The 144,179-nt window shown below is 40.6% G+C and overlaps 3 protein-coding genes across 13 annotated transcripts in view; 2 read left to right on the forward strand and 1 right to left on the reverse strand.

Moving 5' to 3' along the window:
• Positions 1-16,264: 16,264 nt before the first annotated feature.
• On the reverse strand, positions 16,265-54,549 carry LOC122781573 (cilia- and flagella-associated protein 46). Of its 8 annotated transcripts, none has more exons than XM_044045299.1 (59): positions 54,208-54,549; positions 54,018-54,127; positions 52,650-52,784; positions 52,344-52,408; positions 50,419-50,583; positions 49,917-50,040; positions 49,015-49,109; positions 48,036-48,191; positions 47,748-47,847; positions 47,257-47,355; positions 46,662-46,852; positions 46,083-46,308; positions 45,667-45,775; positions 44,060-44,189; positions 43,357-43,505; positions 43,099-43,196; positions 41,790-41,902; positions 40,983-41,195; positions 40,175-40,370; positions 39,040-39,189; positions 37,728-37,838; positions 37,132-37,313; positions 36,642-36,773; positions 36,352-36,517; positions 35,671-35,743; positions 35,332-35,467; positions 35,052-35,235; positions 34,501-34,654; positions 33,780-33,994; positions 33,535-33,657; positions 32,762-32,923; positions 32,455-32,603; positions 31,997-32,095; positions 31,852-31,912; positions 31,242-31,394; positions 30,907-31,107; positions 30,699-30,805; positions 30,311-30,493; positions 29,974-30,112; positions 28,562-28,759; positions 27,531-27,719; positions 27,085-27,195; positions 25,701-25,883; positions 25,353-25,526; positions 24,888-24,985; positions 24,554-24,630; positions 23,668-23,804; positions 23,352-23,458; positions 22,919-22,980; positions 22,438-22,611; positions 20,186-20,265; positions 19,778-19,829; positions 19,616-19,648; positions 19,224-19,326; positions 19,004-19,116; positions 17,405-17,480; positions 17,125-17,261; positions 16,898-17,002; positions 16,265-16,761 (listed from the first exon to the last, which is right to left on the reverse strand). In XM_044045299.1, the coding sequence occupies exons 1-59, from the start codon at positions 54,254-54,256 to the stop codon at positions 16,649-16,651; spliced, it is 7,725 nt and encodes a 2,574-aa protein (XP_043901234.1). In that variant the 5' UTR covers positions 54,257-54,549; the 3' UTR covers positions 16,265-16,648. The 8 variants fall into 8 exon arrangements, with proteins under 8 accessions (XP_043901234.1, XP_043901233.1, XP_043901232.1 ...); XM_044045298.1 differs by having other exon boundaries at positions 16,898-16,999; positions 48,036-48,194; XM_044045297.1 differs by having other exon boundaries at positions 48,036-48,194.
• On the forward strand, positions 54,057-118,478 carry LOC122781575 (gamma-aminobutyric acid receptor subunit pi). 4 transcript variants are annotated; one of them, XR_006361814.1, is made up of 13 exons: positions 54,057-54,271; positions 54,482-54,576; positions 59,549-63,257; positions 90,956-91,045; positions 105,993-106,105; positions 107,328-107,395; positions 108,467-108,684; positions 109,813-109,895; positions 113,960-114,097; positions 114,191-114,343; positions 114,639-114,829; positions 114,902-114,981; positions 115,066-115,127. XR_006361814.1 is itself a non-coding variant. In XM_044045306.1 (13 exons), exons 5-13 carry the CDS (start codon positions 90,993-90,995, stop codon positions 115,429-115,431), a joined length of 1,383 nt encoding a protein of 460 aa, XP_043901241.1. In that variant the 5' UTR covers positions 54,057-54,271; positions 54,482-54,576; positions 59,549-59,833; positions 61,235-63,257; positions 90,956-90,992; the 3' UTR covers positions 115,432-118,478. The 4 variants fall into 4 exon arrangements, 3 of the variants coding, with proteins under 3 accessions (XP_043901241.1, XP_043901243.1, XP_043901242.1); XM_044045306.1 differs by lacking the exon at positions 114,902-114,981 and having other exon boundaries at positions 59,549-59,833; positions 61,235-63,257; positions 115,066-118,478; XM_044045308.1 differs by lacking the exons at positions 54,057-54,271; positions 54,482-54,576; positions 59,549-63,257; positions 114,902-114,981 and adding an exon at positions 81,165-81,284 and having other exon boundaries at positions 115,066-118,478.
• A 24,363-nt stretch (positions 118,479-142,841) lies between these two features.
• LOC122782102 (adhesion G protein-coupled receptor A2-like) overlaps positions 142,842-144,179 on the forward strand; it is a 47,761-nt gene continuing 46,423 nt past the window's right edge. Inside the window, exon 1 of the mRNA XM_044046308.1 lies at positions 142,842-143,595. Coding sequence (XP_043902243.1) covers positions 143,375-143,595 — 221 coding nt within the window. The 5' untranslated portion in view covers positions 142,842-143,374. The remainder of the gene's footprint in view (positions 143,596-144,179) is intronic.

The following is a 144,179-nucleotide window of genomic DNA, read 5'->3' on the forward strand; positions in this document are numbered from 1 at the left end:
TTAAAATTCTCTCGACAGAGCTTGTTTTCAGAGGGCAGGCAGCCAACGGTTACGCGCTGGAGCTTTAAAACAGTCAAACAGGAAAGAACTCCGAAGAAGTTCCTGTTTTTCAATGAGTAAGTGAAACACTAAAGGTGCCATGCCATTTTGAAATGTTATTAAAAGAGACATGTAAGCGGTTGAAGGAGACAGTATGTGAGCACATGGGACAACTCTGATACTTAACTTATTCAGCTGACAATATCCCCATATCTACCAATTAGGCTGTATATGTGGGTCAGCACAAACGGAGGGAAGTTACAGCCTTCAATAGTAGCATAGGTAGGACAAAAATAATGTTATCTATCCTTTTAAACTTTTAGGAACTGTGTAAATGAATGACACTGTTTGATAATCAAATACTTGGCTTTAAAAAAAATATATATATATATATATATATATTTATTTATTTTTTTCCTACTGATCTCATTTCTGTACTCTATCATGTTTTAGGGAATCATTGAGTCATTTGGCTTGTGATAAAAGTTACATATTGAATACCATTATGGAAATTTTCTGCAGTTTTAATGTTGTTAAGGATAATGTATGTTAAGGATTAGCCTGAGGTAATGTCCCTGCAAAACTAGAAAGAACTGCTTGTCTGCAGCAATAACACAGGGAGGTCTGTAACAGTTCACAGTGGTTATTTGCTTGTTTCCCTTTGTGTTTTCTTTTCCCTCATCACTAACTCTCCTGCCAGTTCAGAATCTGTCATCATGCAATTGCATGCACCTGTTGCTCCACGCCCCTTCTCCTCCTCACCTGCAGCTCATTAGTTCCCCTCTATATATACTGGCTCACTTACACCTTGCCTCTGCCAGGTTGTCTTGTGTGTTTGGCTGCTGTTTATCTGATTTGTTTTCCTTACTGAATTGAATTTCTGGTGTTTTTAAACACTGACTGTGTTTGTGACTGAGTAGACTGATGGGTGCTGTGTGATGCTTGCTTTTGGGTTGTTTTGTGCCGGTACTTTCCACAACATTTACTATCAATCACCGCGGACATCCGCTTTGTTGGTTGCTGTATACCTGTCGCCGAAACATAAACAAACAATGAAGAAGTAAAAATGAAAAACTGTGCAGCTGCGGAATGTTGACGGGAGCTGAGATTCAATGCCGTGACCCTTGAGTCACATCTCTGCTGCTCTCAAGTGGTCTTCCTTCTTGCGTATCCCTGGGGTGTTTCAATCTATCCTTTGAAGCAATAGTGACACCAATGACTCCATATCCATCATAAAGAAGAAATGGAGAACATTAACCAAGACTGTCGGACCACATATGGCCTCAAAGACAGCTGAGATGAAAGGGTGCTGGTTGCAATTTAGTGTCTAGCCCTTTTGTATTACATCACATCAGCTGAAACACAAATTCTTCAACACGCTGAATAGCAATTCATGTGTCGTTTTATGGCATTGATGTGCATAAATTGTATGTTACTGTTCAAACTTTAATTGTACACCAAAAAGCATTTGTCAGAACTCCAACTATGGCATTTGAATTTGGTTGTCACTACATGAGAGCTTACTCTCACTGGGAGGTTTTGTATCTGACTGATTTTACTTGCTAATTCAGATGAGTGGAGTTTCTGCTTTTGTGCCATTGTAGTATAGTTATGTCAAACCGTGTCCTCTAAACTCATCCCAGTCACTGGATTAGTTTGGATGATGCTGCAATCTAGTGATGCAGTTTCTTGGACACATCATCAGTGATAGTACCTGGGTTCATGGGGGGTTGTGTCTTTCAACTTCAGACCCCCTCACCCAGACAACCTGACTGGGAGTGATCAATTCCCGGCCTGGGTCCAAGTAGCGTTCACCCACTCCTTGACCCTCCTGATCCACTGCCATCGTGAGGCTCTCTCTGCAAAGCCCCTTCCCCCTACTTTTGGTTAGGGTTTGGTTTCAAGGAGAGGCCGCGTAGACACAGATCATCCAACAATATGACACTCATGCTATGCACATAAATATAACCTAAAATCTACACCGTAAATATCATTGAAAGAAAATGCATTTAGTCTCACGATGATTCTCATTAATCACTGAGCTCATTCACTTGTCAAATGAAAACTCTTGACAGGTGCTGTTCATCATTTCTGGACACAGTGGCGAGATGTGGGTAGAATCAAAGTGCGAGCTATGGGCTGCACTCTGAACTCATCCGTCTTCCCTGCTTATGTCTTCTGAGCTGTGACTGGTAAAGTGAAGACGGTGTGAGATATTTCAAACTGGACCCACGTGGTGGACCCACTGATTGACAGACACTGCCTTTCCTACCGTGTATCCATGCCAAGAGCTTTGTTTAAATAAATCCATCCATTGTCTACCACTTTACCCAGCTGACACAGGGTGAAAGATGGGTTGGTGTAAATGAATAAATAAGATTCAAATTTATTTTACAGATCAAGTGATTACCTGGCCTCTCGTCTCAACATCCCACTGCACAATCAATCTTTATTTTACAGTTAAATTCAGAAAAATCAGGTCACAGTGTTTGACACTAAGATAGATGGATGTTAGATAATTCCCTGCATACATGTACACAATCAAGTCATTGATTTTTGTCCTTTGTTTATCAATGGAACCATCCTGTCCAGAAGCCACTGCCTTGTTTATGACTGTGACATTTTGCAAGAGCTCGACTATCTATCCAGATTCAACTGGATAGAATGACAATTACAAAGAAAAGGGAATTGTACGAGACATCATCTAGACATGGTTAGAACCTAGATGCTAAGCAGTGAAGTCAAAAGTTTTATGAGCAGAGTGTGCACATTCACATAGGGACTGAGAGCCTGGCAGTCTCGGATGTGTTAGAGGAAATGTGAACTTTTCTCACAACATACCACTGTCAATCTCATTCCAACAACTTTTAATTGCATAGTGGAGCTATCACACGCTGCAGCTGTATTTTGCCGCTTGCAGCTAAGCAGCTACTGTGAGGAAATTAAAAGGAAAAATCATGTGATGTGTTTTCAAGTCAAGGGTGATGTATCATGTGCAATTATTACTTAAGACTTCTACAGTCAGTGCTGTCTATATTAAGTTAGAGGTGGAGTGAATGTTGGTCATTGTGACAGAGCCAGTAAGAAGAGTGATCGCATAAAGATATGAGTGTCCATTATCATCACAACAGGTGCTTCAGTTGATTTTACAGTAACCTATGTAAAACCCTACTGAACTGTGCAGATAGAGAGTGCTGCTGTTAGTTACTGTAGGCTGATTCATAGAGGTTCTGATGAAGTTGGCCTATGTTCTTTGAACATGTTTTTATTTGATGTAACTTGTTTTTTATCAATTAATAAATTAATAAATGATTTTCTACGTTTAACATCAGCCAAAGTCACAATGGACATGTCTTCATGAATTATTTGTTCATCTATCAAGCAAGCATCTAGCCAGGCATGCTTTCTGAAGAAAATAATCTGCAGAAGACCATGGATGTGCATGGTATGAGTACAGATGTACGCTACTGAAATGGCAGCAACCGTAACACTCAGCCACACAGACGAGGTCTAACATTTGACTGTCACTCTTTGCTTTAATCATCATCTGCCGTCTCGTTTACAAGCCAGGCGTCCCTCTTGAAATGTCACCATTCTTTTGCACACCCAAGTCCTCGGAGACTGAATGTTTGCTCACTTTAATACATGCTGATCGACTGAGTCTAAAAATAAAATCATTGACGCACTCATCTCAATCTTCAGATACTGAAAAACGCCAATTTTAAGATGACACATTTCAAATGGATGGCGCCCTTAATTTTTTTTTTTTGATTAGGCGACTCAGCTAGAACACTCATGGATGTTCGCATGTGAACACAGGAAAACAACCATCTAATTAGCTGGCACATCTCCACACCAGCTTTCTTAAAGCTAATGGGCTGGATGAAAAACCGTTTAGAGCTGTGACTGGAGTCAAAATATCAGAAAAAATCCCTGTAAACAGAATCCAAGTGAATAATTCATATTACTCATGACACACAAACCAAAACATGGTTTACCTCATTTGCCTTAAGAAAGAGTGATTTTAAACCCAGTTATATTTGCTGTTGTATTAAAACTGCTGATTCACAGCCCATGGACATGGGCAGATGATCTTTATGGGGGACAAAAAGATTAAAATAGATTTTACATCAAAAAGACTTCCTGCCTGCAAATCGCCATCCATTGCTGAGCTGAACAAAAAGCATCATGTATGTCACGCTCTTAAACTTTTACTTCTTCCAAACTGGACATCTGGAGTTATTGATGGCTATATATATTTTTTTCTCCATAGAATAGATGGATAGACTTCTGAAAGGCATTGACCCTTTTCAATCATTCCTTCAGCAAATGTAACCACAGTCATGGCAGGAGTCTGCAGACAACTGGTTGCCTGATACATTTTTCATTAGCGTTCGTGGTAAATATTACGCTCACTGACAAATGTGAAGCTGTTACCAGTATGACAATATTATTTTACTATAAATGTATAAATATTGCCATGGGCGCTCAGTTACTATTGCTTTTCCAAATTTAAAGATTGATTGTGACTATACAGACGTTTATTGTTATTAAAATCGACCACTTAAAAGGCTGATTCTAACTGCCGGAGTATAAATATTCCACAATATCAGGTGTTTTTTTTCAGGGTTTCAATTTCCCTGGCACTTTTAAACCCATAATTTATTTAGAAGATATCATTATTTTGTCAAGGCTTCAGTATTTATATTTTATCCCAGACAAAAAGGCAAAAAATGATGGATCCTGATCTAATGAGCCTGCATGAGAAGGCCATTGTGTTGTTGGGAACTTTGGATGATTCCAGTGTAGAGTTAAAATAAATCTGACTTTCACTGATAGATTTTGACTGGATAAGAAAATGTATATAAATGCTTGTTTTACTGGGCTGTCTTGTGGGATTATATTAATATTGTCCTTCACCTGCTTGGAAGTGGGTGTCATTTTGGCACTTTAATCTCCTGTGTTAATTGCATTGTGCTTTGGGTGGTTTTTGTGACTCAAATGATTTCCCCTGTATTTCTCAAGGCTTTGGATTTGTAGAGCATGCCTCTGAAACATTGCTTGGACATTGGGTAGCACCTCTGGAGAGGCAGACTGGGGGACCAGAAGGTGTGTTCCATCTATAAGGGGATCACACTACTTGGCCTTCCAGTATCACCATAGGGTGCTGGAGAGGAGACGCAGATCCAGAAGGAGCAATGTGGTTTTCATCTGGGCTGTGGAACATTGGACTAGCTCAATACCCTTCCAAGGGTTTGCCCAACCAGTGGAAAGGATTTACAGTTGTGTCCTGTGTGAAATACTGCAGGAGCCAGCTTATTTCCAGGTCAGTTAGATCTCTGTATTCTTGGAGCGAGAGCTTGGTCCATAGCACCAGCAGAATGTCACACTGAGAGAGTTGAACTCTGCCAGGGCTGCCCTTTATCATCGATTCTGTTCTTAAAACTTTTATGGACAGCGTTTGTAGGTGCAGCAGGTGGTAGAGGGTATTGGGTTTGGGAACCTGAGGATTCTGTCCCTGCTTTTTTGCAGATGACGTGGTCTTATTGGCTTCCTCAAAAAGTGACCTGCAGCTTGCTCTGTAGTTTGAGTGAAGTGGCTGGGATGAGAATACAAAATTATTCAAACAGCCAAATTTTCTCTGCAGGGTGGCTGGGTGCAACTTTAGAGATAGGAGGCTTGGGCATCTGTGCGAGGCTTGGGATTGAGCCACTGCTTCTCGCCAGTTGAGGTGGTTCAAGCATCTAGTCAGGTTGCCACTTGAATGTTTCCCTTGGGAGGTGCTTTGGGCATGTCCAACCGGACATGTTGGAGAGATTTGATCTCTCGTCTGGCCAAGGAATGCCCCAGGAATTTCCCCCAGGAAAAGCCAGTCAAGGTGGATGGGGATAGGAGTGCCTATGCCTCGCTGCTGAGACTGCCGCCCCTGAAACCCACACCCAGATAAGCAGCAGAAAATAACTACGATGAGGACAAATGCTTTCACTGAAATTGACAACAAATATATTATGTAAATTATGTTGTTCTTCGCAATCTGATTTATAATAAAGTTGATTTTAAATTTCATTGACTTCATCAAGGCTTCACATATCTCTGACTCACAACTATTAGCACCCTCTGAATACATGTGGTTATCTGCTGCAACTTCCTGTCAACCAGCAATCTTGAAAAGGTGAAAAACCATTTAACAGCATCTCACTGTCATTTCCATGTGCTTGAACTCACTGAATACACTATCTCAATGTCTCCACTGTCTGTGGGTTGACTTTGAAGATTTGTAGATAATCTACATAATAACAATAAGATAATTTGTGCTTCAACACCTGTCATATGCAGCAGCCAGTACACTCTGGACAGTTCGCCAGTCCATCGCAGGGCCACATATAGAGACTCTCTCTCTCTCACTTACACACACACACACACACACACACACACACACTTTTACAATTTAGAGCGACCAATTTACCTAATCCCCATATTGCATGTATTTGGCCCATACAATCTATGGTGTTCACCAAGCTTTATATATTTGTTCCCGATTAATAATCAGTCCAGAAGTGAATGCAGGTTAGTTACCTGCATTGTAATCATTTTCAAAAGGTTTTCAAACTAAAAAAGATACATACACATTAATTTTTTTTTTATACCTCTCCATGTTTGGGACTTTAAAACAGCGGGGGATCGCAGGTGTGGCCAAAGCAGAATCTGTCCCTGCTTTTAAAAGAAAACTGAGTAGAGTAGAATGGATGTGAAACCAGTGGCAGTATATTCACATCTAAGGGATAAACTGTTAATGATAAGAAAAGTCGCAGGGTATTGGTTTAGCCTGTGTTCTCCATGTGTTTCACCTTAACGTGTCCACCTTCACATCTGTGGTTGATTCTCAAATCAGCTCAACAATTAAGCTCCTGCAGTCTAAAGCCCAGACTCATTCATTCAGACCACATCCTTGGTGACCTCACGATCAAGTTCTATGCTCTGTACATGTTCTGCTCTGCTTGTGTCTCAGCCTCCACAACTGCCATCTCCAGACTTACTTGAGTAACATTCCATTTAGATCACAGTTCCACGTCCACAATCCCCCACAGTTGGCTTCTGCTCTGTCATTCTGGTCGCTCAGGGAAATGGGATTCTAAGAACATACATAAATGCATTTAGAGTTTAGAGTTTCCTTTTGTTCCAATGAAACTGTGATTTTCCTTCACCATTGTAGCCAAAGACGCCATCAAGAGGGATGAAGGGGGACAGCACGTTGTGTAACCCCTCCTACTTTTATTTCCTCCTCATTCTTCAACTCCTGCCCAACTAAAATTGGATTTGAAGAAGCAACAGATATAATATTCTAATATAATGTGTAACAGTATGCTTCTCTGGCCATTAAGCATGAGGGATATTTTAATGAAGAAATCATGACCTTATTACTGTATGCTGTGACTGGACAGGATTGCATCCTGAATTACCAGTTTTTCTTTTCTGGCCCCCCTTAAATATCTGAGTTAAAATGTGGAAAGATAATATTGCAGCTTGCTCACAAGATGAATTTGTTGCCCAGACTGTATATTAAAATGGGCTGCAAGGTGCAGAGGGTCACCGTAATTTGGTTTTACTGTGCATCTATGTTCACTCTTCACTATAATTTCTGCAGTGTTTTCATTACAATTACAAATATTTTGCATATTATGCACAGACCTAAACATAGCAGGACATTGTTTCTGCAGGTTGCTTGGTATTTGAGTGATTGCTTATTTAAATGAGTCTGCTTGCACATGTTTGGTAATTTGGTAACTCACACATCTATGAAAGATAAATAGATTATCATTAATGAGAGTCTAAACTCATCCATGTGTATATATAAATATATATATATATATATATATATATATATATGTGTGTGTATATGTGTTTGTGTGTGTACTATAGGGAAAAAAACTATAATCCTTGTGTTCTCTCAAAGTTCTATGTGTATTATTCAAATATGGGTTAATAATACCCTGCAGAAGCGTTGCCTAATTGGGCTAATGACTTAATGATTTGAGGGTTGTGACTCAACTTGACTTTTCTTTCCTTTTCCTTTATTTTCCTTTCCTCAGTTGGAAGAACTGCAGATACAAAACTCTCAGGTCAGGACTTTTGCTGCAAGCTAAAGTCAAATGTTGCCATATAACTACTGGTTTTTGCACACGGGCTGTGGGCTTATTTTGTGTTTCTCCTGAGCTGGTTACACATCACACTTCTCATGCTCAGCTAAAACAATGATATATTAATGAACATCAGGAATAGAACATACATTTTTCAGCGCTCTCCTGCCAATCAACAGCACATTTCTGTTTAAAGTAATGCAGTTTTCAAGGTTCTTGTACACTATTTTATTGTTAAAGTGGTGACAGTCAGGGCCCCCTTTGCACCTGGCATTAAAATGCGATGTCTGTCGGAGGATTGCGAGACGCAACAAGTGTCCGATGTGTCTCCACTATAAGACTATGAATATGAGCTTGGGCTCCTCACCTCCAGGTTAGACTAGGATTGGTTGGATGGACATTTGTTCTGCTTACAGAACGACAGTCACCAACATTCTGATTTTAACCAATTTTAGTACTTCCATTCAAACTGGCACTTAATCCTGATCTCATTTTGCTGCCACGTGAAGCAACTTGCATTTTAGAAAAGTGCTCCATAATTAAAAGCTACTGTAGTCATTTCTTTCTGTTGTCAGCCAGCCACACAATAGAATATTTCAGCAAGCATCAAGGATGAGCAATACATCTGCATGCTATAGCCCTTGAGAGGTGTTTTGAAGGACTAATGAATAAAATAAAAAGCAGTCTTCAGTCAGCCAAGATGAAAAGCATTATCTCTTTGACATGTGGGACCACACACTGTCTGCCGTGAAACCAAACGCCCCAAAAATCCACCGTGAACCTGGTGTAATGCATCATTGTCTCGACAACTTCAAGGACTGTCTCCTCCATGTGTGATGTTTTCCACAGCGGCCTACAGTCATCCATAGACTGCAGGAGATGATGACCCAGAGATCCATCTCTCTGGCCCGATTGCCCTATCGCCATACCTCAGCTGAAGCTGTCTTCTACGGTGATAATATCTGGTGACCTTCGAATAACACATTGTTCATCCTGGACTCAAGTAAAAATAAACCCAGAAAACTGATGGTTGAGCGTGAGAATCCCAGTTTAACAACCATGTTGAACTTAAATCACTTTTTTCTCACATTCTGATGCTCGCTTTTTACTCCAGTGAGATGTCTTCACTATCTCGACTCGCCTCGCCTCAGCGAAGGAAGTGCATGTATATATTTTTGACAGTATACACACAACGTGATAGCAGGAATACTATATGCACTCTCCCTACTATCGCTACATACTGATACACACCAGAGCAGCAGTGATTCAACAGATGCTTGACTATACCAGAAGGCAACATAGCAGATGTTCAGGAAAACTACAAAATACTTTAGGGTCCTGCAGGCAAATGGAAGAGGAAGTCTGCCACAGCCAAAGAGCTAAGAAAGTAAAAAGTCAGCTTTATCAGCTTTAATCATGGCATTACAGCCACTGCTCTACAATTCATAACGCAAACTCAAACTATATAGTGACTATAGCCTAGAAGTGCAGTGCAAGCACCTGAGAGCTGCGGCGAGAGTCTAAAGTGCAGCTCCTTGTCTCCACATCTCCATCCACACAGCTCCAACCACGATCCATCAGCGTGTTTCTCCACTTCCATGACTGACAGCCACACTGCTGGCTGGTTAATCACCGAGTCTGACACGAGCTGTCAGTCAGCACTGACTGTGAGAGGGGAGATGGGGGGGGGCAGTGGGGGGCTGGTGTGGATCATTGCTGACTCTGGATACATTCCTCAATTCCACACAACAGCAGAATAGTAATAGGGGCAGGTCATTTCAGCCAAGTTGTCAGAATCATGTGCTCATAAGCACAACTTTCTGAGCAAGTATTACACGACGAGAGATGTGCATATCACACAAGCACCTGGCCTTTTGCTCTCTGACCTAAATGCTCCCCATTTTTAGTCACTTCTTACTCTAATTCTATATTGCACGTGGCCCATAGTGTTAATTCTTGATTAAAAAGTGTGTGATAACAAATGACCTTTACAATTTCTGTACAGTTATTTGTAGAAACATGGTGAATAGGCCTATGAAACGTCTGTGTCAATGTATGGTTATTAAAATGAATAAATATGTAAATAAGTTCAGTGTGTCAATCAATTACATGATGGGTGCCCTTTCTTCACATGTCCCCTGAAATGTCTTTGCACACCACTGCATATTAACACCATAGTATTTGCAACTGTTTTAACTAAACATTTGGCTGAAATGAAGGAATGGAGGATGGTGACAATCATTTCCACTTGGACAGTGGAAAAAAGACGTCAGAAAGCTTTTTGTTTTGTCTTGAACGATGATCCTGGTGACTGGGTTGAAAAACAGATTAAGAGGAAAGACACATTTATCAATAGGCCTTTTATGAGATTAGATTAGGGGAAAAAAAAAGAGAATTACAAGTAAAATACATCATATTTCAGATGTCCTGTGATGTGGGAGTCTAGGCTGAGATCTCCTCCCTGTGCAGGCTGTATGTGTCTGGTACTTTTCAGTTCTGACACAACGTCCAAAAATACCGAGCAGCCCTGCATGAATAACTTGTATGGCAATTAGTGCTTTTTCATGAATCAGTTGTTTCTTAATTTTATCAGCGTGTGCCATGCATGTCCGCTTCTGTAGAGCATCCCAGCCCCACAATTAACCTCCTCTAAAATATGAACATTCATTATGACTGTGTTCCTATTGCCCAAGATTAAGAAATTCACAGATTGTCATTTGACAGATTTACGATTTTCTGTACTATATATGAGCCTGGAAGTATAGACTCAGTTCCTACACTACAAGCACTCAAGCACAAGACAATAGTGTGATGCTTCAAGGACCAATGCATATTAGCTGCCTTTCATACTTTCACGGGCCCTAAGTGGCAAACAAGGCTCAACTGGAAGATGAACCTGGCGAACCCTCATTTTCACGGTGGTACTTCTTTGCAAGGAGAAGCATGGTAATAGGCGCGGAGTGAACATGGAGAATCTAAACATTGTGTCATCCATTAACCTCCTGCTGAATGGGAATTGCCTGCTGCACAAAATCCTATGCATTTACAGCAACTGTACTTCATAGCAGCACAATGTACACTGTGCTCACCACTAAGTGCAGAACATTTTACTCTACCTTTACTTTGATTGTCTCAATGTCCTCAGATTTGGATTCAGAGCAGTAACAGAGATCATCCCTGGTTCAAACGTACGTGAACGTTCTCTTATCTGCCACGAAATAAGAACGATAAAACAAAATGTCGAGATGTCGAGATTTGCTTAGTTACAATAAACCAATTTGTGAAACAAAAAAGGATATATCTTGAGTATAATGGTTACAAGTGGCCTTTCAAACAGCTTCCCTGCTCATTGACAGAAATCCTGCAGGTATCTTCCAGCCAGCAGTTTGTAATCTATATATGTCATTTATTAATTTTTTCCAGAAAGTTCAATTGAACTTCATTTTTTGTCCCGTATACATGTATTCATCCGTCTGCAGGAGTGTTTTTTTTGTTTTTTTGGAACATTTTGAATATTAAATCTTTTTTCTGGCAAGGCCACTATAGCTATAGAATTTAAATATAGTATCCTTTCATGCTCCATCACACAGTTCAATGAAAGAAAAGCATCATCAAAGTACAAAACAGGGATGGCTTTTTTTCTTTCTTTTTTTGTAGCAAAAACATATTTTGCAACGAAGCTGTCTGTATTATTTATGAGTGAATTTGTGTATTGTACTGTTGATTATTGCACTATTCAGTCTGAAGCAAACATGGCCATTGAGAAGACACAAAAAAAATCCTCCGTCTGACTTCCTCAAGACTGCAGTATGAATACAGGCAAAGCTTTCCAGCATTTACGGATAAAACCGAACACAAAAACGTGGCAGAATGAGTTGCTTTTAGTCCCTGAAAGAATGCACGACATCATCGCCATCGTATGGAGTCAATCACATGTTCGGACAACAGGACATTCACGATGAATGCATGATTCATGTGACCTTGAAGTCAAAGCAGGCTTTAAATATATGCATAGTTAAAAGGAAAAGTCTGATCTTTGGCCTTGACAATATCACTTTAGCCCATCAGAGCCATTAGCGCTTCTTTCCTTGAACAGACCAAATATAGTGGCATTGTACATTCGGTGGCCTATAGACATAGTGACACAAGCTTATCTTCCTATTTCCACAAATACTTGACAAAAATGACTTAAGTTTGCAAAATCTATGATTTTCAGCTTTGGTTGTCAAAACTAATGAGACTTAAGTCAAATTCACATGTACTGTAGAATTAGAATTATTATTGTTCATATTGTTTCTATTAAATCAGTGCATTTAGGCTAGAATCTTGTTTTTATGACAAACGTGAAGTAAATGTAAGGCCTCATAATAAGATATCATCATCTATGTATGTTATGACGGTCATATCTTGTTCCTTTATTGGAAAAACAACGGACATGTTTCCCAGAAAAGAGGAGGCTGCAGTGTCGACCAAATGTGTGCAAATATGTAGAGAGGGGATGAGTGAAAGCATGACATTTCTCTGTTTATCTAACGGTGCAGAATTCTACCTCAGCAATTCTATACCGATTCACAGCTTAGGTGGAAAGAAAGATAATCCAAGAAATGTCATAATAGAATAACTGACAGTGCTGTCAGTGGGCCCCGCCTTATTCCATTTTCAGCGTTGCAGTAGTTTAATCACAGCCGATAATGTTTAGTTGCCAATCAACGCAAGTTAGAATCGCTCGAATGACAGAGAAACAAATGTGTTTTGCCTCCACACTACAAAGTCATCGCCGGTCGCTGTCTGCCACTAATTAACTTTTGTCTTCTTCTTCTTCTTCTTGTCTGGCTCTGTTAACCCAGCACATGTTAACCCACCCTGTGCACCTGCTGTTCATGGTAAGTTTCTGAAGTGGGAATAATGAGATTTGTAATAAAATAAATAAATAAAAAACCTAATATAGATCTATAATGGAACATAAAAACAACAACATTAAAAAATAAAGTAGAGCTTCTTCACGTGCAAAAAACATCTTTCAATGCGACAAATTCTAAAATCAATGGAAATGTTTGTGTGTTGTGTGTGAGTGAGCCGCGACCCTCGCTGTTCCAATTTGATCTTAGCATGGTTAATGTGATTATATGACTATGGAGACCTTAATGTGAAGAGCACAAATCTTGCTGTGCTACGAAACTGCAGCGGGGGAATTGTTCATAATAAAATGATGCCTGAAACCTGAATGTGTTCTCCTTTCTGTTCGGAGTGAAGAGAAAATCACTCACACTTTATGAATTGGGCTTAAAATGTGGTTCTATTCTATTCTGAACGTTTGAAGGCTGCTCTGTTTCCGTCTCTCTTCTAGAATCTTTGCTCCTGGTGTAGGACAAACTCTTTTCCATAATACTTCACGTCACCTCACTCAAACTGAAACTGGTTTGTTGACAGCGACATTGACTGACAGATTGTCAGATGAGACATTTGCACCTGGATAGTGACGTTATGAATTGCGATCACAGCATTATTCAAATGTTCAGCCGGAAATGTAATCATCAACGCTGCCACACTTCCTTGAACAAAGTAACTTACTAGCGGACTGACGCGACGCATCAAGAGTGTGACTCACGCAGACACATGAATCGAAACCTCTGCGTTTTTACAAAGCTGAATCTTATCACCACTGGTGGAGCAGCTGAAAATGGCACAGACTCTTTTGTGTGTAGCTGATATTGTTGGTACTCCACATGTTGGCAGTAATTCACCTGCAGATACTGTACTGTTCTTGCTCTCTATCCCTGCCCTTGCATTCACTATACCAGAGACCAATTTATGCAGTTCATGGTTACACAAGAAGGAGGTGCAGCTCATTTTTCATAGTCACGCTGCTTCCCTTTCTTAGATGTTGGAGCAAGACGCTTGTCATCTAACAGAAATGGAAAGCCTGTCTTGCAATATATATATATATATATATATATATATATATATATATATATATATATATATGTATATATATGTGTGTGTGTGTGTAAATATATATATGTAAATATATAACTTTCGAAAACAAGAATGAACAAACTAATTTTTTTTAATTATTTTTGGAAAGGGGGGAAATGTAGCATGACACTGAGCTGCATCTGCTTTTTCTAACTATATATACAGTTAGATGTTATATCCACATACATCCTATAACTCCGGCACACACACACAATCTTTTTTGACTGTCATCCAACAGTGGAGACAAATGACAAATGGACTCAGTCCAGATGTTGGACAAACTTGGGCCAAGGACGTGATCAGATTAGCACCGCAACAGCTCATTAATTGTTATACGGAATGCTAAAAGTAAAAATGGAGTGAACACAAGTGTCTGGACAAAAATAAAATAAGGTAACCATCCACCCGGTCTCTATGGAGAACACCAGTCATTTCAGAGACTGTAAATGACACTTTTCTTTTTCTGTTTTGTGCAGAAACACTGCTTCCAAATTCATGCAGTTAAATGCTTTTATAATCAAAAGGTCACATGAGCTCTCATTCGCTCTTAACATTCTAAACCAGAATGAGTTTTTGAATTAAATCATAATGTCAAAAAAGTCTGCACCAGATGAACGTGACCTTGCAGTCGCACTCCCGACTTAATGTGCATAATTACGGGCAGAGTTGAGTATCACGGAAATGATCTGCTGTTCCCTCTGTGGGAAGCAAAGTGATACTAAGCTTTGGTCATAGCAGCTACTAACAGCCCAAAATATATGCAAGCAGTTGCTGGTGATGACTACAAGGGGATACAAGTCCCTGTCCTCCATTGTTGACGACTACTTCTCTTTCAAAGTAACAGCACGTCCGGGACAGGCGTCAATCACGACATAGTTTGTTGGTCATTTTGCCACAGAAATAACGTTGTCATCATCATCATCATCCTATCATGTCATGCTGTTGATGTAGTTCCTCTGTCTCCTGGGCCTCTGCCATATTTCATCCTGCCTGAGCTTCCAAGTGTGTGATGAAGTCCCTCAGCGCTCGCTCTCTGACCTAAATACATACAAAGGTCATATGGCAGTAGAAGAACATCCTCTGGCTGTTGTTCTTCTCATTGGTGGAAAGTAAGTAAGAATGCGTTAATGACAGCGAATGGATGAGACAGATACATTAAATAGTAAGTTAAACTCGTGGTTTGCTGACTAATTATTTGACTGATAGCTGTCAAATATTAACCGATTTGGCTATGATAATAATGGACCTCATAGTGAACGTCGAGGAGACTTCAAACTTTGGATATGACATAGATGATACACGTGTCTAATCAGCATATGAACGCGTCTTCACAGTGTTTATGTTCAACCTTGGGAGCAACAAAAGAGAAAATGTGCTTTCTGCCCAGAAAGTCGTCCCTGGGTGAAAAGACAAACAAGCTGCTGGGACTGACACGTTGACTGCATTTATCAGAATAGGAGAAGATATGAGGCACCCGGAAGCTTGTGCTGAATGTCAGGTGCCACAGAATGAACTGTCAAGACAGACTAAATGGTGGGCCATTATTTAGACATGACATGTATAAATCAGATGATGTTGCTATATGGACGAGGTGTCTTGAGATCAGATCAGAGTAATCAGTGCACATTTTGAGCCCGTGAGAAGCTCATATATTAGTTGAGGAACGGTTGAGAGCGTTCTTCTACTCATATGTTCTTGTACATATTATTTTACGTATTCTTTTAAAAACACGATTAACCCTTAGTGCTCATGCGGATCTGTGCCGTAGGTGCCCTAGTTACACAGTTCTTACACTAATACGATTTTTCCTCAGGGGGTGTCTTTCCCCAGTTAGGAAGCCGCTATGTTAACAAGCAATAAAACAAGAAATATGAGGATTAATCTTGCACTGCAACGTCTCCTAGATGTAGTTCACTGTGTTGACATAGTCTGGCACACCATGTTTGAACAATGAGTGTGGTCCTGATGGATCATGACGTGAGGCGAACACTGTGAGAAAGAGGCAACAAATCAAAGTCTTTATGGGAGGTGAAATGAAAATGGCTTCGAGACATTAAGAGATGCAAAAAAGCAATATCATCACATTACAACGTAAAACCCAGACGATGCACCAGCGTCTCAGTCAGTCTTTTTATTGCAGGATTTCATACATTTCTGTGTATGAATATTTCTCACATGGAAAGTCTGCTACGTACCTTACATATTTAAGGTAGTAATCCTTAAGGTGTAATTTGTCTGTTCGCAGTAACATTGATATTTTAATAATAGAAGCCATGTATAGGTGGTATTACTGTGGAATCAGGCATACTGAATGATGTATGCTAATATTGCAAATGTCAAGGAAAAAAAACTAAATCACAGGGAAGGGAAGTAATGAATCATTATTCATGATTTTCTTTAACCTGCCATAGATTTCTGCACATGCACTAGATATTTTTTAAAGCTGGCTGACATCTCAACCTGTAGTCAAGTGTCAGTGAGAATGAAACATTATATTACACAAAAATCAAGTTAGGGAGTCCATAAATTACACAGTTGAAGGCTGACGGTGTGACAGTCACTTTGCGCGGAACATCGTTTTCTTTTGCGTCAGTGAGCTGCGCTGGATCTGCAGAGGAAACAGTAGTTACCATATATTTGAGAGGTACGTGCGTATGTGTGTGTGATATACCACTACAAAATCATACGGAACTGAATGTTGTGTTCACACTAATGTAAGCCGACGTGAAGTAATAGCTCAGTACCTTGTGCAGTGGCGGTAACCTTGTGATGAAGTGTCTTTGGACTGCTTCTTTTCCTCAAGGCGTGGATGATCTGACCAGAGGTCTGTCTGTCCCTCAGTAGATCTGCTTCACATGGTGAGACACACACACACACACACACACACAGTTTGTGTCAGTAAAACTGTTAATTAAACACACGGTGCCAGTTTAAATAGGTTACAATATGCCGTGTGGTATCCAAAACCTACTGTCTAGTGCAGTTCCCAAATTGTGTGTGTTCCGTTGAAGGCTGCTGTGCCACTGATTGAGCACCACACAGCTGACACCGGCCACACTCAACAGCAGAGCAGTCTCCTGAGATTTCCCCAGGGAAAACTGTCTCGCACTGCAAAGGGAAGAAATACAGAGATGTTTGGAGCCAAGTCTCTAGAAATGACTCCCCACATAGTAACTACTGTAAGACGAGTGAATAGAGAGAGAGATATGTGTTTGAAGTTTGAACGTCAGTCTATAAAGTTGTTTTGTTACCTCGTGTGTGTCCCGTGGATCGACTGGTGGAGAGGTCTGGCGTCGTTCTGCTCAAACAGCAGAGCCATTCGACACTCTGGAGAGGAAAGCACATTGTATTATTCGACAACAGAAAACTAAAGCTACTTATGAAAAAGACAAATAATGAAACAGCTGTAAAAAATGTTAAGTTTAGCAAATTGAACTTGCCCTGAAGGTCTAAGGGGCAAACTGTGATGTCTTCATATACAGTAAAATGCACAATTATCACAATATTCTAAATCATTTCTAAACAAGACAAAGTGTCACACTTTTGAGATAAGATATGATTGCAGATGGTGCAGTGTGGTCTATTTGACACCTTTTTTTAATTTTTTCTAAGAAAACAGAAATCTGCCATCCGGTGTGCTGCGAAGGAACAGCTGGAATTCACACAGTGGTGTCAGTCACACTATAGTTAGCAGCAATAACACCAGGCGAGTTGATGACACATGTGTCTGCCCTGGGGCGATGTGCATGGTCAGTGTGACACTGTCAGTCACACTGGAAAGTTTATTCTTCCTCAGACTACCTCTGTTTGTTTGGCCAAGCAGAAGACAGGAGTAGTAAAGATGTGTGGTTGTTTTTCAGAAATGTTTGAAGGTGCAAAAAAAAAAACTGAAAGGTGATTATTATGTACTTAAGGAAAGAAACTGGGTTTTATTGTCCCCAGATTGTAAATAAATCAGTTCTTTTAGGACCTCTCTGAAGGAAAAAAAACTATTCTTATTTTTATTTTAGTTTACCAAAGAGCATCAGAAGAAAAAGACTCATAAATCAACTGAAACGACACTAACCTTAGGTGGAAATGATTCAGCAGAAATCGGTCTTGAATCACTCAGACTTCGCTCTTTAAAAAGTTGAATAAGTCCAGACTGTGTATTCTATGAGATGCAACACATTACTGCGACGTCTGTCTATTCCAACTGCTTCTTCAACTTGATATCATCATCATTAATCATTAATCCCCCATTAGTTATTCTAAGTTCACGGATTTTCACAGGCCCATTAGCGAAGATGTGAAACTATTAAAGCAAGGACGTGATTATAGGACCTCATTGATTTATTCCCTGTGACACAGATCTTTCTAAATATACCACGCAGGAAATTAAAGACGTGTTCAATGAGATTACATCTAGCCGCTCCATTTAGTGCTTACATAATCCACAGCTTTGTTCCCGGTTCATTCTTCTGCCATCAATTAATGTGCAGTTTTATATACTTTTGAAAACCGTGTGTGACATAATTAAAGCGTAAAGAGGCAACTCAGCCTAGTGCCTCCAAGTGGTTAAAACTATTGCTGCCACTGTCGCGGATGAGATTGAAAATAGTTTTTTTCTTAATGAAGGTTATAGCAAATCACTGTTCTAATGCCGAGATCAGTATTCAGGATAGGGTCTGAACATGTATTAATCAAGAGCAGGTTAATGGTGGGAAACATGATATGTGTTTTCATGATTGCCTTTAAGTTAGGCTCTCTTTTGAGCAACAATGTCAACAATATAAAAACGCTGTGAATATCTATAGCTGTGCTGTACAATCGTCCATAGAAAACCACACAGGTGAAAATGCAGTGCATACCAGAGAGATTGAGGGTTGCCAGTTTGGCAGGTGGGACGCTTGCAAGGAAGTGCTCCCTCCCCAGGTAAATAAAGGCACTGCATTTGCAAAGCAACTGCTCCACCTCTGATAGACTGGACAGATGTAAGAGAGTGATGGCAGAGGAAAAGACATGAGGTGAACTGAAAGACAACAAATACAGTATGTTCACAAAGACTCTACTCTACTTTCAGGTTCTAACCAGGGTATTTGTTTGCTGTCCGTGAATCCCTCCCACAGATGGTTGAAATGTTTACTGTGGGCTTCCAAGATCTCCGTCATCCTTCTGGTCAGAGTTGTCCATTCTTTGCCACATGCAGACGACAACATTGGAGCTTTGAAACTCATACGGGGCCACAGAGTTTATGTTAAAAAGTACATGGAGGATGCTTTTAAAGGCCGGGTGCTGAGACGATCACGCGCAGAGCCATTTATTGGCTGTCGTTTAATATAAAGAGAACATTGATCATAACTGGGCGATTTAGGTCTCTAAAGGATTTGCCCATAACACTTGAACACCATATTGACAATAGAATAAAAGCACTATCATTTTATCATATTATTTATTCTCTGCATTGCGTTACATTTACTCACCATAGTTGCCGTCATTGTAAGGGTCCACAATATCTTTAGAGGCATGTTAAGAATTATGAGCTCAGTGAGTGAGTGCCTCTCTATTCTGCAATAAGACCAATTAAATAGCAAACGATTAACCCGCACATGTAATTAGACTTCATTTTTAGTCAAAAAAGATACATTTTAAGTTCCGTGTGTCAACGGGGAAAGTGTTTGAAGGCGAGGCAGGGATCTGGCAAAATGAAGTTATTACAGTGACAAAGTGTATGCAGGAGAAGTTTAAATACAAACATATGGACATTTAAAATGTGCAAATACCGTGACACAGTATAGACATTTTCATCTACAAATAGCATACGATTTTACGAGGAAAGGATTGGTGGATAAAAAACAGAAGTGATGCATGACAGAGGATAACTGCTCCCAAGCTAGAAATAGGATCTTTGTGAAAACACATTATGTAATTGATTGAAAAATCAAACATAAAAGAGAAGCGAGAGAAATTTAAATAAGCGCTATAGCTGATAGCAGGTAAAAGTAATATTGCAGGGTGTATCTGGGAGGCCCAGATTCATTTAGAGAACTTACCACTTTGATGCTTTGGCTTTGATCTCCCCTCCCTTTGCTTCCCTTTCCACCTCTGGTCTCCTTTTTGTTGTCACTTTCAACTGCCACAAACAGGAAGCAGAGTTAATATGTATGTATTCTCTGTGGGGTAGATTATACAGCATGTTGGTGAAAGGCATGAAATGTAATATGACTATTTAGATCAGTGATTCCCGACGTTGGACTCGGCCACCCGATGAGCCGTGAAAGTACTGCAGGGGACTGTGAGTGGTCACTAAAAATGAATAAAATAACAACAAAAAAGGGCATTTTTAAATTTGCAAATGGCTGATTAACATAATTAGAATTATTTAAGGTTCTCTGAGGATAAATCAAAAATAATATCCGAATTCCCTGAACATATGAACATATTAAAACATTTTTGACGTCGGTTCAGTACTATTTGAGTTTCTTTATACTATACATTGTTTTTATCTTCAATAATCATGCTCCATTTTCCTGAATCAGCTTTCCAGCTACTTGTAAGAGTCTGTCACTGTGCTTCTAATAAAAGTCTCAACAGGGCAGCAAATTGAACACATATTCAAACCAAAAGTAATTTTGCAACCTGTAGGTAGTCTGCGCTAACTTGTTCTTTGCATACCTCTTTGCAAGGCACCACACACAGAACAACTAATAGCCCTTTCAAATGTGGTTTCAAGCACTCAATCTTCTTGACCCAACAGTTAATAATGATGTTCCAGGAGTAGATGACTTCGTTGACACCCATATCTCTGATCCAGGTGCACTGGACGGTGTCATATGAAACGCCTCTTCTTGTCGTTTTCTGTCTGTAGAAGGTGTGACGCATACATGCACACACTCGGACAACAGTGGCCTTTCAACATCCACACAAGCTATGCAAATGAGTCAACCTTTAATATGGAAGATGTCTGCAGCAACAGCTCGAGTGCTCTTCATTAATGTGCATAATTCCTTTTTCTGGGGTATTACTAAAAACCCTGATAAACATATTACTTTAAAAAAACTCACAGCTCATTTTTACCTACACATTTAAAAGGCCTTTATCATTCGTATCCTGCTGAAAGAGAACAAGGTCAGAGCCGGGAGAACAGTTTAAATCGATGACGTTTTATGACGTCTTCCATGTGCTTTAGACTGACAACCTGGTTATATAAGCTTAAAGGTTGATTTGCTCGGTCAACAGCTCCCACATATATAGTATGCAATGAAATCCACAGTCCTGATTCTAAATGGTTCTAGCAGGCACAGCAATACGGCCACACTTAATGGACATCCACTTTAGCAAAGCAGGCTGTGTGGTTCACGGATGTCCGCATGAACTTCTGCATACCGCCAGGATGTGAAATGACCTTTCTCTGCAAAACCAATTCCATTTCTATGGATGGCTGCTTGTAGTCTAAAGACACAAGTGTAACGCGTTATTTACCATAATATGATGAGGAATTACGTCAGGGGAAACATCCAGTCATGCACTAAACGCCAATAGTTGATCTATGAGTTATTGTGCATTGTTCCAGCACATTTAAGTCACATCTTGCTGTGTCTTTACATATCTATGGCTGTGTGACAATATAATTTACATGAGCCACTCAATTTGTCATTCGCAGTGTAACAATGATACCAAAAGAATAAAAGGGCAGAAGACTTACCACAAAAAAAAGGATTTCTTACAGTTAAAAACAAAAAGAAATGACAGGAACTTAGGGCAATAAAAATGCTTGGTGTTTGTTTGATTATGGCAGTAAAAACGGACTGAAAACATGCTGATTTGGAATGATTTTTTATGGCTTTAGACTTGCATGAATTAACATGACTGCAAGCCATTTCAGTCATTTGCACTCACTTCTTCCAGTAATAACTGTGCTAGTTAAAGCACATAACATTTACTGTATATATCGTAGTGAAAATGCAAACACGTCTGCAGGCATTTTTGTTTGTGAGCACCTCGCACGGACGCTATGCGCTGTCAAACAAAATGCATGTTAACAGGCTCACAAATGCCACATTTGCAACTTCACGGTGACATATAATGCTTGTTAGTGGTCGTGGTAAAATATAGTGCAGTGGTGGCATACACATGCTAACTGCTTTAGTACTTAACGGTCAAGTATCTTTGGTTTTCTGTTCTTTGATTATGCCACTGTGTCTGTATAAGTGAGCGGCATGCTGCATTTAACAGCAGTACTCAGTCGGGATGTGAAATATGTAGAATTCTATCTTGAAATCAGGCTACATGTGTGTCTTCATACCTTTCTCCAGGTCGTTTCTGTTCAGTCGACTGTGAAGAAGCTGCAGGGAAAAGTCCCGTGACACAGAGCTCAGACCTTCCTCCTGCAGGATGGACAGGGATTCCAGTGGCAAGTCCAGCAACTTCCTGTCTGCCAGCAACACCAAATGCTCACCTGGGTCTGCGAGTAATTTAACTGTGTTCACACACAAACAACAAAAAAAAAACTTATTTGAAATATGATGAGAGACCAATGGTTATACAATGTGAATGAGCCAATAATTCATGTGTACAGCAACAACATTGGCATGAGAGAGTTGAGCCGGGGAATGCTTGAACAGAGGCACCTGCTAAAGGGCTGCCAGATAGAAATCAGGGCAAATATTGGAACAGTGGTTCCCATAATACACTGTAAGGATAACCACAATGTCCATAGGGTGACACAGACACACACACACACACACACACAAGCAAACACCCACCATACCCTCCTAACCCCTTACCGTTTTCATCTTTATCTTTCCATTTTGTCATTTCAAGACATGGTTCTGCTCCAGCCCGGGGCCTGGGGGAGATAAGGACAGGTGAGGATCACAAGCTCACACGATGGAATCAGCTCGTGTAAGATCGTGACAGTGAGCAAGAAATATAGTCGTATGAGCTCACTGCATGCGGTTGTGATAGCAGACAGAAGGATACCTGACAGGCCACATTTTAAGACAACTAGTCCGACTTGAGCACGCTTGAATATATTTATTCTATATTCTCACAGTGGACTTTTGTACCTGCCGCAGTGGTAAACAAGTCTCACTGTTGACATTTATAATGGCTCTGCCCTATTTCAGTCTATGGAAAAAAAAAAAAAGAGTCTGCTGAACCATATCAGTAACAGCACACATCTAAACATTAAGTCTGATGACAAGTACAGGTATTCACCTTAAGCAAGGGAAGTCAAACTGTGTGAGCAGAGGAAGCAAATAGTCTTCCATGTCTTGTACGATTTTGCAGAAGTGAGGTGCTAATGTCTCATCTGATGCAGTTTTCTGTACAGGGAGACAGAAGAGACAAAAGACATTCAGTAATGTAAGATGTTATTCAGTGATGTAATGTATTCCTTGGATAAGAATATTATAAATGCTATGTTTAGAGCTGCAGTGCATATCTATGAGACTGAGGCAAAGAACACGTGTCTCGACATGTCAAACAGTACACAAGGAACAACCTGATGTTTCTCAGAGGCCTCTAAACCAACCTCAGCACCGTGCCCACAGACCTCCTTGGAGAGGGCATGTCTGGTCTCCTGACCAAAAGCCTGAATCTGCTCCCTCAGAGCCAACAGAGCCTGCGGGCAGACTGAAACCTTGGCCAATCTTGAGCACATCAGGTTACCTGCAACAATGGAACTGACACGCGATCAGACATGCATACGTACAGAAACACACAAGTCTAGTAAATTGGTCCCTGTGAGCACCTTATCTCCATCCGTCTCATACTCGTCTTTTTTTTTTCCCCCTATTCTTTGACTTTGTCCTGATTATTAGGTATCAAGTATAGATTTTTACATTTTCTACTATTTCTACAACTGCTTATGTCAGACTATTTCCAGGAAAGGGCATGTGAATTGAACACCAAGCTAAAACCCTGTGATGACTTATGACAGCTGGTGTTCCGTGCTCAGGCAGACACAGACTGCTTTTCTTCTCTCCCTATCTTCATTAAATTTGAATATTTGATCTGCCTCGTGGATAAATGTTACATGGCAATACTCAATTATTTTTGTCTTAACTTACAATGTCACCCAATGCAGCTCCATATGTGTGATAAAAAAGACTGTATTCCCTGGAGTCAAATATACAGTATTATGCTAATATACTGTATATTTAAAATATTGAAAATACTGTAAATTTAAAATATACAGTATTATATGTTGATCTGTTTCCTTTACCCCTTCACATCTATGAATCTGGTTCTGCCAGAGATTTCTTACTATTAATAGGGAGTGTTTATTGTAGTGTTTGTTCATTGTGTGATCTGTTGGATTTGTTATACTTTACCAGGCAAAACATCTTGAAATATTTGATTAGGTTTGATTTGACTGTAACGATAAGCACTTTTACTATATAAATAAAGAACCAAACCTGTAAGCTGTGTGGTTTTTCCTTTTTGATTTTCTGGAACTTTGCTCATCTCATAGAAGGCCCCATAAAGTTCTGAGCTGAAAATGAAACACACCAACTTAAATACTGCATACATGGATACTCTAAGCAACACCTTGAGAAACACGCATATAAACTCATTTCCAGGCCTCTACTGGCAGGTTTGCCATACATCAAGTTCCTTGACTGTAGCCTAAACCTAGTGTCACTCATGCATGTACCATAACACCGTCATAGACAGAAATTATAACAATAAAATAATTAGAATTTAGGGAAAGTAATGTGCACAAATAGATAAGTAGAGAATAGTAAGTACCCATCTTCAGAGTGCTGAAGCAGCAGGATTTTCAGGCTGGGTGGTAGCTCTGCAAGGATGTTTAGGTGTTTGGGATTAATATTCCGCTGCCTGAAACCCTACAATCCAGAAACCCATTTCAATTTCAACATTTTATAAAGCATAAAAATTGTCCAAAGCAATAATACAATTAAAAAGTGTAACAGCATGTCAACGAACAGAACACGTCAGCTAAAATAAATTCAATATCAGTGTTTTCAATCCCCACTCCTTTATATTTTAAAATTGCAAAGCCTTCAACTGAATCATCTTCAAAAATCAAAAAACTTAGAGTACAGTGTGTTTGCAGTTCAACTACAGTGAGTTAAGTTGAATCAAAGCAAAGGTCATAACAGTGCCAATATCATGTCGGCCATCAAGGGAATTTACCAAGGTGGGTGTGACAGTGTCCATAAATCATGAGTCTGGGTGTTTGTGACCTGGTACCTTGGCGAGGCTGTTAAGAGAGTCCTCCACTCCCCTCAGCATGCTGCTGGGCCTCTCCTCCCGAGAGAGGAGCAGTTTCCCGTGGAGACTGAGCAGAGCTGAGAGCTGCGACACACTAGTGTCAGCACAGGCAGAACTTAGGACGTCGGCTATCGATGACATGGTGCAGCAAGTCTGGAAACAAAAAAGAAAGGAAGAAAAAATCTGTGGATGAACCCTTTAAGAATACCATTAATTAAGCCAAAATAAAAAGGTAGAGAGGAAGCGCTATTCCACACAGTGTTCAATTATGTAAAACAACCTCCTACATACTGAAATTGCTTAAGACATACTGTATATGATTGTTACCTGAAAGAGGGCAAGATATTGACCTGCCAGTGCCGGCTCAGACTGGCCATGACAGTCCAGCATGTTGATACAGGCATCAGCCAGGATGAAGGATGGCAGGTTATGTTGGAGACACAGGCTGACGGCGTCGGCGAGGGCGTTAGAAGCCTGTGCCAACAGCTGCTGGGCTTTAAGCCTTCTTTGCTACATAATTAAGAGAGCAATCACCAATATATTCACACCAAAACATACAGGCAACATTACTGTACATTATTAAAGTGACTTTTATTCTGTTTGGAATTGGTGCCGGTGGGGGTCTGATTGGTTGATGTAGCAATCAAACTGAAATGACTGAATGCTGATTCTGTTCATGCCAAACAAGCTACTTGAATTTAATTAAGGAGTCTATAAGAGCACTCTGATATCCCTGTACGTACTGTACAATGGGGCTTAGTACAAATGAGGTATTGTACTAACAACTTCAGAAGACTCTTGTATAACTTGGACAGCTGAAGCCTCATACGACCTTCAATTAAAGTAACTTATAATGAGGACTGTCAGTTCTCATGCCCATCTTTTCCACTGGGATTAAGTGAGGAAGTGATCTGACCACGACTTAAAATCAAACTCTGGAAATAATTTTCACAGTTTTCCTGAAACTCTGATGCTCTCACTGAAGGCTAAACTTTGTCCTTGTTCTGCCGCTGCTTCAAAACATCTTCAACTGGAGTGTCGCTATTATTTATAGATCAAACCTCCTGTGCTCCACTTACTGAAACTGAAAGGACATTTAACCTTGTACTGGTGTGTTTTGTTTAACCCCAAGCAGGTGCTTATGCCAGACTCCTCAGAACCTTGGTCGACCGCATGTGACACCTTTCTAGCATCAGTGAGAGGCTCAGGTTTTCATTACAGCTTTTCAGAATAGTTTATCAAAAACACACTGCATAATCTTTCAAATGTATAGTTTATGCTTTATGTATGCTATGTACATATTTGGTATGTGTGCAATTTAAAGTATCTATTTATCTGTTGATGATTCACTCAGTGACAAAAGTACATTAAATTAATTGATCTGTGAGGGAATTCATCTGGTTTGAGTGGCATATAGATATTGTGTTATCACATTAAACCTCAGTGCAGACACAATCATAAATTACAACTCAATTGTGCATCTTTACCAATTCAATCTGATTTAATATTCCAAGCTGATGCCACATAATGGATTGCTACTATTTTATTTTGCACCAAATTTAATATCGACTTAACATATCTCTGTGCAGGACACACACACACACACAGATCCACCTCTGCAGGATTTGAGTGGTGGAGGGATCCTCAGGATAAAGACCTCAGATTAAATGTAAATAAGGAGTGATGGGGTCATTTGTAAGGAGGTATGTACCTTCAGCGCAGCACTGGCAGGGGTCATCCTCTGCTGTTTTCCGCTCGATTGTCCTTTTTGTTCTTTCTCTGAATTCTCATCCTCAACAAAGATGGGTTTAGACCAGGCCTCCTTATGCACAAAGTTATTTCAAGGTCACAGGATAATGATCATGATTAGTAAAGAAATCCCCTCATGATCACAAACCATGAAGACTTAGGCTCTTAAATTATATAAGCAGAAATTCATCTCTCTAATCACTATAATCCGCTCACCCTGTGTAGCCTTTGGTGTGCATGTCTGTTTTTGTGTCAGTATTTCAATGATTTCTATGACTTTAACAGATTTTTTGGGAGGGATTACTCTTTTTCTTTTCTTTTGATTACATTCCGTAAAGTCTGGTGTCTGTCGTTAACGTGGAGAGACCTTCATTCATCAGTTATACATCCAGTCAATACTCTACTTACATGCTTGTGTTTGTCCCACAGAGCACACACATAAATGGGATCCTCCTGCACAGCCTGCAGTCTCAGGTACTTCCCCATCAGACTCAGACAGCGAGCTCTGCCCTCCATGTTGTCGAAAGAGTGAGAGCTTACAGCAGACAGCTGGACAAGAGCCACCTGCCCCAAAGTAATGCCCACACTCAGCCATTCCTGGAAAACACAGCGCAGTTGAGATGAAACGAGCAGCGGATCACGAGCATCGCACGTCTTTGGACACAGACCTCTCTGAATGTGTTTAGAAATATTGATGGTGACGTTCATGAATTGGCGGAATGAATGGGAGCAAATCGTAGCCTGTGTTTAATATCTTGAAAACACAGAGGAAGTACTCTTTGTTTGTGTTAAGCTCTGAGCGAAGAAGACAAAGGGAGAAAAAGAGAAAGAGAAAGCGAGAACGAGAGACAATAATGCGACTATGTTTGGAAAAAATATAAATTAAATTCAAACAAACACTATATGATTATATAATTTATAACATACAAAGAAAAGAGCTCCTAGAAGTCTGCACTTGTCATGTTCACAGCCTTACAAGCCCATCGGAGCCTAAATTATTAATATTGAATGAGCAATTTCCAATTCAGAGGTCTCTGTGACGCAGTTGCTCACAACCCTTCTGGTTTTCCAAACATGTGTTGACTAGCAAAAAGCACATTCAGCGTGGAGATTATTCCTGTCTGTCCAGTAACTGGAGTTTTAGTGTAGTCTATTTGCTACATATTATAATTCGGGAAATAAAATATTCATTATTGTTTCCAACAGGAACAACACATGCTCCATGTTTCATTTCATATTTTGAGGAACAGCTCTTCAATATCAATCTACCTCCAGGTTCATGGATACACTGAAGGAAAGCCGTGTTTCCATCCAATTATTTTTGCTCTGCATGTTGGCAGCAACATTTATACATATTTACTCTTCTTGGAAAGTTTAATTGCACTTGAATAGATATTGGATTTTCACATTTGGCCCAGGTTGTGTGTGTGTTCCGTCACCTGCTCTATTGAGCTTGGCTCAGGTGTGCGGCGTGTGAACTCCTCCAGTGCAATCTCAGCAGAGGTCTTCCGCTCACGAGCCAGAGCTTGGCATTTCTCCTCAGCACAGCGCTCCTCCAGCACAGCCAGACAAAATTCTGCCAGGTCCAGTCGCAGGCGCAGCAGCCTTCGCATAGCTGCCAGCGACATTCCACAAGTCTAGCAAAGACGGAAAGCAACGTTATAAAAAAGAAAACAGCATGCAATGCAATTCTTACTATGTTGTGTGTAATCACAAAGGAAAATTGAATACTTGAAATATACACGGCACTATGAATGAACACGCAAAAAGATGAAGATAATGCCACAGCAGTTAGCTTGTTATCCCTCTTAAATGAGCTGCACACTTGAAATCTGAAGCATTATATGTACAATATATTATATTATTCGAAGGTCTGACTAGCATTAAAAGGTAATTGGGAGAATTAAGGCGTAAGAAAGGGTTGTGATGTGAACAACAATCAAAAAACCTTCTGAGAAAACCCTTTTCTTGTGTTGTAAACGAAAATGAAAAACTTTGAAAATACCTAAACATGGATAAATAAGTGACTGTAATGATCACAGCTGCTGTATCTCATTTACATTAACTGCTGGATGCCAGACTTTAAGTTACAAGAGGCAGCAGCACCCTCTGCTGGAAGTACAATGCTATGATCCAGCCTCCTATGGCCTGCCATAGAACATTTCATCCGAAATAAGGATTTTCAGCAAGTGTAAAGGTCGCTCATTCAATCATCCCGTCATGATGCCATCAAAATGAAATCCAAGACAGCCAGTCTCTCTGACACTGAATCCCTGAGATAACCTCATCTGTATGAGTGCTTGTCGTACTTGGATAAAGTAAGATTCTGACACCCAGCTGCTGTTGACAAGTTACAGTCATAAAGGTTTTATTTGTGTGTGTGTGTGCGTGTCTGAGGACATTGAGATACTGTGGCATAAGATACAAACAGTAATGCACTATTACTATATTTAGCTAGTCAAGAATCCCTGAATATAACATGGCCACAGGTATTAATAACCTCAAACATAATGGTGATTAAGACAAAATCTCTTAAGGTGTTAAGACTGGTTGAAGTGCATAGAGTTTGCATGTTCTCCCTGTGTTGTGTGTTGTGTGTGTGTGTGTGTGTGGGTTTTCTCTGGGTTCTCCAGTTTCCTCCCACAGTCCAAAAACACGCAGATTTGAGGATGAGGCAAATTGAACACGCTAAATTGACCCCAGGTGTGAGTGTGAGAGTGAATGGTTGTTTGTCTCTATGTGGCCCTGTGATGGACCTGTCCTGGAATTGGCACCAGCGACCCTCAAGTGGAGGATAAAGTGGTAGAAGATGAGTGAGTGAGACAACACACTTTATGTGCCTGTTGTTTACCTCATCCTGCTGCGTGAGCAAGCTCTGAGCATTGAGCACCACATGCTCCTGTACTGTGACAGCCAGCTGCATTTGGGAGAGACCATCGAGCAGGAAGCGCTGCTTCTCCTCTTTATTGGATGCATGGTTGGCTAAAATTCTGTGGAGCAATAATGTACAAAGGTTGACAGGGACCAAGACAGAAAATTGACACCAGTATATGAGTGAGACAGGAAATGAGAATCTCAGGAACTTTACTGTCGACATCCGTCAAAAGCCAATCGAAGTATACTAAAAAGATAAGCAGTATTTACCGTACATAAAGATTCATTTGAGGAATAATTCCTGATTGACTAACCTCACACCATGTGCATACTCTGCATGTGCCTCTGCCGCCTGTTGTTTATAGCCGAGTTTAGTGAAACGACTGGCACACTCTCTGAGTGTCTCGCAGGCAGCCATTAGCCTCTGGACAGTCTCATGGCAGAGTGTCACTACAGGTTCACCACCACCAATGGCACGAATGCATTCCATTTCCCCTCTGCAGCACAACACATTTCATCAGTTTAAGATAATGTTACCGTCCAGTTAAGTTTGTAAATGTTTTAGAGTGAAGAACATTGATTGTGTGCATTTTGTATTATTCTTAACATCAAAAAGTATAAGAATACATAATCACACGCAACACAATAGTAACAAGGACGACTATACATTCAGCAGTTTTGAATACAATGGTTCAGGGTCACCTCATCTCTAATGATGTGATCAAGAATGTGAGCTCTGGGACTCTGTTTGCACGCTGCTCCAGGACCAACGTCAGGGCCTCACAGCCTTGCTTTATGATCTGATCGGCCTGCAAATGAAAAAGGACACAGTAGCAGCAGGGGAATCCACTACAAAAAAAGAAGTGAACTGCAGTGTGTAAGGGACTCTTAGAAGGTGGTGCTTTCATACCTCAGTTTGTGCATCTTGGTGCCTCTGGCCTACAACAGCTCTAACCTTGGTGAGGGTGAATTGGTACCAAAACTCCTCATCCCCACCAAGCGCTTTGGCTCTGTTCAGCAGGATCAGAGCTTGGGCATGGTTCTGCTCATCACAAGCCAGAGTTGCCAGACTGAGAATACCTCTTGCCACTGCCTTCTGATCCCCAAGCTCCTAAACAGAAATCATTTTACAGACACTGTCATAAAAGCTAAATTACACCAGCAAGAAGGAACAATGTATTATTTATTAGTAGTAGTATCATGTGAGTGAGATTTATTGGACACATTTTGCTGAACTGGACTCACCCTAGCTACTAAATGAGCCTCTGCCAGGAGCTGTCGAGCCTGTTGATGGAGCCCCATGCTGAGGCAAACCTCAGCTTTGTCCAGCCAAATTTCCTGGGCACTTACATTTATAATCTGTTGCTCAGACACAACCTTTACATCCAGCTCAGTTATCTGGAAAATGACAATATAGAACCATCCACTCATTTAAAAACTAAACCCCAAATAATAATAATAACAATAATAATAATAATAATAAATGACTGCTCCAGTTAGTTCACTCATACAACAAGTGTACACATCTACATATACCATTGTTTAAAAAATAGGTTTGAATACAAAAAAAGTCTCATATTTTCTGCTCAAATCTTACATTACATTACAGGGTGAACATTAAAGAGATTGCTAACATAATTCTGGGTTTATGAGACAAGAGATTAGACTGCCATAAACCTCACACATTAATCTGCCCTCATTCAGTGTTAAAGCATAAAAGCAGTATTTAACGTATGCAGTACATTCCTCAGCCAGTGTACTATTATTACTTTTAAGAAGTAATAATAAAAAAAAAAAGATGTATTCAATGAACTGTTAATGTGCAGCACATTTACTTTGTGGCCTGCACACTGACCTGATTATGAGGACTGTAACTGACGTGTGTCTCCTTTGAAAGAGCAATGACTCTGTGGCACCTGAAAATAAGGAATATAAAATCATCAATTTGAAAGAAATGAAAAATGAACAGACGATACATCTTTATCACAGAGTGAACATACTCCATTTGCTCTTGTTCCTGGATTCTGCACAAATGTGGGAGATTCTCCTGATATGGTGAATATGTCTCCAGACCTAGCTGAGAACAGATCCTCAGGATTCTAATTGGAAGAACAAAACAATAAGTAAACAAAGCCACAACACAAGTTTAACTTTATCAGTTTGAGTTACTATTGAGCCATAAATTGGTAATTGTCAGTTTTGCTTAGATCTCATTTAACATTGACCTTTTTTTTTAGACTCACAACTGCTGACAGTTGGTTGAAAATTTGGATTTGTTAGTGAGTGTTTTATGTTGCTTTATTTCAAACTTTCATCACTATTAGATATTGGACAGAGGACCCTTTTCAAACCACTGCAGACATTACTCAACACTTTTCTCATGTGCCGTAGTAATTCCCAATACCTTTGATGTTTAAAGGTGAAGGAGTTGTTCATAAAGTTCACATAATGTGTTCACCTAAGTCGGCAGAGATCGGCGAGGCCCCTCCTTTCCAGAAGGTCATCGGCAATAGTTTCAGCTAGATGCATGATGGGCAGGGTCAGGTGATCAAGTGAGAGGGAGTGCAGCTCTTTTTCCAGCAGATTAAGGTAAAATATGCTTCGAGTCTTCGGTCGAATGTCCGTGGAAAAGAAAAGAATGAATCGTCTCTTATTATTTTATCGGAATATACACCATTTTTAAAATGACCGTTTGTCATCAACACTGTAATTAACGCAATTTCAATTACGGCTATGTTGAAAAGTGAGGGAGAGGTAGTGTTTACCTGGTTAGTAATGCTGTGTGTACTGATACAGTGGGGGTTAGAGTTGCCTCTGAATATTTGCCTGGCCTGGTCGGGACAGATGTAGCGTGCCCATTCCTCTAGGCAGGAAGGAAGTGTCTGATCCAGGACAACAGGTTTAGGTCTTTCCTCGGCAGGTGTTGTCTAGTAAGACAATGAGACATTGTGTTCTTATTGTTGTACAGTCAGTACTTAAAGTATGTTTAATTAAAGCTCAATATGCCTGCTAAAAATATGTTACTGCCCCATGTGAGCTCTATAAATGCATAATTAGGTAGCATGTAGTAGTTTAACACTTTCTGCTCATAATAAATAAAAACCTAGAACTTCAAAATAGTTGATTATTATAGTGTTTGGCATACAGCACACAGGGAGGCTTTTTAGAAGTGTCATGGGGTGCTAAGACTACTTTTCTACTTAATTTTCTTGGATGTGCCCCACAGGCCATACATAAATAACTGATGTAGTTGCTGGGTTGGGAAAGTAAAGGCAACATTAAAGTGCCTGCAACCTGAAATACCAACAGTTTAGTATTCTGGTGCTGGTCAGAGTAGTAAACTTCGAAATGGCAGTTCACAAAACAATAGGTAATCATTACCCAATGGGTAATGGGTAAAACAGTAGGTCGCCATTTGCGGTGCCCTCAAGACATTTTTGCCACACCCATGCTCGTCATACTCTTCCCTCTTATTATGACTTTTCAAGTAGCCCAAGACCCAAATAATTATCATTCTTCTTAATATTATTCTATCTACTTTAACATCTTTCTTGCTCTTGCTCTTGTCTTTGCCCTTTTTGGATCCAGCAGAGGGAGGAGGGTTGAGAAGCTGACTCTTTGGCATTTCACTGGAAATCTCATACGCTGTGGCGATGGAAACCTGTAGTTAAATACACAAATGCACAAATTCACTACTCAAATAGATGTTACATACTCAAAGATACTGTCATTTGCATTTGAAGAACGACCACATCCACGTGGCCCGAACTGAGTGTCGAGTACCTGCCATATCTGAAGTACAAAAGCGTAGGCTCGGAGCAGGTTGAGCTGGTGCTCGGGTGAAGCCCTGTCGGCCATGACGGCGAGCAGAGTGTGCGCTCGTACTAAGCAGTCCAGGCGTCGCACTTCCTTCAGACTGGACAGATTTTCCCTGAATAACATGTCTTGGACTCCTATCAGTGACTCATTTTCCACTGTACTTTTTCTGGACTGATCCTCTAGAAAGGCGACAGAAATAGACAATAATATCTTAGTATAATCACATAGCATCATAAACAATAATTAATATCTGCAATTAATCTCCACTTTTGTCACTCCGGAAATATTAATGGGCTCATTGCACAAGACTAAAAACTAAGAAGATCGGATTCTCAGTCGGTGCGCTCATGGAATTTGAGAAATTTGTGCCTTTGTCTGGTCAACTCCTTTTTATTTTTTTTTTACATTTGAACAATGTTTGCTTGGAAATGAAAGAAACAGCAGTGAATTCCATTCCATTGCTGATGAAACTATTAAATAAGGTACGGCATGACCCGATGTGGGTCAGACAGACAGGATGCTATTCTGTTTTGACAAACACAAAACTGAACATCAATTATCTTCTAATGTAAGGCAGATGTGCAACCACATAAAAGAAGATAACTTCTTATGGCAAAGGACATGCTGACATGCATTATTTGAAGGAAATCTGCTATCATGGACAAGAGGAGTCAGTGAGTCTTACCAGCTCCTTCTGCCTGTTCAGGTTCCAGCTGTAGCAGACAGTCTATGGCCCATTGAACCTGGTGTTGGGCACTGTCTTTGGGAAAGTTGTGACAGAACAGCCACTCTCCAAACTCAAGGACAAGGTCGACCTTTTGCCACTCAGACTCTGTGCTCTGGATCACAAACATAAAACCGAATCAAAGTGTCAAGTTTGTTTAATACTTGCAGGAAGGACATTTTCTGTATCCTTGAGCTTGTGATGTCACGTGTGTCAATAGTTCTAAATCCAAACTCTAAATCAAGCCAAATTAACACATGAAATGCGTCCAGTTTGAGGAGTGTTACAAAGATTGATGTGTGCGCTCTTCTCCCTCTATGCACACAATGTGGATGTAATGACACACTGGCTCCACGAGATGGCGCTTGAGCCTCATGATCTTTCAAAAGCACCACATGGTGAATTTAATGAATAGAATTCTCTCCTAAAGGCGAAATTCAGCATGATCAATCTGCATTTGTCCGCTGACTTTCCAGCGTTTGATAACGACATAACAGGAAGTGAGGTATTACCAACAGAGATGTGATGGATTTCTGGTAGCAGGTAAGCTGCTGGGTAATATTGCCAGCACACAGTGCCACCTGATGCCACGTAAGTGAACAGTGCTGCTCTCCTTCATCTTGAAGCTTTTGCATGTCCATCAGTATGCTTTCTCCCCGTCTTGCTTTCAGCATTATGAAGTGTTTGAGCAGAGGTCTAGTAACACACACAAAGAACAGTAAAACATATATTTTTTTGTCTTTCTGTCATATTAGCTTTCCAGTCCTATTCACATCATTCCATGTTGCTTACAGTCTATGTTTGGGCTCAGGCATGTCTCTATTAGCTTTCACCAGCAGCTGCAGAGCACTTTTCCAGTCAGCTTTGTCAGTATGAATATGAAGCAACAAACTGTACATGGCTGCTCTCAGGGTTAGGTCCTCTTCATCTACAGACGAGACACAACATACACATTGCCAACTGTAAATAAGTCAATTTATGCAAACATAAACATTGATTTCATCAAAATATAAATACCCTGGGACTCAAAATCTACCCTGTAAAGAGTAATATGTTTATGAGGTTAAGAGAAAACCCATTTAGAGTCATAGTAGGAGGGGGGAAAAAAATGACGTCCTTTTTTTAGCTCACCTGTTGCTTCCTGTTTAGAACTCTGAAGCGACAGTCCTCTCAAGGTGAGAGAGCCTTTTGCCTTGGCCTGTTTCTGAAACAGAGGAGAGAAACGATCAATACATAAGTCGCTCTATGAGGGATAGAAGAGTGTTGCTGGTGGATAGTTGGCCATCCTAAAGCCTACTGATCTATTGACATATTGCTCTCTGACCTTGTCCTGTATGACCCTGCTCCCTTGACCATAAATCCCAATGCATTCCCGAGTATGCAACATGGCCTTGAATTACGGGTGAGTTATTTTCTGATCTATACACCTTGGAATCAAATAGATGTGTTAAGACAAAACACTGTCATATGTGATAGATTGAGCTTCTCTCCCTGAACACTGTGGGGTCACAGCATCGCCAAGGAGCCGTGGCAAGTTAAAGGGAAAACCACTGGTGAACTGAATTCTCACATGAGCTGCCTTAATTATTTATTCCGACTTATTTTGCAGCTGAACAACTGTTTATCCCTGTGGCTATCCAAAGGCAGTGCTGAAGTTATGTTTTCCCTCTCCAGAAGCGCCCTCAAGAAGAAATTTCATCAATTTTGTCATCAATAATTGAAAACAGCGCATGTTTATTAACTTTGCGAAAATGACTCGACTTTATATGGATGATGGTATCAGTATAAATGTGGATAAAGAAGGCTTTATACATGTGCGTGTTTGACTGCAGTCTGAACAAGAGCATTCAGGATCTTCTCCAGAGGATCTTGTAGTTTCCATCTTTCCTCAGGATTCTGTGTCAAGGGTAGACAGGTGTTCCAGTAATGTTTGGCAGCTGTGACACACAACACTGGATTCTCAGCCTTTTCTGCATAGCTGTGGGCACAAGAGGGATGCAAGCAGATATAAAGTAAGAAGTGAATTTTGGTTTGCTAAGGATGTTTTTACTGAACACTGTTAATTATGGTTCAAGGGATTAGTTAATAAGTGTGACACACACCTGACACTGGATAGATGCATATTCATAGCCTCTCTGTACGTCTGTAGATCACCATTAGATTTATGGACCAAGCTCAAACCCCTCAAACAGGCTGCACTGCTCAGCATCTCGTTCACCACGGTCAGGTCATTCCTAGAGGTTTGAGAAAATACATTAACTATAATTGACCTTCCAAATCAATAATCAATCTAACAAACTGTAGAAAAACATGAAACCTTGCAACATAATTCAACCTTTGTGACTTGAAAGTGAGAGTTCATGAAAAACAGCTTCTTTATCTCAACTGCAACAGCCTTGAATAAGCACATGAAGTCATCCAGTTCCTCAGAGAGCTTTAAAAGCAGAAATCTCAACCACCTCTTTACAATCCTTTTCACATATCAAATACGCTCATGCCTTGCCCATTTTTGAAACACCATTTTTTGTCCACCGGGGTATTGTTAAAACTCTGATTGTTTGAATTGAAGTGTAATTATCCAAACACACTTACAATAGAAAAGGCATAGTGGTGATGTTCTTTGCTGCTGCTTCTTCCAGCTGCAGAGCGCTATCAGTGCAGCGCAACACCAAGCTGTGTTCCTTGGCAGAGTGACAGAAGGCAGCCAGCTGGCACCACACCTGCAACTCTACCGTGGCATCTGTCCAGCTGCTTTCTGACGTCATGGTCACCAACTTGAGGTAAGGACAGAGAAGAAAGTGGAGGGAAGGAAAATGAAGTTGGTGATGAAAAGGGAGAAGAGACGGGAGGGAGAACACGACAAGAGGTAGAAAAAGTGGGGAGGAAACGGCGAGGTAAACAGATGGGAGATGAAAAGTGGCAAACGCAGAGAAGAAGGCGAAGGAAAGAAGAGTTTTAAGCAAATAAAAAAAAAATGAAATTAACAAATAACTATTGAAAATAAATGAACTAAATTAAAATTAGTTGAAAAGAGGGAAATAAAGAGAGTTGATGGGGGAGATGGATGGATAAAAAGGTATGGACGTGCGATGGGACAGACAAGCTCTGAAGGCAGATGGGTCATCTTGGCATCTAGTTACCATCTGGTCCTCAGCCACTGTAGGAAAACATGAGCAGGGAGTACATACTGTGGAGAGACTGGGAGCAGAGAACTCCATATGCCTCGGGTTCCTATTGCACTGGAGCATCTCCACTCCAACCAGCACGCGCGTCATCGCCAACACTTCCTCATCGGCACACTGCAGATTAGGGAGAGAACGATGCATCTCAGCGCAGTACAATACCCTGCTAAATATACTTATACAGTCCCTTAAGTTTAATTATAGAGATTGCATATGTATATTGCTACTCGCATATAAATTATTCATGGACCTGCAGTGTGATATGTGTCCCAAATATTGTAGGGCTGGCCTCGTTGATAATGTATGACTTGCCATTGTGTAGAAAATGAGTTGATGATTTATTGATTGCAAATAGAGATAAGCCCCATTTATATTAACTCACTGCATTTCTTAATCTGCATAGCAAACAACTAAACCTCATTACATTTTGACTCAAAGCTCATCAAGCTGAAGGAACTAATGTAGGGCAGGAAATTCTTGCTTGACAAATGGCCACTGGATTATGGCAACTAATCAAATGGTACATTTAACTGACAAATTGCATAAGTGCTTTCTCTCAGTGCAAAGCAGCACAATAAGGGGATGTGACACAGGCCAGTGGATACAATGCTGGAATGTGAATATGGCAGAAGTAACACCTACAACATCAAAAACGATTAGTAAGATGTCAGACACCATAGGCCTACACCATCATAAGCGCATTATACAAGAACTGTGACTATAATACAGGATATATTATGAATGTTACATGATTCTGTTGTGACACTGAGCTATATAGTTTTTTTCAGCAAGGATTTAGCCCCCTTTTTTGTAGTGTAATAAAAATACTTCCACACAGACATTTACAGTGGACATAAGGGAATGTCAGGCCCTTAAACTTTTAAAAGAGAAATTAACTGCATATGAAATGATGACAGTAAGTTCAAAATACTTCTTTATCACCCTTGCAGAATTTGTTACGCCAGAGCATTTTGTTGTGTTTCTGTCGTTATTTAAATCCTATTTTAAGTACGTAAATGCTTCCAGTACTGTATTAATGCACTTCTGCCATCTTTGTTATATAGCAGCAAATTAAGTATTTGATTATTTCTGTATTGTAGTTTGTGTGTTTGTTTATTTTAAACAAGCACATGTTGTGTGTTGTGTGTGGAATATTTTTATTTGTATGCACTAGTTGTATTCTGTATTTTATTTATTTAATCCTGCTGTTTTACAAACAGGGACTAGTTCTTCTGAAAGGTTTTCAGCCACTTTTTTGATTTTGTTAACAAAATCCTAACTGAAAGCTTAAAATCAGCCAAAGTTGATTCACAGGTACCTCATCTTTAATGTCAATCTTTGAGCCAATCTGCTGCTGCAAAAGCATCTTGATCTGCACCCAAGTGGCCACCACCTGCTTCTTTGCCGCAATAGGAACTCTCTCTCCTGGGATGTTGCAGTTGGATATGTGAAGGGCATAGTCACACAGCTAGGGGAGATAGTATAGAAAACAAGAATCAGATTGAATTATGCATAATTTTTAATTATCATACAAATGGTTGGGAGACTAACTAGGTTGACTTCAGGTAGCTCGAGAACCTCAGTCTGTCACATGCAGACACAACAGATACTGTATACACAAAAGACATCCATCCATCCATGTTCTACCACTTTATCCCCCACACAAGGGTCAGATAAGATAACATTTAATTACATTAAAATGTAACAGCGCAACACATTTGAGAGTTCAGGACAACATCTTGTCTGATCAGATCAATAAGCTGTTACTGAACATTTGAAAGGTTTAAGGTTTAAAGCAAGCATTCATGGTTTCAACTGTGATTTCATAAGTGATACAGGATTTATTTATTTATTTTTGAGTTTTTAGAGTTGACACAAGTAAACACATATTTAAAAGTGAACAGAAATTATTCTGATCACGTCCTGCAAATATTTCCCAAACTGCATTAAAAGATTACACACACAAAGATTAGGGGGGCCCAAGAAAACCTGGTTACTGAGTTGTGTCATTTTCCAAACCCTGTGAGAAATATTATGACGCATCCCTTCAAGACTTCAAGATGATTTCTTATCCTTTAGGACAAAATCAGTCATTGTATAATTGTAACTCACATCTTATCAGAAAGTTGCTTTTGCCTTATATGTAGTGCCGTCCTCTGTTTGGAGGACTTATTTTAATCCTTGTGCAAATTCAATGACCGTTCATTTGTTTTGGGAATTAGTGGTGGAGTTTAATTATACAGCACGTGGCAAACAAAGGATATTTGTATGCAGAGGGTTGTGTGCAGTGCTGGGCAGACAATTGTACACACAAATATGGCAACAATGTCTGCACTTACAGTAGACGTGAATACATTTAACAAACAAGTATTTCTAGCACGCTGAGACACATTAAATGTATGAGTAGAGACATTTTGTGCTGAGCTTGCTCTCACTTTCACACACCGACATACCTCTAATGCCCTTTTGACATCCTGCAGAGCAGCAGGGTTTAAGAAGACGCCATGACCAGTCTTCTCCACCGCCTTCTCAGTTCTGTTCTTGCTCTTATCAGCTGGCAAGATTGGCTCTACTATATTTGGTCCACACACAGGCTCGATCAACCCCCGCGCAACAGCATTACACAGAAGCATATCCAGGCCACGATTCCTAAGAAATGAAACACAAAGCAGTCGAGCTTGAAGGCCAAACATCCGCCCTTACAGAAGCCCTTAAAACAGAGAAACATTGGAAAATGCTAATTTTCATTGCCACTTTTGTTTTTACATTTAAATTTCACTAAATGGAGCTGGTTTTATTCATAGAGCTGGAACTGCCACGCATTTTCTATTTTTGCTTCCGTGCCATAAAGAATACATTTGCAAGCATTTTGTCAAGTTTGACCATGATCGGAATGATTTTCTGTGTACCAGACAGTGCACATATTTCTGTTATTAGCTGTAACCATAAAGTAACCATTTATAAATGTAACCTGGCTTTATATACATGGCAATACACTGAGGGCCGAGAAAGTGACTGCTGGGCTGATGAAACACTTTCAAAAGCCACTGAGTAATTTAAAATATGAACAGTCATCAGTCTGTGAATGAGATTTTATGCCACGCAAGTGATATTCTGGTTCCGTTTTCAGAATACTGATGAATGAGTCAACAGCAACTGCAAACTAAATTGCATTCACTGTGAAAGAAGGGGCTTGACATTTTAAAGAGCAGCCAAACGCCGTGATTGGCAGAATGATAATAATTTAGAGACCCAGCATACCCAGGGCACTCTAGCTTTCGAAGCATCTCCACCAGACTCTGGAAGGGGGCAAGCAGACGTTTGTATTCCCCTGCCGCCAGTAAGTGGCTGCTGTAGTTCCACAAGTAAATGGCTGCATTTGCAACCAACCATGGCTCCCCGATCTCTGATCCCAGCTCTGCTGCCCGCAAGAAGTTGGAGGTGGCGTAAGTGGACAGATCCTGGACCCAGTCTCTGTGTGAAGAACACCAGAGAGGAAGGAAGAGTGAGAGTCAAAGCGCAATAATACTTTTTCATATGCTGTCTGCATTAAATAATAGCATGAATAATGCAGTCCAGGGAGAGCATTTGCACATATAATGTCCATCATAACTCATGAGGCGAAGCTGAAGCTTTATCTTCTAGATACAATTGCTAATGGTTGTAATTAAATAGTGTCAGATATACAGTATGATGAGAAGGACACAAGAGAACTTATTATCACTGACTCTGAGAGGTTAACCAAAGAGAGAGAAAAGAGGGTCTAACCAAAAATTTAAACATGATTTTATTTTTTATCGAATAACACAGAACTTATGTGTACTTACTTTGCTGTAACTACTTAAAATGAAGCAATAGAATTTAAAAGACGAATACATATTTGAGCACAAAGTGAACACGTTTAATCTCAAATTAGGGAAATAATAAATAATGTATTAAATATGTGATCTTTGGTAATAATGCAGTGATTCTCATTAATTAATCAAAAATACACAGCACACTGGCTAAATGCACATGTCATTCTAGCTGTACAATCCAAAGGTCTGTGTGTTGATTTTGTGTTTTCACCTGTAAGTAACCCAGTGTGGGTCTTCTCCAGACACATGAAGCCCTGGCTCCTGAGGAGGGACTGGAGGGCTGTTCAGCTGCACCCCTTCGTTTAACAGCTTTTGGACTGTGGCCTGTAGGACGGAGTATAATCATACAGGGAAAGATTTTGACAACTTCATTAGAAGATGAGAAGACGTCCCACTATATGGATGACAGCTTGTCTACAGCCTTTAAAGCTCAGATACAGCAGATCAAAGAAAATACTGGACAGTTTACTCACAAATTGTGAATTAGGTTTCTTTTGATTTGATGAGTTACAAAGAAACAATGAATGAATTATGAAGTGCAAAGAAAGAGATATAGCATAGAGGCTACATTGAGTGTCCGAGTTGAAAAGGTCAAGAATTTGCTGTAGGAAGGTGCAATTTCCTCACAGTGCTGTCTATGACTATGCTGTAACATCCTGAGTAGTCTTGTTCTGTTTCCTGTTTTATTTTGAAATAATTACCATTGCCTCTCCTTTCAGCGGCTGCTTCCTGTTTAGTTTCCCCTCCTCTGTGATTACCTGACGTGCTCTGATGTGTTTCACCTGTTCATCATTATCCTTCCACCTGTGTATTTAGCCTGCATGTTTCCTCTGTCTGTTGCCAGTTCGTCTTGTCTGCTGACCAGTGAGTGTCCGTTCCTGTATGCAAGATAAGTTACTAGTTGCCTTGTGCTTTTTGGAAACCAGTTTTGTTCACCACTTAAAGGTGTTTTTCTGTTCAAACTGCGACTGTTTTGAGTCCACATCCAGTATTTGTTCAGCCTCAAACATTTCCCTGCACCCAGCATCTACATCCAAACAAGCAGGAAATAAGAATTTGTCTTGTTGTCTTTCCACTGCACTTGCTAAATTATGTATTTAGCAAGTCATGTTTGTTTACAGTATATGGCACATTAAAATTTATATCGCCAATCTCTTCAAAGGCGGCTTCAAAACAGAGTTCAGATTGTCGTGGGTGACATCACAACTGGTTGCGACTTGTGTTTGACTTGCTTTCATGATCAAATCCAGAAAAATATGTCTCAATGTCCCTGAAATATTCAGCACTTTATGAGCGGACTCACTCTTCCTTTTTAATTTATCATCAGATTGTTTATGAAATCAATTTTATGGCACGTTGACTTTAATATTCTGGATCTGTGCAGTACATTAGGCACAGTTTAACTGTGACAGATTGTATACGTCCACCTCCTCAGCAATCTAACAAAGTGCACCCTGCAGATACATCAGTTATCTCTCTCCAACTCATGTTTACTCTGGCAAAACTAAGTCAGGACTCACCTCAGCACTGATGAAGTAGATTTCAGCTAAAAGGCGCATACAGTCCCTTGCAGAGCTTTGATTACAAAGACAGCTCTCGTCCTCCGAGCATCTGCAATCTGGAGAGAGAAGACAAAATTAGACAGAGATCCTCTTATAACCATTAATAGTTTTCCTTACTAGATCACATGGCAATACTAGATCAACACTTCTTCTGTAATATTACATAATTCCAAATACCCTTTGCCCCAAACAAAAAAAATACTTCTGATATATTACCACCAGTCTTCGGAATGCTCTTTCCACCAGCCTTGGAAATCTTCCATCTCCCATCATCGTAAAGCAAACAGAATCGACAGGCGGCTCGGCACACATCCCAAACTTCATATTTCCTGGCTGTCTTCACCAAAGTTGCCCACAACTTCATCCTTACGAATAATAATGATGATTAAAAAATACAATAGAGACAGAAAAACAGATAATTACGGTTTAAAACATGGGGGTCAGTGCAAGGGCACAGCAGCATGCCACATAAAAGTTGAAATGGTTGGTTTGCACGGCTCTGATTACTAAACTTTTACTACAGAGAATGTTCAAGTCCTGATGACTCTACTCTCTCCTAAACATTAAGCCTGTGATTTGTGATGGGAACACTCTTAACTGTAATGATACAGACAGACAGGAGGAACTCGGTTATGTGCTCCGAATAAGGAGATGTGAGAGAACACTATGGTCGCACAACAACTTTAACTGCAGAGAGGACCAATAGATCAAACATTCATTACTATCTAATGTTCAGCATAAGCGCAGAGTAATAAATTCAACAAGTCATAAAAGGCTGGTTACACAGGCAATTTTCCAACTGTGTTTCTAGTAAGCCTGACCTCTGAATTCATATTTACTAAGGAGACAGAAAAAAAAGGCTTTTACTTAGATGTGAATTTTCTCCATAGTTTCAATTAATACATTTAAGAGTGCATACTTCTCTGTGGTGTCAGTGTCACTATCTTGTCTGACAAGGTGTCCATCCACACGCTGTAAGGATGTAATGTGATGATGAGCCTTAGCAGAGAGCTGAGCCAGTGGTCCAGATCCAAAAATGTCTGCAGGATCTAAGTATTGAACAACTTTATCAATACTACTGGGATAGTATGCACAACAAAAGGTCAAGTCATCCTGATGCACTTATTCTTAGGACTGAATGTTTGTTTAGAATTCATAAAACATGGACAAAAATGTGCACTCGTAAGAGTGGTGAGTGCAAAAGGCAGTTACATAATCCTGAGTAAGCTGTTTCCATGTAGGCACATGGAAATGCAACTACATAGTAAATGGCTCATTTCCAGCTCTTTGAAACATGGGCACTGACAAGCAGATTAGACATGAATGACTAAACCGTAAAAGACAAAGACAATAATATTCCATCTTTTTATCCAGGTACATCTACAGCGCTGGGGACATTCAAACAATTCTTTTATAGACTAAGTGGGTTTTAAACACACATCTGTGACATTGACTGGCAAGATTTAAAAAGGAAAAGGCTTGTGTGCACGTTTAACTACACACACCTCATTGATTTAAACAATACACAACTGTGGCAGCAGTAGATGTTCCAATAAATGAATTCCTCTAGTCTCAGGGGAACCTTAGTGTTCTGGCTTTGAAATGTAGAACACATTGATTAGGCGTTGTCAACGAGGTTTCTAGACAAAAACAAAGACGTGCCTCGAGGGACAAAAGCTTTTAACCTGTGCCTGCAGTACTTTGACTAGCTGTCTGAGGCCAGTTCTATCCTGGGTCATTAGGCCTGTTGAATGTACATTTGATGCTGTGGACCGAGGAGCCTGAGATCAAAGGCCCTCCCACAGCTCTTGCTCTTGTGCTCCATGATCCACTGCACACAATTGATGGTATTTCACCACGAGCCACACAAGAACATACGACAAACACAACCTTGCAACGGTGTGTGGCTCAGTGGTTAAGACCCTACCTTGTGTACCAAAGACATCATGGTCGCAAGTTCGATTCCACCCCTGGCTAATTGTACTTGATTCCATTGTAAGTCGCTTTGGATAAAAGCGTCTGCTAAATGACATGTAATGTTATGCTGCCTCGGAGAGACATAATATTCAGACATTAGTGTACAAGAGAGCGTACACAAATTTGCTCTGTGACTTTAATTTAGATTTTGCTCAAAATCTGCATGTAAGCGAGAGCCTGCCGTCCACGTGAATTCTGCAAATAAAGGTAATCTAAAATTAAATGACTCAATAGTTTATAACATCCTGATCTGTAGGTCTTATCTGTGCTGCCAGCTGATATGTATCAGCCCACAAAAAGTGTGTGTATTTTTCTATTTCTGTGCCTTTTGGGTCAGAGTTGCATTCTGGAGGCAGCTTTTTTTTTTGTTGCAGCAGGAAAGACCTTGCTCAAAAGGTATGAAGGGGTATATTACGTTTCACAAAATGTTTGATTGCTAAGGCAAATAAAAGTGGGGGGAAATACTCAGTAAGTACAGATGTTCAGTATGTTTCAAACTGCAAATGTGTTAACAGAAAGTTTGTGAAAGCAAGGAAGATAAAATTGTACTTTTGTCTCCATCCAGCACCATCTGAAAATCATCAGGGCCCAAAAGGAGACCAACAGCAACCAGGATGGGACGGATGTCTCTCTTTTCTTGAGGGTGTATGTCCCTGGACTGAGGAGAGAGGGTTGTCAGAAGCTGCTTGGCATGCAGTGAACTCACAGTGATATCTATAGCTCCAAGCACAGGATAATCCAATATCCAGTTCCCTTATCAGACAAATAAATTACTTGAATTCATGCCTTATTAAAGCTGTAGACTGAATGAAAGTTAATGGTTGGAATTATTTGACAGATATGTTTTTTTAGGCCCCTCTTCTTTGCCTGTAGCTGTGCGTCTGCAATTGTAGATAAGTCAAGTGCCGCTTTCAGCACTTACTTTGTGTTAATACTAGATTGTGTGATGTAAAAAGGATGACAACCTGCTGCAAAAGCATAGCGGCTTTATCCTCAGTCCTGGAGGGTGTTTGGTAGAGGGTCCCTCTGAGCTGCAGGAGGCGCAACGCTGACGACAGCCGTTCACGTTGTGTCCCGTTATCCAGCCGGATAGCTTTCTGTGTGTGAGTCAAAGAAGCCTCGAGGCGCCCCTCCTCCTCTTCAATCACAGCTATCTCTGAGTGGATTTGACAGCGCATCTCCCGCATCACACTGAAAAAGGCACACACACAGTATAAGCTAATATATACCCTAATTATATCTATTAAAAAAAAGGAAACGGTGGAAGAAAAAAAGTTTGTTGCTTGTAATAATCAAAATAGCATTTATCTGTATTCAAATACTGAACATACACATATGTTCTTTTCTTAAAGCTTGACAGGAATCATTGTAAACAATATATATACATGAGCAGCAGAAAAATATTTCAACTATAATTTGAGCCACAGTATGACCAACCTGTGCCAGTGCAACCATGACAACCTAATCAACAGTGAAGTGCAAACACACTAAAACACTGAAAGCATCAAAGGGCCTAAAGACATGAATCTAAAATAGATGGAAACCTCTGGATGTCTTCCAGTCCTTGGCTGACTCTGAGCAGAGGTGTCTTGATGTGCTTCCTGAGATTGTGCTGCAAAAGAGGCAGGCAGAGTCTCCACTGCATGGCACACACTGCCTGCACTGCCCCAGGGTCCCCCTCGCTCACTGCACACTGCAACCACTGATCCAGTTTACCTATCTCCTTCAGCCGGGCCTGTGCAAGAACAACTACAGAGTAAGAATCTGTCCCATAGCAATGACAACACAATACTTCTACTGTACATACAGTACTCTTTGGTGCCAACTCACACTTGGGGCAGTTTAGGAGAACATGGTTTAAAAAGTTATACCTGATCCTACCCCCCCCCAAAAAAAAAAAAATATATAAAATCTATTCAGGTGATCCCTTAAAAGTCACTACTGAAACTGATTGATGAATTGCATCTATGGGTCAATAGCCCCTTAAAGCAGAAACACATAATCGAGTGACGCGGCATATCTGGATTTACCACTTTCAGACAAAGACTGTGACGACAAAAATATTATTGAACAATTAATCAATCCTCTGCCATTAGGGTCCAGAAACACATGGCTGATTATTCATGTGTGATCGAGCACCTCCACGCTGGCTTTAGAATAGTCATTCATCTTGGCCCCTTTCTTCAGGAGGTTGATTTCACTGTTGATACATTTCATGATAATGCGTTGGCCAATACACTAGAAGAGAGGGAAAAGAAACAGGATTTGAGCATTACACATTAAGCCACATGTTTTGTGCTGAAACTTGTGCATATGACTTTCCTAATTATAAATAATAATAATAATAATAACGATAATAATAATTCAATATCACTTCATTTGACCAAAAAGGACCAATTACTGAAAAACCTCCGCAATCTGCGGTAAAATAAATTATACATTGTAAGGGAAATGAAAGAAAATCCAGCAACCTTGGGCATAAGTTGACTAATTAATCCAATCAATTGTCAAGCTCAGTCTTAAGAGGGATTTCAAATTCTAAGCACAGATTTGAATTTTTTTCATAGTAGCTACATACAGTTGTAGCACTGAGAAATGCCTGAGGTTTTAAACGAATATCGGACACTCACAGCCTCTTCCGCCAACTTTAGCTCTGTCAAACAGTCGACTGCCACTTTCTGATGCTTCACTTGCAAGGCCAGCAGAGCTAACTCCAGGAGGAAGGCGACTCTGCAAATCCCAGATAAAACATAATTTATACAACTCGCAACTCTTCAGTGGCATAATCCCACTCATGCACTGGCCCTTGGATATCCATATGTGGGTTAATAGCGTTGGGAGTTTTAGGAAGAGGAGAGGAAGCAACAAGAGCATGCTGTTGGGTAGGTGATGTGATCAGAACACTGTGGGTCACAGACCTGTCAGCTGGCTGGATGGGGACTGGGCTGTGTAAGTGGCTATGGTTCACTGACACAGTGGATGCTTTGGTACAATCCACCAAGAGATGGAATATCTCCTCAAGCTTGGCACAGTCCTCTTTTTTCATGGGTGTAGCCTCATTTACTTCTTCCATTCTGCTACAAACAACAAGACCAAATGTCTTCATTATGCACCCAAGAGAATGGATTTATCATACGTTCATTTGTGCACACTCATTTAGTCATACCAAACAGTCCAAACTTTAGGCAAAAATAACCTATGACGCTGACAATGGCCGGGTCAGGCCGAGTCATGCTGTCAAGGTTTATAGCTCAGCTGAAAAGCCGTAAAAGGCTCTGACATGTGGGATATATTCCTGGAGAAAAGGGCTAGGAGCTTGAGCTTCTACAAGTTTATGCACCTAGGGAGCCAAATAAAAGTGCTCAACGTAAGATGCCACATGGTCAACGGAGAACCAGTCATTGACCACTGACGCATGTTGTGTTTTCAAAGCTCAAGGCATGAAGATCATAAATACTGTACATCTATATGGGAAAGACCTGAAGCTTAGCAAAACATTACATAAACAAAGAAGTTGTTTTAAGGTCTTTGATACAAAATGTACTATAAAATAAATATATGAATATATACTATAAAATAAAAAAGTCATGTAAAAAGGGTGATGAGTCAAGGGTGATTATGCACTGTGTGCAAACAGTTACCGAGGAATATGTATCAAACAGTCTTTACTTCCACTGTTTCTGAAGAAGCAAACTTAATTAAATCAGATCAAGATATTATTTTCTTGGACAACCACAGCTACAGTGGAATCGGTTTATCTTCGCTGCAGCGAGATGAAATTGGCTCTGATCCTGACAGCATGAAAATAATGAAATCTGAAAAAGAATGCTGCAGTCAGAGCAAAAACAAAGAAAAAAAGTATATCAATCAAGAATGGCAAATAAACACTTTGCTCACTTTTTAAACTCCTGTATTTTGTAAATTACGGCTAAGCTGGTTTCCTGCTTGATTATTTCACTGATGACATCACCGCCTGTCAGACTGTGTTGTACCTAAGAGGAGGAGAGTGGAAAAAGTAGACAACAGACTTAATTCATCCAACAGGAGATATCTTATACTCCACATGAGATCCAATTGATAGTTCAGAGATAACAGATTTGTGGACATGTTTGTTAAAATAATGTTGAGGTGAACTGTAGGCCACACCCCTTCCAGTCTGAGTGCACCAGCTGAGAGTGATTTGGAGTCACACACACACACTCACAGCAGCAAACAGTTGAGAAGTGACTGAGAGCTGACATGGACTGAGGATCCCAAACTAAGTAAAGCTTGTTCAAACAAGGAAGAAGCACCCGGTGAGCTTCTGCTTGTTTTCTGCAGTGTAACTGGGTTTTGTTCATGTTGCTCGTAGTTTGCCATGTTAAGTCACAATAGTAAGCTGGTTAAGGGGTGTTTGAAGTTATGGTTGTTAAATATAACTAAAATGTGGTGCATTAAACACAGTGTGATGGATTTGAAGGAGTTACCTACAAAAAAATCGAATGATGCATTCTTGGTCATTTAAAAGTCAAGTATTTAAATCTGTTTGCTGTACTAAAAGTGATGTTTGAATGTATGTTTTAAGGCATATCACCTGACCAATTTAACACTGTATCAAACCTTCAAAATAGTGATTGATGAGTGAAATCCAGTAAAGACTTCCTGACCCTTTCAAGTGGGGACTTTTGCACATTTAAAACCAAATCCTTGCAACAGTGAGGGACCACTTTACAAATATGTCACCAAGATTAAGTAAGGTTCTTCCAAATTTCCAGAAAAGTTTACTTTATGTTTTGTTTGTGACACGAAATGTAATTTACCAGTAACGCAAAGAGTCTTGAATAAAGATGGGGGGTGTGTGTCTTGATGAATTCTTCAGTAACTTTGGCAAGGGCTGCAGCATCCTCCATTTTCCCCGAGTCAACAACACATTTAATCAGGAGCCTGAAACACAGAGCAAAATTCTAAAGTATAGACTTATTTAAAGATTACAATACAAATAGAAAATATTTTCAGTTTTAGTCATGTACATGTATTGTACCAAATCACTGACTGATTATACGGTACATTCATTAATTATATCCTCTGATAAAAAAGACAAAACTAACATCTGCCCTGGAGAGGTCAGGCCAAAACCTGATACAACACTTCACATTGAGACATTTTTACCCCTATAGATCCAAACCTCAGCCAATTAATTGATGAAGCTGTTGTCATAAATGAACTGCACGTCCTCTCTATGAACACAGCACGAGGCCAGAGAGAATCAGGATCTGACTTTATAATTAAAGGGAAATATGAGAGCATTGCGGGGTCACTTGCATCATGAGTTCCGCCCTCCAGCTGTGGTCTTGGTCTTCAACCTCTTCCAGACTTTGCACCACCTGTCTGAGCGAGCGAACCAGGTGGAGGTACCGCCCCGGCTGCAGAAGAGGGCGAACGGTCTGGAAATATAGCACTGAGGCATTGAACACCATGAAGTGGCATCTGTAGGACACGGAACCATATGTGGAAGAGATAAACACAGAATGTTGAATTATTTATATGCCATATAATGTCTTAGGAAAACTCAGAGTCAGACCAAAAGTCTATTCTGTATGGAAAAGTAAAGTGAATAGCACATGTTTATGCATTAACCGCGGTCTAATGAGCCACAGGAGTGCACCATGTATGACCTCTTCCATGTGAAATAAGTGAAATGTATTAATCAGGGAAGAAGACAAAATTGCAAACGCGCTGTTTGAGTGCTGCTAATTTATTCAACAGAGAATGTGTTGTGCATTAGTCTGGGATACATTAGATATGTATTCCCTTTGGTGTTCATTTTGATTTCTCTTGTATTGACAGGTTATGAGTTCATTAGCACAGGGATCCAGTGCCCATTGCTTGCATGGGCTAAGCCAGTATCTTCAAACAGACTTTTCAGTGCAAGCAACATGAGAAATTGTCTTTATTTCCTATTATCCATCCATTTTCTACCACTTAATCTTCCACAGCAGGGTCACGGGGGGTGTTGTGCCAATCAACCTTGGACACCCTTCGCCAGTCCATCGCAAGGCCACATATAGAGACAAACAACCATTCACTCTCACGCCTATGGTCAATTTAGAGTGTCCAATTTACCTAATCCCCATATTGCATGTTTTTGGACTGTGGGAGGAACCTGGAGAGAACATGCAAACTCCATACAGAAAGGCCCTTCTTTCCAACCCGGGCTCGAACCCGGGTGTTCTTCTTGCTGCAAAGGCAAGAGTGCTAACCACTACACCAACCGTGTGGCCCAATATTATTTCCTGTTATTAAATCAATATTCATCGCCTCTTTTACCCTACTTTATAGATGTTTCAAACAAGGTATTTTAAATTTAACACAACCTGAATGTCATCCACTTCTTAAAGCCCACATAGACCGGAAGCTCCAATTAACGCTGCATTTGTGTGTTTGTATCTGCGTCATTACCTCGTTTATGAAACCCTAAAGTCTCACAACAAACAGTTCAGCCACTGCTGAGAAAATAGTGTTGTATTGTTTTCCTGGGCTCTGCGAAGCGGATCGGCACTTCCTTAATTTGATGTCGTCATCAAAAATCCTCACCACTCCTCTCACCACCATAGCGCCTCCTGGTGCGGGCACTAGTCCGGGCACATCCGGTTGCGTACATTCAACCGCAGAAGAAGAAGAACTACTCTCGTTGTAGCTGCTGAGATGCAGAGCATCCACCGTGCCAGAGGGGGAGCTGTGTATCTGGCCTATCTATTACGTCTCTTCCAGGTACCTGGCCAATCACAGGACAGTGGGAAAGCTCTCGTTGACTGGCCAATCACAACACAGTCCGCGTTCTGGGGGTGTGGTTTTGGTCTGAAACAGCGCGGCTGACGAGAGCGTCAGTGAGGAGATATTTTTGATCGGCTCATTTGCAGCGATGAGGAGGTTTTTAATCATGAAAACAAGTTAATATATGTAAGTAGACCTCCATAACTAACATATATGTGTGATACAAGCATTCTATGTCACCTTTAATAAAAGGTCAGCACAACACATAAGGAATTGTGTAATATTTCAAATAATGACCTTTCAAACTCACTGCTATAAACTTATCATTTTCATTACTTCTTTTTTAAAGTGCAACTGGCAAACAATATCAGAGGTGATAACCTGTGTCGATGGTGTGCATCAGTGCATCAAATGGTGGTTCATGGTTCAAGCCTGTGACATAAAGCCATGCATACTTCTGAGAGGTCGCATACCTTGACTCATGCTTTGAAATTTCAATCGCTTTCAGGAAATATTCCGCAGCCTCCTCAAAGTCTTCCTAGAATAGACAGAATATTCAGTGAAGGGCACACAAACTTGCACAAAGTATGAAAAGACAAAGGGAAACATACCTTTTAAGGCAGAATCACTTTGTGAAAAAAAAACTACAGTTTGTTAATGATGCTCAAATATCTGATTAATTTTAGTACCAGCAAGAACAGTGTATCTCAACAATTGTGCACACACACATAAAGAAACTCAACCCCAATGAGGAGATGAGTCCAATTTACTGTGCTCACCACATTGTTCCCAGAGGCTGACCGAGATTTCAGCTGGCCTTGGCAGAGGTAGGCGCGACACAAAAATTGATCAGCTGGTGGATTATCTTCAATGTACATCTTTAGACTCGCGGTGCTTATCTCCAAAAAACCCAGCTAAAAAAACAAAAACAAAGAGGGATGCACAAAATAAATATTATTCCTGAACACCACTTGGCGGTTTTCTAAGTGCCAGTATTTTCAATACTAATCCAGAAACATCCAAAGGAGGAGATGCTTACATATCCTTTAGTCACCAGGCATTTACTTAAATGAGCTCCATGTGTTTCTCTGAGATGCAAATGTGTTTTTCTTTAAATATTTATTTCAATCTGCATCAGATGCTACTTGAATCATGTGCTGTGTGACTCCTTAGCAGCTAGTAACTCACAAAATAAAAACACTTCTCACAGCTGTGAATTTAAGCATCAGTGTCTAATATGACACTCAAATCTAAATTAACCTCATAACACTATGCCATAAAGACAATGTGGATTATAACCCAATTGATTTCAGAGATACTGACTTAGACTTCAGTCAATAATCTACCTTATGGTACATTTGTCCCTTTTCTAAAAGTGTTTAGATACAAAGGATACAGATGAACTAATGCTTCTAATCATAATCATCACACTCATGCTATTAACATAACATAAAATCATTTACATCACTAAAAAATGTTACAAAAACTAAAGGTGCATATTTTTATTGCAATTATTAAATGGTCCAGGAATGATTTACCCCTTGTGGCACTTATTTTTGACTAGTACTGTATGTTGGGGGCCACACGGTAGTGTAATGGCTAGCACTCTCGCCTTGCAGCGAGAAGACCCGGATTCGAGCCCCGGTTGGAACAAGGGCCTTTCTGCATGGAGTTTGCATGTTCTCCCTGTGTGTGTGTGGGTTCTCCTCGGGTTCTCCGGCTTCCTCCCACAGTCCAAAAACATGCAATGTGGGGATTAGGTAAAGCGGACACTCTAAATTGACCATAGGAGTGAGTGTGAGAGTGAATGGTTGTTTGTCTATGCTTGTCTATGTAGCTGAGATTGGCCCCGCGACCCTCTGGTGGAGGATAAAGCGGTAGATGTTGACTGACTGTATGTTGGCGAGCCACACTAAGTCAGTCATGTAGAATATTTACAATTATTACAATATAGAACATTCACAAGGATCCACTTATTGTAACCGCTTTAGATTGTCTCATCCCTATCTGTGACCTTTATCAGCCTAATTAAAAGGGTGTTTATGTCCAACAGTGTCCTCAGCCACACCAGCAGTTTCAGCTGCTTCTTGTTTCCTCAGTGAAATAAAACTCCTTAACACTGAACCATTACAGCCTTGAGGTCTCACCTGTAGAGCTGCTTCCGCACACATGACGTGTAATGCAGGTGAGATGCGTGGAGTCCGTCCGCTGCCTCCATCCTTCATTAAACGGTAAGCTGACTGCAGAGCGTCACCGTCTGTGCAGGAGACACACAGTGTTTGTTACACAGTTTTATACAGCTTTAAGTACCCAACTATCAATGACGACATGACGGACCCTGTTGCGTCGTCGCCTTGGTGAGATAATGCTGAATATCCGTCTCCATGTTTCCCGATAACACGTGAGTATTAGTTTGAAGTACTAGCTTAAATTAACGTAAAACTAATGAGGGCTCGCTAATGTTAGCGCTACTCTGTAAATCCGTGTTACATTCGCAAAGTCATTAAAAATGCGCAGCTGTCAGAGAAGCAGGAAAACGAAACACCTGTTTCTTAAAATACGGCGTTTAAATATTGATTTGTTAAACGACATGCTAAACTTGTGTCAACAGAAATGCTACAACTGGACTGTCCCTGCATCAGTGTTGTGGTTTGTAGGTAGAGAGTGTCACCATGGTTACCAGGCACCCAAGGGATCCCAACTACGGTAAACGAACAGGACAAAATGGTTGAACGCAAATGTCATAATAAGAATGAGTTTGTCAAAATAGCTGATTGCTATATAGAATTGAACACTGATAAATTATTCATTAATTTATATGAATTTATGTTATTTTACTATCTGTGCTGCTCCATTTATCTTCTACCACCTTATGGTCGTGGGGGTGCTGTGCCAATCTCCGCTGACATAGGGCCATAGGCGGTGTACACCCTGGACAGATCGCCAGTCCATCGCAGGGCCACATTTAGAGAAAAACAACTATCCACTCTCACACTCACACCTACAGTCAATTTAAAATGTCCAATTCTTTTTAAAAAAGTCCAAAATCTTATTTTATCTTATTGAATAAACCTGTATGTAGTCTCTCAGATTACAATTTTGAGTTGTTTCATTCTAATTGCCCGAATCAACCTATTTTAACGAAACTGTTTTATGCACATATTTCCATTGCAAAAATAAAGAGAACAAGTGAGAAGAGAAGAGAAGAGAAGAGAAGAGAAGAGAAGAGAAGAGAAGAGAAGTGAAGAAAAGGCACCTCCATGCTTGAGGTCCCAGGTTCCTAAACTTCAAAGTGCATCATTAAAAATCAGGTCACTCAGTGTGGAAATTTGATTTACTTGATCTAATCAAATACATCGACTGATGTGATGTGACAGGGGACAGAGTTGCCAAGCAAAGCAAACTACTGAGGTTATCTATATGATGGACTTGTTTTGCCTAGTTTGATATTTAATTAACAGAATACCTGGCAGAATTTCAAAGCAGGACAGATAGAGCTCCTAACCTCTCAGGCACAGTTCATCCAAACATGCAGAATGTGCTTTTTATAATCTACTGCACATCTCAAGTAGTTTGTTTTATGTCAGTGATATAACCAACCCATGACAAACAAGACAGATTCACAGATCCAGCAGCCAGGCTATGTGGCCATCATCCAGTATGTTACAGTAATACACCTGCCCTGCCATACAGCTTACATGAAACTTTACTGATGTTTATCCCTTACCTAATTTCACTTGATGCAGTTTATTATATTACGATTATAACTGCGTGAAACTCAAGTAATATATGCAAACAAGGTAAACAGATTATATGTTACAGCTTTAATGTACCATGTGTGTTTAGTATGGAATATCAAGGCTAACACTCATTCTTAGGGGAACATGTTTACCCAAATTAGCTTTTTAAAATGGAAGTAATAACATAATGTAAATGTATAACATAATGTAAATGTATATTTATCATTAAATACAATAGTTGAATCACAATGACCCAAAGAGAAGTTCAATCAAATGAAAGGATGCTAAACTCCTGTGGCAGCTCAGTCGCAGAGTTTAGTTCCTTTATTAAAGCTATTCTGCTGACATGCATTATGTTTAGGTCATGGTCTCTTGTAAAAATCAGAAAGTAAATTGAATTACCATTAAAATAAGGCCTATATGAGCTGTGTCTGTGAAATATCTATACCCACATGTAAGGGGTTTAACCATGACACATTCTTGTCACCAACACCTACCTATGTACGCTACGGTGGAGAAGAAAGATAAACAATGGTAGTAAAATTACATTAAAATATGAATCCTTTTTTTTTGTTGTTTTTTTTAAAAACAACCCACAAAAGGCTTAGCCCGGTGTTTTATACAAGGGGGATCACTGTAAACAAAAAAGATTAAAAAAGAGCTTGCTGATATAAGTTTAATCCTCAAACATTGCAGATTTACATCACTTACATTAAAGCAGCTACATGTAGCCATTGTCAAACACTGTGTTCAGATACAATTATTCTGTCCAGAATTTGATTTTGAAAAACAAATAAGATTTACTAGTATAATGTCATTCATAATAAATCACTGTGTTGAGCAAAGTTTGCGTTATCTGCCCACCCACTGGATCCTTGCTCTTAAAGTTCTGACAGCATACAGTATCCCTATAGGATGTTGTATCGGCAGGATCAAATTAATTATTGATAAGCTCCTGAAATGTTATCAATAATGCACATGCGAAGTGTATATGCTACGGAAATGATGATTACATCAGCTCGACATATACGGAAGTTGTGTGTATTGTGACACACATCTAAGTCCTGTTAGACTTAATATAATATTCAAATGTAAGTCTGCCTTCATGTACAGAGTCGAAACACTTAATTTGAGATTTACAGCCTTTTGTTGGATTTAGAAACTGCAATATGTGGAGGCAGAAGATCCGCTGTGGTGAAACCTAAAGGGAGAAACAAAACGAAGAACAATATCTAATGACAACTAATAAAGTTAATAAAACAGTTTTCACTTAATTTACTATAACTCTATACTATAATAAGAAAATGAGTGTCACAACTAATCACTATGCACATTTAAGTTAAAAGTCGATCAATAGGATGTCGTATGTGCACTGATCTAAGAACTCTTAAAACATTAATAAATAACATACAATGAATAACATACAGTCTAATGAGCCTCAGCGGCGGTGTGAAAAATGTTCTTATGATATCCTATTCCATTCATACAAAGCTCTATGTCAAGATTAATTTTCCTTTAAAAAGGATGCACTCTATTAGGAGGGGTAATTAGTGACGTGGATCATGCTATGGAGCATTTGCATTTATCTGTTTTTTTTGTAGCAGTTTTGGCACAGAATATCCCCCGACCTAATTAATGCTGAATCATTATGAGCAATAAATCATTTACAGGTTATTAGCTTGGACGTTGAGTCCCTCAAGATTTTCTTGTAATCCGATTTCATAACACTGAGTGGGCTGATGTCGCGTCTCCTCCAAATTTATACCCAGCAGTCAGTCTATCGGCCCTGTGCTCCTCAAGTGTCCTACTTTTAAGCACAATATAGACACTCTCTCAGAAAGACTTGTTTTCCTGATGTGCTGTAGCTTACACAGCTTCAGAATTGAGAATAATCAGGCCCGTCACGCCCGGACCCTCAAAAACACACTGTCTTATCTTCACAAGCATGTGTTTGAACGCCTAATTAAGGTATTGATTCACCGCTCATGCTCTCATCGGAGATGACGGATGTCATTGATTTGTTTAAACGTTACCAATGCGGGGATTGGATTTGAAGGCACCCGGGATGCATACTTAGCCATAACTGACATGATGCCCAATCCTTCACAGCATGTATTTTCTGATTCGGTCGCCCTCTATAGAGATACTGTATATAGAGTCTTTTATATCAAGTTGAAAGAAAGCACTGCAGTATACGCAATCTGTAGCACTGCATATGCCTTACATGTAGGCTGTTTTCATGTTGATTTGTGCACATTCTCTATAAGCACCTATATGTTTTATGTTTTAACTTTATTGTAAAAAAAGGAATACTTTTCACCTTTTAACGTGATAGTTCATAGCCAAAAAAATATAACGAGAACATTTTATTGTAAGAATTGTAATACGGTTCACATTTATACATGATTTCTTCATCTTTTTTTTTTTTAGCGTCTGCATCCACCGTGGTCATTAACAGTAGAATCTACATATCCGTGACCTGCAGCCGCCCTTCCACACTGCTTTATGACATGAAATGCATTCTGTTTTTGCAACAAACCTTTCATGTGAAAAGTATCACAATTTTACAGTTAACTTTTTACATCACAACATAATATTGAACTATTTTTATAGAGGCAGTCACGGGGCTTCTGTGTCTTACACCTCGAAACCGGAGTGGTCTGTGATGCCTATTGGTTATCTCATGCTTTATGATGTGATGACTTTGTATACACAGAAAAGTAAAACATGTCCTTTTCGACAAGGTCTTTCCTAAAGCACTTAAATCACCACTTGACAGTTTTAGTGTTTAATTTCGACTTCTCAATGGAGTGATTAAAAAGTGCTCGAGTATCTGATGGAGATTAAAGAGCCATTGAGAAGTAATTGTGTCAAGTGCATACATGTATAACCACAATGCACACACACAGTTACAGTTGGCCTATAAAAGAAGGCAAAGTAATGAATTAATATTACTCTTTCCTTAAAATTTAAATTGTACCGCATTTGAGGGGGAATTTGTCGTAAACATTTGCCCCCAATCCTAACAACAGCAGATCTGCCTTTCCATTTTTGTTTTGTTTTGTTCACATCCGTCATCTTGTCATACACTTGACAAATTGTCTGATGTGTAATGGTTATCAAAGCACCACTGGGCTGCAGTAAGCCCCTGGATTCGGAGCCATGCTTCCATTTAGATTGCTGGTACGATAAGCTGGGCTGTCTGAACTTGTGAAGAGGTTCCATCACCCTCCTTTCTTAAAGTCATCCTCTCTGCACAGAGACAGGATGTCAGGTGTGATTAGCCACACTTTGCTTTCCCTGCTGATAGACATCAATAAACTCATTTAAAGACATGCTGGTTGCACTTTTACCTCCCATCTTGCAATGCTTGACAATCAATACAATTGGCTCTGAACAAAAACTCGTTTTGACCCAAAAACCTGGTCCTAGTTTACCTGGTTTAAGTTTATTAAGTTTATGCACTCCAGTTTCTCCAGATTAATGCCTCTATGGAATGTTGCTTTCCTAGTGGTGGAGCAGCATAATGGTCTAGACTGTGGTTTTATATGAATTGAAACGGACAAATTAAAAGGTTGAAGAGAAAAACAGATTCAACACAGTTGATGGAGTTTAAAAATAAATAACAAAGTTTGAAATACAGAAAAAGATGGCTGAGTCGGTCTGGGCTAGTCTGAATAAGTGAGTTTTGTGTCAGGGGATGGCGCCTTAGCAAAGTGCTTATTTACACATCATTGGCAGTTTCTCTCTCTGGTATGTTCCTGTGTCCTGGTTTTCTTTCTTACTTTTCTAAATCTCCATAGCAACATGCATGTGTACTTGTGACACACTGGAAGGTAGATTACCCTCTAAATGGCTTTGGTATTGGTGTATGTAATATAAAGTTACACTTATTTCCTGTTTTATTTTGAAAAATCTCACCTGTCATGTCATTTCAGTTCCTGCCTTCAGGCTCCGCCCCTTGAATTTCCACACCTGCTGTGATTTGTTTACCTGCCCCTGGGTTTCCTGCTTGTAAACCCCATATATTAGCAGGATTCTCTGGGCTCTGCAGCATAGATGACCTGAGAAACAATCCTGAAGACTAACAAGTGGCCCAGCATATGGTATATTGTAGACAAATGCATCCTTCAGAATGATCCCTTCTGGATTTATGTCTGTCAGGTTGCATCTGGGTGAAGGAAACACATGTAGCTGCTGCATGTCATCACTGACAAAACAAGGTAAGTAGATGCTGAATATCACACTTTCCTTGATTTTTTTTCTTTAGATGTTGTTGAAGTAAAAGATAAAGCAGTGTGTCTCATATGCTGTGATACATGTGCAGTGGTGAATAACATTCGGATAGCGGCAATGTTTTGTGAACAAGTTGTATGTTGAGTGAGCTGCAAGACAAAGAATTTCAAACCAAAAGCAGGATTTGTGAAGAAGCCTTTAGTATGGCTGCTGCTGTGGAGTTGCTGGCACAATTAATAGAATTGTTTGAAAGTGTCAGTTTTGTCTTGCAAGAAATGTGATGTCATATTGTGAAATGGACATCAAAGTATGGACATTTTTGTGAGTGGGGTCACTGGAGGGAGAAATGACGGTCTTTACAAAGGTGTAGAACTTCTGTAGGTGAAGTTATTTGGAGTAAAACCATCGAACAATTGAGCTTTACTCTCCACGTTCATTTATCTTACATCCTGTTTGGTATTACTTGTCTGCTCCAGACTTGTTTTCTGTCCACACGTGTCTGACTTTTCACTGCAGACTTTCTAAATTTGTCATTTGTCGCGTGTCTCTGCAGCCGAGTCGCTGGTCATTTCAGGACTGTGACAAATTTGACAATGCCAGCCGAATTATACGCTACATGGACAAAAGTATGTGGCCACATCTGTGAGGTATTGAATTCAGGTGTTTGAATCAGGCTCTGGGCTTGACCCCTTGTCTCCAGTGAAGGTCAATCTTAACCCTTCAGACATTTTGGACAATGCTATGCTTGAGGAAGGCCCTTTTCTATCCCAGTATGACTGTGCATAGTTTGGTGTGGAAGGACTTGACTGGCCCTGACCTTTGCCCCCCATTGAGCACCTTTTGGGATGAACTGGGAGGGAGTGTAACTGGAGTGTAGTATTTGTAAAAAAACAAAGCAAAAGTCTGAGATTGTGAGCCAGGGCTTTTTGTCCAATATCAGCAGCTGACTTCATAGATGCTCCACAGAATAAATAGTCACGGATTAATGTAACCTGGATAAACAAATGTTCTCATGTAAATTTTACATTTATGTTTATGCTGTCCTTTCAAGAGGTGTCGATTCTTAATCCCTCATGTAAACATCAAACATGTTCCTTTAAGCCGAACAGTTAATGTTCCAAAGTTATCAGGAACAACAACAAAAATGTAACTGTAAGTGACACAATGCACAGATATCTGACTCGACTTTATGAACTCCGACACAATGTGACACCATCCGTTCAGAGACGTGAAAATAATTTATTTTTCATGAATATTTTAGGAGGAAACTGTCATTCACAGAATGGCACACCTGACAATGTGGGAACCTCTATTTCATCATGCTGTTATGCTCCGTTTCAGTTTGTGTTCCTGTGTCTCAATGTTCCTCTCTGCTCTCCACCTGCCAGGTGTCCATCCTTCCTTCCTTCCTTCCTTCCTTCCTTGGTGCCGAGGAGGAGCAGACTGTGTTTCGGAGGGTTGGATCAAAAGCAGTAGGACCCTCGATGCTATTTAAAGTGTCTGCAACATCGCTGAACTTGGGTAACCATGGTAGCCATCCGGTATGTTTTCTCCCCCGTATTCCCATACTTTTAGACAGACAGACTACACAATGACACACTGACACTGAAATGCATTGGCTGACTGAGCGATGTGACAGTGCATAGATGGACTGTGCAACGCTGCTAAAGTTCACATCACTATCAAATTATGAAAGCAATGTCTCTTTGATGAAGAGTAAAAGTGTTTGCCTGAAGAAGACTCTATGGTGCTGTAGAAGGCAATTTAGTATTTTGTATGAATTATGATTTTCTCTAATAGTTTCTCACTTGCTTCTTGGCCACAACAGATTGGCTGTAGCCTCAGGATGGGTCAAAAATAACATCGGGGAAACACAGTGGCCTTTACTACAATGTTTATTAAAAACTGATCCCCTTTAAATTCAATAACAGGAAAGTGAGTACTTTCCCAAGCCTCCTGCATGTCATTGCATTTATGCAATATTGTGTTATTATTATTTTTTACATGTTACCGTCTCCATCTGAACTGTAGATGATCTTATTGGGCAGAGGTTTTGTGGACATTTTTTTTTTCAAAGACAGACCAGCACTGTGATATAAACATGTGGATTAATATGATCACGTGGAAAGCCCAAATATCCGTCAAACATTTAGATTCTGCATTACCTGTTTGTAGTTGAAGCCACAGGCAAAAAGTTAGCATTAAAAAAGTTTTGTTTTTAAATTCAAGGCAGATGAAAGCAGGTGTCCATCACATTCTGGGCTAAAAGTACATCGTTCCCTGTCAGATTTTTATCAGCTGCAGCATAAAAATAGCTGAGGTGGTTTTAAAGTATGTCTGCAGTAACTTTCTCACTCCTTTAACTGACTAACTTTAAACTTTGGAATCGTTTTTAAATATGAACTAAACTTTCCTGCGTTGCAAATTATTGTCCAATGATTTTGTGTGGGATTGTATTCTGTTAATCCAACAATATCGCAAGCCCACTAACATGTTGTGAAGAGCAGAGTGAGACGTGAAACCTCTGTCATCACATGCCCTTAAGGATGATCCCAGTATTTTCTTCTTTTTTTATGGTTCAGATGGCTTTCTTTTCACCACACTGAGTGGTGCAGATAATGGCATTTCTTTCTCAATTCACAATCCCACTTGAGGGAAATACTACGGCTACAGATGGACGCTTTTGGAAATCTTTCCCCTGTGAGCCAAGATGTCAAGTTCAACCATATGCAGGCTCCTCTTTTCTTCATTTACTCTCCCTAATGAAATCTCTCTCTCGCTCTCTCGTTCATAATTCTGCTGAATGGATTCTTTTGAGGAGCCTGAAGGGTGTGAGTGTTCTGAGCCATGTATGACTCTATAAAAAGACTGCTCCTTCCCTTTTCACAACACACTTCTCTTGCTGCCCAAGTGCTGACAGTTCCATCCAGTGACCCACACTAGTTTAAAGTGTGAAGGTCATGCTGTCAACTGTTGTTTCATCCAGTGTTCCTTTGGACCGGGATTACTGTGGTCTGCTGTCACGATATGTTCAGCAATCCAAAAAAACGAGTGCAGATTAAAAAGACGTACAAGGTCGACCCAATGGTGGTTGTTCTATAGCATAATTATTTGATCTCCGCACGTTACGCTTTAACCAACACGAGTTCAGTTGACTGGTTTTAGCATTTTTGGCTCTCTCGCTCTCTCTCTCTCTCTCTCTCTCTCCAGAATGCAAAACTTGTGCTGAAGCTGAAACCCCACAGATCCTGGGGGCTCAGATCCCAGCTGGATGTGTATGATGTTGTGTAGCGACAGTGGCGACACCTCCTGTGAACAGGCAGCTTGTCTGCTGCTTACAGCTGATGCAAAGACACCATGCTGGAAACACTGCTGGCGATGGCACCACATTAACACCACCAAGTACACAATGTAAGTGTAATAGGCTATAGGTGTTCATCGATGATTACCTACCTGGACTGCTACCTTTTTATACCGCACCTTTCAAGTCATTATTATTTAAACTGTTTGTCCTCGGCGATGTCGTTCTATGACCGTAAGTAATGAACTAGTAGTGACATGATCGACCTGTCATCTAATGTTTACATCAGTGAATATAAAAGCCTTTTAGCTCGACAAGCTCGAGCACACCTGTTGTGCAGAGTTGTTGTGGGAGCATGCTGATTATATTAATCTGGGTCAGTCCTAATATACAAACGGTGTAGTTCAGTGGTGTCTTCTTTCTTAGTTTCGTAACGTAACCGCATACAAACGTATCAATTTCTCTTAAACTGTTTTCTGATATTTGAATTATTTCATTGTTGTAAAGCTTCTTGTATGGAGCGTCCGTCATCAGAAGCTTTATCGTGAGATCTGCTCGTAAATGTCTGGAGATATCAAAGCGTGGTTTGAGGCATCGCCACAGAAGAAATAATTAAAAAAAAAAATTGAATTTGATTCATATTTTTTCTTTGCTTTAATTCAACTGTTAGACTGTTCCATAATTTAACCAAGATTGAAACGCATGTATTTTTTAAACATGTTCTGACACGATACATTTTTAAATTTAATTTCCCTTTTTTAAAAGATTTCCCTTTCTCTCTGAAGAAAGTTTCATGTATTTTATTTAGAAGTAAGTTATTTCATGCTTTTCAGATCATGTTTTAAACTGAATCAAATTGAAATATTTTTAAGAAGAGTTCATTTGTGTGGTCTCTCTATCCTATGTTATTTTCTGCATTGTATGTATTAGCTCTATATTACTTTTTTAGTACTCAAATATGGTAAAAGTGACTATTATAAGGACACTCTAAATTGCATATTCTCAATGACTAGAGCAATGGGGAACATGGAAACAGTATAGGCTCCTGTGATGACATGACAGGTTTTTAAAAAGAAGATGCATCACAGCAATCACAACTTTACCCGTCTGTATGCACAATACAATACAAACTGTTGCGTCTTTTCCCAAAATATGGGTACAATTGCATTTCCTGTCTTCAACAGCATCATTCCATGTGATTAAAACGAATGACTTTGGGTTGAGGTTTGAAAGCTGTGGTTTGTGAACTGAACGGCTCTGTAGCGGCGCGCTCTGTAACGCTCCCCTCCTCCAGCCCCACTCTTTATGACAGCTGCCATAACGCACTGGCAAACTTGAGTGTTGTTCCCAAAGTGCTGCACTTCCATCAGTCTTTCATGAGTCACTGAGACATTAATGTGTGACACAAACCTCCAGATACTACTTTCACATCAGCTTTCACTTGAAAGTTAGCGGCGAGCTGTGTTTCCTCTCCGAGCGAGAAGAAGAAAATTAAAGAAATTACTTTTTACCCTTGCTGAAAATGTGACATTTCTGGATATAGTTTATGAATATAGAAGTGTGTTTGATTTAATGTTTAACACATAGAGAGTGTATGTTATAATATGACTCATATTCACAGAGAGAAGCAGCGGCAAATATTCCACGAGGCTGTGTTTTTGTATCGGCACAGAATATTTGCAACGCCACCCTGAGCAAATTAGAATTTGTTTTCACTCTCTCCACTCTCTCCACCCACCATCTCCCCCATATGCATCCCGAAAGGATCAGTGAATTCCAGCTCTTGCCGGTGCCTTTTTACGCTGGCGTTTATTCACGCACGCTCACACGTTTCCACGCTCCGCTATCTCACTTTCACACGAAACACAAATGCAGTAGCGCTCTCTGTAACGTGCATGCGTTGTGTTTGACATGTGAGAAAGCTGTGAGCTGCATGACATTGTATACGTCGGCGCTGGACAGGTGGAAGGTGAGGCTGATTTCACTATCGTAGACTTGAGTGTTCTTGGCACAACGCTTGTGGGAAAATACAGTTTTACTGTCACCGTGAAGTGAAGTCGGAGCATCTCAGTCATTTGAAGCAGTCACATAAATGGACACCTATCTGATATGTCGAGACATTCTTTGTTGACAGCTACAAGGACAACTTCAAAAGAAAGCATCGACTTTTTAAAAAATGGCATTTGGTCAGAGTCAGGATCCCTCGGTTGATCTTTTTGTCATTTCCGTGCTGCGGCAGCTCTCTGTTCTCTGTCAATCACCCCGTGTGCACAATTTCACACTGTGTCAATGTTTTAATTGAAACATCGATCTTGGGTTGGCTTGCATGTGTAATTTCAAGGTAGGCTTGGTAATGTACGCAAAAGCTCACAGATCGACTGACCTTTCGGAATACAAACTATTTTGTTCTTCAGCACAGTGAATTTGAAATAAAATGGCGGATACAAAGCAAATGCTCCACAGCGTAATCTTGCCTTAAAGCACTCAACATCTGTACGCGAATGAATGACGAAGTCAAGCAGTCGCATGTGATATTTTGCGGAATATGCTGAGCTACATCGCCTCTTGTTTGTCGTCTGTCTGCCAGTTCCATTGGCAATCATACCCACTGTCATATTTGACAGATGAGAGTGTGGTGGCTCTGCGTCTCCAGCTTATTTTTCCGCAGTATCCTCTTGCCATCGCTTTGATAGTGATTGATGTTCGTTTCATCAGTCCACGAACGTCTCTGAGGTCAATGTTAATACACTTTTCTCTTGGTCCTTGATAAGGAATCATGTCCATTACACTTGCTTTGAGGTCCTTTGTCATTATGTGTCTTTGTGGCTATAGCCCAGTATTTTGTCTGCATGTTCATCCAACACTGTAACTTTCTGAACTACTGGAAAAAATGTCACCAGTCACTTGCAGGAGGAGGTGTGACCGTGGGCCACCAGGGTTCCATTCCTCTGCGTCCTGTGATGACCTGTGGTGCATCAATGTGACAATGTGAACGATGTAAAGATGACAGTTTGGAAAACTTGGCTTGGCACAGAATGAAAAATGGGGAAATGTCTAATCTGGCTATGGTGAAAGTAAAGTGTAACTATAAGCTGTGGGAAGTTAACGGGCCAATGTTTCGCTTTACAGTAGTTGGATAGCTTAAATCATTCCTAACTCGTAGTCTATATTTTCCAACTATTTACTAACTTCTGTTGTGTTGCAAAAATTCTAAACATAATATTGAGAGATGCATCGTCAATCAAGTCACACAGCCATGAGGAAGCAAATTAGACAAATGTTTGTTTACACAATATTATTCATAATTAAGAATTGTGATATAAAATAACTCTACCACAGTGGCCCCCCGTGTTTATTATTAAACATCTGAGAGCAACTGCTGTTTACTTTGCTGTGACTTGTTTGGACTGTTTCGGGGAACTTTGACTGTGATTACCAGGCACAAGCCTTGTTTCCAAAAACCTGGAAAAACCTTGGACAGAGCTGGTGGGTGGCTTCATTTCCACTGACAAAACTCAGTGTGTGTGGGTGTGGGGAAGGTGGTGATTATTTCTGAGTGTCCACTGGCACCTTACCTTCTCCCACTCCTCTTCCCCCCCTCAGGCTGTGTTGTATATTTCTTCTGGTGACAGAGACCATAGCCCGACTTGCCAAATGGCCAAGACTGTCTGTGTAATGCTCGAGGCAATCTGGGATCATAGGTGTTCTTTTGTATTACACAGGGTTACTCGATACCCTTATACTGTATAAAGCACCATTGGTATGTCTCAGCTGAATTACTGGTTTAGCCGTTAGCTGCAGTCCACTGGTGCAGCCAAACTCTGTCATTCTTGTCTCAAAAGAGAAATAAAAGTGAAAATCCAGTCACACTGTAAGGTTAAAAAAAATCAGCCAGAAGAGCAACTTCATGCCTCGTTAACGCATATCTTAAGAAACCAGATGAGTTGGAGGTGTGAGGATTTTATTTTCAAGTGGAGATTTGCACAAATTGTTAAGCAGCTTTTCCCCCCATTTGACATCAGACTTTAAAATTCCACTTGTTCATTTTTTTCTTATTGTTTGACAGTGAGTGGGAAAAGAGAGCGTGAGGGATGGCGGAAATAAAGAAATGAAATCATACTGAAAGATAACGAGACAATTTGACAATTGTGCCTGCAAACGATCAATATTATGCCGTCTTTGCGTTTGCCATTATTACACGATGCCACAGAAAACATAAAAACATCACATTATGCTCTCAGAAAGTGTTTTTGTTTGTCTACAAACACCAGATGAAGAGATTCAGACAAATCTCTGCCCCAATTTCACTGATTACTTTCATATCTCAATTTAGCAGTAAATCCCTCACCAGCGAAACAGTAATGTGACAATCCCAACTGGGTCTTTTCTGAATTATTGCGCTTATCAACATCAGTCTGTAAATAACCTGGTACATTTCTCTGAACCCTGACATCAGACATGCTGCTAATGGCACGATTAGGGATTCAGCTCAACATCCCGCTGTGGGGATGAGGACAGGGAAAAGCAAAAACAGATTGTAACTGTTATTTGTTTTTTGTTTTGTTAATTTCAAATTGGCTTTTTTCACTCCATTTATCAGATTAGTTTCTTTTTAAAAACAAAAAAAAATGCATCAGCACATAAAACAGTCTTTTGTTTAAGTGATAATGGTATTGTAGTTATCAGACATGTAAAAATGGTATCGATGCCATCCCTGTTCTCTATGCCCTCTTCTTAAATGTCATTGATTACTGGCTTTTTTAAGAAATGTGCAGTATGTTAAATGAACCTGAAAGCCCAAGACAAATGACACACCACACGGTCTGTGTACAAACGCCCAAACTTTATTCAGTTATTTTGAGAGCTCTCGTGTCTCTTGACCCACTTAAGAAAGCAAGTGGGGGACATAATGTAATTGGCAGCACAAAAGTAGGTCACCCATTGAGATTTGAAGAGTCAATATAGGGTGTTTTAGAGCTGTGGAAACCAGCTTTTCATCATCGGGATCTGTCGAGATTTCCTTCTCCAGCTCTGGTTTTGAAAGGAGAATCTGCTCAGTGGTGTTCATGGTGTTAAAGAAACATCAAATGTGGAAATCTCTGTGGAAATGGACTCCCAGCAAGATGGAGGTTACTTGAATTTTGCAGAAATGTTACAAGGAAATGGCTTCCTGCAGCCCATTACTGTCAATAATTTCCAATCATGTCTGGCAGGGGAGAAATTATGCAATGTTGCAGTAGTCTAAAGATGTGCTGTCCCCTCCCACAGGAAGGATTTGTCTATAACTATAACAGCATGCAGCTTTTCCCATTTCCCTTTTCTCACTAATGACTATTCCAACCAGTCTGGTCATGTATCCAGTTATTATTAATTATTTGGATGGAACAGAAAAGAAAAACTTGGCTTGACCACATTCTGGGATTCAAATAAAAAAGTGACCCCTCTTCAGTCTGCCTCTGTGGCATAGCAGGAGGATATACTGCACCTGTCTCCAGGGCTTTGTAGTCATATCCCACACATTCTTTCTGGATAATCTGACAGGCTTGCTAATCTGACATCTACATCCCCGTGTCCCGATCACTGGCAGAGTCCTGATGTCTGAAAGACGGCACAGCAATGCGAGGGAGACAGACGGTGAAAGAGTGAAGGAACAATGGGGGAGAAGAGGAGAAATTAAATAAATCCTCCAGACAGATGGTTCATGCATGATAGATGAGCAATGCAAGGCAATACATTTTGCACTGGGTGCAGGCAGAAAGACTCACACTTGCTTATTGTATTGAAGTGATGAGATATGTTTAACTCTGCCGACAGGTGCTATTATTTCTGCATAGAGAATATATTACATCATATAATCCATCACTTATGGACAAGTCATTCTATATTTTTTAAGGAAACAGTAGTTAATGGAAACAACTGCAGGACACTGTAATTGTCATTCATTTCACTTCATTATCCTGGAAACACACACTATTTATTATTTTGTTTCTGAGCAGTGCTTTCTTGCATTTTCCATTCCCTCCGAGTTGAGCTTGGGTAAACAAGCACAAGTCTGACAGGTCACTGGCCTATTTACTTCTGTGTGCATGTATTCCATTTGAAGCCATAGCCACAGGCGTGGTTACGGCTATGCCCGTGGTTGTTTATTAGGGTTTTCTTTGAAATGACGACATGACTGTGGCTACAGTTGGAGATTTTGGCTTCTGCCTTCTATACCAGCTTTGTTGTAATCTTCCTGATGCACAAGTCTATCAGTTTATGTGATCTATGGAGTCCTTAATGGAATGATGTGACATAAAGTCGGTCTTGTGTATTAGCGAGCCTCCAGTGAATCAAATGTGTACGACGTGTGTGTTCCACTCCAGGTGATAAGAGAAGAGAAGTGAAGTGTTGGGGAGTCTCATACTAAAAACTTGACTCTCTACCCCTTTAGAAGTGATTCTTGAAAGTGGTTCTCAAAAGTGTATAACACATTCATATATCGTGTATTTTCATGTTGATTTTTAATAAAAACGTTGAGAAATAATCATGGTCATTATAGCATAGCTAAATCGACAAAGCTAAAGGTTTCGGCACAGCACGACTGCACTTTTTTTTTTCTTTGCTTTTCCGTCAGTGATATTCTCTTTCTTTAGTACCGGCTATGGCAAGGTTCCAAGCGAGCTAAGCCAATACTAACGTGATGTCAACAGACTGCCAGCCACTGATTGGTCATAGTGTCGTCATGAGCACGATGTACGAACTATAGATCAGTTGAAAAGACTTACAAATCCTAAAGACATGCATTCATCTAAAACATATAGCAAGGAAATCTTAAATCTCAATATCTAACGGGGAGGAGTCTGGTGTATTTAGTGACAGCCTTGCTGAAAGCAGCGATTGAGAGCGATGAGCCGCACCACAACCCCTTCCAAGTCTTTTTAATTAAATGAATCTCATGGTTCAGTACACCGAAAACCATGCTATGATGACTCCACGCGGAGGAGGTACTATAGTAATGGAAAACAATACCACACCGTGTAGAATCGAGCTGTTGCTGAGCTGGAACTGTATAGTGGAAAATTGCCATAAGACTACTGTGTATTACTGTTGTGTAAACTTGTTGTTTGTTAAGGCCTGTACATACTCCACAACAGAGAAATGTGTTCTCTCTTCCAGGACTGCGGGAAAAGAATGATGCCATCATTTTCTCACAGCCCTCATTTGGGAGATCTTGCCGTTTGTTCTTGACACATCGTCTGGGCAGAAGTTATTTTCTTGTGTGATGTCCGACAACTATTGTGTGAACGGCCAGAAATTTGACGTGGGCGTGGTTAATGCGGAAATGTATCTATGAAACGAGTACGTACAGACCTTTACTGTGTCTTTAGGTGTTTCTGTATTTGTCAATATGGCTGTGCCTGCAGTTACAGTCATTCAAAGGCTGTGTATTCCATACAAATTGCAGTCTAAATGAATGTGAACCACCATGCACCCTGCAACTGATGAAGCAAAGTGGAATCAAGCCAGAGTTATTTGATGTCTGTGACTCTTCTCCTGTGACCTGTCAAAATGGCTGCTCTGCAAAGTGCCAATTTGGAGGAATAGCTTTACCATGCTGCTTAGCCAGCAGTGCTGACCCACACTGTGTAATGTCACATCGGCACATGACCTGAATGTTGTTTAAAGCCCCGAGTGTCAAGGCTTTAATAAAGTTATATAGCCATATAAAGTCTGTCAATTTCAACCTCTTTTTTATTCTATAATATTCCACCACAGCAAAGGGTATATGCTCACAGCTGCTTTAGGTCCCGCTCAAAATAATATCAGTGGACCTGATAAAGATTCATTCTTATCTTAAGAATGAAGATGTTATGTGTAGAGGACAGGGATGTTCTTTAAATGTGTTGCATAATATAGCACAGCTCACAGCACACTGCCCACTTTTCAGACCATTCGTTGTCTGGAAATGTATAAAATGTAGAACACGACTTCATCTCAGAGGGAACCGGTTTAAATGTCTCGCACACAGTATTATGTTAAGAAATCCTGTGGAAGAAAAAGAACTGCAGCATATTTAAATTGTCTCTTGATGATCTCCTCTTGGTTTTCCGCATTCGTTTTCTCACACTGCTCCGAAAACAAGTTTTCTCGTCACAACAGTGGGTGGGAATGCACAGCTTTGTGCAAAGAGTTTAGCATTTGAATTGAATGAAGAATAACGCTCATTAACATTTAGCTGAAATGACCATGCGTCATCGTGGATTAAAAAAAAAAAAGTTTATGCAGCTGAAGAAAAGGCTTGTCAGTTGAGGGTATGGAGGCAGCAGATATTTGTTTAGGGGGAGTGGCTGTATAATAACTGTGTAGACATGGTGCATTTTAGCGACTTCCACCGTTTTCGTGTCGACAGCTAAGGGCTAAAATATGTTTAAGCGCATGTGATAATGCTCCATAAATAGAGGCTGGGATGAGCTGCGTTGTCAAGAAGCAGGAGAGACGTGACGAGATTGCTATTTAGAGTTTTCTGACTCAGCATTGTGTATTTAATCGCTTTTTATTATAGGGTAAAAATGTCCAGCAAATGGTCTTGTCATCTTGTGTTGTTGGGCTCATATCAGATGATGGTGACCACAAAAGAATTGGGAAAACCTGCATATCCTCTATCTTTCTATGAGCGTTGATAGGAATTGTGTTTGCAGACTAGAAAATAAAAATTTTGCATTGCTTAAAGGTCACAGTTTGAGCACTACTGCGTGAATTATCAGAGGAGTCGAAATCATCCTGTTAATTGGACCTGTTATATAAAGATGAAAAGTGGGCTGCGTGATGAAACAGCTGCACATTCATTTATTTTTCTCATGACATTTCAGAGAGTTTAGTTGAGAAGGTCAACACGCATTATCCTCATACAGTATCTACACACCGCTCAGCGTCTTAATTGCAGTGTCTGCATGCACACTGAATTGCTGTAGTCGAAAGAAACCCAATTCTATATGTTCAATAGCACTGGATCAATGGCAAGTCTTGATAATTGGTTGCTGGTTTCATGTAGGTTTATCATTTACTCGTTTAATGGGGGAAAAAAACATTGTTTATATAGTATGAGGAGCTGATGGAGGGTGTATTGTTGTACATGTTCTGTAATTAACCTTGAATCCACAAAGAAAACCTGTTCTCCCTAAACAAAGACACTTCCCCCATTCCATGAATGTATGGGTTATTAATCATGCTACATGACATATCTATATATGCTCCTGGTCCCTTTCCTCTGTTTCTGTCGCTGATTTCTTGCTGTAAAGGGGATGTTTTTTTGTTTTTTTTTACTCTCCACTGTCGCCAAGTGCTTACTCATTGTGTGATCCGTTTGGTTTCTTTCTTTTTCTCTGCCTTGCCATGGTCTGCTCCCACCGACTTAAATGCCCTCATTAACACCGCACACAAGACAATCCAGACACTTTTTGTGTGTACGACCAGAACATGGGGTGCTCTTCTGTCCTTGCACTTACCTTACCCCTCCCCTGCACTCTCACCCTCTGTCAGTCCACTGTTCCTCTCTAGCCGAGTTCTTTCCAAGACTTCTATGTAGTTTATTCCTCTTTTGTAAGTTGCTTCGGATAAAAGCGTCAGCTCTGAATGCTTGAATGTAAAAGTTGAGAGATCTGATTTGGTTTCAGACGAACGTTAAGCATTTTGTAACATTGTTAAGAAAAGTGCTGTCTAAATAAAGTTTATCTTTTATTATTATTAGACATTTGCTTTTATGGAAGTGTATCCCCGATATGTTGTCTACACCTTCCTGGCATGAGTATACATGAAGAGATGTAAAGCATATGCTATACCAAGAGTCTCTACAGTCAGACTTTAAGTGTTCACATTTGCTTTGAGCATATTTATATCATTTCACAGACTTATTTCAGGTAACACTGAATATTTTTAGCCTCTTTGAAAAGACACTTCAAATACGTGGTACAAAAAGACCTCTTTGGTGTACTTTTAGAAAAGATGGGGGGAAAAAAATTCAAGCTGTGGGCTATGACTTTATCAGCTGTTTATTTGCAGTGTGCATTTCACACGTGTGAATTTCCATTTGTTATTTATAGGTGTGAATGTTTACAGCATGTTCGATGTGTTGCTGGATTACATTTGCTATAGCCTATCATCTATAAAGTTATGCCTCTTATACGAGTTTATTTCTGCGTGTGAAATACTTAAAACTGTACTGCTTTCTGCTGCCTCAACACGGCTCGAGACTGTGATGATGGATTGTCCCTCATGGTGACACTTGAAACGTGTCCTAATTACAGCCATACAAATGTGGAACAGAAAGTCAGCAGAAGCTGACTGTGGGTAGGCAAGCAAATGATCGTAGTTTAACCACAACGGTCATCCATTATCCATCAGGCACTGCGAAATGTCTCATCCATTCTGTCCAAATCCTTCAATCAATATCAGTAGATACTGCATTTTTGCTGCAGTGGCTGTAAGCACATTCCTCTGTGAAGTAGTGTGTAAACAAAGTCATTTGGTCATTTTTAAAGGCTGGGCAAAGTCTCTCCGCTGATGAAGGCCCAATGACGTGCAGCCAATATCACGGACCTAAATCTAGTCAGTGGTCCTTGATTGAAGAATCATTTCCGAACACTCTTAATACTGAATAATATAAAGACTACAGCCATGCTAGCAGCTCTGTGGAGCTCAGCTTGTGCATCATTGCCTCACAATTCATTCAAGAGACATTAGACAAATTCAAGAGTTTGAAAATTGATGGTCCAGCTTGATGTAAAGTCAGAAGATTGTCAAAATCAGTCATCTTTTTTGCAATTATTGGACGGGACGGCGAACCATGAAGGGAGGAGGAGGGGAAGACATGCGGCACAAAAGCACAGGCAGAATTAAACCTGGGTCAACAGAAAAATGGGAACATTGTCCCATGGGATGCCAGCTAATGAACTATCCAGGCCCCCAAAATCACTTTAATCCTCTTTATTCTTCTTTTATGTGGAATACATGGATGCAAAACCGTTTCACTGCCCTTAAAGTATCTGTTCTAAACAAACATCTTTTTAGAATTCCTCCAGCACATGCTGCCACCAGGTGTAAGGACATCAGTTCAGAGTAAGACTCAACCAATTCCCTATTCAGGAAGCCAATTCTTCTCCCAAGGGGCAAAAGGAAAAGTGTGAAAGAGAGCATTCACATGCGACACGCATGACCATTACATGGCCTTAGGCGGAATAAAAACAAAACAAGCATCACAATATAAGTCATCTAAAAACAGCAGGTGTGCATAATTGCAAGGGTTATATTTTTTTGAGATTATAGTTGGTGCTTTTTGTTGCATATAGATTAATACACACATACACACATATAGATAGATAGATAGATAGATAGATAGATAGATAGATAGATAGATACTGTATGTACTTTAGGGTACCTTTTGAAACCCAAAACATTCACTGTCCCCAATTTCTGTCCGTTTGTCCTTAAACAGAAAACACACACACCTGTGTACAAACACGAACAGTCTGTGCTTCTGTGGACACACATCTTGCAGCAGCTTCTTGTTATTCTGACCTAACCTTCCTGTGTTTGCAGAACAGAACAATGATATTTGTCCGGTGTGTAATGCATGAGCAGTGTCGGTCCCGAAGCACTAACAAACTACAGTACGTGTAGTTGTTCTCACTTTCCTTGGCGCTCATTAATGCACAAAACTTCTCTGTACATCTAATAGTTTTAGAAAAACATACGGAGACAGCTTCAAGAAACTGTGAATTAGTGTCAGCTGCGGCTTTCAGTCACTATGAATAGTTCTTTCCACTTTGGACCCAAACACACATGGGCGTTAGAGGTATACAGCACAGTGTGACGCAGGTTTTTGTATTTGTTGTTCTACGATATTCACCTTCAGTCCACCCTGAGGTAGATTTGAGCCTGTGGTTCTGTAATCTGTTTATTCAGACATTTTCTTTTGTGACTTCTTTTGACTGCCGTTAATTTCCAGAGGGAGGTAGAGTGTGTAAGACGGAGGAATAGAATTGGAGAAAATAGACGGTGGGGAGATGGCAGATGTTCTTATAAAGAGGTGTTTAACACAAGTGTAATTTAAATGTAAAGGCTTGGCCAATAGTCGAGGAACATCGGCGTGAAACTATCCCATGTGGTGTTGTGCCTATTTTCATATCCTGGTCATCATTATCTCTGCAGAAATCAACATGCAGCATAGCCTGAATGTTACCATGGCAACAAAACATATAATTGCTGCTAGTCCGTGTAGAGTATATTCTCCTCAGTAAAACATTCAGCTTTTTTGTCAAAGCAAACAAGCACATATTTCAGCACTTCATAAACAAGTGACCCTGTGTAGTAGAGAATATACTCGACAGCGTCTATAACCCACTGTTCAACTCGGTTTGCTGCAGCTTGGTCAAATATTTGGTTATATAAAGTGTGGTACCTAATGTAGCAAGTCTCCAGCTGAGATGTGGAGCAGGCTGCAAATATCTGTCCAGCTCACCCTTTTCTTATACTCCTCATTCCCATAATTATTTTTCATTTTTTCCATTTTTAAAGGTGACATCACTTCAGGCAATTTTTCAGACACAGCTAACTCGGGCACTCTGGTCCATGTTTTTTTTGGCACAAGAACATCTTGGCTAGGGGATTGTATAATTCAGGTTATCATTATCATGACCATTCATTCTTTGATGGCTGTAGCAGCTGCCAATTTGACATAAGATAAGAAGCAATTTACAGCCCAGACAGGTTATCGGTCAAGCACAGGGCTGACCAACACAGACAAACTAACATTCACCTTTACGGTCATGAATGAATGAATGAATGAATGAATGAATGAATGAATGAATGAAGTGAGTACAAAAAAAAAGGCATGAAACGAATACAACAGCCGTGACGATCACAGCTTGTAGCTGTTGTTAGGCAAGCTGTGAGGGGAAAACCAAAACAAGGGCACGTCCCAGGCTGCACTGGATTTTGTTTAGCCACTTCTAATACATTTCTTGCCAATGTCAACAAAGCGAAAGGTGAGCCAGGAGAGGACCATAATCCTCAGATGGAATCAAATGGAATTATATTTGCTCTGACATGTCCACAGTGGAATGAAATCTCTCCAACCAAGAGTGACAAGCAGCACAGAAAAGACGATATCTGTGAGGCCTCATGACTTTTTCACAAGCCCTGTATCGTCTGGGTCTGAGGGTGTGGGATCGACTTGGATGACGGACACAGTATGACATCACAAGTTCTCGTGTGGGTCTGATGTTTCTTACAGCCTTTTGTTTACCATAATCTCTGCATGTGTGTATATGTGTATATATACATATATTTATTTATTTAATTAAACTACAGTTTGATTACTTTTCTATTTTTCAATTTGTTTGGAAGCAAAAAATCCAATTTGTCAAACAAACACTGCACGACGTGTTAGAAATGAGATGACATAAATCCTTATTTGTTGGAATACTTCTTTTGCTGACCAGTCTGATTGGAATCTGTCTCTGAAAAATAAGGATTTGCAAGCTTCTCCTAATGTTTTTGAGTAAAACCAATGAGAATGGGTGTCACAGGAACATTGAGGTGCACAGATAGACCCCAGAGGGCCCTAAAGCACCTCCCCCTTTTCCCTCTGACCAGGTAAGGGCCCCAATTTGAAAGACATTTCTACTCATTTTGAATATATTTATGGTTGACCCTTGCCTCTGTAGAAGACTCTGGTTTTTGACACGGTCAGAACAAAGATCTTTCTGCATGGAGTTAGCATGTTTTCCCCGTGTGTGTGTGGGTTTTCTCTGGGTTCTCAAGTTTCCTCCCACAGTAAATTGGACACTAAAGTGACCATAGGTGTGAATGTGAGAGTAAATGGTCGTTTGTCTCTCTGTGTCCCTGTGATGGACTGGTGACCTGTCCAGGGTGAACCCCACCTACGTCAGCTGGGATTGGCCGCCCAAGTGAAGGATAAAGCAGGTGAAGATGAATAATAATGCCCCAAAACTTCATCTGAAGTGCAATGTCTGCAAGTCATTTTGTAGAAACCTGTTGAATGGACCCAGTTTGACGTGTAAGTAAATATAAGCTGTGCTGCTGTAATGTCATTTTTTCAATGAATGATTATTATTATTTTCACTTGCGCTCAGCCTCCCTCCCTCCCCAGTAATATCTGTGCACGCCATTGGAACCAATGACACTGGAAGACTTCTGCCTCCTTCACAAACTGAAAATACTAAAATACTTTGAGTCTTTGAGTATAAGTTTTACAAAAATCTCAGATACTAAAATACTTTGAGTCTTTGAGTATAAGTTTTACAAAAATCTCAGCTCAACTCCCCAGCAAATTAAGCACTTAATGATTCAAGATCCCTTCCAGCTATTCCAAACAAATGACATGTACTACTATACCTAGCCGAAAAATGAACACAATTTTTTTAGCTCCGTAATTACTTCCTCAGCTAATGACGCACCATTGCAACATGCATGTTTTGATTTATTCATTAACCGGGCGCAGCTATTTCTTGACACATCATTCTGTCATGTAGCCAATGTTCTTTCACTTATCACATCACCGTTGTCAGGAAACTTGACACAAGAACAATTTAATATGAATATGAAAGGATGGAAACCTCAGGTGGAATGACAAGGCAATCTCTCTCTCTCTCCCTGACATCTGTTCTTGTGAAGTTAAAGCAAGGATGCCACTAACAGTTTACCCCAGATACCACAGACCCTCTGGCAACAGCATCTGTCTAATGAGGGAACCCAGTGGCTCCTGTGAAGCTAGACATAACGCTGCTTTGATATCATGACGTTCCCGAGTCTTCAAGAAGCGACTACATGATGACGGGGATAAGAAATACATACTTTTATAACGCTTAGCAAAACCCAGCGAACATCTTGACTAAAAGTCAGTATCTTTGTCCAGTGGCCATGAAACACACAAAGCAGTGAGCATGTAATGAGCTGAACACACTTAAACTTTAATGTGGATGGGTTTTTTTTTTCACTCGGTGCCAGTTTGGGGCTCCAACTCGAGGCCTATTCCAAGAATCAATAATGCAACATGTCGAAGTAAGCTGCACATTGTATAAATTGCAGGAGTTTGTATGACCACAGACGTAACCCCCCCCGTTAATAAATATGAAATGCACATGAACTTGTGCATGAATGTTGTTCCCACAAATGTGTTTTTAATGTGACTAAATGTTTTGCCCAAGTGTAGAAAATCTTGACCCTGTGTTTAAAATAGTTCCAACAGAACAGCTGTTGGTGAGGGTAATGTGTTCAGTATCATTTTAATGATTCTAAAATAAACTAGGACTGCACAAAGTCATGACAGGGCCCTCGCGCACCCCACGCAGGCTTCACTGTCTCCCTCACTCAGCAGTCGCTTTTTTTAAATCGGTATGACGAATGCGCTTGGACGAGTTTGCTCAATTACGGAGGATGCAAGTCGCCAAAATGGATGCCAAAAGACTTTTTTCTTAATCTTGGTCTGTAACATCTTTGGAAATTCAGTGGAACAAGATTTTGCTGCAGTGGCTGTAAACAACAAATTTGCCTCTGTTTTCACCTTAGGGGGGTGCTATAGAGCCCTTGACGGATGCAGGGGTCCAGGAACTATGCCAATATTGCATTTTTACATGACTTGACCTCCATGCAAAGTTTCAAGAGATTTTATGCACGTTTACCCCCTCAAAAATGGCCGCCAAGCCATGGATATAATAATAATCTGAAGGATAGGTTCCTCGCACAAATTTGTGCGAGGAACCTGTGTTTTGGCGCCTGCCATTTGTGGCTCGTGCCCTAATAAATACATTGCATAGAGGTTATTCATTTATTAGGTCTTTTTTTTTTCATCATGTTATTTCACTTTGGACCCTTTGGGCCTCCATGCAGCTCAGTAGGAATAAAGATTATGCTTCTGATTTATTCCCAAATTAATATTTGGTATTGTGTTTGGCCCAAACTTTGGTTTCATCTTGGATGTAACAATAGTAGCTTGGTTGCAAGTACCCACAACCTTTCTTTCCAATTTAACGGCCTTAGATTCCAGAGATGATAACATGGAACCACTTCTGCTAAGCCCTCTCATGTGCTTGTGTAAAAAAAAAAAAAATCTTAGATGAATGAGGCTCTTCCCTGAAATCCATCATCCTGATGGAGTAGGCAAGGTCACCTTACAGGTAATCAAAAGCCTTTTTTTTTTTTTTAAATGAATAGATAAAATTGTTCCAAAAATGAAGATTGGGGGTGTTGATAAAGCTGCGTATTGAAAGGCCATGTCCATTCCCCTTACTACAGACACTGTCGTCAAATATCAAACGAGTGGCAGCTGAAACGCTCGCTGTCAAAGGCTTACTCCACTCCCCTGCTTTGAACATATTTTTAAAAAAAAACATTCAGATCTACATATACAGCAGCTTCAACCTCATGGAATATGATCGAACCCTTGAGATATCAGGAGATCACTGGTAAAAAAAAAAAGGCCGGTGATGGGACCCGGAGAACATGGCACACATAAATCATGCATAAAACATGGACATGGCCACATAACCTCGAGTAAAACGGTCGAGTGAAAGCCAAAGCGGGCAGCAGATGAATGAGGTCTCGGGTCGATCTGGTGGTAAAATACCTGAGGAGGATTCAAATGTGACAGGGAGAAAGATGAGCGGGGGACTCGTCAATGCAGGAAAAGGTTGTGAGCTGGATGGCCTTCAAGTTCTTATGCGGCCTCTTCTCTCACATGCACAGAGAATGACAGGGGGAGGAGCCCCACTCGTAACATCAAGGACATCAAGACATGCACACGTGGTATGAACGGATACACAACAGCACAACCTATGGGGTGTGTTGTTTAATGTACATTAGCCAGGATGCTTCGGTGTTATTAATCAATAATTCCATAATAACCTTTTAGCATAATGATCTGACAGAGGGAGACGTAGAGCAACTCACCGTCTCTCGGCTCTGTTCACAGCTGTCTGGTTATTCTGATTCATCACAGGAGACTATGACTATAATCAGGGCAGCTCTGAGACGGAGACAGAGACGGAGACTCAACTGCTGAGCAAACAGGTGGAACATGTGGAAATATTGCTTCTCCAGTGCTGGCAATGACTGCCTATTGTGCAAAGAAACCTAAAAACAAAAAAAGGAACAATAAACAATAAACACAATTAGACGTGTGAATATTGGCTGAGAGATAGGGCTGTGATACTCAAATGTAAATATTCTAATGTCCAGTGGATAAAACGCAACAATCAGCCATTTTTGTCGTGATCCTGCTTATAATGCAACTTCATCTGGATGGAGTTGTGGATGTTGGTTGACAAGACGAATGAATGGACAGACAGACAGTGTGGCTCACATAATCAGTGAGGGGACATTGGTCTTTCTCCTGTGTCTTTTGACTTCCACTTGTGTGTAATTCCCCCTACCTCTGTGACATATTTAGTCTCTTAGTTTGTGTGTGTGTGTTCAGTTTTACCATGTGTGGCTGCATCTATGTGTTTCGAGGTCATTGTGTATGTTTCTGTTCTGCCTTTACCTTCCCCTTATGCCTTTGGTTTGTTTTTGTCATTTTCTTTAGTATTATTTTTTTTTATTCAATACCTTTTTTTTTGACCTGCAAATGTTCATGACAATATTGTATGATATGGAATTGTTTTGCTCTTTTGATATTCACAATAGGGTATGTGATTCCATACTGCTTAGCATCTTACATGGAAGTCCAGTTCTTCTCTTACCTCTTCCACCTTAGGTCAGAGGTCAGGGTCACAGCAGCTTCCCTGGAGCTGCATGCTTAAATGCATCCATATCAAGATTCATTGTCCTGCTTAGGCATGGTTCAGTTGATGGCTGATGGCCAACAGAAGGGGTTCATGCCTCTCTCTCTCTCCCGCTTGGATGAACCTACCTCTCTCCCTCCCTCCCCCCCCCCTCTCTCTGTGTATACCCTGGCTGTCTTCCTGCCCTACCATGCAGTGAGAGCCCAACCGTTATGGCATACATGTTGGAGAGGATCGGATCAGCTGCTGCCTGACTGACCGCACTTCCCTGCCCTCGGGGGCGTTACGAATTGAAAGTGTTCGTGGTGGCACACACCTACGCGGAGGCAAAGAGCGAGGAGAGGCCGGGAGAAGGTGAGACTGACTGAGACCAACACCTTGGCACCAGGTCCTCCATGTAGCCGTCCTTGACTGATTTTAGAGCAACCCGTTTTCCCCTGAGCCTGCATACAATTAGCTTGCAGTGCTGCTGTGAAGCGTAAAACATACACTGACACTGAATTATTATCACTTCGTTGTTTTCAACAAAAGGTCTAAAAATGTCACGTGCCAATATAAATTTTCGAGTGGAAGAAGAATATGTGTTTAGTTGTGTTATGAAGTCTCTTGGCTGTGTTATTTAGTGGAAACGTCTGGTAAAAAGAAAAAGAAAAGCAAAACACATCGTGGACGTCCAGTCAGTTGCGCGCCTACGCCGTGCGTCATTGCGCACCGGCGCATCGAGAGTAGTTAATGAGATTCCGCTGACAGAGAGCAGCCAGTTGTTTGAGCGCTCTTGTGTGAGCGTGGATCAGTGGCTGCTGACTGAAACCAACGTGGGTGGAAGTCTCGATCACAGCCACAGTGATTTGCTGAAGGCTCTTCATTTTAGGATGCGCCGACATCTGTGACATGCTCGCGGAGATCAGCGGCCACAGGTAAAGTTCGGGCTTTAACTCGCGCACCCTCTCTGGCTTTTGTTTCTTTTTTCAAAAACATGTTGGTGTTTGCTGCGCGTGACATGGAGACGTGTGTCGGGTTTCTTTCTTCTTGTCACCAGCGCGCATTTGAATGGAGCGTTGATGGACACACTTGGACATCCGTCCTTCTAAACTTTAGTGCGTGCTGATGTTTAATTAACGTCTGACAATCTGTAGAAATAGATCGTGATCAACATTGGTGTTACAGCCAAATGTACGCGGTGTGTATGTGCGTGTATCCTGCACGCGTGTGCGCGTCTCCCTCCTAAATGCTGCTGCTCTCTTTGGACCTCTGGTGAAGGCTGCTCGTGCACCAGTGCGTAGATGATGTACTTTGATCAGGGTTAGGAGGTTAACAAGTTTTTGCTTAGCTACGCAAACCATTTAATCGTTTGATGGTTTTTCCTCGGGGGCGGGGCTTCAGTTTTTTTGGACATTGTTCTCTGTTTTTAACCCGAGGAGCGTTCATGCATGCCAGGTGAGGTCGAGCCAATCAAGCAAACGACAACCTTTAATTGTGCACGGGGGTATTTTCAAGTATGGGAGTCATCAACGTGACAAGAAGGTGAAGGTCAGGAGCGGATTTAATTGAGACCCTCGGGGTGATATGAGGCGTTTTTATTAAGTGAGTGTTCAGAACAGGAGGGGGAGAATTTATAAAGTTTAACCAATACACTTGAGATATTTTCAAGGCAATCATACTTTGTTGATTGTACTTTTGTCAAGACTCACATTTCCAATAAAGCACTTTTATAGTCCTATGGACTGCTTTCCTTTCCTTCTCCAAATCCAGAATCAAACCCTGACCAGGCCCTCATGTATGATCAGTGTTACCTCCTCCCATGGACGCCATGATTCCACTGTGATTTGAAATTGGTGATTAAAATCAAACATGCTCACTGCAGCCTTTATGTGAAAGTCCTCCTCTCGTTTCTGTCTATGTCTATATTTACCACAGTGATAATGTCTGTAATCGGAGGAATAAGCACAGATTGTAAGCCTCACTTAATTTGTGCACATGCTTTTTTCTTTTTTTTTTGTTTACTCGCTCGCTATCAACTGCCAGCTGCCTTTCAGATGTAGCTGGAGCAGTAAGCCAGACAATTCAGGCAGGCGCAGGAAGAGGTTTACATAATGGTGTGGAAGATAATTGAATGTTATCACTAAAACACCACAGCTAGCAGTGTTTTGTTTTTTTCTTTCATAAATGGACAACATTGAGGAAATACAAAACAAATTGAAGTATTGACCCTGCTGTGTCGTATTGATTTTTTGCAGTTTGGCAAGCCAAATGGGAGCGTTGCCCCATGTCACTACAGGTGATGTAATTAATCACAGTCATGTGTGCCTGTTTTTCTTTGGCGCACATGTTTTATAGCAGGTCCAGCCCTCGTGAACCCACCTCACTGTCAGAGGACAAATGAGGACACACATACAGTGCAACAATAGCAAAAAACAAAGTGTATTGTAATCAGGGAGCAGGGAGATGAAATATAATCTAATGGAACAAAGGGGAATCACATCAATGTGAGGCCTATAGTGGCATTAGAGGGAGAAATCCGAGACAGGAAGAAAATAAGAAAATCAAGCAAGGGGAAGAAACTGAAGTAAAACCTGAATTTACAGGGACAGAATTTACATAAGACGAGGCAGATACAAAACAGAAATATCAAACTAAAACATCTTAACAGAATGCAACATATATCATATCATTACAGTCAGGGGTCTTTTCACATTCTTTTCTTTGTTAAACAAGAGAGTTTTCCTTTTATACCTATTAAGAGAGTGTCACATTTAAACTTTAACGTTTAAAGCAGTATTTTCTATTTTCTTTTTCAGTTTGTTAAGAAATATGTGCCTGCTGGCAATTGCTGTGTCGTCTTTTTCTTTCTTTCTTTCTTTGCCTTGGCCCAGTGGCACGGTGTCACAGTGTCACATCATCAGTAATATAATCGGATTATAATATGATGGCACAAGCCCCTCTGGTATTGTCCCTTCTGCAATTGTCAAAGTGTCCAGATGCATCTTCAGATCAACTGGTTTCCCTCAGGCTTTGTTTTCCGGGGACTAGATGTGATAGAAATGTGGCCAAAGCCACATGGTAATTTTTGTTGGATTTTGAATGAGTCCAAAAAGGACTCTTTACTATTATGCAAGACACAAGACAAATGTTTTTGTTGGTTGTTTTGGACCTGCAAACTTAAAGAAATGCATTAGTGTGATAGCTTTTATTTCCTCTTTGGAGGACATTCACCACTGGATCTGTGACCGCAGCGATAGGAGGAAGATAAACTCCGGTTCTAACCACAGTAATTAGAGCTTCCTGAGGAGGCTGATTTTCTCACCCTCTTCATTGCCCACTGACACCAGTGGCACAAATTCCCATAGAAATACTTGAAAAAAATCTTGAGGAAAGTCTTACAAGGAGTGTGGAAGCTGTTATAGCTGCAAAAGGGGGACCACTTGCATATTTTAGCACCGTATGTGTTTGAATACATCATTACAGTCCTTGTTGGTGGGTGTTATGGTCAGGCATCCGAATACTTTTGTCTGTATATTGTATATAATGGCAGCATATAGCAGGGGATATGTCAGGCAATGTGTCTTCTTGTGTTCTTGTAGAGTGTTTTATTGAATGACCAAAGATCCTAATGAGCAGGGGTTGATCACTGCTATAAAACGTTGAAATATCTTAGAATTAAATGTTTTGCGTGCGTTTGTTGCAATGTAAGTTTATCACAAAGTTGAAGATTCCTTCAGGTCTGGAATAATGTCTGCTCTGACTGTTTTCGTACTTCTGCGAAGCACCCTGAGGTATTGTAAGCATCCGATATATTCAGTCTGTCAGGTTGTGTGATACGTTGGTCTCTGTGGATTTTAAGAGCGCTGTGAATTGTTAAAGCTTGAAATTCATTTTTCCGAAACTCTTTCCTGCCAACATGGCGGCGCGAGCAAACGTCCGGAGCTCTATAAATGTGACACAACTCGTATGAAAAGAATCTCTTAATAAGGTATAAAAGGAAAACTCTCTATCGCCATAATGAATCCGACTTCAGTTCTGTCCAATCACAAACAAATAACCTTGTCTGTAATCTGTGAAATGTGTTGTTTTATGGAAGGTTGACGTGTTTTCTGGGCTGCTGTGTTGCGTTGCGCTTCAGGGCAACCTCATAGTGTCTCTACTTCAGGAGTCATGCAGCTCTTCTGATCTGCTCTCACTTCCACTTATCTTCCTAACCACTGGTATCACTGGTGACCTTAAGATGTCTTCCCTGCAGTGCGTATTTGAGCAGCAACATTGCTAGCTCATCCCTGATAATAATGCGGAGTGATGGACACTAGAGACCTGTCCAGAATGATGAGAAATAGAAGCCACTTACAGGCTGAATTGAAGCCTCTAAAGTTGCAGATGAAAAAAGGGGGAGGAGAGGCTTTTGCTCAGACGGAGTCCACAGAGCCCTTAATGTTTTCGCGAGACACTGTCGTAGCTTGTTTGAAAGGAGAGTGAGAGCTAAATTGCTGTATAAAATGTTGGCTCGACTGCAGATACTTTAGTGGTTCTTCATTGACAATTTTACCACTTTGACAACAAAATAAAACTATTCCAAGACGGTGAAATAACCCACTTCAATTCATGATGTTTATTTTTTATCAGTTGACAAATCTAGATACCGATTCCGATACTTGTGCTGTGGGTATCGGCCGATACAGAGTACCGATACCGATACCAGTGTGTTATAAAAAAAAAAATATATATCATACTAGGCCTGCATGACTGTGATATGATTATCATTGGTGGTAAGGTTTGGCTCCGGTTAAACCCTCTGAACAAATACAGCAAATGGACACCATTTATTTTTACCAGTGATATGTTATTTTGTTTTCAGCTTGTACGTTTGTTTTGACTCTGGTCCAAACAACGCAGCACTGGCAGAGCTTCATGTTTCCATGACAACTGACCGGGAAAGGACGCGCGTGACATCATTTTTACATGACTCCAGATTGTTAAAATGAGTCTCTGAAGTAACGCTAAACTTTAAAAACAGAGGCATACATACGCAGGACACAGGTACGCTGGTTAGTTGTCGCGCTGCTCTTTTCGTTTAATAAACGGGCCACTCCAGTTTGACTGTAGGCGCGCTAACAGAGCTAGCGCAGCTAACAACGCTGACGGAGCTAGCTGGTAAATACTGCCAAACCGCCGACATGATGAGCTAACGTTAGCTCCTTGTCTACAGGTGTCGGGTGATAAGTTCTTCTTCACGCCTCTAAAACAGCACAGCGCAACTGTTTCAAGAGCGGCGAAGAAGAACTGTGTCAGAGCTAACGGAGCTCTAATAAATTACGTGGCATCGGATCGGTGCATGGACTCCAGTACTCGCCGATACCAATGCCCACATTTTCTGCAGTATTGGAAGCATTTCCAATACAGGTATTGGAATCAGAACAACTCTAATTCAAACCTTGCACAAAGTCATGGACTTTGTAGAATTATAGTTAATTGTATGATTAACCTATTATACCAAACAGGTGCTCATCTTTGATCATTTTCATTTTCATCATGCAGGTTGAAACAGAATTGGCTGTGTAGGTGGCTTCAATTTGGGTGAGGAACAGTCAGCCTCAAAAATATGTCAAAAAGACGCAGTGATCGGCCAGTGAAACTTAGAGTTGGCATATAAAAGACTCTTCACGCTCATTTCTCTCCCCTCAACTGGAAGATGTCCAACATCTGTCATCAGCTCAGAATGATCAGAAACCTGTCAAACCCAGGTCCACCCATCTACTGTCCAGAGAAGTCTGGCCAGGAGCGAGACATCTACGTGGAAGAAATGCGGCCAAAAAGCTCTACCTCCAACATGGAAACAAGGCCAAGTGGCTCAACTTTGCAAGAAAACACAAGACCTGGGGTGTAGAAAAGCAGGTGCAGGTGCTCTGGATTAATGGTTTGGCTCCAGCAGAAGGTAATTTGTTGGCTATTTGCAACAGTCACCAGTGAAGAATGGAGGAGGCTTCTTGAAAATTTAGAGCTGCCTTTCTGCAAATGACGTTGAGGATTTGGTCAGGATTATTTGATTCTTTAATGCTGAGAAATACAAGCAGCTATTTATCCGTCATGCAATACCATAAGGGTATCTGATTGACCCTAAATGTATCCTGCAGCAGAGAACTTAACCATGAAACATAAAGCTAATGGCTTTAAGAACTATATTCAGCTTAAATAAGAACAAGGTGTCCTGGAAGTGCACAGAGCCCTGACCTCAACATCTTTGAGTGTGACTGGGATGACATGAAGAGACAGATTTGAGCCAGCATTCATCCGAAGAAGTTAAACTGCAGCGTTCTTTAAAATAAAAAAAACTGTGCACAAGTGAACCAAGCAGGAGTTATGCTTTTTTAAAGGCAAGGGTGGTCCCACAAAAATATTGATTTGATTTAGATTTTGCACACTCTGCAATGAATGCACTCTTACTTTACAGGGTACTTGTCTGTCTCTCCACACTTGACAGCACGCTGTAATGTCTTTGCACAAGCTTGTTCTGTGACTGCTTATTCGCGATGATGGACCTTTATCAAGACCACTTTCATATTTGTTTTACAACCAAAGTTGATGGGTCAAATATACATGGAAATGAATTCGCCTTGCAGCATATCATCAAGTTCAATCTCACTGTTGAAAGAAAGTCAATCGGGATGATTTAAAGCTGTTGGATGATCAGAGTTTTTGGTGGGAGCTACTAATTTATGGTCGGTTAAATCATGGATAGACGAGCCCCACTGTAAAACTGATGGAGCCTGTACAGCCAGCTTTAATGAACACTGCAGGACTTAGCTGTCAAACTAGTTTATCAAGTGGAGATTTGTAGGAACGATCCAATGTTGCCATTAAATCCAGTTTTTTCTTACATAAAAAGGGCAGGATTGAAGGATGGGTGGAGCGTCTGCACCTGCTCTATTGACTCCCAGAGAAGCTGAGCTTCCGTGGAAGTGACTTTTTTGCCACAATTGTTCAATCACCATCGACTGTTGTTGCAGCTGTAAACTTGATGCACGGAAACCTCTCTCTCAAATACGTTGTAATATAAAGCACAAGTCAAAATGCCAACAACCTCCGAACTCAGGAAGTTATAGTCAGAAATGAAAAAAAAAGCTTAACTGAGAGAAGGGGTCAATTTGGGTGTTGACTCTCGCTCTATGGCCACAAAGGTTGACTTGGTACAGATGTGACTCACTAATTATGTCGGTAATGAGAACTTTGAGGAGGAACGAAAATGCGTAAATGCTAAAGATGAGATGAAGTGACTCAGTTTCAGCTGAATTATATATTTACTTAGGCTGCTGCCCTTTTCAAATCGAATTAAAATCAAAATGTCACTAGTTAGCTGAAAGACAGGGTTCACTTTGGTGAACTATTAGACTTCCTCTCAGGTTGGAATGTCTCTGATAATCCTGCATAGTCCATGAGCTCATGCGCATGCTGGAAAGACAGACTTCAGAAGCATGGCATGGTGATTAGAGGTATCTGAAAAACAAACCCTGTTCCACCTTAGGCGAAATTATAATCCATTATTCGAAAATAACAAATATTTAGCACTTAGAATTCCTGGGTTCAATCGGTAGTCAGAGTTTGTCTTGATATTTCGGCCCGGGTATGAGGCTTGTCTGAAAACTGTGTGCAATTTATTTGCTTTGGACAAAATTTCAAATGGTTCTGTGATGTGTCCTCTCCAGTTACTTGGACAAATGCAGAGAAATAATTAATTGTGGGTGTATTGTACTCGGGTATTAAAAGAGTATCATTTCTTAATGTGAATTTGGTTCTTAATGTCACTGTGCTGACAGATTTTGTTTTGATATATATGAGTGGGTCCCCCTAGTCTTAATCTAGCTATGTATGTGTGTACAGATTATCATGTAATGACATTTCTCATTAATGGTATTTAATATAATAGTATTTTATTATTGGTATTTTCCTGCAACAGATCTTAATTTAAAGGGTTGTTAAATGAAATTAAATGCAAACCGTCCAGCCCTTGGAGCCTTATATGAGCAATACAGGTTTGTTTGAATGTTTGCACAAAGAGAAAGGAAAAAAGAAATGTTTTGCCATGTTTTACAATAGATGGCCGGGGGGGAAATGATACACACAGGAACAGTGTGAGTAATACTGTTTTCATGTATTCATCCTTTTGTCTGCAATTGTGAAATACAGGAGCTGTTCCACACGGTAGATAAGGAGAAGTTTAACAACACTTCCAAATCTGCCCTTTAACTAGGAGGCTATATAGCTTCGCTTTATAACTTTGCTTTCCATAAAGACTGGAAACAGGAGGAAAGAACTAGCCTGAATTTTACAAAAATCACCTTCTTAACCTCCTTCTCTGGCACATTATTCTCCTGCTTCTTTATAGGTGGTACGTACCAGTGAGGTGAAGGTGTAGTATCAATGATTTCACTTCCACTTGAGAGTAATTGATCTTAAAGTATTTCCCAAATGTCGAAATTCCAATTAAAATTATTGGTCACAAGTGAAGTAATAAAAGTCCTGCACAATGGAAAGCAGATCCCAATTTCCCGTGTGATTTTGATATATGATCGCAGGATTGTTCGAGCATATGAAAAGATGGAGGCATTTTCAATGAAATGCTGTACCCTGACTCGCGAGTGCATAAAACTTGGTTGCTTGGGAGTCGTAATGCACAGTGTGACAGCTCGAGGAGCGTGGCATCTGCACTTAGTGTAAACTTTCATGTCTGCAGTTCTGACAGGAAACATCATGTCACTCACTGCAGTTTGTCGGCGCCTTCAAATGACTACGAAACACAAGCTTCACATTGCTCTCTCCAATTATTGTCAAAGCGTGACAGTATCCAAAGTACAAGTGTAGTGTTCTGTATAAGCACATATATGTATTATAGTGTGCATTTATTTATTTATTCATAATCTGAAGGCTTATAGACATGATGCACGGTGTGGTCTTGTGGTAACAAACATGTCGTACTGTATTTGACGACCACACCTTTTTTTTTTTTTTAACATCAAAGCCCGAGGATTTCACTTTTAACTTAACATTGAAATGTTTCCTCACTTAGCGCAGCTACCGTCCTCCACAGTCAGGCGTCTGTGTTTAAGTCATTCTGGTCTCTGAAGGTTTTGTGTCTGCTTTCATCTTCAGACAGACAGACAGGCAGGAAGGGAGCGAGCGAGCGAGCAGGGAGATACAGGAAACAAGAGGTCTCTGAAAATAACTGCAATATGCTTTATTATCTCCCACTAAGTGGAGATATCTGTGTCAGACTTGCAATTATTGTGAAGTCCTTAACAATCGGTAATTATGCTGTTTAAAGTTAGTCCCTCAGGCCTGTCTGTACTTTTAAATGGCGACCGTATAATTAAGAAATGCATCCGGATTGTCTAACAACTCAGTGTTAGTTGGGCTTTGTTCAGACTACCAGAGAAAGTCTGATGTTTTGCGTTGTTTTGAAAGACGGCAAAACAAGTTTTAAAGCTGATTAAACTACAGTTGGAGATGGTTTGAAATGCAGTGGCTGTTCAAATCATATTTTCAACTGAACAGCCATATTTCTTCGTGTCCACCAATGCTGAGTTTTTCTTTTTGCAACGTAGGAGTTCTGCACTACCGTTTGGCAGGAGAGTTATTTGGAACACCAGGTGATCCATTTTTACTGCATCTGTGTTTGAAAGCGTTGGGTCATGACCGCGGGTACGCGCGCCTACGTTGTTACCAGAGCGACACAAGCAGGTTACGTCTGGACACACGATTCCAATTCGATCAATGTCAATGAGTGAAAAAAATATCTGTGGAACTGTAGTACAGATTAAAAATAGGGAATGAGTTACAGACCATCTGTGATGCCTCAGCTGAGGAGTGGAGATCCAGTAGAAACTTGTCCTGCACAAGCACCGTGTTGCATCCTTTTTTTAATGGCTATAACTATTTATATTCTGTCAATGGGAACAAAATCCATCTTTTAAAGTGTGTCTGATAATCATTTTGATCCATCTCAACTGCTTGACACTGTCTTCGATGTGCTCTTATTCCAGATAAACTCCACCTAGTGTCTCCAATCCTCCTGCAGCCATGGCTGTGTCTGCATCTGGACGGACCGTGTTCACCATCCTCCTCATTAGCAGGTAAGGCTGCTGCTTACAGGCGGAGAAATACAACCGCTGGGATCTGTGGCCACACAGCTCTCTTTACCCGGCAGGAGGCGTAATCAAGTCATGTCAGATACTAATTTGGAACAACACCAAAGCTCTGTATACGTTGTGCTGAGGAAGAGATAGAGATGCACTTGGCGGTATCATTTTCTCAGGAAGCATCAATACACAATAACGGCTCCCCATGCGTCACACAAGAAGCCCTGAAATCCCATTGCCACGTTCATGTCACCGCTGAGCAGAGCCAATGAGGCAGCATCCAAGTACCACATGCATCAGGCACTGCATACATTTGGTTCTCATCCCTGCTGAGGTCACACACAGAGAGAATGATGTGATGTGTTGCTGCACATTTGCATGTCGCTGTGGTGAGAAGCCTCTTCTCTGCTTACAGTTTAATGTCTTTGCACATACTGTATTAGTTCAGGCAAACCTTCTGGGTCTTGTTGAGTCCAGCTGGAAGATATCCCCTGCGTCGTGCAGCACTTCTTTGTACCATCAACTCTGGGGTTAATGTTTTATAGCAGGATGCAGGTTGTGTTTGCATTCAGTGTAGATGCCATATGCCACACTTTGTTCATTGAAGTATGAAATCAGTTGATTTCATGAATCCGGGAGCTCTCAAATGTCCCCGCAGTTTACTTTTGTATGGATTATTGTTGGTGTCCACCGTGTCTGTGATCACCGTTCCTCTACATGTCAGTTAGAAACCGTGTCATGTGAGCTTTTGTTATCGATCGCCACAAGACAGATTAGTGTATACCTATCCTCGTTTTAGTAAATGTTTGGTTTGTTTCAACTCTGACACCACACCAGAGCAACATTTTTGAGGGGATTAAAAAAAATAAAATAATTCTTTTAAATGTTTCTTTAAAATAATATTTTATCTGTGGTATGGTTCTAAAATAAAGTGAGTTTGAATAAAACTTTCATCAATCAGAATCAAATGATGCAAGCAGTGTGAAGGATTCACGGCATGTGAGCTTCCTTGAGAGAATGAGATTGCACTGCATAAAGTGCTTTGATGCATTGATTTGAAAGAATGATCCTCATTTTGACAACTTAATACTTGAGGCTGCTCTCTGATGTCACTTGTCAAGGGGTCACCAAAATAGAACACCACTGATGTTTTGGAGCTGATGCTTCAGCCCATTTAAATCTTAAAAAACGACACAAAGCAAAACATAAAAATACAAAAACTGTGAGGTCAGACTTTGGCTTTTATATAAAGTGGTTTAAAACTGCAGGGACGCTACACTTACTGCATTTGTAACCATAGAAATGTGTGACAACCAATGCCACTAAATCAATTAGATTAGTGTCCATGTGTATACTAAAAGCTACAAGCACAAACCTTTCCATCAGATGTTGGTTCAGACAACCGAGGAACGCCCTTTTTCTCGGGGTTTACACAGAATTTCAACGAGGCATAAGGAATAAGGTTTTTTTGCTTTGTTTCCTCAGCATTTCAAAGAGATTCTGTAGAAGTTTCCTGTTCAGTGTAATGACACATTCTGAAATCTATCATTTGTACTTTGTGCTATAGGTTCATTAAGTTTAATTGTAAGCTCCCTGTCTGGAACGATATCTTCCCTCCGTCGGGTTTTTGCCATTTCATTTGGTACCACTGTCAAAGGATCATCTTCTAGATCTGTTTTGGTTTCGACTGTCACACGAGTTAACTGAGAAACAACAAACGCTTACCAACACTCTGACTTGTTTATGTGAATGCAGTTTGTTGGAGGATTTCACTGTAACAGGGAACTAGATTTGCTTCCTCTCCTTCACAGAGATGAACATGTCCTATGCTCCGGGGCTTTGTTAACAAATGACTGATACTGACATTACGTTCACACATGGAGCTGATTTCACTCCCTGCTGTGGCCGATAATTGTTCCTATTTAGAAGTGCTTGTTTGAAGTCTAATGTTTTAACCATAATTATAATAATAACTATAAAACTGTAGAGGGAGTTATTGTGAAAGGCAGAGCATATACCAAGTAACAATTGTGAGGTGGACCCGGGCATCGGTCCAGTGGAGACCAGTGGCATATCTCACAGACGTATAAGGAGTACTGTGAGACTGAAGCTTATCATTCTGTTTTCAAAGCTTTATTTGACAGCGTTTGGTGAAGGTGGAGCAGAATATGTGAAATGTGCTAACCATGATGTATGAGAGCAGTGTTGCAGACCAGGGCACCTGACAGCAGTGAAAGTGAGGGCCTTTTGAAGGGTTATGTCATTTATTTACAGATAAACAGCCTAAACAGGACCTTCATGCCACTGCTAGCATGGAACTCTACTGTTAAATTCTTACTCTCTGCCTCTATTGCCAGTTCGTAATATGTAGCCATAGGCTGTATATAAAAAAGTGGGCATATATATATATATATATATATATATATATATGTGTATATATATATATATATATATATATATATATGTATATATGTATATGTGTATATGTGTATATATGTATGTATATATATATATATATATATATATATGTATATGTGTATATGTATATGTATATATATGTATATGTGTATATATGTATATATATGTGTGTGTGTATATATGTATATATATATACATGTATATATACATTTCTTAATTACACAAGGTCTATGTGTGCACCCTATGTACCGTGGATTGCTGCCTTCTGTGTGGCAGGCTGCATTGAATTGGTACGAAGGCGATGTTGAAATGATGAGTTCAATGCTAGAATTTTTGTGGATAATTAGTGCGAGATAGTGGCATAGAAAGTAGCAAATATAGCCAATTTTTCGCGGAAGTTGCAAAAAATGAAATACCTTGGTATGGAGGTGGGCAAAATATGTCATCTAAGATATTGTGATTGCAGTTTTAAAGATATGCAGATTGACATTGTTGAGTATTTAAAGTTCTTTATTTAATGATCTCATACAAGAAAAAGCTACAGCTGTCATTGATCCAATCGTAGGAATGGTCTGACATGAAGTCAAATGTGAGAAAATACCACCTCGTCTAAAATGAGAGGTGGTATCAAAATTCTAATTCACTACTGACCGGGTTTTAGAGTCGTAGACTTGTGTTGTTATTGTCTTTCAAGATAGCAGAAATACTGTTCACGGAATTTGAAGAGAAATCATAAAATGATGAGATGGTGGATGTCTGAGAAAACCGTTCAAAATCAATTGAAAGTTCAAAAGTTAACACATTTCCCTTTCGTGCTAAGAAACCATCATCGCTGATCCATAAACTGGAAAGGTCAGCACTCCATCTCGTAGAAAAGTATTCAATCAAACAACTAAGGTGTCACTTAGAAACTGCAAGCTATCATTCTAGTGTACGAATGTGATTATCTCATGAATATAGACGACTGGTTCGGAATCTAGTAGGAATATTTAAAGTACACGTGTACTGTATGAACAGTGTATATTCATGAGCTCCTCACATAGAGGACTACAAAGCTAAGGCCATGGATGAGGCTCTTTTTACCCTAATAATGTCATTTTATTTATAAATAAGCAAGGATCTTTTTTTGGCCTTCCTTCAAGCAACTCAATTCTCAGAGGTTGTGTAAAGAAGATTTAATAAAGGAGCATATGCTTAGCATAAGAGGGCTGTTAGCTGATAGCTTATACCGCCAGATCAGGGCTCAAAACTCAAGCTCTCAGACAAGTACTTTGTCTCCTCCTCACCCACGAAAATGTTTCCTCAAGGTTAGAAGCCATTTGCAAACTGATTTTCATGCATCGCGTTCACTCGCACGCCAAAGCTTCACCGGCTTCGTTTTCTGATGATCCCACGATGACCTTCAAGACACTGTAACTGAATCATTATCGGAGGGAACAAGGAGTTCAAGCTGAGAAACTTTAAGTGCAAGGTTACGGCATCCATTACGATCACGTTTCGCTGAACATCACTCACAAATAGTTTTGTCAGTGTCCTCAGTGGTGGGTGACAGCGACGGGCACGTTAGATTAAAACGTTGATCATGAACTCATTACATATTAACCTATTAACCGCTTCCATTAAACACGTACAGAAATAGACAGAATACCATACGTTATGTCGCCTGTGTCACTCTTATGTAGATCATAAAGTGAAACTTGTCAGAGGGAAATCTATATTTCGTAACACATACTAGTTCTCACGCAGCTGCTGCTGCTGCTGCTGCTGCTGCTGCTGCTGCTGCTTAACTGTTTGGTTAAGGGTTCTATGTTAATGTTAATAAATGAAACCATAGAACCGTTGCATTATTAAGAGAAGTGTAAAGAATGGACACGTAAGTAGAATAGATGGAGTCCACCACAGTCTAAATGAATATACAGTATTTGTTGCTCAGCTATTCCTTATAGACCTTTTATCAAGTGTGTCTGGAGTATCTCACTTGGTGTGGAGATGACAAAACTGTTGCCAACTTTTTCCTAACTCTTATTTGCGTTGTCAGCAGGATTTAAGGTGAGAGCCGGGGATGACGGTGAAGACTGTGTTTTGAACTGGGACAGCTGTGAAGATCATTAAATGTCTCTATGCAGTTGATCTTAAATGTTTCTGGAGTGGCAGTAGAGATTCGAATCATTTTGAACTTGTTGTTTTCCATCCTAGGTTCAGTATGCAGTGCAGTGCTGTGTATACCAGTTTTTGATGCAGCAGCTCTCATTAAATGAATTTATTGCCAAACACATTGTCCTAAATTATAAAGAGAATTCAAGAGGGCTCGGTAAAGTTTAGATGAAAAGGTCAGATAGAATCTAACTGTTCCTGTTCACACACTACTAGAACATTTAAATTCACCATTTCTTATTATCTTGCTTTGAAAAGAAAACAATTGAGCTACTGATGCGCATTTTTAATGGTAATTGTTTTTTTTCTTCACAGCTCAGTAATGACTGACTTTGCAAATAATTATCCACATGGCATTTTTGATAATTTCCCTAGTTAAAATTGACAATTAATAATGACATTAATCTTCAGCATGATCGTTAATTGATGGCATTATTCAGTCTCAGATTCTACACACATGTAGTTGAATCCTTAGAACACAGAGCATTTAGGCTGATATAGATTGTCTTATATCCTTTTTTTCAGCACAACCTATAGGCAATCTATATTATATATGTATTATTTTCTTTTCAATTTCACTAACTGTATAAACACACCTGAGCAAGAAAGTACTCAAACTTTTTAAAATCTGATTTAATTTGTGATTTTTGGAAATACGCCACAGTTCACAGTTCGCTCGGCTTGAACCAATAATTAAATTAAGAACGGTTTCTTTTGTGACGTCTGCACAAGTGTCGTTCCTCTCGTTCACAGGTCTGTGCTGCGTGACCACTAAGTGTTAAAAGGGGACTTTTTTGATTCAGATAAACATCATTACAAAACCATAGATATTCTAATGAGATTCAAGTTACAAATTGAGTTAGGTCGCACGTTCATTTATATTCAGCGCATCACGGTGAATTACTGTTTATCCTAAGTCTCCTTCATAACATGCTGAGTTTACATAAATTATTTTGGAAACCATGGCTGCTTATTTAATCCTGTTTCTTGTTGAATTGTGTACAGTAGTTCCACTTTCTTTTGGAAAATGACTCACTTAGGGCACTTGGGAGAGGTCCTGTATTATGGGAAAGTTTCTCTGGAAGAAAAACTCTCTGGTTGTTGTATTGGAATTGGTCCAATCACTCAGGAGACTGGAGATTCTTTCTTTTGTCAACTTGTGTTACCTTTTTTGGCAAAAACTAAGCTCTTTGATCCAGTTGTGATGACAGACAATCCATTGATATTCATTCTGGCTTAATGTGGTGGAGAGACTGTTGGACAGACATCGCTATCCATGTCATGTCATGTCATGTCATTTAGCAGACGCTTTTATCCAAAGCGACTTACAATGGAATCAAGTACAATTAGCCAGGGGTGGAATCGAACTTGCGACCATGATGTCTTTGGTACACAAGGTAGGGTCTTAACCACTGAGCCACTCCACCCCATCCCTAAATCTATGCTGCTAGCACTGTGACAAAGAAAAAAAATGAAATGTAGACTCACTGCTGCCCAAAGTAGTACATGAAATCTTTCCTTTTTGTGTGCTAATAAAATGCTTCATTAACGAGAAATCCTTTTCAGATCTTGCCAAAGACGCTCAATGCCAGCCTATCGCTAACTAAATCGATAATTCATCCCTCATTTGTCAACATGAAGCTGCTCGGCAGTCTAAGGCTCCTGGAAGTCACTTAAACCCTGATCTAAAGTGGCATTTGCAGTTGGTGGAACTTACAACAATGGACATCATTTTCTTTGGCTTTAGGGGAAAATTGAGGGATTTCTCTGTTGCATAACAAGCGGCAGCAGCTCGGCAGGCTGAGCCCACTCAGGAGGCTGTGCACACTTTCAATCAATTACCCATATGGCTGATGCTCTCTCTCTCTCTCTCTATATATATATATATATATATATATATATATATATATATATATATATATATATATATATATATATATATATATATATATATATATATATATATATATATCTATATATATATGTATATCTATATATATATATATATATATATATATATATGTATATATGTATATATATATGTATATATATACATATATGTATATATATATGTACATATATGTATATATATATATATATACATATGTATATACATATTTCTGTAACTGCATAAATAGAGGTGAGATCTATAAACATTGAAATGAAAGCAGGGCATCAGCACTGCATGCTGCCTGCTGGATTTGTCTCACAGCAGGCTGACATAAGCTGTGTTTAATCATTCCGAAGGACTCACTAAACAAAAATGTTTTACTGAATTTCACTCTTCAAAACATGCGCTGTTTATTGTTTGGACAGTCTGTTATGTTTCTCCCTTCTCTCTTTTGTCCTGATACAGTTTGCCGGCATGATGAGTTACTCTTTTATCATCTAAACACTCAAAAATGTACTTGCACACACTCTAAACTTTGGTATCTATTATAAAAGCAGCAGCTTGTTGACCGTTGATTTACTGTATATGTGTGATTGTGCGCGATAGGACTGTAATTGATTGAACACAGTGTGGATAGCAGAGGGCGTGACACACTTATAGTGCAAAGTGAGCAATACGTCAGTTTAATTGGCTGGAGGTGAGTAATCGAGCACTTCATTGACAAATTTTACTTTGTCGCTTCAGTAAGCAGAGCTCTAAATGTATTATTAATGACAATGAGGTCGGAATAACACGGCGTAATGGAATGAGCAGAGCATTACACTCTATATTCATACCTGCAATACCACTGCAGATGAAATGCTTTTTAACATTCAAGGAACATATATGGGGACGATCCTTAACGACAGTTTTGTAATAGAAAGGATCACATTTCTTGTTGAAGACATTTAACTTGATAATTAGAGCCGGCGTTCACGGCTCTTATCTCGAGGAGTCGTTCCTTTCAGAGAGTCGTTCTTATACGTAATTATTTTCAAGAAAATAATCACTGGTTGTAATTATAAGGTAAGATTAAGATCATGAGGATTCAAACTTACACATCCCACCAATATATACTTATAGATGATATATAATGTTATTCTGAAATATTTTATTTGACTTGTTTTTATTGTGAGCGTTCCATAAGGTGGCGCCGTATCCTCATGCTTTGACAGTGGCTCGCTAACAAACGGCTATCAAACTAATGGCTCCTCGTTCATTTAAAAGAGAAGTTGAGAAGAATCGACAGCTCTACAGTATTGATAATTATTCTCGGCTTATTCTTTTCAGGGTCTGAGACTAGAATGTGAAGTTCTAACCAAAACTCATATAAAACTGCCCATAAATGACTTGCACGTTTGACAGAAATAGTCGCAAAGACACCTCTTTGTCTGAGAGCCACACATGGGTGAGCTTATAAAAGACAGTAAATGTTCTGAACGTGGCAGGAGGGAGTACAGTACATCTATTCTCCTATGTGGAGGGGCTTAGGGAGCTGCCTGGGACAGCATGAAAGGGAGAAATGGCCTGTTTTTTATCCACAAAAGCCTGCAACAGGAACTCAGGAGGACTTTTTTTTCTCTTTTCATGGTGCCGTGGTGGCTGCCTCTGCATCTTGAAGCCTGGAGTGGTCCGAGGAAGCCTCTGATGAGGCAACGATTAATCTCTGCATTTGAGAGCAGCAGCAACTTTTCTCAAATCCAATTTCATAGTAGCAAAAAAAAAAAAGTACTCTGCTAAAGAGGAGAAGATGACATTAATAGATCTCGACAGGCAAAACATTCAGTCTTTCTGGCACACTGTTAGGAACGAGTTAACCGTATGTTTATCTGTTCTCCTCAGGAGTGTGAAAGCAGTCAGTAAGACGATGGCTGCCTCTGTCGCTACTGTACCAAGTTGTACTCCTTCATGCAGTACAGCACTGTTACTGTGTTTCAGCTCTATATCATGGATGAAAGATGAACCCATTTCTAGGGTTCTCCCTTTGATCCGGGGCCTGTGAACGAAGATGTAAATGCAAATATTCATCATTTGAATATGAATTACCCAAATGATCTTACCTTGACTGTCACGTGTGGATTCCATATAGATTGCTAATCGTAATAGACCCACAACCCATGGATTAAGTTAAACCGCGTATACAGTCATATTGTTTTCTGCCACTAAGTAACTTGTGCCAGTTTTGGGAAAATGTTTGAGAAAGAAATCCCAGCTCAGAATTCCACTATGCTCAGTAGTTTTCAGTCAAATTGCTCCCTTTGCGAATACAGAACACATGTTGTACTCCTTTGTGATGCACAGCTGTGGTTTCAGTGACTGCAGGGATGACTTTTTTTTTTTTTTGCCTCAAAGAGGAGACCAGCTGAAGGAGTGTGGGGAATTACGGTTGAGATGTACCAATGAAAGAAGAATGAGACGCGGGTTGGTCTTGAGTGCATTCTGCTGGGTGGGTGTGGAGGAATGGGAGGAAAACTGGGAGAAGGGGATCCACAGAGAGCGTTACTGAGCTCTCTTCAGGGGTTATGTTCAACTGAATTAATCTGTTGTGAAATGTACAACTGCTGCCTGGACTAAGGCCTTGTGTGCATCTGAGATTGGAAATACAAATATAGGGGGGGCTGGAGGTTAGCGAGGTCTGTGGGGAGGGTAAGTTATGAAACTGGATTTGAAAAGGCAAATTCCCCCCAAAGGGTTTCAGTCCCTTAGCCACCCTGTCACCATTGTTACTCTGCCTGAACCTGTTACTCAAGTCACGTTTCCAGCATCTAAACCACAAGACACATTAACATAGCCTGTAGGACCCAGGATTATAATCCATGCAGCAGTAGAAGAGGTTGATGTGTAATACTCATTTGTACAATACAAAGTAGTTATGGAACGTTTAGGTGATGTCAGGGAATTACAACAGTCTCTTAAAAGCTAGAAGAACAATAAGAGTTAGTTCTGCAGCGTCTTCGAGCTTAAAGCAACTGTTTTGACCAATTTGACCATAGTTGTGAATGTGAGTGAATGGTTGTCTCTAAATGTCCCGGTTGTGTCCCGCCTTTCGCCCGACGTCAGACGGGATTGGCTGCAGCTCCCCTCATGTCTGGGATTAAGTGGTAGAGAATGAGTGAGTGAATGTTGCCGACCTCTAGTTAGAACGATTAGATATGTCGTGTGCATGTTGTACATAATATGTTTATATACTGCCCTGGGATTTATAGCTATACAGTATATCAAGTCATTTGGTCGGAAAAAGTTTTGTTTTCACATTTTTATACTGGATTTGTATTGGTGTTTGTTCAGTTTGATGTATTGATGCTGTTTGTCACCAGTCTGCGCGACGAAACTAATCACCTTGCTGTTGCTTCTTAATGAACAAACATTGGATTGTTATTGATTTTCTCAGCGGTCTTGCAAAACAAAAGCAAGCGGAGGTATTTTTGTAGATCTGTCTGTGTTGTGTTTCATTTTCATTATCATTTACCCACGATAACTGAATTGTTGTTTCCATGCCTCACATACTAGAGGTCATAGGATGGATGTGATATAAGGCCAATTAGCTTCACCATGGTGCAGTGAACAAACTGTGAAATGAATCGACTGATAATCCGGTGAGAAGAGGGATGTGACGTGAGGATCAAAAGGAAAATTAAAGTACACAATTGAGACGAGAGATAAGAGGAGAAGAATAAACAAAGCGAGCAGCTCATTACTGGGAACAGCAGAGGATTGCTGGCATTTCCTTATCCACATCCACTGAGCAATGACGCAATTATTTGTGATCGGTTAATTTTAGCACATTCAGGTGTTGTTTAGATCCACAGCACAGTGCTATGAAAGGTCAGGCCGTCAGAATCATACTGTGGTCGTCATCGCAGCTTGTGTCAGTGTCTCACTGTGGAGGTTTGGATTCTCGGTGTCAAGTGTCAGTCAGTGTTTTTGCACTTCCCAGACATCATTAATCAGTAGATGGACGTTCTTTGGTGAAAAGTCTAATTGTAGTCATTTGTTACTTAAAGGGCCAGTGTGTAAAATGTAGGCTATTATTATTATTGTTATTGATATCGCTTGAAATTGAAGATTACATAATTATGCTTTTACAAGTGTACATTGACTTTATTAAATATTTTGTATGGAAAATTGTTAAATGCAAATTACCTCTAGCAGTTGACGTTAGCTCAGTGGTAGAGTGCGTCGTCTTTCAACTCAAAGGTTGTGGGTTGTATTCCAGGGCTCCGCTAGTCTACATGCCAATGTGTCCTTGGGCAAGACACTTAACCCCATGTCGCTCCTGACGGCTGTGCCGACAGTGTGTGAGTGGGTATGAAAGATGAGTGATAGAGAACGCGCTGCACATAGATGCTCTGTATGTAAGTGTATGTGTGAATGGGTCAATGGCATAAACTGTAGTGTAAAGCAGCTTTGAGTGCTATATAAATACAGACCGTTTACCATTGAAACCATTGTTAAACACAGTTATATTGAAGCCATAGCTTGTGACTTGGTATGGCAGAGACCATCTTTAGCTCAGTTGTGGGGATTGGATGTGTCATGCTGTTATTCCTGATAGGCAGCCTTGTGGGCAGGTGTGTCAGGTCTACCAAGGAGTATTTTTGGAAATTGTGATGCGCTATAGATCATTCTCTCATCTGGTGAGAAAGAGAGCGACCCTATAGTACATACACATGTGCAATGTCTGTGTATGTGTGTGTATGTGTGTGTGAGAATGACGGTATTGCCTTGCATTTCAAATCAAAATCCGAAAGAGAAGTTGTTGATATTAGTAGTCTGTCTGATCTGTTTTTCTTTTCCTTTTCACTGTCAGGGCTCAGTGGGTAGCAACTGTTTGGCAGGTGGGAGAGCTGAGGTCTCATCCTGTGTGTGCAGGTGAAGGTTTCGACAGCCCAAAATCAGAGTCTAGGGATTTGGGGAGAAGGATAGAATGAGAGGAGCTGGGGGATATTCTGCTCATTGTCAGACTGTGAAACATTTGGGAACATCAAAGGAGAATTAGGCTGCTGCTGCCTGCCAGCTTGCAGTATATGCTGCGTTACAGGAAATCAATACCATGATATATATGACGTGTCGATTATTTATTTATTTATTTATTTTGTATTTGCCTCAAACTTCTTACTTACCCTCACCAACATCTTTCATTTTCACATTTCTTGGTTACACTTTTTGACGCGGTGCAAAAAATGCACACGCCCTGTGCGTTTACGGAGGTGACGCGGGTCACGCGAGGCCGTCCAAATTGATTATGTGGTACACCAGAGGCGGATTGCTGTCACCTCCATCACTCTCTTGTCTCGTTTCATCCGAGGCCGTGGTCCAAGCTGAAAAATCAAGCTGTCGTGTGAGTGAGACTTTATGTGGCAACAACGGGCAATGCTGCGAGCACAGTCGGGTGAAACTCGTTACATGTTTTATGAGGAAGACTTTTTCCTCTGCTTGTTTTGGAGAGGCTTGTCTGGACCAGAGGTTGAGCTCCAGCCCTGTGATGGATTGACAAGTAGTTTCTTCCGAGGGTTCTTTCAAAGTTCTGGTGTTAGGCTGAATGGGAATTCTGTGGAAGTGGATATAGATTCAATAGATGCATGTTTTGCGTGCAGCCCATGTTCAAGAGGAAAGGGATTGAGCTTGTAACCGGAGGGTTGCCAGTACAAATCCAGTGAAATCCGGTCAAGGGCTGGGTTGCCGCTGTGGAAGGCCACTGCTCCTGGGCCCGGCTTGTGTGTGTTCACAGCTGGTGTGTAACAAGGTCAAGAGGTCAAATTCACAATCACTAATTGGTGTGTGTGTGTGCAAAAAGAACAAATTCCAATTCAGATGGGAACTTGCACACCTTTGCCTTTTTTCGATGGGCGTCTTTCTTGATCAGTATTCTGTCAGACTCATTTTGATGAGGATTTTAGGAAATTGTTGTTGCAGCAGCCCATGTTTTCATATAAAATCACCATTCGTCCATTCATCTACCGCTTTATCCATCACATGAGGGTTACAGCAGTGCTGGTGCCAATCCCAGCTCCCAGTCCATCACAGGGCCACATGCTGTAGAGACATTCATATCTACGGGCAATTTAGAGTTTCCCGTTAACCCCTGCATGTGGGAGGAAGACAGAGAACCCCGGAGAAAACCTGCACACATGTGGAGAACATGCAAATCCCTTATATTCTGACAGTATAATATACATATATATATACATGTGTGTGTGTGTATATATACATATATGAAGCTTGTCCCAAAAATGACCTTTGGATAACACATTCAGATTCCCCACAGACCATCAGCAGGATTTAGCATGGCCAATGTGGTAAACATCAGTGTCTTAATGTTTTCACTGTGAGGATGAAATGTCTCCATGACTCTACTTTTATTCCATGCACTGCAATGGCTGTGTCTCCCTCCCTATATGGCATATAGCGAAGCTATAATGGGTTACGTTTAGCATCCTACCATGAATAAATCATTACTCATCTTGAGATGTTTCTATAATTAACACACACAAACAAGATCATGCGCTGGCCGCGAGAGTTCAACACGCACGGCACCTGAAGAAAACACATGCAAATATAGAAAACACAATTCATTGATAGAGATCATTTTAATTTTCAGCCAACTTTAAGTTTAATTTCTCATATATTCCTTTAAGCAGAGCTGGTGTTCAATATAAACAGCCATAACTTACGATAAGACGCAAACTAGGTGCCTTTCAAAATTCTCTTTCCTACTGTAGATTCAGAGGCGCCAGGCATCTGGACTGGAAACACTGTCTCAAGGCTTACTGATTTAGGTATCAGACCTGGCACGCTGCTCACCAGAATCTGCGACGATGCCTCACTGTTCAGATCGGTCGGACATCGGCTCCGTTCTCCTCGGATCTCAGCTGTCTTCAATAAAACCTGTCAACTTAACTCACCACTGACTCCAGAGTCCTCTCATCTGATGATCAAAAATCATCGCTATAACAATCATCATCATCATATTAACTCTTAGTGGTCACATGGCACGGATCCATGCCAACTCCTGTGTGGGGGGGGTTAAATCGATCATTCTTTTCTTTTCTTTTCTTTCCAAGCGAGCTTTGAACAGGGACATATTCCCAAAAAACACAAATTCAATAAGATTTTTAAAGATTTTTAATACATTTTGCTCAGGTGTGTTTATAGTATATAATATATGATTATAATATATTCAGACAGGACTCCCTTCCCTGGCTGTTTTTAAATGTCGTCTCAAAACTCACCTGTTTTCATTGGCCTTTGACAGCGTTTAAGTTGTTGATGTTATTTCCATTTAATCGTAGTTTTTGTTTTATTCATTTTATTTGATCTGTTTTTGTTGCGGTTTTGTATACACATTGTTGTCCATGTTTTTTTGTCTTTTAGTTGTGTTAGATGTATTTATTATTCTGACTTTTTGCCTATAGATTGTGCTGGAAAAATAAATAATATTATCAGACACTATATATTGCACATTCTAGCCTCTGTATGTTTGAACAGAGGGAAAAAAACAGCCTAAATGCTCCGTGCTCTAAGGGTTAAGAACAAACATGATGCAAACATACACAACAAAGTGTTTACAGATGACAATGGAAGAGTTTCCAGGGGATACAAAACGAAGCTCTGCATTGTGATTATGATTTTCACAGTGTCACTTATGATAAGGAGTTCACTGGCTCATTTCACAGCACACGGGGAAATGACTCGGTGACAAAAACAAGAACGAGGATCTTGTTCCACGACCATGAAACATGTTTAATTTTGCCAGCAAGCCAAAGCGGAGACACCGGTGTGAGGTCCGTCCATAAATCAAAATAAATTTGCCGCATGTTGAGTCTCACCCTCACAACATATGATATGGATATTTGATTACCTCGCGATCATTTAAAAGGTCACATGTTTTATTCATCCTGTCATATATCTGACTTCTGCAGGGTTAGTAAAAGAGAGGGGAGTCTGAAATCCCGCCAGTGTACAAAGACAAATGTTTTCATCCTCTGCACATGGCTTCGTCTGTCTCGCTTCGGCCCCTCTTACATCACAGCACGTGCCCTGCAGGCTTTCCTTCCACAGAGCAGAGCAGGCGCTCTGTGTTTAGAGCCTAAATTTATATACAAACACACTTGGGAGGACAAGATGAGCATTATCCTCGTCTGTTGCAATTGCTTGCAATATAATCGCCCCTCCACACGTCAATGCGAAAGCAAGTTATAGTTTTATAAGAACATGACGGAGGGAGATGGTTTAAAATATTCCACACAGTGTCAATTGAACGTTATCTAATAATTATGAGTGAAAAGAAATTAATATTTAACTGCTTTCACTTCCTAGGATTGAAAGATTTGCTGTAAAGAACAATCCCTACAGAGATCTACCAGGTGAATGCACGGTGTGGGCGGGAAATAATTTGTGTTTTTCTCTTTCCCCTCTCTCTCTCTTGTTGTTACTCAGGTTGTTAGAGGGTTCTTTGCTGAATGCAGAAATGAAGGAGGGAGAGATTCTGCCTCCCACCATTCAGAGGCTGATGAAGGGATACAACAAGTACCTCCGGCCTTTCTTTGACGGTGAGGAAACTGCAGACACACCCAGCCGTGGGAATTAAACAGCATTTTGGGGAAATGTGTTATTTAAAATGTACTGCACACACTTTGAAATTGGTTTGCCAATTTGTAACAAGTAATTACTCTATTTGTGGAACACAACAGGCATCAACACTTACTAATTTCTCACAACTGATGTTATTCCAGGCTCTGGGAATCACCGTATACTTTACATAATATTTACAGATTTATTTGGCCACTCTGCGGCCAAGTGGAAAGGGAACTTGGTCAGAAAATGGGCAGCGGTACCCCTGAACAAGGTGCATAACCCCCATTGCTCCCCGGGCTCTGCTCTAGGAAGGTTACTAGTGGAGGATGGGTTAAATGAAGAGAAGGAATTTCCCCCTGTGGGACTGATAAAGGACTCATATTCTTTTTAATTTGTATGTCCACACATGGATTTGTATCACTGCGATACAAAAATGACAATCTCATGACAATCCCCTACTCCAAATGTCTCAAATAGTTCTAAGGGTAGTAAATTAAGCTTTTGGAAATGCACTCGTTCGCTCCGTTGCCCGGAGTTACATGAGAGGATACAACTGTGTTTGTGTGTCTGTACATTATGAAGCTTTGTTCTTTGAAAACATAGTTCAGTATGTGTAGTGTCGGAAAACAGAGATCGAGCAATATATCACTGAACCCGACAGGCTGAACGGGATTGATCCTTACAATAACCCCAGGTGCTTTTCACGAGTCTGGAAACAGCCATAGGGGATATTATTGCAGACCTGCAGCGTTACGTCTTCAACTTTCTGATTAACTTTCCCTCATTCTGCAATAAAGGCATGTGAAATAAACAAGATATTTAAGTTAATATGCGTTGGAGTTTGTAACCACGCTGAAGTTGCCATCTAGAATTCACAGCTTCCTGGTCGGCACTTAAAGGGGAAACTTAAGGGAAATTGAACTTGCAATGATCACGTGGCTACGAAGTGCGGAAATGCAACAGTACCCGATATGAAAAATGAACAAGACCCACTGTCTTTACTTATGTATATGTATATGTATATATATATGTATATATATATAGCTGTTTTTGTACATCATAATTTAACATCAAGAAGAAGAACTTTTCTGCTATCTTTCCTCTTCTTAAAAAAACCCTATGTTTCCTTGCCTCCAAAACATTCTAAGTGGGGATGATGCAGAAGAGTAAGAGTTGTGCTGTGTTCTTTGTTTGTAGACGGTCCGGTAACCGTGGGCATGAGCTTGGACATCGCCAGCATTGACACAATCTCGGAGATCAACATGGTGAGATACACCAACAGCCACTGCTGTCATTGTGTTATTTTCTGAGAAATGTGTGATTTTAAAACTGCATACATGTTTCCTGTATTTTCTGGAAGTGATTGAGAAATAATTATACTGTATTGTCATTTTAGCATTGCTAAAACAACCAGAGTAATGCTGGTTTAAGGCTTTTGCACAATACTGTACACCTGAGATTTTATTAGTCATTTTCAGACATAGAATTTTCTCTTTTGGTGTATCCAGAGATTTATGAACGGGAATGAATCACAGAAGCATCTTAACCGAGTATTGACAATGCCAGCTATTTAAAATAACAGCTGGTTAACTGTAGATCACCCACACCTCCTCCCATTTTACTCAAAGGTGTGAATAAAATCAGAGATGCCACTCAGTATAATGTAGTCATATATGACCCTCTATGTTGTTATGACCTCAGTAATAATCACATACTTGGATCAACACATCAAAAAAATAAGAATGTCACCAGAAACAGAACATGAACTTGATTTAATATCATGTTACATTATATTGTATGTGTAGCTAAGCCACGTTTTCATTTAGCAACTTAAACAAGTAGATAGTAGAAATTACACATACGTCACAAAATAACATCCAACAAGGGTCAAATTTCAGGCTAAAAACCTCCTAAACTAAATAGGACACAGAACTAACTTCAAGAGCTCTTCCAGCTTCCCTTTCCTCTGGGAGTGATGTTGTTCATTTGTGCGCTGCTGAAAATGTTTGCTTGGAAATTAAACTCGCAGCTTGTTGCCAGTCAGTGGAAGATACACACGATGTCACATCAGGACTTACAGGGCGATTGTTGGAAAAATATATACATTCATTGTCCTAAAAACCAGAGCAGACTTGCTGACTTGAAGCAATGCTGAGGATTACTGTGTGGCTGAGGGACCTGACACCATCAATACTTCACAATACATACCTGAGCTGACTAATGAAATACACGTGCAAAAGAAGACGCGTGCTTTGCAGAAACCACACTCGCGTGTCAGCACGTTGTTGACACGCTTCTTAAATTCTGTCGTGACCTTTTGTGTCCCGATCCTGCAGGACTACACCGCAACCATATTCCTCCGCCAGCGCTGGACCGACGAGCGATTGGTATTTGAAGGCAATAAAAGCCTCAGTCTTGACGGGCGGCTCGTTGAGCTCCTCTGGGTCCCCGACACCTTTATCGTGGACTCCAAGAAGTCCTTCCTCCATGACATCACAGTTGAGAACCGACTGATCCGTATCTTCCCCAATGGGACCGTTCTTTATGCTCTGAGGTGAGATTACAGCCGAGACAGCTGGTTTATTGTGTTTATGTTTGTTCCAATAGACAATAAGGGAGTACTTGTCTGCAGGTGCGTACATAGGTTGAATATTGGGTTTCTGTTGCCTGGCTTTCATATTGAATCAGTAGACGGACGTGTCATCTGTCAATAAAAGCAGCCCCAGCAGATATTGTCCTGTGTGTAAGGGAGTAACATGTGACAAGCTCTTGTCAGAAACATGCATTCCTCTGGCTTTTTCATGAGATGGACAGGATAGAGAGAGAGATTCTTCTTTTCACACTGTGCAGCCATAGTTCTACTCTCACGGGAAGATCCACTATGTTCTAATGGCACATTTGTAATTATCACAAATGTATGTATGTTTGTGGAATATTGAGTGGGTCATATGCATTCCATTCAGTCCAGCTTCAAAATAAAATCCTTCAGCCGGGCACTGTACTGCTCTTCTTCACTAAGAGGATGTAAGAGTAAGCGCACGCATGTCCGCGAGTTGTGATTTATGTGCGTGTCCTGGTCTCTACTAAATACAAAGCTTCCATTCATACAGAAGAAGCCTTACATTTCAGGGCTTGACAGAGGAAATGAGGTGGGTAAGCACTTTGAGCAAATAAAAAGAAGAGTCAGGAGAAAGGATGCCGAGTCAGGGGATTGACGGTGCTGGAAGGAAGGGAACAGCTGTTTCAGTACTGTGCTACAGGGGACCATGAGAAAACATGAGAAAACACTGAGAAAACACTGAGGCGATGCCATAGCATAGACAGTGAAGGGGGGCGGGGCTAAGTATTGTACTGTACTATGATTAAAGAGGCTGTAGATGGAAATGTGTGACGTAAAATATGAATCTGAGATCAACCTTTTAGTGCATTAAAGACTAAGGATACAGCGGCTCGTACTAACCCTGCAGAATTTTGGTTTACCTAAAGGTAGATTATAGATTTACAGTAGAGTCGCTGTACTATGTCCAGGCTATGTTATCAGTATATTTCAATTTAACATATTGACACATCCTGGTCATTCTATGACTTAATGCAGTCTAAATGTCCGTGGCTCAGATGACAGCCATAACACATGTAACATCTCTGTTTCTCTTTTAACAAAGAACAATATTTCCTCTCCCAGGATTACGACCACCGTGGCCTGCAACATGGATCTGACCAAGTATCCCATGGACAAGCAGACCTGTACACTGCAACTGGAGAGCTGTAAGGACACGTCGTACTTTACAAAAGAGTATCAGAAATAACTGTAACTTGAAGCTGTGGCAGAGAATCAGTGGGCGGGTGCAATTTCAATGTTTTGATTCCTGAATACATTGGTGGGTGTTTTTAATGACTGAATCCCCATTCTGCTTATGTTTAACGGCCACAAACGCACATGGCATTGAGTGGCAGTAACACGTTGAAATGCCCTAACAAAAAAGTGAGGAAAAACACTGCATGAGTTACTGTATATGCTCCAATAAAAGGGGTTTGCTCGGACTTTATGACAATGATAAATACACAACTTTTTTTTTGGTTTAATGTAGTACAGAAGAGTATTAGGGCCACATGTAAAAAAAACATTTTTCTGAAAGAAAGTAAAAAAAATAAACAACACAATTCTGAGATTAAAGTCAGATTTGAGATTAAAGTCAGAACTCTGACTTTATTTTCAGAATTCATGCTGTTTTATTTATTTTTTCTTCATGTGGCCCTAATGCTCTTCCGTATGAGATTAATACTACTCAATTAGTACTAACTACACTTACTAATACTAACGCTCGAACAAACATGCTTCTCATAGCAGTGTCTTGGTGTCTCTAATAAAAAGCCCGTCCTTTTATACTTAGCATATAAACTCGGCCAGTTTAGGCTTTAGAATAAGAAGCAGTTTGCTTATCTTTGATTTATCTTCACTAGTTTCAAGGTGACATACTGTGACAGTGTGTTGATAATTAAAACAAACTGTTATGGTTGTTATGACATGACAAGATAGATTTTTTTTTTTGGCCACACAGAGAGGAAGCACTCCCTGCTCCGACAGCCTCTTTCCCTGAACTCTCAACCCATTGTTTTCCAACTCACTCATTTAATAGTGCTCCACACTATTAAATGACAACCAGTCATATTGAAGTGTGATGCCAGTCAGGAGCCCACCAGGACCTCAGCGGCAAATAAAACATTTAATTATCGCATCAGTGCCACTAGGCAGACAAAAAGACATCTGGAGGTGAAAGTTGAATAACTGAGGGGAAGACGGGTCCTTCCTCCTTTGCATCACTAATTCTCGGCTGAATATCTGAATCCATCGCTCGCTGTGCCTGTCTCTTTCTCTTTCTCATCCTCCCCTTTATCTGTCACCCTGCCACTCTGTTTCCTCCTCTTTTCCCCGTCTTTCTCTGTTGCTCCTCTCCTTCACTCTGCCTCCCGCTTGCTGAGTCTCTTGAAGGAGGTGTTTATTAAAGGATTCGCTTTGTTTGATGCCATGCCAAAAGTGGATCGTCTGCACACGAGCAAGGTTTAAAGAGAGCGCCGTTGGGGAGTGTGCAGGATATTCCGGTCAGAATCGGTGTCAGAAATATTTAGCGCACAATGACGGCAGAGAGAATCAAAAGACACTTCATTTTAGGTTACACATGTATTATTTCACCGCAAGTCACTTTGTATCTCCTTTCTTGTACAGTAATATCAAGGCTTCAGGTGCATAACAAAGAGAAACACGAGTACATTTACAAAACCTTTCAGCATCTAAGTCACTACTGACATTTATTAGGAGACGTTTGTTGCTCTCTTCATCTTCTCCAATCAATAATACATTATGCTGATGGCAGTTAATGAGCATATTACTCACTGCAGATTATAGAGGTGTGTTCCTTCTCCCTCACCAGCATTCATTCTTACTTTTCTTATTCTCTGGCTCCCTCTGCAGACAAATTAGGAGAATGCACCAAAGAGGGTTTAGCCTCACATCACTTGTCCTTGAGAAAAAAAATGCATTATTTAAACTGCACCTGTTCTTTGATGTATTGTTATTATCGCCACATAGTTCATTTTAAAGAACTACCATACAGGCTCTTTGACCCTGTTCATTTTTGCATTCTGTCTTATTCCAAGTTTTAGTTGGGTTGCGTATCTGTGCGTGGAGTGTGCATGCGCTTTCCTCCCACAGTCCAAAAACATGCAGATTGGGGGACAAGGCAAATTGGACACTCTAAATTGACCGTAGGTGTGAGTGTGAGAGTGAATGGTTGTCTGTCTCTGTGTCCCTGTGATGGACTGACAACCTGTCCAGGGTGTACCCCACCTTTCGCCCTATGTCAGCTAGGATTGGCATCAGCGCCCCACCGCGACCCTCTTGTGGAGGATAAAGCGGCAGAAGATGAGTGAGTGAGTGAGTGAGTGAGTGAGTGAGTGAGTGAGTGAGTGAGTGAGTGAGTGAGTGAGTGAGAGTGAGTGAGTGAGTGAGTGAGTGAGTGAGTGAGTGAGTGAGTGAGGTGAGTGAGTGAGTGAGTGAGTGAGTGAGTGAGTGAGTGAGTGAGTGAGTGAGTGAGTGAGTGAGGTGAGTGAGTGAGTGAGTGAGTGAGTGAGTGAGTGAGTGAGTGAGTGAGTGAGTGAGTGAGTGAGGTGAGTGAGTGAGTGAGTGGTGAGTGAGTGAGTGAGTGAGTGAGTGAGTGAGTGAGTGAGTGAGTGAGGTGAGTGAGTGAGTGAGTGAGTGAGTGAGTGAGTGAGTGAGTGAGGAAGTGAGTGTGTGAGTGAGAGTGAGTGAGTGAGTGAGTGTGAGTGGTGAGTGAGTGGTGAGTGAGTGAGTGAGTGAGTGAGTGAGTGAGTGAGTGAGTGAGTGAGTGAGTGAGTGAGTGAGTGAGTGAGTGAGTGAGTGAGTGAGTGAGTGAGTGAGTGAGTGAGTGAGTGAGTGAGTGAGTGAGTGAGTGAGAGTGAGTGAGTGAGTGAGTGAGTGAGTGAGGTGAGTGAGGTGAGTGAGTGAGTGAAGTGAGTGAGTGAGTGAGTGAGTGAGTGAGGAGTGAGTGAGTGAGTGAGTGAGTGAGTGAGTGAGTGAGTGAGTGAGTGAGTGAGTGAGTGAGTGAGTGAGTGAGTGAGTGAGTGAGTGAGTGAGTGAGTGAGTGAGTGAGTGAGTGAGTGAGTGAGTGAGTGAGTGAGTGAGTGAGTGAGTGAGTGAGTGAGTGAGTGAGTGAGTGAGTGAGTGAGGGAGTGAGTGAGTGAGTGAGTGAGTGAGTGAGTGAGTGAGTGAGTGAGTGAGTGAGTGAGTGAGTGAGAGTGAGAGTGAGTGAGTGAGTGCATATCTGTGTTCTCTGTGGCCCGGTGCAAAATGCATGATAAGTCTGTTATGGTATGGGCAAGAGTAAAGCTACTGCATTTCCATTTGCAATTCTTGTTGGGTCTCCCCGTGTCGATATACTGTTACTGTTGTGACTGTAATTACATACATGAAACATTCATTCTGTTAGTTTATTTTATTTTTTAATGACATTTATCATGCATCGAGTTTGTCACTGTGCAGGTTTGTCCCATTTGCCTCTCCATTGAAATACAATGTCTTCATTGTATTTGTGTGTGTGTTTTTCCCCCCACATTGCCTTTGTTTCTGGTGAAATATCTCCATCGTGTCGGTGTTTCGCATAAGAGGGAATTTACCACCCACCATGGACAGCAATGCCAAACAAATCAACCATGGAAGGTTTCGGATTATAGCTTCATCGTCACCACTATAATTATAAAGTATAGTTTATTAGGTTCTGACGGGGATATGACGTGGTGTGTTGACCGTTTAGGGTAATAATGTCAAGCTGCTGCTGCTGCAGAACGCACTGCACCATAAACTGTTTCAATGATAAAAACAGGAAGGGTCGTGACTTTTATCTGCTATAAAACATTGATATAGAATCAGCTTTTAAGTTTACGGCGTACAGTGTGAGTGTTCGCAGAAACTGACCTTGTCTCATCTCATTGGGACACGTGTAGCTGCCATTTGCTCCATTATTTCCATCCGCGAGTCATTATCTTTGTGTGTGTGGTTCTGTTTGGCGCTGTGTTGGTGCAAACAACAAGGTTTATCTTCAACTGTTGGCTGCAGTGACAAATGAGATGAATGTGGACCTTTATTTGAAAGTAAAGGCAGAAATTGGGTGGTAAAACTTTTTTTGGGTTCTACAAGTGATCCATTTTTTTTCCCACAGCCATTTATTAGATACATTATTGATGTACAACTATTGATTAGTGCTGCTGGGATCTTACTGTGCGAGTAATGTTCACCTCTTTCTTTTTCCTTGCAGGGGGTTACAATATTAATGATGTTATGTTCTACTGGACCAGAGGAAACGAGTCTGTCAGTGGTTTGGACACTTTACAGCTGGCTCAGTATACAGTGGAAGACCATTACACTTCTGTCTCAGAGGCCGTCTATGAAACAGGTGAACACAAAATCCATGTTTAAATATAAGATTACAGTCCCTGTAATCAAAAAATCATGCCATCAAGCGTTATCTCCCCTCTTCTCCTCAAAGGCAATTACCCCAGGTTGGTCTTCCACTTTGAGTTGAAGAGGAGCATTCTCTACTTCATCCTGGAGACCTATGTTCCATCGAGCCTGCTGGTGGTCCTCTCATGGGTTTCCTTCTGGATTTCTTTATCCTCTGTTCCTGCACGTATTTGTATAGGTACGGAGCAAAGCATGTTTATTTTACTTTGGAGTGGATGTCATAGAATTGAACATTTCACCAAATCTATCATATCTCATTGCTGTTATGAGAGAAGGAATACACACGAGTGCCTGTGTTAGGGACTCAGAAAATTGGTTACCAATCAGTCAAATCCTGGTGTAAAACAGTTCTAGCTTCATTCTAGATGCTGTTATCAGGTGATTTGGGATAAAAGCACTGATTGGCACTGAAGTCATGATGGCACACTAATGTCATAAGCAAGAATTCAGTCCAAACTTGTGTTCCGTGCCAGGTGTGACCACGGTGCTGACCATGACCACGCTAATGATGGGAGCCAGGACGTCGCTGCCCAATGCCAACTGCTTCATCAAGGCCATCGACGTGTACTTGGGAATCTGCTTCAGCTTCATTTTTGGCGCGCTCATCGAGTACGCCGTGGCCCACTTCTGCACCCTCACACACCCCGACACGCACTTGCTCATGGTGAGAGCCTTCCCGACTTTACGGCGCTATTGATTCATGTTGTGGTCATTGATGTTGTTGTCGTGGTCGCAGTCATCGCCTGTGTGATGCTGGTCGTTGTCATTTGTGTCGTCCTCATCATCATTTCATCTCCGGTCCATTTCGGGGTGGGGGTAAGTTTGAAGGCGCTTCATGGTTTGGAAATTTCGAAACTATCGTGTCTTTGTTTCCATTTAAAACTCGTTGTGCTCCTGCAGTACGGTCACCGGATGCACGACTTTGACGATGAAATGAACGGCATCGTCACCACCATCTCCAGTCACCCCAGCAGAGCCAAGAGACGCAAGGAACCCGCTGCATCTCCTCCCCCAGCTCCTGCCGCCACAGAACTCACCGTCACTCCCTCCAGTCCCTCTGGCAGTGAGGCCAAACCTGAGGCATCGCCTCCAGAGCCCACCAATTGGTGCCTCAGTGCTATGGCCATTCTCTGCAAAGTGCTGCGCTCCATATACTGCTGTCATGTGGAGAACCCGCACCACATAGACTACTACTCCAGACTCACCTTCCCAATGTCTTTCGTCATGGTCAACCTGCTCTACTGGACATACTATCTGTACTTTTAGCATCTGTGTCAGTGCATGCGTCCCATGGTGTGCCAGACGGAGAGTGTTTGTAGAAAAGAAGTGTACTTTACTGTATGAGTCATTTCTACGTTAAGATTAATAAGCAAAGTAGCTGATATGATGAAATTTACTCTAATACGTAACCGTTTCAAATTTCACCCACGTGGGTTTGTTTAAAACAGTGGGCGTACTTGGCTGGCAAGATTTGTTCAATTCTATTACACCTTAAGATTAAAAGAACATCGATTCCAAAGAAATGCATGGTCAGTCTGCATCTTTTATCAGCAAATTTATTTTCAAATGTTTAAATGCCTCATAATGCAGGCTGGCACATGAGACATGCTGTTATCCACAGCTCTATGGCTGACCAAATGCAGGTTCCACCTTGTCTTATTTTCGTTTCCAACAGTAAATGTGTTAGGGAGTTATGTTCATCAATAACGGGATGTACCCTCATAACCTGAAGCGTCATAATGACATTGGAATTGTCACCAGTGCTGGCTCCACAGCAAAAAGAGTGTAATTAAACTTTCTTTTCATAGTGTAACCAGGACATAATTCCCTGTTTCCCAGCCAGCTGACTAGTTAGAATAGGATGTGAGTTTTGGTTATTTTAATTGGTATTAAATGTGATAATGTATTAAAGAGCTCGAGCTGGTTAGTCATAGCAGCAGCAGCTTTATATTGTTGGGTTTTCTGTCCCTCTGGCTGCACATTCGTCATTCCCATTATCCACGGAATACCTCAAGAACAGCTTGAGGGACTTTCGTCAGATTAAGCACAAATGTTCACGTTGACCACAGGAGTGAACTGTTTTGATTGTTGTGGTCAAAGGTCATGGTCACAGTGACCTCAAACAAATTCCGCATCTCCTGAACGCCTTGAGCAAATCCCTTGACATTTTGCACCAACATTCAGTTGGACCTAGTGGTTAACTGCTTGGATTTGAAAGCTCAAGGACATAGCTCCAGAAACAGGTGTTTGGCCTCTTGGACATTCAGTCAACATGGCACGTCAGTGTGGTGATGGCGCCGCGAAGGGTGAAAACTTCACTGTCAATTAAAGTGTTGATAGTAAATATTGACATATTTGTACATTATATGTGGATATAATAGGTCAGCAACACTTATATTATATGTCACTACATTATAGTGAAGTATAATACATATTTATTACAGGTTTTGTTCTCACCCGTGTTTGACACTGCAGTGATTTGAATATAACTGAAATGGCCAAAATATTACAACACTATTTAAACAGGGCTATGTATGAGTCGTTGCTATCGCCGTATAGTCAACGTAGCATAGCATTTATTAGCTGTTTAATAGCCATTTTATCAGAAATTATGTTTCTGTGAATTTAATCTCAAAATTACTGATAAACCTCCAGCAGTGAAAAGCAACTGAATGTTTGTTTTTGATTCTGTTTCTGTTGACTTTCTGTCACCTTTGCTTCTTCTTCGGGTTTGCTATAACCACCTGGCCTGCCTCCTCGTTTTCTGGTAGAGTTGCTGTAGCATCCAGGCTGCCCTGAGGAAGTACTGCTGCTCAAAGGGCACATGATGAGCTCTAGTACTGTAAAGCAATAGATTGAATTTTGTGGCAGAAGCCACGATCAGTGGAAGGCAAAACTTCTAGAATGCATAGATAAGTTCAGGTGATTGATCTGCCGTTCATCTAATTTCATCTGGGATTGACTCCAGTGCCCTCCAATGACTCTCAGAGGATAAGCATTTTAGTTGATTGATGAAGGGATGGATGGATGGATGGCCAAAGATCCCAGTTTACTTTTGTCCCTCCCCTTACTTCTTCAGCTGAAAGTTTGCAATTCTTTTTCCAAGTGGAAATAAAGTGGAAACTACTTCATCTGAAATAGCGTGCACTCAATGCCGAGCAGAACGCAACACTTGACACTTCGGGTGGAGAACAGGATTTAGTCGAACGACAGAGATGCATGTTTTGTATTGTGTTGAATATTGTTGTGACATGCGCTCACTTATTTAAACGGAAGCTGAATTAAACAGCCCTTTTTAATCATCTTCATGCCGGACACAGAAGTATCCATTTTCAAGAGCTACCTTTTTGACATTTATTGAACTTCATCTAAGCTTAGTTGGTATCTATCTACGCTCCACCGCCTTTCAAGCTGTTTATGTTAATAACACATTGCTTTCCATGTTTTTTTTATCTACTTTTAACTGTCATCTTCTACTAAACTTCTTGACTCTTCTTGTTGCCTGCTGATAATGGGGAAACAAATAGTTTCTTTCTTTAGTTTCTGTTCCTCCTGCATGATTATAACTTGTAACTTTTGTTCATTCTGCTTAGTTCGATTTCCTTTGATTTAACATGACGTGAGAATCCTGAAAATGTTTAGCTGAGGCCATTGAAAGGATGAGTTTTCATTGACGGTTGAAAGTGGTGAGCACTGAGCCGTGGGAGCATCGATGTGAGGGAACACAGATTGTTTTTTTAAGAATAGTATCCCGGTGGTTCTAGATTTGATAGTTATAATAGGAAGACATGAACACTACTATGGAGCCAAAGACCCACAAGAGAGCAACCACCACGGCTGTCTCACAGGTTGGATGCATACAGAATGTTTGTTGTGTTGTTGTTTTTCTAATGGAGTTGATCCATACAAAATGCTCACAAGTACCAATTCCCCAGTGGCTCCATGGTCACTACATTTCTCTGAATGAACAGTGTGGTGTTGACATTACAGAAAGAAAACTATTAAATGGAACATCGTCTGCACCGTTGCCAGGACATTTGGAGCAACTGTGTAGCAACTTTAATCAGAAAAAAAGGAGGAAAACAGCTACTGGTCAACTGCTCTTTCTCTTTCTGTTGTGATGCCTCAAGGTGATATTGTCTTCCAACGTCACAGTTGCTTGGACATTTTCCCGCTAAAACTACTTTTAACACGGCGTTATGAAAGGCGTCGGTCTGCTTAACTTGTTGTAAATAAATGGTAACACTATGCATGTTAATCTGGTGTATGAATATGAATGATAGCAATAAAAGAGGTGTAAAGTGTGTTGTCAACACTGGATACATGTCACTTTAGCAGGTTTAGGGTGGCGTCATGGCATGCATCTTGTTCAAAAGGGGGTAAGTGTTGCAAGATTTGATTTTTTGCTACAGCCATTCAAATAAATGGGTGTGTTTGTGTTCAGGCAGATGGTAGGGCAGTGGCGTCCCACTGTGACTGGTGGAGAATGTGAGTCTTAATTCCCTGCAGCGCTATTAACTCTGACTCAGCAGAGTCACTATCTACTGACTCAGCAGAGTCACTATCTACTACAGATATCTACTGTAGTTCAAATCTGTAATGTTGTCACCCTTTTTTAAGGCATTGTTACTAAATGTAATGAAACATGAATTAAAATTCTTCTTAATAAGGTGAAGGGAATGCTAATTTCAGCTTTTGACAGGCCAACTGCAGTTTGTGAAATAATAGTGTCAACAATTAATACCATGTGCACAGCCTGATATACAATTTACGTACAATGCATTCATTAGGATTATTATTTTACACATTATATTATAAATATAAAAAAAATGTACTTTTATAGATCAGTTTTACTGAACAATACTGGCCCAGCATATAATAATATAAACATCAATACAGTTGAAACTGAGGCTCAAATAAATCTACTGATTCCACCAAGTAACTTGTCTCACTGCAAGACCTCATCCTATAGTGAATTAATCTCAGTAAATCCAGAAATAGTAGGCTGTCAGTGGCTTATATTATACTGTTATAAACATAAAAATAATAATTGGACTGTCCAGCTGTCAGTTATGCCTTTATTTCTTTTAAATATTGCCGTTTAGGTACATTTCAGCAACTCTGCAGTTCTCATATTCACATAATTCACCCATTTTTGTGACATCACGTGAACCTACAGTACGTGCAGACGACATATACTGTGTAAATGTGAAATCCTGATACTCCGTGCACTACAAAGAGCTGAACCAACATCAATATCATCACCACAATCGTGCAACATCGGACTCGTGGCCAGAGAAGAAGCAACATCAGGCATCTCAACAGAGAAGTTAGTGTGATCTATGTATTCAATAACTTAGAAAGGCCCTCGAAGGACATCATAAAAAGTGAAATGGCCCTTGATGGACAAAAAAAGTCTTCCCCATCCGTGCTCTAAGACGCAATAATAATGTGCTATGCCGAAAAACATAAAACATGGTAACTATACGATCATTAACTTCATGTGGTGTATTGCCATTGTAATACACAGTGAAGGTGGAATTTTGTTATCGGCAAGTGGCAAACTGTTCTCTAATGGTAAAAATCAATCAATATTTTTTACAGCACACATTTCTTTTTGCAACTAATAATCCCAGTAGATTGGCAAAGAATACAGAACCCCACGCAATTTTGTCTTCCACAGTCACAGTGTGTGCACATCAGGGCTGAAATTCATCAGTTTCATCAGTAACCTGGTGAGATGAGTCATATTGCGGAGCCTGTTCCTCTCCCTGCAGGGCATTGAGACTGAATACAGTTCAAAGGGGACACGGAGGAGAAAATCATCACAGCATCAAAACAGAATCCATGGCGTTGGATTTGAAAGCACTGCATATAACAGTGAAAAGCACTATGCAATTTGTCTGGGCAGAAAAAAAAAATCACTCAGGAATATGAAGCAATGTGTGCAATCGCTTTTTTTCTCACAGTCCACAGAATGTCAGTAGTGGTCTGATCAAACAGACAGCGGCAGGAGGTAGAGGCCACGAGTAATTACAATCTAGCCGAGGTGATAAATGTCTTGACTCGCTGAGATTATTGTCGCAGAATTGATCTTTTTCAAAGCATGCAACGAGCCGATTGCATTGTGCAAACCCATCTCTTTCTCTTTCTCTCTCACACACACACACTCGCATGCGTTTTAAAAACGTTTAATTCGGGCATCCTTCATTATACCTGTGTGTGTTTTGCCTGGAGGCCTCTTGTGCCGCCAATCCCTGTCCCCTGCAAATCTCCCCATGACTGCTTTTAGTGTCACAGAGCAGACAGTGTAGCATGTCCACCTCCAGCTAATTGTGTAAACAGTCACGCTGCAAATTTAAATCAGTAAACCATTTAACCTTGTGATACAGTGTGGCGTCATCTCCTGACACACATGCCGCTCGGTGTCGCCGCTAGATGGCAGTGTGGAATCACAGTTCGCCATCGCGTCCACTGCAGTGCAAGGATGCTGCACTGGGCAACAAGGCATTAAAAAAGCCTCACTCACATGTTGATGCATTGGGGGAGTGCAAGCTGTTATCATCATTTATTGACAGTGCTCCTTTAATGTTTCCAAATCTTTAGCCGCTGTTTAATCGCCGCGCTACACTGGCTTGCCTCGTGCCTCGCTGTCACAGGAAGTTCCATTTGGAAAGAATGGTGCTCAAAGAAAAGAATGAGGTCAGCTCAAGTGAACAGTCAGTAACTCATGAAGCTGAAAATCTTATGTAAGCTTCAGTAGGGAGCTGTGTTTGATTGTGGAGACTCGTACATATGGAGGAGTTGATTGCTTGGTTTTCTTTCATTGACTGTGGTGGTTCTATACCTCTCAGCCAAGAACAATCTGAGGCTGCAGCGGACACAGATTCATTAACGCCGGACACTTGAAGACTCGAGTAATGTGGTGCGCTCAGTTTCTGCATTGCATCAATTCATTTCCGATAGCGGGGCCAAAAATTTGGTGCCAACGTCATGAATTCATAAACTCACTCTGCTTTGTTTTCAGAATACAGGCTTGTGTGGATGTTGTAATTGGTTTGCTCTCTTGCCCTTTAATACTAATCTAATCTGGTTTAGCTGTCACAGAACATGATCAGCAGCAATACTCAATTCCTACAATTGCCCATGTTCTAATGAACATTATAGGAACCATTTATTTGATTTATGTTTCCTTTCTTGTGTTCCTCCTGTAGTGGTTAGCACTCTTGCCTTTGTGGCAAGAAGACCCGGGTTCTCGACCCGGTCGGAACAAGGGCCTTTGTGCATGGAGTTTGCATGTTCTCCCCGTGTGTGCGTGGGTTTTCTCCGGGTTCTCCGGTTTCTTCCCACAGCCCAAAAACATGGGATTAAGTAAATCGGACACTCTAAATTGACCATAGATGTGAGTGTGAGAGTGGGTGCTCCCCCGCGACCCTCATATGGAGGATAAAGTGGTAGAAGATGGATGGATGGATGTTCCTCCTGCATGGGGTGTATAGATGCTGAGGCTGGCCATGTGATATTAATAGTCACCCTAGTTATCCCAGGTCAGTGACAGTATGAGTATGAACTTTAAGGAAATTGCTGCATCATGATGGGAGTGATTTCACCCTGCAAAGTGTACACATCTAAGCAAACGTCAGTTAGCCACCAGTAGCGGTTTAATTACAATACTCAGTCACTGCAGACTCTTCCAAGGTGATCCCCCTCGTCACAAACTGCTTTACCGACCCTGACAGTGATCTAATTGGACTCCAGTAAGGTCGGCAGCATGAGTGGACAAATGTGTGGACTACCGTCCATGCATACCACTCTGTGTCAGTTAAAACAACTCAGTAAAAGTTTTCATTCACGTCAAATCATTGAGTTAAAACAGCAAAGCACGAACCTTAGCCCAGGTGTCTGCAGACTGCGCTCAGCTGCAGCACTTCAGCTAAAAATAACATCACATTACCCATGTCTAATGGTGCTTTCCAGCTTAATCAGATTTCCTTGTAATTTGCAAATTTAGACCACATGGAACATTACCTCGAAAAGTGAATTTCAATCAAACCTTTTAAGCACTAGTCCTTGAACCCACTGTGTTTAACACAGTACCCAGTAAATTGTGCACCACCGGAGTGTTCACCTGTTTCTGACTCCCATCGGCAACCTGGAGGACGTTCAGTGGTTCACTGCAGAGTTTCACATAAAACATAAATGTCTGGTGTTTGCTCTTATTTTGTTGTCGTGTCAGTGTGACAGTCCTTATCGTCTGGCATCACCACGCTAATTCACATTCAACAGATCTCCACGTCAAAGATACCGATCATGAAAATTCTGTCAGTCATCATATCAGACACATGCCCTTTTTAATTAAATGTCTGTGGTTGGCACATCCAGTTTCACGATGAAGTAAAAATCAATTGAAATGGTACTGGGGGGCTAGTTTCAATTTAAGACGGAATAAACAGGAGCTCACTTGTATTTTGAGTATTAAATATTTGTCAAAATACTAAAAACCAATATATTAGACGTTTCCAGCATTGCGTTTTACTAAAATGACACACATGAGTAAGTACTGCTGAAAACAGCACTCGCCTATACTAATACTTAAAGAAAGGAAAAGGCACAACTAAATACATCGTAATGACATGTTATTAGCATTGACTTGAGTACAATAATCACGTTTTCTTTTTATATTTCATCATAAATTGTAGTCTGTGTGGTTGTTGGGTCATAAGTACTGTAAGCCATCATCAACTGTTCTCGCACAAATATTATAACGGAGCTTGATGTTAAAATAGCCACACATTTGTTTTCAGTTATCCTGGCTATTTACACATCCGTTGTATTAAAGTGAGGCAGGGCAATGCTATAGGAAGAACATCGGATCACGCAAAAATGTTTGCACATGCACAAAAGTGATGCATGGAGTCATACATAAAGTTGTTGTACTTATAAGCTGATAGAAGTGTTCGGCATGAGAAAAACAGAAGGGTAATATATAGAAAAGCAATTAAAAAACAACAACAATTAAACCAAATGAATATCTTTAAAGTATAATCCATCAGTCATATCACTTTTACCAATTCTCCTTTGTTTGTCTCATTGATAGAAAAGTGACCAGGTTAGTGACTGTAAAGTGAGGAAGCTTTTTCACTGGCACGGTTATTATTATATTTATTATTCGCTTTCAATCAGCCAGTGTTACACGATCATCCACAACAGTCAGTACATGTACAGAGAGTATAAGAATGTGCAACATAGAGTGTCTTCTTTTCAACACAACCTAGGCAATTTGATGAAAAAGTAATTCATTTTCACCAACTATATAAACGCTCCTGAGCAAAAAGTACTCAGGATGTTTAAAATCGGATTGAATTTGTGAAATTTGGAAATACATCACAGTTCAACGTTCACTTGGCTGGTTTTTATGAACAAAAAGAAAAGAAAAGCGGTCTATTTTTGTGACTCTTGATGATTAATACTTGATATCGCCACTAAAAATGTGATGTAAAATGAATCATAACTGTGACTCAACATTTTTAAAGCCTGAATATGTGACCTATACACACACAGCCCCAGGACGTCCATATGAGGAGTTGTGTATTATGTGTATTATTCCCACTGCAGTTTACCATGGGTGCTCATGAGCACTAAGGCCTGAACAAAAAATCGTATCAAATGTGCTTTGCCGCTCGTTGTGAGGTGCTGATACACAACACAAACACACCCAGGTTTGCACAGCTATTCTACCTAACCCTAACCAGTTCATGCGTAACCCTGACGTTAACCTTAACCAGTTCCTTAGAAATTAGGTTTTCAATCTTATTAGGACCAGGTTTTGGTCTCTGAGGAACTACTGGTCCTGACCATGTCAGTGTTTAGGCAAGGTGATGGTCCCAAAAAGGTAACAAATACAAGTGTACACACACACACACACACCACTATCTGCCTCCCACTTTGCCCATCTGTGAGCTCACAACAGAATGGCAGCATTTAGCATTTCTATTGAGGGTCCCGTGCCGGAGCGATCTCTAATCTGCCCTGAGATCTATGTTTGTCCCTATGGCCTGTGAGAACCATGTAATTGGGCTCAAATTGGAAGCAGCATCAGAGCCCGTTTATGTAACAAGCATTCTGTGTGATAACACCCATGTGTTGTCTGTCGGGCAGTCTCTCCGTCTGTCTCTCTTCTCTGCTGACTGACAGCCAAAGCCACCATCAGGCGGTGAGGCAGCAGTAGCAGCAGCAGCAGCAGTAGCAGTGGCAGTGCAATTTTGTTTGAAAAAGAGGTGGTTTTGTCAAGAACACTTGACCCTTGTCTCTGTAGCAGGTGGATTTCAAGATTTTAATTCTTGTAAGACATGTTTTCTTAGCATCTACCATCCCACTTTCCTGTTCTGCGCCCCCCTACTTCCTGTTAAGTGGGAGTTTTTTGTTTTTTTTCATGTCAATAATGGTGGTGAATACGTCCCTCTGCCACTTTATCTGCCTGTATTCTTCTGTGTCTGACCTCAGAGATGTCAATGGGAGTCTATGATGAGTCATAGCTCTCTCGCTCTTCTGCATCAAAGTGGGGAATCAGGAATACAGAATAACACGCCCATGTGCACAGGCAGGAAATCACAGACATGTGAACACAGATAACGTGATTTTTCATATAGGTGCAATCACTGTAGACACACAGGATACATTTTTACACTCTATCTGACATATACACTGACTTTGTCAAAACCATTACTCGTCATGTGGTCAGGCAGAACCTCATTTCTGCTGAACCTGTTCAGTTAAGGGCTAAGATTTGAATTGTGGTTAGGTTAAGGTAAGGTAAGGTCGGGATAAGGCTTCAGCTAAGTTGTCCAAATGAATGAAAGGTGAAACACTTTGACGACATGTAAATTCATACACGCATCATCATACGCACATGCTTCATCCCCTGCAGGAGATAATCAAATCATCTAATCCAGGTCCTGTAATATGCAGCACTGTGATGTCCCTGTGACGTCTTATTCACTTTGGCTGGAATTGTCAAGAGCCCTCCATGTGTTGTTCCTGATTCATTTTCACTTGGTTCTGTGATTGAAATTCATGCTTATACCTCACACACACACACACACACACACACACACACACACACACACACACAGATACATTAAGACACTTCCCACTGTTGTATCCCTGCTATCTCTTGCCACACAGTGTTTGAGTTTCATCTCTCTGTGACTAAAGAGCATGTTTTCCATTCTCTCACCCATGTACCTCCTGAGACTGGAGTATAGATCTCAAGAGAGTAGAGCATCCTGTGATGTATATTTTTATTTCTTTTATTTCCTTCTTTGTTCCCCCCTCTCTCTCTCTCTCTCTCTCCTCCCTCATGTGCTGCATTGGTGGCTGTGTAGTCGTGACGTCAGTAAATGTTAATCTTGGGAGCGCCTGCATCGACGAGGCTCCCTTTTTTCATCTTAAGCATGTTTCTATAGACCTAGGGATCAATAACTTGGGTTTGAGATGTGTAATAACATGCATCAGAGGTGAATTAAGGGGAGCAGAGAGGAGACCTGGTGAGCTTGAATACATAACTCGAGAGTCAAAGTATACAGATGAGTCATGGTCCAGATATACTCTAGCCTGAGCAAATAAGCCACATGTCCTGCAGCAACACGATGTTCATGTGTAAAGGCTATGAATAAATTCAGGTATTCTGCTCCTAAATGCATTTACAGAACAGATCTGGTTTATTTGGACACACTGGCATGTGGGAAGAATCCTTGTCAGCTCTCCTACACTGAAGTACAGTACGACTGTGAGTAAAAAAGCTTAATCCTCAAAAATCAGTTTGCTGCCAGAATCTGTCATCAATTCATTGTTTAATCCAGATTTGAGATCTTTGATCTGTTGTGTTTATGTATAATGTATATTAAAAAAAATACATATAATAATACAAATGCAAATGTGACATTAGCACAACAATTAAATGATAGCTTTACTTGCCGTTTGACTTAAAGGCGACATAGAATGCTTGTATCACACATATATGTTAGTTATGGAGGTCTACTTACATATATGAACTTGTTTTCATGATTAAAAACCTCCTAATCGCTGCAAACGAGCCGATCAAAATATCTCCTCACTGACGCTCTCGTCAGCCGCGCTGTTTCAGACCAAAACCACACCCCCAGAACGCGGACTGTGTTGTGATTGGCCAGCCAACGAGAGCTTTCCTACTGTTCTGTGATTGGCCAGGTACCTGGAAGTGACGTAATAGATAGGCCAGCTCTCAGATACACAGCTCCCCCTCTGGCACGGTGGATGCTCTGCATCTCAGCAGCTACAACGAGAGTAGTTCTTCTTCTTCTGCGGTTGAATGTACGCAACCGGATGTGCCCGGACTAGTGACCGCACCAGGAGACGCTATGGTGGTGACAGGAGTGATGAGGATTTCTGATGACGACATCAACCTACGGAAGTGCCGATCCGCTTCGCAGAGCCCAGGAAAACAATACAACACTATTTTCTCAGCAGTGGCTGAACTGTTGTTCTGAAACTTTAGGGTTTCATAAACGAGGTAATGACGCAGATACACACACACGAACGCAGCGTTAATTGGAGCTTCCGGTCTATGTCGCATAATACACATTATGTGTTAAGTGCATGTCCCCAGACAGGTCCAGATTAATCCTTAATGTGTTGATTGGCAACATTTGAATATGTTTTGAAGCTGAGCATTTTGTATGCTAGCTGTTTTCCCTCACATTTTAATTTTGCAGTTTTATTCCACTGATAACTTGGCTGCCACTTGTCCTGGTACTTTGTCGTCAGTGTATATTTGGACATCAACATCATCACACACTCAGGTCACTGATATATAAGCTGAACAGTAGCGGCCCCAACGGAACGGATCCTTGCAGTACCCCCACAGTGCCTACTCCCAGTTGTGACACTGCATCATTTGAACGGACACAATGGGAGTGTCCACCTAAGTAGGATTAGCCAGCTCAGGGTATCCATGGACAGTTTTTATTGCGTCAACTGCGACAATAATATAGCATGATTAACTGTGTCAAAAGCTTTATGTTGACCTAAAGACTGCGCCTACCACCTCTCTTTATACCAGACTCCATTTTAGGGATTCCAGTAAAAGATGGCATGATTAGTCCTGAACTGCATGAGATGCAGGAGGGCCTCTAACTCAAGATGTTTTACCAACTGCTCAGATACCACTTTCCCTACAACCTTCGAGAAAACAGGGACTATACTTATCGGTCTGTAATTGCTAACGGCTTGTTTGTCTCCTGATTTGTAGATTTAAGTTACAATTGCCAATTCTGGGGTAGTGGGAAATGCACTTTCTTCAAATGATCTGTGGAATTAGTGGTTCATCAGTTTTGGGTTCAATTCCCATCTCCACTAGTCTGCATGCCGATGTGTCCTTGGGCAAGACACCTAACCCCACGTTGCTCCTGATGGCTGTGCCAGCAGTGTGTGAATGTGTATGAAAGATATGTAAGATTTACTAGTCTTGAATCAAGACTAGTAAAGCACTACGTGAACGACAGTCCATATACTGTATGTAATAGTAAACTCTTTTGCTGTCTGTACTTCCTCCACATTAATAAGCTTCTATTTTTGCCTGCAAGTGTTCCCATGAATCACAAGACTGTAACTTCCTCTCAAGTGCTCAACACTGTTGATTATTGTTAAGCAAGAAGCTAAAGCAAAGAATGCTTATAATGATTGATTGGCTTTTGATCTTTCTATTTTGGGAGATTCTTATTTATATGCCAGGGGAGATGAATTCACTCTAAATGGTGGCATCTTGCCAGCTTTGGTTTAATTTTGCATCAAATATTTTCTGCATAAATTAAAACTACCCGAGTATTGTGTGCGATGCATTATACAGCTTATTTCATGTGTTTGTGTTACTTTTAAGTTTAAAAATAATTATCTGTGACATGAATGAGTTCACACAATGCTGATTAAGCTCGTGTGTGTGTCGGTGCAGCGGTGCTTAGATTTTGTGTTGCCCCCATGATATTCCTGCACTGCACACAGGAAGTGATTAGTTTTATGTCAGGGCAGACTGAGGCAACAACAACATTGCATTTTATAAATTAAGATGACTTCAAGCAGGTTGGAGTATGACTCAAAGACTAAGAAGTTCACACAAAATATTTCCGATGTGAATTCCACTGCTCAAAAAATCAAGTTTCTCAGCTGGGGTAAACACTTCTTGTCCCCGCCCGCCCTTGCACTGCCAGCGCACACACACAAACACTCCCTCATATATATATGGACTTTATATACATAATGATCTTAATGATAAGAAACAAATAATGTTACATTGTATCTGTTAACATAGACCAAACACTGGGGAGTAAGGGCAAAGAGTGGCAGCAGCCAGGAGCAGTCAAGGAAATAAAAAAAAATGTGTGATCTTGAAATCTCTCCTATCACATTTCATTGACAGTCTGTTCCATGTGTTGAACTGGAGAAAATAGAGAGGGTTTTTATTGCATACCCCTGGAGAGTAATCAGAAGCAGTGGCTAAGCAGAAGTGACAGCAGCGGTTTGGGATTGGGGTCAGTAGCTGCACACAGCTCACTGCTATAAGAGGGAGAAAGTAAAGAGGACGAGTGAATGGGAGCAGGGGTTGGTGCCAGTGAGCACGGCCAGCTGGCAAAGGAACGGCCTCGAGGCTTGGGTTAAACCAAAAAGTTTAATTTCCCTATGTATCAGAAATAACACATCTGTTTACCACACCAGGTCAGCAAATGCTGATGGTTTTTGTAAAGTGGAGACGAGGACAGTACTACATGGACAGTTTAATCGAGCTATGGCCATAGTCCGACTAAGATAGGCAATCGCCTCTCCTTCTACTTTCGGGTCAGAACACCAAGTCCAACTCCAGGAGTAATCGGACTATGAATCGCATTATTCAGGTATGTTGGTCCGACTAAGACTAGCTCAATTTTAGTTGACTAATGTGTTTACATGACATTAAGAAAACCGCACAATTGTCTTAGTCTGACTAAAATCAGACTGTATTTGACTCTGGAGTCTGTGTGACCTTGGTGCTCATTAATGGGATGCTGCAATCAAATGTTAACGCTCCTATCACATTTGGGATCATGTTGGGCCTATTACCAGGGAATTCATGACATCCAGCCAGAAATGCTAATATTTGGCTTTGAGTGACTGTGTTTGCAGTTTAAATCTGTTGGTAGTCACATTATATGGGCTGTATATTTGGACCGTGAAGGCACAAGCTCAATCAAATGTGAGTAGATGACTCTGGGATGAGAAACAGCAGTGACTGTACTCGATGCTCGATCCTTCTTACCCCACATTATCTATATTTCTGTCATCCTTTTTTTTTATTATTAAATTGGGTTACTCCTACTGTGCTTCCCTTGAGAAAAATAAAGGTTTGCACTGTAGAGTGTAATGGAAAAGATAGGACAAAATGAAGGAGACTGGAAAAGACATTATACACAAAGGAACTACTTGATGGAGTCAGTCCAATGTGAGCCATCACTGTCTTCAATACATTCACTCAGCATGACCCGAGCAAGTACTTTAAATGCAGACTGACATGTCATTTTCAACGCAGAAGAGGCACAGTTTAGTGTGGAAATACCAACCGATGTTGAAGTTAGAGGAGTGAAGGAAATGATTGCCATATTAAGAGAGCAGAGATAAGGTCCAGAAGGCATGTTTTGAAGACACAGCATTATGTACAAAGCTGTAAACAAATGACATCATCCAATCATGATGTTCATTAAGCTATATTCTTCATTTTAAACTAAGAAAAACTATGATTAAGTGATTTCATACACATCTAATCTGTGTGTGTGTGGCATTACAGTAAGTGCTTTCGACCAATAAAAAATGGTAAAAAATACCCTGGCCGAATGGGTCCTGTTGGAATATAATTATACGATTAGGACGATTTATTTAACATATAAATTAACAGCGGTTAAATGCTTAGTGGCTAGTTAATCTAATCAGTAGCAAGGGTTGCATTTTCTCAACTGTTTTGTGCATTAAAGTTTAATTTGAAGAACTGAACAGAGAATGGAAATACAACTAAATAATTAAAGTTTTATTTAGGGTGTACAGTATGATTAAAAAACATGTTTTACAGTGACCAAGCAAATGGATGCTTTCTTTAAGAAAATACAGCAGAAATAAACAAGCTGATATTAGGATATAGACCAACTACGTCACTGCTGCATGATATTTAACATCACCAGCACTGACAACTTGTAACGTCTGCCCATCTGTTTCCTGTAAGTGGCATGTCAAAATCAATAAATTGTGAGTGTATAGACAAAGGCACTTGTCATGCTCAGAGCTGGTCACTGAGGTCCACAGCAGCACATCTTTGTAACTGATTAGTTCTTTCCACTGTAGAAAAACCTCATGAGAGTGCCAAGACAGTGTCTGATATTTAACTACTACACTGTGTGTCCCAAGCACAGGCTGTGAACACTGGCTTTACAATTCTTCCTTTCTGGAGGATTTGCAGGTGTGCAATTGAGGGACAGTACACCACACAGATTACCTGTCATCTCCATAATCTCCTCCAGAGGAACGTTCAGAAAATTACAACCCGATGACGGGCTGTTTTTTTTTTATAACCCTGGGTCACATGTTTTGGGTTTGTTTTGCTTTATGGTTTGTAGTGCTCTCCTCCCTTGAGTGTGTGGTGTGGGTGTGTCTCTGACTGTGGATGTCAGGTGACACACTGTGAGTGGCTCTTTTTGAGGAAGACTTGGGTCAAGGTGAGTGGATGAAGTGGGCGTGGACTATAAAAAACCCTCCTCAACCTACACTCTGGTCTTCCTGCTTCCCCTCTTCAAACAAATCTGAGTCTGTGTAATCAAAATTGATTGTAGTAGAAGACAGTAACAGTGAGGTAAGTTGTTTTGCGTATTATATAAAGTTAACTTTGAAACGTAAGTTGTTTTTGCGAGAGATTGTTCTAAAACTTTGTTCACCTTTTCTTTTCTACTGTTTTAAATTAGGAGCATAGGTACGTTTTTTTGTCTTATATTTTCTGTTTTCTTTACTAGATGTAAGATTAAGTATACTTAAGAATTTCTTTTTCTTATCTGCAGTCAATAAAAACTGCTACACTTTAACACTTAAACAGACCTTTGTCTTTTGGGTTTCTTTGAAGAGAGGAGTTGGGAGTCGCACACACGTTACCCCTAGTTTTCCTTGGCCAGGGACTTAACAGCTGACCCAAGCAGTGAAGTATTGTTTTTAGTGACTCTGTGTGTCTGTCTGTTTGTGTTTCCGCACTTGCCAATATGACCAACAGTGGCCGACAGAGGCTTGTTGCATGAATGGGGTGAAGTCTGCCATCTCTGATTGCCTTGCTATTATTGTAACGGTTATGTCTGTAAAGGTTATCAGTCATGCAGATCATCTTCATATATAGGCCTGAACTGGACTTGTTTGAGTTATAGTTGAAGATGTTTCACCTCCCATCCAAGAGAAACCCCTGTAGTAGCGCTGTATTTATCGTCAAGGTGAACAACAGACATTTGTATTTTTCCTGGAGTGGTACCAAAAACAAGCACATTTCCTCTGTAAGAACAAACTGGCAAAAAGGAATCCTCATTTTTCTGAGGTAAAACAAATTTGCATTTTATGATAGAACATTTGCACTGCAATACACATTTGTGAATTGCTTGTCACCTTTTTACGACAAAGTGGAAAGGAGCATGTCAAACGTCAGATATAAAACAAAAGCACATACTGGCTGATATCGGCACTGGTTAGTAATGCTCAACACATCCATCATAGACATCAGACACGGCAACACTTGGGTTAGTGGGAATTTGATTTGCCACTGCTGGACAGACCTGGAAGAAGCCTGAGAGAGAGGAATATGGAGCTAATAGACAGGTTTATAGGTTGGTGTTGCAAAAATAAAAAACTAAAACTGGTTTTGCTACTTTATTCGGAGGCAAAATCACCAATTAAGAGAGTTCACTGCCAATTCCATATATGTAAATTTTGTTTCCTGGTGACCATTAAAAAATAAATGACACCTCTCTTCTGATTCATTTAGATCAAGAGCCTGGTCTTGTTAGTCAGACCATAGCTGCCTGGAGGCATCATCAAGATGACTGCTAAGAGGTAAGACAACCACATAGTTGTGCTTGCAGTAATTAAAGTTCGGTGTCATAATGGCTTTGACGCTATTACAATGATCGCAATGATCCTTTACACAAATTTGGAGACAGTTATTTGAGCTGTACTAACATTAGCAGTAACTGGCACTATCATTCCGCAGTGGACGTTCGCAAAATTACACATAAAATAGAACATTTGAAGTGAACACCCAGAGACAAATGCCATGTTTACGTTTGAATCCCCTATGTGTTGTGACCCAGAGAAGTATAATCGGTCATCGGTTCCACACAAACAGTGTCACTCTTGACTGTGTTGCCATCGTGACGGAGGTTTAAGCTAGATTTGGCACCCTCTGGGCCGTGTTCGCCACACCTCGCTGAGTCATGATGTATGATGTTTACACAGCCATGAAATCCCCTCCAGAACTGCAATGCTCGCTGCTCCCCCTAATTAAGCGCAAGCAGATATAAACACAGACCCAACCTCGCACGACACGCAAAAAACAGGTTTGCAGATGTACAATGGCTAAACCGTCCTGTAGACACATACAAGGACACCTTGTTGCAGACCCACACCCTGGTAATTTAGTAATTCTAATGTATTGTTGTAGGCAAAAGGACAATAGACTCAGCCAATGTCAGGTGTCTTTTAACATTGTTTTAAGAACATATTGAGGTACGACAGATGACTCCCCTGGTACTCTTTATACTGTATGAAATTATTGATCAATATAAATCCTTTAATATTTCTTCTCAGACGATGGTTACCTGCCCGTCTCCTCAAGTAACAACACAGGGAGGATAATGGGCATTTGGGGACAGTAAAAGCAGGGTCAGTGTGATATTTATAAGTGGGGATGAAAAGGTGCCGAGAGACCTGTGATTTTATTGTCAGAGCTTGCAGTGAAATGTGCGTGCAAGTATACACACACACATGCACACACACGAATAAGGTTAGCCGAGGAGCAGCTTGCTGTAGATTAACTTGTCACTGAATGTGAGCGCGTCAGTCTTCAGGGTTTGTCTCATCCCTGGGCAGTTTGGCCCTGCTGGCTGCTCTTTGTTATTTAGAGAGCTCTTATCTGGCACTCTGGACCCAGGCAAGTCAGACGAGGAGGAGCACACACATGGCTGCTATTTCCAACACCCAAAAATGAAATCTGCCTCACAGCATTTGTAGAGATAATAATAATAATAATAATCCCTCCGAATTTGAGAACATGATTTCATATTTTAACAACAATGATTTTTATCTATCTATCTATCTATCTATCTATCTATCTATCTATCTATCTATCTATCTATCTATCTATCTATCTATCTATCTATCTATCTATCTATCTATCTATCTAGAGAATTCATGTGTATTCAGGGTTGAGTCAGCATTGTTTTTGTGTTTTTGCCGGCCATTCACGGAGAAATTGGGTTTGGTAATGATATTAAACAGATGCTGTTAGTCATATTCTCGAAATAAACTTTTTCTAATTGTTTTGTTTACTAACCCATGACAGAAGCAACTGGTTGTCGTTTAGTTATTATCTTTTTTGGCTCATGTCTAGACTCGGTTCTGCTGTTCTGACGGCAACTTGACTTGAGATGTTTCTGGCCCTTTTGCTAATTGTCCAACACAATGACAGGATGTGATGTCAGAGTATTAGTCTTCAGGCTGTGGTAGTAACCAGTTACCCACAAATGAAGACTATTTTGCAGGTTAATCTAATTTTAAGCCCAATGGAGGGAAATAAATGGCTCAGAGAATCATGGGCAATCCTATGCTTCTAAAAATGAGTGAATTTTATATTTGTAGTTTATATTAGAACCTCATGTATTTTTTTTTTTGAATGTGAATTTCACTGAATGAATAGGGGGCTGGGTGTGTTCATATCTTCAATGCAGAATTTGTTATTTTCCACTGGGGGTTCTGAGAATAACTTGACCCAATGTTGACCGGGCACATTAGACATTAGCCTCTTTGAAGATATGTCCTCTTGGACTGTCTCCATGGAGACTCAGTTTTTTCTTTTCTTTTTCCCCCCTCTCTTTCCAGCCTAAATCAGACTAATATAATGTTTTTTCTGTCCTGGTGTATCAGAGAAATCTTTAAATCATGAGGGATACCTGTTAGCGCTCAACAGTTAATTGCAGTTTAGTGCTGCCTGTGGTTGTAGCTGCACAACCAGCTTCACGAGTGACGCCAGGGATTCAGGGTCAACATTTTGTTTGGCATGTTTCCAGGGTCAGCAACTGGAGGGAGTGAAGGGGAAGGGAAAGGAATGAAGAAAGGAAAAAAGATGCAATATTATTAACTCCTGCAGTGCATTACCAAGAGGGCCCGTCTGCTCACGATGAATGCACCCAGAAATCGTCAGCAACGGTCTTTCATTGGCTTCTGATGTCAGTCACAACATACAGTTCGCCTCAGGTTATGTTTCCATGATGTCAATAAAAGCTGTTTGTTGTTTATTTTTGGGGCAATATGTTTTTTTTTTTTTTAAACTTCTCTCTTTCAAGTATGTAAAAGAGATCAATTCACTGTGTGTGTGTCTGTGTGTGTGTGTGTGTGTGTGTGTGTGTGTGTGTGTGTGTGTGTGTGTGTGTGTGTGTGTGTGTGTGTGTCTGTGTGTGTGTGTGTGTGTGTGTGTGCATCTGACTGAGCTATTCTCTGTGTAGAGACTGTTGATTCAGCTGGAGCCTCCTATACCTGACAGCCAACTGACGTCCTCTGTCATTGAGTGCCGGTGCATGATCATGACTCAATAAGGCCAGGAAATTAGGGGAAAGCTTGAGAGTGAAAAAACACACATCGGAGACGAGCAGAGTGGAACGCAGCAGAGCAGAGGTTAGCCGGCCTCAGGGGTTTGGGAACCTCAGTACTGAGCTTCAGGTTACATCCATCATGTTCGAAAACGGTCCCTGGGGAGTACAGTATGTGTGAACATGAGAAACCCTTTGGGGTGAGTTCTTCTCAAATGGAGTTAATCTGCTCTCCATAAGAACACACATGCACCGCTGTGACGAAACAATGAACATACTGCATGTTTTTTAGCATTCAAGCCAAATCAAGGTGACTCTATATCCTCTTTGTATTTAGTCATGTGAAATTGTGCCATAGAAATTCAATTTGCTGGTTGAATAGTAGAATATCGACCACATTAAAGGCTTTTGAACTCATCACACATGTTTTTTGTCGAGTTGTCGAGTTGTCATCGACCAGTCTAACTCTTCAACCCTCTATGTTATGATCCCCTCTTGAAAACTGACAATAGTTGTAGTTATTTCAAGCACAGGTGTTCGTTGTGCTTTATTAGATTGCCTTCTTGTGTGTCAAGTAATTAACACACGGAAAACCCCAGGCAAGGTAATATGATCTTATCCTCACAGAACTACCTAATTATCATCATATCTGTTTGATAACAAACCGATTCTTCTGTGTAAAAATGTCACAAAAACAGTGTCGCTAATCTCTGAAACACGCTGCCTCTGATCAGTCAGTAGTGGGCACAGAAAACAAGGAACCACACACAGTTATGTACACTCGAGGGGCCCAACAGTTTATCTTGGCCATGTATATAAATGTAACCGTGTCACTGCTACTGCAACTGTTAAGATGGGCATTCACTGTATGATGTGATCCCTCTCCTGACCCCATTCTTTGGCATACTATTTCAACTTCATCACAAGTTGTTTGTGATGCACTGGAAGAGTCAGATTGGAGACTACTTTTCAGGCAGTTTTTTATACAGCTGAGCCTAGTGAGAGGGACACGTCAGACACTTTGGTCAGCCGTCTGTACAGTAGGCTCTCACAGTGTCAAAGTATAGTCTCAAGCTCATTCATTTTAGTACTGCAATCATCACATAGTTTTCTTTTTCCATTAATTAATTTGGTCACGCTCCTCCTCCTCCTCCTCCTCCTCTTCTTCTTCTTCTTGTATTAATTACCATATATTGTTTTGATTGACATTATACATCTTAACACATAAAAAGCCACTGCAGCAAAAAGGAGATATCTAGCTCACACATAATATGATCTGGTAATAAATGGAAGTGAGTGAACCAGAAAACAGATACTAGCTGCTGCTCACATATTTTTAGGTATTATGTGGAACCTGCTTTTGACAGGTCTACATTGCAGTTCACGCTGCACATGCACTTCTAATAACCGAAGCAGGACCGCATCTCTTAAGCAGCTCTTGTTCCCTCCTCCTCATTAAATACTCATTTTCCTTTGTGGACTGGAAGAAAAATGATGTCTGTTTGTCAGAGAAATGTGTTTATTTCAACAGTATGTTAAAAAAGATTCCAGAGAAAGGGTTGTAAACAAGCTGTAAATATCCTGCATTTGCTGCTATACCCCAGACAAAAACCTGGGGAACTGAGATCTGTGTTGCCTCATGAGTAAATAAAACCAATATGTGTTATTTTTTCTTCAGTCGGAACTAGTTAAGTCTTTGTCATAATCTGTGTGCTAATGTAAGCGCTCCTTGTTTTTCACTCATTATATTGGCAGGAGGTGACAAAAATGTGTTTTGGAAAAATCTGAGTTTGTAAGACAGATGTAGACATAAGTGAATTATTCACAAAGGAGCCCACATCTGCTTTTACCAAGATTCAGTTACCAAAATGCACAACACACACTAAGGGCAGGGATCTGGTTAGTTTGGAGAACACCCAGCCAGTTCCCGAGCTAAGTGTGGATTTTTTTTCGGATGTAAGTGCAGCATATTGCCATGTTGGGTTTCACAAGTGTTCCAAGAGGTAAAAGGAACAGATGTTGTCAGATTTGAGCTCAGCTGATGAAGGCTCTCCTGACTCATTCTGGAAAGCTTCATGTATGACCCTATGGTTTCTGAGGCCATGGAGTTTTCTCTTGGTGATAGCAGCCACACCACTCCTCCTCGTGCCCACAGCCCAATGCGTCCTCCCGGCCTTTGCTGTAGCAGTGCAGCAGTGGAACATTCTGCGGGGAGGCGCAGCGGCACAAGCCAAATGAACAGTTTTGGCCGATTAGAGTGTTTTGAGCTTAGCATTCGGTTTGGATGGCAGACTGAGGGGCTTACAGACGTGTGAACTGGAGCACAAAAGGCCACCAGCACATCCTGTCCATGAGAATGTGTCACAGAAAAGCCCAGCGCTGCTCCATCATCTTGGAGAACTGTACTTTGGTGAGGCAAGGCTTAGCCACAGGTTCCTGTGGTGAGCGACACATGCTATTTCCTCCTGTCCATTCTCTTTGAGGTGGACAGGAAACAGAACAGAGACGTCTCTGTATGAAGGCCGTCTCTTGGATGAATTAAGTTTTTTTTTGGTTTGTTTTTTTAAAAAGATGCAGTTATTGGATGCAAACTATAGTGGACGTGGGCCTTCCTGTAATTGCCCAGCTGTAAGCTGAAGAAGACGTCTCCAGAATGAGCTTAAGCGTGTCTTTTTAATAGAGAAGGGTGCAGGGAGATAAAGAGCGAGCCACCGACAGGCGTGAAATGTCTGCCGTGGGAGAGCTTCAGCGCTGACTCTCCGATGACCTATCTCACCACTGGAAACAAGTGGCTACTCTATGAGCATGATAGGACGGAACTAAGGGAGCCCCTTGCTATTCTAGGTTTTTGGCAAGCAAGGTCAGAGTTCATATTCAAGCCAACAATCTGGGCTGTTTTAAGCTTCATCTTATTACACAATAAATATCTGGTGGAATTAAGTGCAACATACACTAGATTCTAGTAGGTATATAGTTTATGTATATATTATTATGCATATTTTTCTTTTCTGTTTCCTGCTCTTTATTTGTAGGACATTTGAAGAATTGAAGAAGTTAATGCATCTCTCTCTCTCTTTCAAACACACACAGCATGTGCACATCTTTGTGTGTGCATGTGTGATTCTTGCCCTTTTGCAGCTCTGAGATAGAATTATATACAACCCAAGAATAAATCAGATGACATGTAAAGGCCAGCAGAGAAAAAAAAGCATTGTTTTTGCAATGGTACTATAGTATATATCAACTGTCATTTCCAAATTCTTGTTTTAAAAAGAGATTTAAGCTCCGCGGGGTGTGTGTGCACCATACTGGCAAAAAGTTTTCAATGTTTTGTATTGCTCAAGACTGGGAGCGTGATAAAATGTGAAATAATCTTTTTTCTTTTGTACTACACTTCCTCTTCCCCTATTCTGGAAAATGATCCCGTGGTACTCCTCACTGGGTCTACACTGCCAGGCCGAATTATTGACAGAGACTAGAATACTTATAAGGCTGCGTTCAGTGCTGCACCATAGAAAGAGCTGCGTGGGATTTGCATCCCATGTCTCCCCTCCAATGCCGGGTGTCAAAACAAACCAAATAAAAGCTTAAAAGTTGTGAAGAAAAGAAAAGAAAAAAACAACATATTGTAGATTCTGAGCCCAAATTTTATCTGTGTCACACACGCATGTTGACGATCAGCAGACAGGAGCCCGGGCAGACTCCAACAATGTTAATGATGACAAATGAGCAGGCTGATGACATTTGGTGATGATCGTATTGAGATGTGAAAACAAGAGAGGAGTTTATATCCAGTGCGTTTATGAGACTTGAGGGGAAACAGTGATTACAAATGAACACACTTAGCTTATCGTCCACAGCCTCCCTTGAAAACAATATCGTTGACAAAGCTGTCATACCGCCTGGTTTGTAAAGGAGGAGAAAACAACTCGAGTTCAAACTCATTGCTGGCATCTGGTGTGTGATGCAGTGCTTATATTCTCAGGCGGGGGAAAGTGGAGAAAGCCTGTGGAGGCAATAACAAACCCACACCCTCATAAAAGAGCCTCACAAGATTAATACCAGTAGCCTCTGTTTAGATCATTACACATTTACTGAAGTCCATGTGCTGTACTCTGGTGGTTGGTGGTCAGTGGCTCCACCCTGCTGCTGTAGGAACAATAACGTGCCAGCTCACACCACATGTGTTCCGATCTCTATGGTTTAAAAGTAGCACTGGTTTACCAGATCCTCTTGGCACCTCATTATGTCAGTCTTAGTTTATTAAGAAAAAATAATCATTCCAAGATATTATGTTGGCAGCACTGGTTTAAACACAGAGACCTCAGATACAGAAAGTGATTTTTCAAAGAGCACTTCCTTGTTTTCTGTTTCATAAACCTGACTTTTCTTCACTATCATGCTGCAGGCTTCAAGCTGAAGTCTGATGTTTAAAATGTCACAACAATCCATGTCACATGTGATATGATGGGATGGATCACATCTGTCTTACCAGTGATAGATTTTCCATTGCAGCCTTTGTTATTGGCTAAATGACGGACTAAGTGCAAGACATTAAGAAAGACACTTGTAAATGAGTGAATCACTTGTTTGAAAAAAAACAAAAAAAAAAACAACAATTTTTGAATCTGACATAAGATTCTACAGGATGAGCCATCACAGGAAAATGTGCCTTACAGTGAAAGTCTGAGTTCATGTAGAATGGACACACATACTGTATCAGAGCTGATTGCCTTACTGGCTAACTAAATTAGGAAAATCTCTATATGGCTCTATGCACTGCACATTTACTGACTGTTTCTCATCAGCTTGGGTCTCTAACTCAGGTGCGTTTGGAAGGAAAGTAGACTCAGTTAAAAGTTGGGGTCTACAAATCAGGAACACCCAGCAGTAACAGACTACACTGCCCCACAACCCCCTGCAAGCCAATTAACTATATATTTTCATTCTTAAAACATGAACTAGGCATCAAAAATACTTTTAGGACATTTAAACGTCCAATTTTCTACTTTTATATATACACAGATTCCACACTGTTATCTATAATATGTATATATATTCTGACAGTGTGCTTTTTTAATGACTCCAAACATCCACCAGACTAAAACTCAAAACAACAGCGTCCATCTGCGGTATAGGATCTCCTTAAAACAGAATAATTTAAAATGAGCCATGAGCTTTCATCCCAAAAGTCATGGACTAATAATGAGAGACTGACATCCAGCTGTAGCCTGGCCTCTTAAAGTAGAGCAGGTAAATATTTAGTGAAGACTTGCGATTGCTGCCGGCAATGGCCTATTCATCTCTGTCACCAAGTAATAATGGCGAGCTGCGAACATTAATGTGGGAGAGGGAAAACACGAGAACATGCTCTGCAGTGAAAACATTGCATTGCATCAGTGCACTTGACTCCATTGCTCCATTGTGCACTAATGAGTCTTTATCTTGGCTTAACACTATGACCTGAAGTTGTTTTGATAGTAACATTTAACTGTTTTGTAGTACAAACGATGCTGTTTCTACTGCACCAAAACAAACAAAAAAAACTCCTGCATTAAAAGAAAACTATTATGGTTTGGTGAGCAGCTGTGGCTCTCACCAGCTGAAATGTTTCTGCTGGTTCCATTAAAGATGGGTCACTTCAAATGGAGATGTCAGCTATGCAAGGTGACTTTCCTGTTGGCTTAGCAGGGGTCAGCTGAACTGAAGAAGCAAATCCTGTTCACTTACAGGCACAAGGTAAATATACATCTGTGCAAACACGAATGACTGACAGCCTGAAAGGGCGTCATGGGAGCACAATGTGGAGCCATATGTGGATAAACACAAAGTACCGGAGAATGGAGTCCATGTTTGCTTGTCAGACTGAGGAAAAAGGAACACGGCCTGCTCGCAGGGTCAGTGGGAGCGGCTTCAAATCCTCCTTTGTGCTGTCTGGCCTGCATTGGAGACAATGTGGATAATGAGAGAGGAATTTGGCGTGAGGCACAGTGAACACATACACACAGGGGAAGGAACTTGCCCCGGCCCCAGGGAGCCCATCCAGCCAGCTGTCTCTGCTTCTGTTTCCCCGGGGCCAAACTTTCTACACGGACAATCCGGCAACAAGAGGCATGATTGATGTCACTGGATCCATTGTGGGCTGTTCATGCTTTCGATCCTCTGATAGGATTGAGTTTAAACTGAGGGATTATGAGCGATAACAGTACACATTGTCTGTATCTGTGTCAAGAGGTGGAAGTGGCAAACTGGAGTGGCTTTTAATGAAAGCTGAACCTGTATATAGTTCCAGTATTGATACAGGCAGGCACGCCTTCTTTTTCAACCACTACATGGACCATGGTGCATTTTATTTTAAGATGACCTCAACAACAACAAGTTCAACTGTAAAACAGCAAGTCATTCATTCCCATGAGTTCAACATTGTGTTCTTTCCAACTCATATTCTTTATTTATTGCCGTCATTTTAGTGAATCGGTTTCACAAGTGTGTCATTTGCTTGTTAAGTGCTCGTTGCCAGCAAGTTCTCATGCAGCTAATAAAAAAATCTTGACGTATGACATAACATCACACTTCATAACATTTTTAATTTCAAGGAAACAAAAAAAAATGACTTACTATGAATTCACAGCAGATACAGAGTTGTGTAAACATATTTGGCCACTGTTCCTTCAAGAGGAACAAAGAATAAAATGTACTGTCCTCACCAAAACATAGATACGGGTTGATATTTTGAAATGGGCCTTTAATGCTTGGGCATGTCTTCTCTCGATATGATCCATATTCTCCATAACCCTAAAGAGCAGATGCCTTGAAGACTTGATAGCCATGTTGTGTTGATGCACAGAACAGGCATTTCTTCAAGGCAAGAAATATACAGTTCTGCATTTTTTAAGCAATTTTGGGCTTGTTTTTCATTTGCCATTTACAAATATTGGTAGCTGTGGGTTGCAAGTTTTTCGGGCTTGTTGCCAACTCCATGAGTTTGATAGCTTGCTGGATCTGTCCATAACCTTGTTCCCTCCACCATCCACCTCTCCATTTCCCCATACACACAGGTGACAGCAGAGTTTTTCCCCACCCGTACCTGCTTCTGATTGGCTCTGATCCTAGTGGCAATGAGCACTAGCCAATCACAGGTAGAGTAGTGTCTGCGAAGGTTCTCAGTCATCCGGGTCATAGTCTTCTTCTGTACTGTAGTTGGCTGTGGGCGACGGGACTTGCTTGAGTTGAGCTGAAGACTTTTCGCCTCTCATCCAAGAGATCTCTTCTTATCTGATCTCTTCAGAACTGAAGAAGCCTCTTGGATGAGCGTGTGAAACATCTTCAGGTTTGCTGTGTATGTAATGTCTAAAATCTGTTTTATAATGTTAAATAAGTCCCTCATGTGGTCATTGAGCTGAAGCTGTATTTATTTATTTATTTATGTTGGGATAGTTTTGGGTTTGTTTCTCTCGCGAGATTTGGCAACACTGTCAGGTGAAATTGTGTTTTCATTTTATATTCCCTTCTACGTGTAGCGTGTCAGATTTTAGTTTGTCAGTTTTCACCTTGCATCAATTGAGTCATTTACTGTTATATGGCATGTCATTATGCCATTGCGAGAGCATTGTTTACTAGTCTATCGTCAACTAATGACAGCACTTACTGTCACATTAAATGTGTGTCACTGTCATTGGCCTCCTCCTCTTTTTAAATCGAGGTGTAGGTGTCCACGCTGGAGCCTGTCAGGACCCAGCGGGGAGGGACTTTCTACACACTCACATGCGCAACAAGTCCAAACAGGTCGTGAGAGGATAGAGTGTGATGAGAGAAAGTGAGTGACACACTACACGCCACGGCCACGGCGTCCAGGAGCTCGGACATGGGATTTTAAGTGGCTCGTGAGAGGGCAGTTGTCACCACAGACACTTTTTTTTTGTCTGGTGCTCCAGAGGAAAGGACGCGTCACAGTAAAATGTATCCGGACTTTAAAAGCGCACCGTTGGAAGTTTCCCCCGTGTGCGTACTCGGCAGCTCAGAAGACACCCCGGAGGAAGCAATACTATCCACAGAAACCCTTAGAGGTGCTGCTTTTCTCGCCGCCGAGGTGAAACTTTACTAGCGAAGGAAGCGCTGAAAGTTTGCAGCTCGTTAAAAACGCGGCAGGTGAGCGGGAGAGCATGAGGTCTGTCCCTCAACACGAGCACAGGCTGCGCTTCACAGTAAAGGGACGCGACGTGAAATGGTCCCGACTTGTCACAGGAGCTGGAAGGACATAACTTGATACTATTTTTTTTTAAAATTATTTTTATTTTTTAAAAAGAGAGGGTCATAGTCCAACCATGAGAGCGCTGAGTATACTGTGCGTCCTGCTCTGGCTGTATGAGTCCAGCTTGGCCAACAGAAACTGTCCTGACCTGATCGTTGACAGCTGTCACTGCTCGGCAGAGAGATCCAAGGAGCTGAGCAGGCAGCACACAGTCCGAGTCAAAGTAGTGTGTGAGGATGTGGACCTGATGGATACACTGCAGCCCAGCTTTGTGCCAAACACAACTGTTTCCCTGTAAGTGGCTTTCATTTCCACTTTCACACCACACACACACACACACACACACACAATCAGAGAACATCTGAGCTCAAAACTCTGGACTGCAGAGGATGCAATGATGGAAGTCCCCAAACATATTTCCAAATTGATATCATTTTATTTGGCCTTGATTAAGAGCAGTTATGGAGGCACACAAGAGCCTAACATCCCAGTTAGAAACCCAGATTACATTCCCTGTAACCCCTTTACACAAAGTTAAATTGCATACAATACAATTAGTTTCACTGCAAACTTCAGAGTTTTAAAGCAAATTACCAATAAAAAATCTCAATATTGATAAAAAAAATAAATAAAATAGTTATGATTTTGCCAGAACAAATAATATATGTTGGAAATAATTTGTTAAATAAAAATAACTGTCATAGTCGTGTCTGAGGCCCACTGTGACCCACACATTAGAACCTTTTAGAATGTTTGGGCCTACCACACATAACAAGTAAAATGAGATCGATAACATGTAGTGTATTATAATACAAACATATTATGCACAGATATCATTAAGTTTCAAATATCACAATGAGGTCACTAAACTCAACCCA

The sequence above is a fragment of the Solea senegalensis genome, linkage group LG15 (genome assembly GCF_019176455.1).
Source record: "Solea senegalensis isolate Sse05_10M linkage group LG15, IFAPA_SoseM_1, whole genome shotgun sequence".
Lineage (NCBI taxonomy): Eukaryota > Metazoa > Chordata > Actinopteri > Pleuronectiformes > Soleidae > Solea > Solea senegalensis.

Excerpts from the sequence above, each read along its gene's own strand:
- LOC122781573 (XM_044045297.1), bottom strand. The coding sequence starts at position 54,256 with ATGGAGACGGATATTCAGCATTATCTCACCAAGGCGACGACGCAACAG. Across the intron at positions 37,314-37,727 it reads CTGCTCCCAGTCTCTCCACA|TTGGTGACCATGACGTCAGA; the intron begins GTATGTACTCCC and ends CCTTACCTCAAG. Across the intron at positions 17,003-17,124 it reads TTTGGGAACTGCACTAGACA|CAGATCTACTGAGGGACAGA; the intron begins GTAGGTTTTGGA and ends CACCATGTGAAG.
- LOC122781575 (XM_044045306.1), top strand. The coding sequence starts at position 90,993 with ATGGCTGTGTCTGCATCTGGACGGACCGTGTTCACCATCCTCCTCATT. Across the intron at positions 91,046-105,992 it reads ACCATCCTCCTCATTAGCAG|GTTGTTAGAGGGTTCTTTGC; the intron begins GTAAGGCTGCTG and ends GTTGTTACTCAG. Across the intron at positions 114,344-114,638 it reads TCCTGCACGTATTTGTATAG|GTGTGACCACGGTGCTGACC; the intron begins GTACGGAGCAAA and ends GTTCCGTGCCAG.